Source organism: Etheostoma spectabile, chromosome 2, assembly GCF_008692095.1.
Source record: "Etheostoma spectabile isolate EspeVRDwgs_2016 chromosome 2, UIUC_Espe_1.0, whole genome shotgun sequence".
Taxonomy (NCBI): domain Eukaryota; kingdom Metazoa; phylum Chordata; class Actinopteri; order Perciformes; family Percidae; genus Etheostoma; species Etheostoma spectabile.
In genome coordinates this window covers 534,602-655,314 of record NC_045734.1, presented here as the reverse complement: position 1 = coordinate 655,314, position 120,713 = coordinate 534,602, and the positions used below count along the sequence as shown (strand labels likewise).

Here is a 120,713-nt window from a genome sequence, read left to right as displayed (position 1 = left end):
TGAATGGTGAATGTTTCCTGTAGATGTAAAAGTGCTTTGAGCCGTTGTTAAGACTGGAAAAGCGCTATATAAATACAGCACATTTACTATTTAAATAAGTATGGCTGATTTTCAGTCTGATGATGACAGTCTCCTCTTTCCTATTTCCTCCTGCTCTCATTACATCACCAAATCTATTTTGGATGTCATATAAATGTCTTCCCTTCTGTTGTTGTTCCCAGGGCTGTTGCCACGTTTGTTTCTCCTTTGATCCATCAGTGAAGATTTCCACATTATATTTAATTTCTTCATATTCATAAAATTCACTCACCAGATCTACTTTCTTTCCTCGCCTTTAATTAATTCCACATCCACTATCATATCCTCTATCATCTACACAGGCACCACAGGCCATAATACAGTTTGAGCAAACTTAAGTCTCTTTTCACTGCATGCCCCATCCGACCAAAGCTCAATTTCTGGGCTCTGTCTCTCTCCCAGCAGTTCTGTACACTTTTTGCTGGTTGAGCCTCTTCATGTCCCCTCAAATTTATCCAGTAATTTGCCCTAAGTCGACATAGACAGAGCTCTAATGGCATTTCTCCTGCTTTAAATTGCAAGGCGCAAACTGATGATGTTCTAACTGCCCCCATACACACTCAAAGCCTGAGGCTGAACCCTGTCCAGGCCCGTAAGCACAGATTTGGCAGCTGACCTTCCATGGTCTAGCCTTGACCTGATTATAGCTACATATACATATATCTCATTGCTTCAAAGTCAGCTGCTCATTTTACCCCTCATGACATTGATCACTTTTTTTTACAGTTATTGTAACCTGTCTCACATGTTCTCTCCATATTAATTGAAAGTGCCCATATTGTGAAAAAAACACTTTTTTCTGGGATTTAGGATGTTATTTTGTGTCTCTGGTGCTATCCATGCTGTTTTGAGTGAGATACAGTTTCTGAATGTCCTCTGCCTTCAGTCTCCGGGTGAGCTGTTCAAAATCTGCACGGCTTACTATGTAACTAGCCGAGACAAGGTGGCGAACCGTAGTATGCTAGCGCTAGCAGGCTAGCTCGTTCTCACACACTAGTTCACCGTAATCTCCAAAAGAACTACTTCCTGTCCCTGTTGTGCAGTTATTCCACAAGTGGCCCTCGACTAGAAGAAGTCTCCCAGCTGATCCTGCCTTGGACTGACCAAAGCTGGAGAAAGAGTTATCTAGCTGATGGGATCTTACCGAGCTACTGAGCATGTGCTGCTCCCAACAAAGTAAGTCTCACTTCTGTACATAGTATAGAAGTGAGATGTCTCACTCTGTAGCTAAAACAGAGACCTAAACACAGGATCTGCAGCAATGTGCGGTACAACAAAAACATGGTGTTTTTTGAAAATCAAAGCATGTAAACCTATTCTGGTACTACCTCAAAATACAGTTATGAACCTGAAAATAAGCATAACATGGGCACTTTAAGGTCAAAATATATTCCCAAAAAATGAAACTCTCAAGTTTACTTCCAATTTAACCTTATTATCTTCTCTAAATCTCTTTTTTGTAAAAATTTAAAAAAGTTAAAGTTAACTTCGTTCTCTCCACTGAGTACCCTGAACCTTCCTCACCTGAAAACCTGAAAAAAGAATTTTTTTTACCAGCCGTGTGTGTGTGTGTGTGTGTGGTAAACGTGACATGGTCAATATTAATAAACTGTGAATAAACCACATACTGTGTGAAATATGATTGTTGTCAGGTGCTGACCAGGCCCCCAAGTGCACCGGGCTTTAAAGCCAATTTCACATGCAGTGGAATTGCAACTTCCGTGTTTGTCATGTGGTGCCATGGGGCCCAAAAAAAAAAAAACTTACATGGTCAAAGAGAGGTCTGTAAATCAGCCGCAGCCCTTTTTTCCTCTTGGTACCAGTTTGCTGCTTTAGGAAACCCCCGGGCCACCCAGGCCGCCGAAAGGCCTCCTTCTTCAGTTGAAAACAAAGGAGTAGAAGCGCTGCTGGGTCCTAGTGGTGATCACATGGAGGTGCACTGCACAAGCACTCTGCAACGTGTACTATGCTTATTCCATCACTTATTGTAGAATCTTGTCTCAAATGCAAGTCTTCTAGTTTGATCACATTTTTACATATATCTCACCTCTCCCCTTACATCGTTCAGTTTTAACACAGAAGCGACATCTTTTGCAGTTCTGGTGTCTGGGTAAATGTGGCTTTAGATTACCTGGTATTTGTGGTTTTTAAGTTGAAGTCAGCCCACACCGGATGTATTGACACAATGCATTCAAACTTCAATTGATCAATCTCTCCTATGTGTACTCATGTTAGTACAGTTCAGTGCTTTACGTGTATGTAAAACCAAAACCGCAGAATTATCAAGACAGTAAGACAATAAAATGAATGCAAACAAATTTGATTAAATGTAACTTAAAATAAATGTGAGAAAATACAAAGCAATTAAAAAGATAAGATAGGGAAGATTATTTTTTATTTTTCAAACTAGGCCTGTCAAAATGACATGCTCATTTAATAAATAACCCTTCTACCACAGTACAAACATCATTATAGTACAGCTTTCTGTATAAAGTAGTTTAAGCTTTAAGTTATCAAACTAGAATTTATAGCACTATACAGAAGAGAATATTTTATTGCATTTTCTTTATTTTTCACTTTTAACACAGTAAAGGGAAAGACAAAAATCAAAGTATTACTGTAATGCATTTCAAGCAAAAGATTGACAGGCTGGTCCAAATGCTTGAAGCTTAAAAAAGGCAAACTTCTCTCATGGCCGAAGTGAAAGTGGTAACAGAGAAAGAGACTGGGTCCAAATATAGAAGTGGGCCTTCAGTGGAAACAGGGGCTTGGCTGCTAAAACGGAAGTCTGTGGTCTGTTGGACCATAATGTCACAGACAGAAAGAAAATAAAGATACAAGAAATGAAGTCTTACTGGATTATGACAATTCTTCTTGGTGAGTAATACAGTAAATGTACAATAATTTTGGATTGACAGACAGTCAAAGGAGTAAATCCTAAGGTATCTGAGGAAAATGTTTTCACTTAGCTGAAGGTTGAGTCAGACATGCAGTACATGAGACAGCGACTAATGATTGTACTGACACAATCACAGCTTGATTTGTACTCTGCTGATAGCAGAAGGATGGTTCAGTTTTATGTTGCCTCTTTGTGATGATAATGTAATTATTATAATCAAGTCTGAGAAAATAGATTACAACATGACTACAATATGACAAAATTACGGGAAGATCTAAAAATATAATAGCCTATTATCGAAAAAAATCAACTCTAATATGTAGGTGAAACAAAGGTAGTAGTGTAAAGAAAAGAACTGCAAAAAAGCCTTTCATATAAAAGTAAGTTTTAAGAAGAGATGTAAACTCATGAGACAACATGACGTCAGACTGACTAGCTTTTGTAACTGGCCTTTTCTCAGGAGAGGAGAGTCGGGAGAAGAATTTTAAATTCAATCCTGGATTTTACAGGAAGCCAAAGCAGAGAAGCTAATACAGGAGAAATATGATCTCTTTTCTTAGTTCTCGTCAGAACACACGCTGCAACATTCTGGATCAGCTGGAGAGTCTTAAGGGACATATTTGAGCATCCTGATGATAAGGAATTACAGTAGTCCAGCCTGGAAGAAACAAATGCATGGACTAGTTTGTCAGCATCGTTTTGAGACAGGATGTTCCTAATTTTGGCAATGTTACGAAGATGAAAAAGGCTGTTATTGAGGTTTGTTTTAAGTTGGCATAAAAGGATAAATCCTGATAAAAATTACACGCAACAAAGTGTCACAGGTTGGACTCAAACCCCTGACCCGCTGCAAAGTAAACTTCTATATATGGGCATCCACTCTGCCAACTGAGCTATCCGGGCAAGATTCTGCATTCGTTTGCAGATATCTGAATGCAAGAAGATCTATTGATCCACTTAAAGGCCACTTATTTTTAAAGGCCCCCCATTTTGACATTTTATGATGTTTCAAGTCATTTCCTGATGATGTTGAGTAACCACACAATTTGCTACACGGGGAAATTCATTTTTTTGCCTCTGTTCTTCTACACGTTACACACACAGGCCAGAAATACACACACATATAAACAGTACCCATACACATGCATTAAATGGAGGGAAGTCAGTGTGAGGGGGCTGCCATAGTCAGGGGACTTGAACGGCCATCCTCCAATTCCCAGGCCTTTAGGAATTTCAAGGAAACAGAAGAGATATCCCCGGTGTCAGCCCTACTTTGTAATGTTGACAAAAGTTGTAAAAAGGAAATGTCAATTAATTGTTAATTAGATGTGCATAAAACCTTTTTTTGAAGATTAAGCACAGCCTTCATTGGTAAAGTTTATGTCCATTTGATCCACTTTAGGGTTTATCACCATGGCTAGTTTTTGGATGCCATTCGTGCCTGCGGCTGAGGTCCAACATGTCCAGTACGGTTCAACAGTCACTCTCGGATGTAACCTCTCCTATCTTTATGATACAACGTGGCTAAGGCAGAACTCTGATCTCACCCCCACTGTAGTCCTCCGCGCCAGCCTCAGAGATGGACAACCAGTACAAGGTAGAGAACATGATGTCAAATTCTGATTAGAACAAATATGGTCCCAGGAAAAACTGAGCTCTAAACTCAACCGAACTGAGGTTGTAAAGAGCATAAACACGGAAGTAATGGTCACACTACATTACAGTATTTAGGTGGCAAATGTGGGGGGTAAATAAAACCGGGAACCCAGAACAGAAAAGATTGGGTTTTTGATTTAAAGCCTTGGATGAATAGTAGCTTATCGTCTGACTCCTGTTAAGATGCAGAGGTTGATTTATCTGTCCTCAGGAGACACACATGTTGAGCTTGGAAAAAGTGACAACTTTGCAAGTCCTAATGACAGAACATGGAGTTTTATTTGGTACGCTATTAACTGACTACAAGTTTTTTTTAAGGGTTTCAGGTCAGCTCTCGTTTCTCAGTGGAGTTGATGCAAAGATCTCTGGCACTGAAGATCACCAGCGTTGAGGAGAGAGACCTGGGGTTGTACTACTGTATTGGCAATGTGAACGCACATTTAACAGTTGGGAGAGGGACCATACTTCAAGGTAAGAGAATATATTTTGCATTGTGGTAACTATGTAGGCAAGCCTGATTTCAAAATTGCTTGTAGGAAGTATAATGGCCTTCCCTCAAGGCTGCAGATTTCCCTGCATGTTCCTCACCTGTAGCCACCGTAGACTGCAAAATAGGGAAATGGCATGCGTGACGTCATTGGTTTGTGGACTGCATCTTCTTTTTTTAGCAACTGGATGTGTTGATTTTTGATGCAAGTGTGGAGCTAGGGAGGATGATGCGGCTAAGCCAGTGTTTATGGTTGCAAGGGCAAGCAAAAAGCTGAAATCTCTAAAAAAGGCGGAAAGTTGTCAATGTACAATCCTTCTAAAGTAAGTGATCCAGTGGAGATTTACAGTTGGCTAAACGCAGGCCTGTAAAAATTGTCAGACTCTTATGAATCCTGAAAATGTTCAAGCCAATTGAACAATGTACACTCAAGTTACACCCACTTCCTGTTTCAATGGCAAAACGCACAAAATTGCAACCGCACAAAATTGCCACCGTTTCAAAGGCAAAACGTGAAAAATGGGTGCCGCCAGCCACAGCCATTCCCTTTGACAAAAAGTCGTTCTTTTAATAACTTTTCATCTTTAACGTCTTAAGATGGCACAGACCAAAGTTGAAGTTGATTGGATAAAATCTTTAGGAGGAGTTTGTTAAAGTACAACATGTGGAAATGGCCAAAATCGCACTTATTTCAATTCAAAATGGCGGACTTCCTGTTGTGATTTTACGGTATGGCTCCATTTACATTTTTTGCACGTCTTGACATGCTTCATATGTGTACCAAGTTTTGTGAGTCTGCAGGAACTCAATTCTTTTAACTTTGTAGGGGGCGCTAACAAGCCATTTTTGTGATCCTATTCCCGAAACCCTTAAAATACGTATATTTTCAGCAGAATTGATGCAACCACCAATTTTGGTGAGTGTTTGAGTATGTTAAGCACCTCAAAAAGGCGATTCGTTTGCCGGAAGAAATAAGAATTCCTTCTGTCCGCGCTTGAGCCCTGATAATAATACAAATAAGAGATGCGTTGTGTCAGAGCTGGTCCTAGTCTACCACACTGAAAGAGTTGTCATAACATGCAACATCATACAACCAAGGAGATACAGAGCTGCTGTTTTGCAGGAAAAGCGGGATTGTATGACAGTGTGTCAGTTTAAAAAAAATTGAGCAACATTTTTGCCTCAGTTTAATTTTCTCTCTCTCTGTATTTCCTCAGTTTCATCTCTAGGTTCCTCTTTGTTTCTCTTTCAACACTGGCACTGTGTGGGTGTGGGTTTGGGGCTGCTGATTATGGTGCTGGCTGTTTGCATCACCCACTGGAAAGCAAAGTCCAACAAGGAGACCACCAACAAGACTCCCACTGCTTCCAGCACCAAAAAAGACAACACCAACAGCAGCTAATGTGGGAGACCTTTTTTACAGCAGACAGACAGGTCATGTTAAAAAGCTGCTTGATTGTAATGATCCTAAACCCTGTTTCGTCAACTAGACAAAAAAAAGAGAGAAAAAGAGGCGTCCCATCCTTTGTCCCACGCAGCATTCAGCTGCTTAACAAGCTGTGAGCACGGTCTAAATTTGCCACTTTCTTAAACTTAAACTTAAGGCCCTTTATTGATTTCCCAAATTATGCTTTTAATGATGTTAAGGATGATGCATACGTATTTATGTTATATTATATGCTGCCATATATGGATGTTCTTTTAATATTGTTTAGCAGGTCACCCTAGGAGCATAAAGGTTTCATTTTTTATCAGGTGGTGATTCTCTGACTCAGTGCCGGCCCTTGGCGAAGGCCATATATACATATATATATATATATATATATATATTATATATATATATATATATACACTGTAATAAAAAAAATAGGCTAACAATTGTGTAATAAGCCTGATTTACTGTTGCATAGTAGAGAAATTATCGAACAGTACAGGATAAGCTCAGCACAGGCAGGTTTGACTTACATTAGCTGTTTAGGTTTGATTGCTAATGTTGACTATTTACAAAGAGAAGCTTTTTATATTTAATTTTCCTCATTTCAAACTAAAGGGGGAAAAAACATGAGCATATGTATGTGTGGGACTTCCTTTGATTTAAAATCACACTGCATTATTAGTTGTTTTAAATAAATGACTTTTTTGAAATAATTATGGTAGGCCTTACATATGAATTATTATATTCAGAAGATGATCCTCATATGAATCACCATGGTTACAGCTTGTAGCCATTCTTTACTGAGACTATCTTTTCAAAATTAAGAAGGGACTAGTTTTAGTTTTCAGGAAATTAAAAGGATAAGCAGATTGTTGCTGATGTTTTTGTTCACAGAGTAAGATGTATGTAGCTTTGTATGGGTATGTGTGTTTTATTTTTGGCATACTTCTACCTCAGGCTATACTGCTCAGTCAGAGCCATAATACTTTTGCTTGTTCTGCTGAAATAGAGACTTGTGTGCAGTGGTGCCATGCCAACAATCTCGTTCAACCATTTCCAAAACGGAGGAGTTGGTCGTGACGTGGGTCAGAGGGTATCCAAGGTCATAAATGATGAACCAATCAATGGGCTCTGCTACTTGGTGTTCATATGGACAACACCTTTGGCTGGGAGGCCCGTGTTCAAAGTGTGTGTTATCATTTAGAGCAGACACTCATGGTGAATCAGAGAGTTTATGTTATTCAAGGCTGCAATACAGAGTATATTTATATGTCAGAAAGCATGGCAATATCTGAAAACATATAATATAAAGTTTACTTGTCAGGTGACTGTCATGAAGGTTTTTGAGAGAAATATGGCCTGCTCCATCTTTATTCTCCATGACAATGAGGTCTTATCCTCTGGCAGAAGATAAAGGGTACCCCAATGTTAACATAGCGTTTCTAAACCTTCAGGCCTTTTTTGGACCTACCTCAATTAAAACTTTAAATAATGTTGCTTCAGGCTGCAGGGGTTGTGTAGCTTCATGATATGATGCATAAGGTTGTGTGTTATTCTTGTCACTGTTTGTGAAGTATGTACAATAGATTGTGGCTGTGATGTGCTTCAGTCTGGCTACAAACTTTGTTAATGTTGTTTTTATTTTAAGTAAGTGTCAATTTTAAGTAAGAGTCAAGTGTTATGTGTGAAGCATTTAAACTCAAGGCAAATATTCCTATGTGGACAATCAAAGCATCGCCTGCATAGAACTATAGCAAACATATCCTATTGTCCAAAGACTGTTTATACTACGTTGTGATCTCTCCCAACATGGCCAAAGATGTCACTGTTCTGACTGTAATATGCCTTTATATTGGCATAAATATACCACCCGAACAGGGACTTGAACCCTGGACCCTCAGATTAAAAGTCTGATGCTCTACCGACTGAGCTATCCGGGCTCAGGTTTTGTGATGTGGCAAGTTCACAATTTGACATACCGTACAGATGTGTTCATAGGGACTCAGTCCAATTTTCACGGACAAATCGACTCTGGACGACCCTATCCAGGATTCAATTCAATTCAATTCAATTCAATTTTATTTATAGTATCAATTCATAACAAGAGTTATCTCAAGAGACTTTACAGATAGAGTAGGTCTAGACCACACTCCAGAATTTACAAGGACCCAACAGTTCTAGTAGTTTCCTCCAGAGCAAGCAACAGTGCGACAGTGGCGAGGAAAAACTTCCTTTTAGGCAGAAACCTCGGTCAGACCCAGGCTCTTGGTAGGCGGTGTCTGACGGGCCGGTTGTTGTTAGTGGAAATAACAAAAATAGGAAAAATAGGAGTTTGTAGCAGTTCTTTGTAGTAGTTCATGGCATAGCAGGGCACTGTGCGGCATTACAAGGCACAGCAGGACGTAGCTGGGCACCGCAGAGTGTAGCAGATGAACATGGCCCCGCAGAACGTGTAGCGGGACCAAAGGCGACAGCTGCTACCATGATTTTGGAGCATCCCTGATCCGAGGGAACATCCATCCATCCATCTTCATCCGCTTATCCGGTATCGGGTCGCGGGAGCAGCAGCTCCAGTAGGGGACCCCAAACTTCCCTTTCCCGAGCCACATCAACCAGCTCCGACTGGGGGATCCCGAGGCGTTCCCAGGCCAGGTTGGAGAAATAATCTCTCCACCTAGTCCTGGGTCTTCCCCGAGGCCTCCTCCCAGCTGGACGTGCCTGGAACGCCTCCCTAGGGAGGCGCCCAGGAGGCATCCTTACCAGATGCCCGAACCACCTCAACTGGCTCCTTTCAACGCGAAGGAGCAGCGGCTCTACTCTGAGCTCCTCTCGGATGACTGAGCTTCTCACCCTATCTCTAAGGGAGACGCCAGCCACCCTTCTGAGGAAACCCATTTCTGCCACTTGTACCTCTCAGGGAACCATCACCTTATCTTGGTAGAGAGGTTTGTGTGTCCCTATGAACCTGAGGGCTGTGTTGTCTGGAGCTTTGTGCTCCTGGTAGGGTCTCCCATGGCAAAGAGGTCTCAGGGCCAAACAAAGAATGGTTCAAAAACTCTGATGGAAGAACAAGGAAGGGATAGAGGGACCCCACCCGGTGGAAGCCCGGGGCCCCCGTCTGGAGCCAGGCCCAGACGGTGGGCTCGTGAGCGAGCGCCTGGTGGCCGGGTTTGCCACGGAGCCCGGTCGGGCACAGCCCGAAGAAGCAACATGGCACTTCTCCCTCCAGCCCATGGGCCCACCACCTGCGGGAGGATCCAAAGGGGTCGGGTGCGCTGTCACATGGGTGGCAGCAAAGGTCAGGGGCTTCGACGGACCAGAACCGGGCGGCAGAGGCTGGCTCTGGGGACGTGGAATGTCACCTCTCTGTGGGGGAAGGAGCCGGAACTTGTGCGGTGGAGCGCTACCAGTTAGATCTGGTGGGGCTCACCTCTACGCACAGTCTCGGATCTGGAACCGTACTCTTGGATAGGGGTTGGACTCTGTCCTACTCCGGAGTTGCCCATGGTGTGAGGCGCCGGGCGGGTGTGGGGATACTCACAAGCCCCCGGCTGAGCGCCGCTGCGTTGGAGTTTACCCCGGTGGACGAGAGGGTCGCCTCCCTACGCCTGCGGGTGATGGGGGGGAAAACTCTGACTGTTGTTAATGCGTATGCACCAAACAAGAGTTTGGAGTATTCGGCCTCCTTGGAGACCTTGAATGGAGTCCTGTATGGGACTCCAGTAGGGGACTCCATAGTTCTGTTGGGGGACTTCAACGCACACGTGGGCAATGATGGAGATACTTGGACAGGCGTGATTGGGAGGAACGGCTGAATCCCTGATCTGAACCAGAGTGGTTGTCTGTTGTTGGACTTCTGTGCTAGTCATGGATTGTCCATCACAAACACCATGTTCGAACATAGGGATGCTCATAAGTGTACGTGGTACCAGAGCACCCTAGGCCGAAGGTCAATGATCGATTTTATAATCGTTTCATCTGATCTGAGGCCGTATGTTTTGGACACTCAGGTGAAGAGAGGGGCAGAGCTGTCAACTGATCACTTTGAGGAACTCCTAAATCCAGCTTGGACGCCCTCTGTGGTAGAGGCAGAGCTGGAGGATGATGGGGGATTGTTGTCAATTTCCCTGGCGGAGGTTGCTGAAGTAGTCAAACAACTCCACAGCGGCAAAGCCCCAGGGATTGATGAGATCCGTCAAGAAATGCTGAAAGCTCTGGGTGTGGAGGGGCTGTCTTGGTTGACACACCTCTTCAACATTGCGTGGAAGTCTGGGACGGTGCCTAAAGAGTGGCAGACCGGGGTGGTGGTTCCCCTCTTCAAAAAGGGGGACCAGAGGGTGTGTGGCAATTACAGGGGTATCACACTTCTCAGCCTCCCTGGTAAAGTATACTCCAAGGTGCTGGAAAGGAGGGTTCGGCCGATAGTCAAACCTCGGATTGAAGAGGAACAATGCGGATTCCGTCCTGGTCGTGGAACAACGGATAAGATCTTTACTCTCGCAAGGATCTTGGAGGGGGCCTGGGAGTATGCCCAACCAGTCTACATGTGTTTTGTGGATCTGGAGAAGGCGTATGACCGGGTCCCCCGGGAGAAATTGTGGGAGGTGATGCGGGAGTATGGGGTGAGGGGGTCCCTTCTCAGGGCCATCCAATCTCTGTATGACCAAAGCGAGAGCTGTGTAAGTAGTGGCAGTAAGTCGGACTCGTTCCAGGTGAGGGTTGGCCTCCGCCAGGGCTGCGCTTTGTCACCAATCCTGTTTGTAATATATGTGGACAGGATATCTAGGCGTAGTTAGGGCGGGGAGGGGTTGCAGTTCGGTGGGCTCGGGATCTCATCACTGCTTTTTGAAGATGATGTGGTCCTGATAGCATCATCGGTCTGTGACCTTCAGCACTCACTGGATCGGTTCGCAGCCGAGTGTGAAGCGGCTGGGATGAGGATCAGCACCTCTAAATCTGAGGCCATGGATCTCAGCAGGAAACCGATGGAGTGCTTTCTCCGGGTAGGGAGTGAGTCCTTACCCCAAGTGAAGGAGTTTAAGTACCTTGGGGTCTTGTTCGCGAGTGAGGGGGCCATGGAGCGTGAGATTGGTCGGAGAATCGGAGCAGCTGGTGCGGTATTACATTCTGTTTATCGCACTGTTGTGACGAAAAGAGAGCTGAGCCAGAAGGCAAAGCTCTCGATCTACCGGGCAATTTTCGTTCCTACCCTCACCTATGGTCATGAAGGCTGGGTCATGACTGAAAGAACGAGATCCAGGGTACAAGTGGCCGAGGGAACATGCTGGGGAAAAAAGAACATAAGGACTCTGTGGAATGACTCCCCAGAGCAAGGTTAGTAACACGCATTTCTGGGACATGGATGCACATAAATGAAAAGATAGGAAGATAGAGGAGAGAGGAGCTCAGTGTATCAAAGGAAGTCCCCAGCTGTCTAAAACTATTACAGCAAAACCAAGAGAGACAGGGTAAAGAGACGGAGCCTGGTCGGGCTAGAACTCTCCCCAACCGGATCGGGCTGTATGCCAAGTCTCCCTTTAGTTTTATTAAAGGTCTGGAGTCTGAACGAATCAGGATCAGGTCTGGAGTCTGAAAGAAACCACTGAGGAAGGTAATGCTTTCAACTGGATTTGTGACGTTTACATTTAGGTTACTTTAGCATGTTAGCACTTTATTAGTAGAAATATACGTTTTGGTACAGACAATGAATTAGCCAGTAGAACGCAACATGCACACCACTTGCTTTTTCTCCTTTGTCATGCACGCTCACTTGGCTAAATTGTTTTAAAAAATGCATCATGTGTTGATGTATTTATAATGATGAAAGTAAACTTGAAATAGACTAGAATAATATCCTTGTGCAAAAAGAACGGAATAAAAAATTGAATGTTAATGTTACAATGCCATGCCTGTTTCACGAAACCAGGATAAGGGATTAAGCCGGGATATTCAAGTTATCCTGGATAAATTTAGCTTGGACTTGGTTGCACAAAACCAAGTTGAATTAAACCCAGAAGTAACCATGGAGATTTATTATTTGCTGCTAGCCTGGTCCAGAGCTGGCTAAGAGCCAGGCTAAAATGAATCCTGGCGTCTCATGTGTTAAATCAGCTGCCGCTCTGATCCGAGTTAAACGTGTTTAATAGTTATTCCGTTGTCTTCTGAATGTGTTCTGCTTTATTATTATTATCAACATACATTACTTGTCACTATTGTAGTCATGAGTTTGATTAAAACCCTACTATTGCAGTTGTTTAGATGGTTAGAAATGGTTGCACTGGCACCCAGATGCGGAGTGCGGATGTTTTTTTATTGTAACTTACTTTGGTTTCATAACCTTCTCAATAAGTCTCCCATCACTGGACCAATAACGTGTAGTGTACATTCATGACACTGAGAACACCACAATGCTTCTTAATCTTTTATTTTGATGCTGTTACTCGTCAGAAGAATTTAAAAAAAAGTTGTTTAACACATATGCTCACAGTGTGTATTGAAGTCATTTGTTTCTTTTTCTAGTTTTTGTCCCTTTCTGACTGTTCTTAATGAACATTAATTGTACAAATACACATGTTTAGAATTAGACATAGCTTAAGAGATTTGTGCATATAGTTGTATAACATGTTCTCACGTTGTGAATAAGGGTTTGAAATTAAGCCTAGAGTCCTTAGGGTACATTTCTCGAGGAACATTAATTCCCTCTGCTTACTATTAAGGCAAAGTAGGCTAAATAATAATACATTTTATTTATATTGTGCTTCACATGGTAGGCTACTCAAAGACAAAAACTAGCACATTTATCACATAAAAACAGAAACATGAAACTAGCATATTTAAAGCAATTAAAACACAGTGTAGCCTACAGCTTTGTAAAAAAAAAAATATATATATATATAGTCGGGCTTTTTCTCTCCGTTTGATAACAGCCGTATTTCCCTTTTTGCATATTATATTCTTCACCTCCTCGTTACTTTCCACCAGAAGCTGCTGCTCATTGGGTGAAACATATGCTGCATGCGTCTTCTCCATTTCTGCATCAGTAAATCTGTGATTTTAAGAAAGCCGTGAACGTGCACTTATACCAGCTATCTACACCTGGCTTGGCATAGCTTCACCTGTTCATCTTGGTTCGGCAAATGTGCAACCAATACTGGATATCTTTATTCTTCTTTCGTGCAACAGGCCCCTGCTCTGTACAGTGATTTGATGTTGATATGTTATTGAAATTATTGTTTAAAAACAAAAGCGTGCTTTACAACGTGTGTACATGAGAGAACGTGAAAAAGTGATTAGGCCCCAGCGAGATTTGAACTCGCGACCCCTGGTTTACAAGACCAGTGCTCTAACCCCTGAGCTATGGAGCCTGTATTGAAATGACGCGCCGTCACATTTACCTAAATAGTTGGTTCAGTGTAGATAACGTTTGACTTTCAGATTAAAAAGTAGCAAGAAATTTTACGATGTACAACATGCGGGAATACGCTTCACCTTTATGTGAACCGACATTGCACTAAACAGAAATAAACAAATAAGAATAAAAACTACCTGAACTGTCGATACGGTAACATATGTAATCTAGTATTAACTGACACCATAATATTGAATACGCCCCCCCCCCCAAAAAAAAAACAACCCTGCCTGCAATGTATTCATGATTTCGATTGTAACATGCTCAAAAATGTATGTGAGATTTTCCATGTATCCACTAGGTGGCACTATGTCACCACCTTCAAAAAGACAAGTGCCTTCTAACGCAAATCAAACTCCTCATTCAACGTTACTCTGAGTAAAAGAACCTACCTGTCAGTGAATTTCAAAGTGGCCAAAGGAAAAATAATATTACATTTTATTACGTACCATAAATAGAGCATCTTCTTTCACTTTCACAATGATGACATAAACGATTATAGTCTATAAACAGACAAACTTCTGGCATGACATGTTTTGGGAGACCGCACGATGGCTGCCCCCAGGCGGGTTACAGGGCGTGGTGAGGGGCACCCCACACTTTCCTCTGTAGCCTCACACCAAGGTTTCCCACGGTAAGGTAAAGATGGACGCGAAAGGATAGTCTCAGAATAAACATGGCAGACTTTATTTCAACGTATCATGGATTTACCATTTTGCTACCCTCAAACTATTAGAGGGAATCTAGTTCCTCTGCATTTTATTATAAAGAGGAAATAAGTGAATTTGGCTTTGTGTGACCAGAGGGAGAGAAGAAAGAGCCATGGTGGAGCTGAGAGGACGGAAGAGTAACGTTAGATTTAATTCATGAAGACATCTGTGGCGAGCCTGGATTTTGTTCCAAGTGTCCTGGACTAGGAGAGTGGACTTAGAAGTTCATATCAACAGGTGAGTTTTTTTATTTGTGCAGTGGTGGAAACACCGATGAATACATAAACTGGCATTTGGCCTAACCAAGTGTTCAAATACAATGTAAGCCTCAGGCTGCTGCAACGAATAACAACACGAAGTAGAACGCTGTAGTAAGAACGTGGAATGTGACAAACCTGAGATAAGTCAAATCGCTTCAAATTCCTAACACGTAACAACATCGCACTGGGCCCAATTGCACATTAGACAGTATGTTACAGTTGTTTATGGTAACGTTATAAGTCTCCAGTTTGTGTTTCGTGTTCCTGGGTCTCAGACCAGTTGAACCTGTTCTGAAATCACCCCGGTTGGTGAGTGCTAAACGTAACGTTAGGCCACTACTGAGGTTGCGCTGTTGGAAGCCACAATACTTTCTCAACATTTCGCTATGCTACGCCCCAAAGAACAGAAGGAAAACACACTAGCTGTTGTCCACAGTCTGCCGAGGCTGGTTCTGTCGGGATATCTAGCTCCCGCTCTCCAAGAAATAATATGCTTTGTTTTTTAAGCGTATTTCTTCTGGCAATAATTCCACTAAACGTAAAAGGCCGTCGCTGGAAGTAAACGACTCGTCGGAGAAGCTATCTGTGTGTCCGGAGCAAGGACTAGCACACACATACGACAATATTTAGGCCGCTTTATTGTCGGTTTACTTTTCGGCTGGTCTCACAACGTATTACGGTGTTATGACAAAGACAGTCTGAGTCGAGTAAGGACCGTGGTTTCCTTGTCCGCTTGGCCGTGCGAGGGGCTCCAATCTACGCAGAAGAATGTTTCACCTTCTCCCGGCGTTAGCTCAACCGCGGATCCATGTAAGATTGAAAGAATGGCTTTTTTATATGGAGGGAACACTCGGTCTGTATTACTTTATCACGATGGAGAAAGACACATATAATTAAAGAGGGACATATTAAAATTGATATCGCAAAAAAGAATTATGTTTGGTGTGTGGTTGGCCTCTGCTTGAGCAAGCAGGCTTTATTTTGGCAAAGAAATCTCTCACGGGGGGCTTAGCGATACTTCCAGCCAACAAATAAGTGTTTTCCTTGTGTTTCATAATTCCTTTCCTCTCCAGGGCCAACAGTAACAACATGCTCCTGGCCTCTGTCGTGGTGGTGTGGGAATGGCTAAATGAACACGGACGGTGGCGGCCCTACAGCCCCGCCGTCTCCCACCAGATAGAGGCGGCCATCCGGAGCAGTGACCCCCGCGGAGGGAGCGTTGTACTCGGCCAGGTGGACAGTCGGCTCTCGCCGTACATCATAGATCTCCAGTCTATGCACCAGTTCAGACAGGACACAGGTAAGGAAGGTGCTTGCGACGATAAAGGGAAATATTGCACTTTGCAAGGGTGTCACGTTTGGGCTTTTAAATGCAGGGCCATACAACTCACTTCGTAACATTGAAGAGTGCTTTTACTGGCTTAAAATTGTATTTTGGCAGCTTTGGGCTGTTTGCTGCTTATCATGGCCATGACTTTTTGACAACCTGCATGCCTTAAGTCATTGTTGACTCCAAAACACCCCACTGCATAATACACTCTAAGGTGCTATACAAGATAGAGGTGTAATATCTTCTGCCTGGACACAAATAAGAAATGCATTACTATGTGAGATTCAGGGAATATGCCCTGTGATTCTGTTATGGGTGTTTCCCATCTCAAAAGACAACAACATTAATTTCAAAGCTTATAACTTTTTTGGGTGTCTACAAAGTAAGACATCTGAGTATGTGCAGCTACATGGAAGTCTGATTTTATCAGCTCTGTACAGAGCTAAATCTGGGGACAACTGTAGTGAGCTTTGAGTAAAATGTGCACAAGAAGAATTAAACTGTTTTCTAAGCTGGTCCAATGGCGTGAAGGCGCTGCTTAAAGTAGGGTGGTGATTGCTTTGTGTTTTGGTTCACTATCTACATTGAGTTGGAGTTTGTTGAGTTTTGATAATGGCCATTGATAACTGATAGAAAGCTTTGTGTTAACCAATATAGGGATTCTGTCTACAAAATAAGCAAGGGTTTTTAATTTGAAATGGAAACAGGAAGACGCAGAAACGATCACTCCAGAACGTGAGCCGTTTGTGGAGCTCCATGGTACGGCATGTCCAGTGTAAACAGCACAATTGGTTCACATGAGCGGCAAAAGGAATAGGGCGGCGCTTGAGGGGCCAGTGTAAACCTGGTGTCAAGCTTTATTAATAACTTGCACAAGACATTGTGGCGCAGGCCTCTGTAGATGGTGGTAGAACTGCGAGCTTAAAGTAGTCAACACTCTTTCCGTTCTCTTCCCACTCTTTCGCACCATTTTTTAACTTTGCAAAAGTGATCTCTAATGTTTTTTGACACCTTCTGGCAAAATGCCTCTTCTTTTCCAGTGTGGTGGCTCCTTTGTTCTACGAAGGTTAAAGCCATTTGACTTTCCCTGTGCTTTCTGCATGAGGAATAATACATATGTAACCTGCTCAGCCGTCCATTATGGCTAAATGAACTCATTCATTGGCAGGAATATCCACTTAGGGACACTACGGAGACCATAAACCTAGCTTAGAAAAAAATAGATGACACAAAACGCAAAAGGCTTTGGTGTGTACACTCAGGGCGTCTTTTTGGTTTCACAGTGTGATATAGCTAGCGCACTTAAGAACTTTCCATGACATACCCACGCTGTGTTGTCTCCACGTACGTGTGTGGTGAGTAGACGGTTGTGCATCGGTCATGCATCTGATGTTGGCGCTATGGCATTTTTTGGTGGGTAGTCTTTTCCGTATGAGTGAACAAATGAATGAGCAAATCCTGATTGCGTTATTATGGTATTACTACCAGCATCAGCACCAATGACATGCGCAGTACTCGCAAGAAATGTACGTTCTCATAGTGCAACAAGTCTGACCAAATTGAAATTAAATATCTAATCTCCTCCTCTCCCCATGTACTTCCACAACTCATTTTTTCTTGCTCTAATGTTTTTTTTCTGTTTTTTTCTTCTTATTCTATGGAACGTGGTTGTCTAACTTCCTGTAATTGGTCCGAAAGGCCGAACCATCCAAAAAGGGTTTTCATACTGAAAACAAACCATACTTGGGTTGACACTATGTCCATCCCTAACCGGAATTAAACTATTCATCCCTTGTTATTTCTTATTCACGCGCTTTCAGTACTATTCTAGAAGTCAATTATACACTTGTTTAAACCAACAATTTCTCATGGTTGGTCCAGACCAAGACCACCTCTTTTTATCGGACCAAAATTTGGTCTTTTTGGTTGAGGCACCTTTCTGAATTTTGGTTCGGACCAAACGCTAAAGTCCGGACCAAATTAGGTAGATTTAAAAGGCCCTTACTCTATGGATTTGCTATAAATACTTTTTTGAATTACGAGCACTGTAGAACTTCTGTCAGTTAGAAGTGGAGAGTAAGTTTGTGTGTGTGGCGGGGTTGGGTTGAATTTCAACATTATGATGGTCTGGAACAGCTGCAAACAACCATTCCACCCCTGAGTTAGCTGCGTTCTTTAGCCCTTATCCGCTAGCACCACACACACACAGACACACACACACACACACACACACAGCAGCTACACACTCCTGACACAAAGACATAGAGAGAGACCTTGGAATTGTGGAAAGAATGGAATCTTTCAAGTCCTAATGAGCAGAGAGTTCACTTTAGTTCTCCTCCCTCTGTAGCCCCCCTTCTCGTCCTTTCCCCCTTTTTCTCTCTCTCTATCTCTCTTACTCTCTCCCCCCTCTGCCTGGGGTCTCTCACCCTCTCCCCCTTTCTCTCCATCTCTCTTGTACAAGTGTTGAGTTTCATCAATAGGCAAAAGTCCCAAGGGCTTTTCGGTTTTTGCTTCGACATGGGAGAGATAGAAAGATAGCTTATGTGCATGTTTGTGCAGTGGGGGTTGTAGAACGAGTGGGAGTGGTTGTTGGGAGTCTGTATTCTCTCTCTCTCTCTCTCTCCCTCTCTGTCCTTCGCTTCTCCACCATTGTTGGATTATGACGAACAGATGTGAGTTACTCCATTGTGGCTGTGAGACACACACACACACTCACAAACACACACACAGGACTGAGGGTTTTAAGAAGCAGAACAGACCTCGGAGGCACAAGGGAGGGGTGTTAGGTTTGGGGGTCGCCCGTTGTTACAATTTCAGTAAAGTGGGTGCTGGTGGCCATTTTTACTCACCACCTATTTTTGTTATATCAGTTGTAGCTTATTAACATTACTTTAGCGTGTTAATGAACTATATTTATGTAGCACTTTTCTAGTCTTAACTACTACCCAAAGCATACATAGTACAGGAACCATTCACACACATTCACACACTGTGGCTGAGGCCGCTTTACAAAGTGCCACCTGTTCATCAGATAAACACTCACACACCGGGATCGAACCTTCCGATTGGCAGGCAACCATTCTACCACTGAGCCGCAACTGGGCCACTTTTTTTTTTTGCATAGGAGAGAGGGGTATGACATGCAACAATATGTCATTAACAATGGTTAATTCCTCAACCATTAGGGAATCTGGGTGCTCCCCCCCAAATAATAATCTGCATTTACAGTATCTAACAGTTTATTTAAAGATGGGCCTTTTATGAAATTGATTTGATCCTTTTGAATATGTGCCTATTAGAAATATTAGTTAGTGCAACACCTACACAAGTTTCTTTCAGTAAAAAAGTAATGCATTTGTTAGGTGGCTAGTGGCTACATTAGACTCATGTTTTGAACATGACAGTCCCATAAACTGGGACTTGAATACAATGCAGGAATGGAGAACATTCCTAGAATAGACGATTTCCTAGGCAGATATTGATTTGGGACTATATTGGGTGGAAGCACAGCCGAAGCACTTGCTACATGAGTGCAGAGATATCACTCAGCAACTCTGTGAGTACAGGTCTAATATGGGTTCTATATATCTCGTAAAATAGCCATGCGTCATGTTTACAGTAATCACTTACTCTGTGGACAGCTGTTTATTGGGTCCATTCTGCATTTTTCCCAGTTGAATTTATCACTCCAAAAAAAAGTAGAGAACTGCAGGATGCCTCACGTCCTCTGGCTGTTGAGTGATCGCAACCTCCTCCTCCTCCTCTCGTTCTGTTTCCAAAGCACACAGCTTCTCTTTTGAAAACTCTGGTTTGTAGAGGTATGCTTCTGGATCTTGACTGTTGGAGAAGTCTTCCTCTTCATCTCTCACAAAATTAAAATTGTCATTGCCATTCAGTGTCTACTGTAGGAAAAATAGCCAGCTATTCACACCGGGTATGTTGACGGAAGTTGGGGGGTTTGAGTTGCTGCGTGATCTCTGCGCCCATGTAGCAGTGCTTCGGCTGTGCTTCTACCCAATATAGTCCCAAATTAAAATCTGCCTAGGAAATCATCTTAATCTGCATTGCTATTTGTACTCGTGAATAGGCAGGCCTCAAGAAGTAATTAGTTTGTTGGCTCACTTTTCCTCACAACATGCCAATGTGCAACATAGGATTCCATTCACTATGCTAAGCTAACTAGCGGCGACGCTGCCGGTGTTGCACCAAACTAAAACAGTACATCCACTGAGACAAAAAAATGTGTTGGCCCACCTATCTACAGCTAGGGGAGATATGTGCGTGATAAGCCCTATTTCAACAAACGATGGCGTGTTCCTTTTCAGTAATGCGTATAAAAGTGAGTAGGCGACAGCAACACCTCTCGTGCCTATGCATATTTATTTCCAACTTTTCATATCGTATGCCGTCCATCTTCGCAGATCATCTTTTCAGGTTGTAGCTACCGTTGCACATTGGGATTTTGATCTTTCAAAATCTGGATTTTGGCTCAGACAGTCTTACTGAGTTGTATATGCTGATGGGAAATTGGAGTCTATGAGAAGGACACCTGACTTATAACGTTGACACGGCAGCCAGATGTACAAGTCTGCTGTCAGTCAAATATGAAAGGACGTTTTAAAAGCCTGCCATCCTAACCCCTCCAGTCCTTATGGATCCTCCCATCATGCTGGTTCTGCCGGCATAGACAGTGGTGGTTGGAGGAGAGTGGTGTCCTCCTTGCCTTGAACTTCTGAGTGTCACACTGTCAGCAAATGTCCCCTCTTAATCTCCTAATAAAAAAGATTGACTTGTCATCAGTTCCTCTAAGGGACAATTTTCCAACTTTGGGGGCATCTTTTTTTCTGCTCCTGCAGCATGTTGCTCCTCTCGTTCCAGCTGGTCCTGCTGAAGGAGACACATTCCCAGACCCCCACAATGCCCAGGGGCGTTAGGGTCATTGGGGAGGGGGGGGGGACTCCCCAGAGATGCAGAGGAGGGGTTGCATTGTGGTTACAAGAGAGCAGGAGGGAGTGGAACCAAACATTAACATAGACTACATTTACATGCACTCAACAAACACGGTTAAGGGGACAAGGCAAGTTACGACAGGATATTACACAACATGTTTACATGCGCTGTAGTAACTTACTGTAAAACCTGCGCTTGCATGATACTGCCAAGATGCCAACCCCTGAGGGAAATATGTGGCTTTTTATCTGCTAGATGCTCCACTATGTTCACTAGCTATTTTCATTTTTCAATCAATTGTGTTACCGTAGTATTGCACCATTTCACACATATAACAAGGACTATTTGAATTTACCTAAATGATTGCAATTGCAAAACCGATACTTCCTGGAGAGAGTTTTGTGTGCAATTTCTGTCTTTGACTGTTACTGTATAGAAGGCCTATTATGCTCATTTTCAGCTTCATACTTGTATTCTGTGTTTCCACTAGAACTTGTTCATGTGCTTTACTTTAATGTTCAAAAACACTTTATTTTCTCATACTGCCCATGCCCGCTGCTCATGTAGTCTCCCTCTGTCTGAGATGCTCTGTTGAAGAACCTGTCTCTTTAAGCCCCCCTAACTGATAAAGCCTGACTGCTCTGATTGGTCAGATGTCCAGGTCTCAGCATCTGTGCTCCGCTTAATGGATATATAAAGGTAACGGGGCCTCGTTGATTCAAAACAATTCTTCTGCAGCATTAAAAAATAACCAGACCTTGAGCACTACTTCAGTACTACGGGGCTAATAGAGCAGGCTCACTAGAGACCTCAACTTGTATTTTACACAGCCCGGAAAACAGACCTTGTATAAAATTACCCGGATGATCGGCACTGCTTCAGCTATAAGGGGTCCATTGAGCAGGCGCATTAGAGGTCTCCAACTTCCGTAGTGAAGCCTCCGCTTTATGTTGCCACCTGATCTATCTTTCTATCTTTTTTTCTATTCTCCTCCATCACCCTCTTCCTCTGCTTTTCTCTCACACAATCAGTGAAGTTGAAAATTGACTCTGAACCCCAAACTCAAGGGAATGGACTCTTTCAATATGATTCAAAGTAGAGACAAAGACAGAGAGAGAGCTGAAGGGAGAAGGCGGCACTACAAAGTCAGAGGAGAGACAAGGCTAGCTTAAAATGAGGCGGGGGTGGTCCTACCCTGATCATGTGCACACCACATGCATGTGTACTGTGCCTTCAACTGGCTCAAGCAAAAAACCTTTTACAAACAATGTATTTCAGGAGAATAATAACATAATATATAGAATAAACAAACCCTTAGTCGATTAATCAACAAATTGGTTTTGGTCTTAGTCGACTAAGACTTCTTTATTCAATTATTTTTTTGTAGGAAAAGGAGACGTTTAATAACTGCATTAGCTTTCTGTGTTCCATATGATTGGTCGTGGAACACCATTTCTTGTTTGGCAGAACTAACTTAGCTTAAAGTTAGCGGACTGGATCCTGCCTGTTCAGTATCTTTGGACACATCGTAAATCACAAGAAAATAGTGGCAGGGAAACCCAGAGAAGGGATGACGAAAGAGGTGGAGGGGTCAGAGCGCTTTGAGTTGTTGTGAAACTCTGCGTGTCAGGTTACTGTGTAGTCTGGGGGGACATTACTTCCTGGACGCTCTGCAACACATGCAATCAGAGGACGTATATGAAAAGCATGTCACAGCTGTGCTACTGTGTCAGACATCGTCGCTATTAACAACATCATAATGCTTTAGAATTTCTTAGTCCTCCACACTTAAACTAACCCTAATCATAACACCCTCACACTTGAACCAGATTAATCACATTTTGTTGCCTGTGAAACACGGATAACACACACACACACACACACACACACACACACACATGCCTGTGGCTGATGAGTGTCATGTGATAGGGTTTAGAGGGGCTCGCAGAGAGGCAGCAATGCATAAATCATGGAAATGGAAAGAAAAAGTAAGTACCAGAGAAGGCGTTTTAGATAGATAGATAGATGTCAGCTGTGTTATTGGTTGCTAGGAGCAGTTCAAGTTGTTTCTCTAAAATGGGGGGGCACTCCCCCGATTTGACATGATGTTCAGTTTACTTTCCAAGGAAGACAACTCAGCTATCAGAGCTCCAGACTCATTTTCTCAAACGCAGGTTGGTGCAGGAAGTCCCATGACATGCTATTGATGATTCTCTCTGACCATTCACTGATCTGCAGGAGTTTACCTTCACCTATAGTTCAGCTCAAATAACTCATCTCTGTTAGAACCTTGAGCAAATATAAGTGCAGGAAGAGTTGGTCTTGGTGACTCTAGGCCAGCTTGACCTTCTAGATAATTGGCAAGGTCATCCTCTCTCTTTCAGTCTGTCTATGTTCTTCTCTTATCTCTCTTCCTCCTCACTCCCAAACTATCTTTACCTGGGGAGAACGACCCCACTGCTTTTGATTTAGCTTCCTCTTTGATTTTCTGTTCTCTGCTTTAGTCTTTTTATCTCAATATCACTTCTCATTTTTTTGCGTGTTAAGATTTGCCACAAGGTCTTCTTCTTATGTCTTTTTCAGGGATGTGATATTTATTTTAGACGTTTAACCTTGATAGAGACTCACATACTGAAAGTTTTGTCATTTCCTCAAACTGGTAATATTGTGAATTTGTGCCTGCTGAATGCATATAAGCACAATTCCAATTCTCCTCAAGAAGCTGTTCATTCCCCCTGCTGCATTGTATTTATGATGATTGGTGCCCACACTCTGTCCACGCCGCCAGTGCCCAGAAGGCGAGGTACTCTACAATGTGAGCCTGGGTTAGTCTCGGGCATGCTTTCAACTCAAGCGGGAGATAAGGTGACACTCCAACTTTAAAACATCCGTTCTGCACGCTCAATACAAAATCTTCCCGCTGGGGCTCTGTTCACATGCTCTGATGCAGACCAATAGTCCTGCAATGTCACCTCTTACTAACAAATATGATAAATTTGTAGTAAGATTAGCATTAACATAAATGTGCTGTATTTATATAGCGCTTTTCCAGTCTTAACAACTGCTCAAAGCACTTTTACATCTACAGGAAACATTCACCATTCACACACATTCATACACTGTGGCCAGGGCTGCTGTACAAGGTGCCACCTGCTCATCAGATAAACACTCACACACATTCACACTCTGATGCGCAGCACCGGGGGCAACTCGGGGTTCAGTGTCTTGCCCAAAGACACTTCGACAGTGACTGCAGGGGCAGGGATCGAACCACCAACCTTCCAATTGGCAGGCAACCGCTCTACCCCATAGTATTTCAGGCATTGCCAACTAAACAGATTTTCTTCATTCCGCCTAGCCGTAACTCAAAGTGAACAATGTTGTGAAAACCTGTTAGCATCTATCGATTTTCACCTCAGAGTTAATGAAAGCAAGCTCATTTGGTTGAGGTTGAGTGGTGTTGACGGAGACCTTCAGGCATATTTGTCACACGGACACAGCAGGCTGGTGGGAGAAGTAGAGGCTGTGAGGGTAATCAGGGTTTCCGCAGGGTCTTTAAAAAAACGCAGGGCCTTAAAAAGTCTTAAATTCGCTGAAGTTTTGTGTTCCAGATCTAAAAGGATTCGTGTCCATGTAACGCTACCTCATTATATATATAATATAAATGAGACCAACATGCAACTTATTTTGCAGCCAATCAGCTTTTGTGTCATTGGTGTGAGTCTCTTCTGGTTTGTACCACAGACATATTCTACAGCTATGGGGAAGAACAAGTTTAGCAATACTTGGCTTAAAAAAAGGAATTTAAACAGTCTTAAAAAGTCTTAAATTGTACTTGGTGAAACCTACAGAAACCCTGATAATACAAGTAAAGAGTGAGTTCTACAAGGTCTATAAGACATGTTTGTGCTTTGTAGCCATATGCAGTAATTCAAAATGACCTAATTGTGTCCAAAACACTTATGCGAATTGCAGTCTTGCACAAGGTTCTGCAGCAAAGGAGATTTAAAACCATGTAGATTCAATAATGTCTAGAACAGACTGAAAAGTATAAACAGAGAGGAAAAGGAAGTGCTGGCTCATGTTGGATGCTGGATTCCCCCACAGAGTCACTGCTGTTGAGGGTTTCATGAAAAGTGAGAGAAGCACTAACACCTTCCTGCATGAAGTATTACCCTAACGCCTACTGGTCAGTATGCAGTCCTGTGTGTGTGTGTGTGTGTGTGTGTGTGTGTGTGTGTGTGTGTGTGTGTGTGTGTGTGTGTGTGTGTGTGTGTGTGTGTGTGTGTTGTGTGTGTGTGTGTGTGTGTGTGTGTAGGGAGGGGTCAGTGGTAGAGAGAACAATAAAGACCAGATGGCCAGTCTCTGTCTCCACCTGCCGTAGGCCTCTTTGTCCTCTCTCACCCTCGCATTTCACTCACTTTAACTTCTCTCACTGGCGCTCAGACACATTCATACATATTTCCCATGTTTACCTCGGCTTTTAGTTCTTTTCCACACACATCACAACAATGTGTTCACATTTCCAGATGTGTACAGCTCATTCAGCTAAGTGTGTATGCTCTTGGTTTTGTTAAATGACTTTGAACTTTGCTATTTTCTTTTCAGTAGATTAAAGATAGACCATGGGTTCATTATTTAAAAAAAAAAACACAGCCTGACCAGTGCATAAATCCAGTGTGGCCACACCCAGCCATACTGCACTTGATTCCAACTGTGACAGACATTTGAAAGCAGCAACAGACCTTGTGTTGATCCAGCTCTGACAGAAGAAAACTTTAGAAGGTGTGTGGTACTGTGAGAGAGCAGCACGATTAAAGCTTTTGCTGTAAAGCTGTGTACAATGCACATGATGCACATCATTTGTGTGTAAACACAGTCCCACAGCTGTAACTGTCAGAGCCAATAACACCTTCTTTTATTGAATAAGTCCCGGTTAGTTTGTAGACATGGGGCACACCCAAGCATTCCTACATTCACATTAACACATGATTACACATACACACACACCCTCTCTCCTGTGCTTACTAGCTGATAGGGAGCACAGTTGAGGATAAAAGGCGAGAAAAGTCTATTGGTTAGGAATTTCTATCCTGGCTCCTCTTGAATTGTTGACCATGTTTCATTGTGTTGAACAGTTCAAAGGTCTGGCCTTCTTTTCCCTGGGTTGGAGAAACAACTGATTCAATCATTGTTCTAAGTCATATACATTCATATATAATCTACTGTGTCTGACATTTGGGATGCAACTATCACACTTTCCACTAAAATACCAATTCTGACACCCCACTCAGGGTGTCTTCTTATATTTATGTTACTAATCTGACACCAGTGGTGTCCATTTCAAAAATTTTAATCTGTATAACAGGACCTCTCTGCATGGACTTCCCTGAGATTGCACTAAAAATAGAGCTGGTGTCCCGCCGTGACTGAATGAATGTAACTATGTTATAAAAACATAAATTGGCACGGTTCATCTGGATCAGTCATGTCATGGCCAATAACCTGCTTAATCAGGTCAGTATCAGAGCAGCTACCAGGACAGCATATAGTATGAGTGGATCCATAAATGATATATAAATCACACACAGAGCATTCTGATCCCAGGTGTTGATGCAATTTCAAGACAAAGACAGGTTGCCCTCTTTGCAGTCTGACACAAAGTTAAAGTTTTAAACACATACAGAATACATAGATGCTAATTGAGCTTCTGGATGCTCATCTATCTTTCTCATAATGGCTCTTGCTTACATTATTCCTTTTAGTATTAGCATAATGAAGAGGTCATGTGGTTTTGTCCTGTTTGACGCCACAGTAAGTCCATCGGGTTAACTAGTTCTCTGAAGATAAATCTACATAAATGATGAAGTGAAATTACATAACATCAAAGTCTACACATCAAAGCAGCTTTGGATTATTATTAATTACCAACAGTTAACCATGTGATCTTTGTTGTGGAAGTCTAATTTCTATTACTTTTTGCAAAAGCTTATTTTTAGTTATCCACCTATGCTCTGCTATGCCATGCTACACCCTGTAACGCCCTGCAGTGCCCTGCTATGACTACAACTACCATTTGCACCACTGTCGCACTGCTTGCTCCTGGGGGAATTACTAGAATTGTTGGGGCTTTGTAAATTCTGGAGTGTGGTCTAGACCTACTCCATCTGTAAAGTGTCTCAAGATTTTTTTATGATTTGATTCCATAAATAAAATTGAATTGAGAGAAGAAGGGGGGGTGTTATACTTTCACAAACATGCTTTCACATACATTTGAAAGTCTCTTTGCATATTGGGCTGTCTCTTGCTGTAACATACACTCAGTCCTCCAAAGGGATCTATTGGCATCATCTTTTTAGGGATTCCTGCAGCAAGTTTAATGAACTATAGACATTACAAGTAGTACAGTAGAGGATATCTCAGTTTGGATTACTCACTCTCTAGCTGTCTCTCTGTCCACAACAAACAAATGCAGCCCCGTCTATTCATTCAACTGCTTCCTTTTGATGTCTGTATTCTGATGCCACTCTGCCAATATCACCTCTTTGTACTAGTCTTTCTCTCACTCACTCTCAGACAAACACACACACACACACACACACACATGCCTTCCTCTCTGTGTCCTGGCATAGATTGAATAGCCTGTTTCCCCTGGAAACTGAGGTACTTTCTGTTTGGTTGGTTTAGGGACCCTCCTCCCACCCCTCTGTCCCCCTGGGAGACAGAAACATTGTTGTGCTCTGGTTATTTATTTGTATTTTTAATTATTTATTCAGTTGTGCGCCGATGTTTGCATGCCTTCAGTCAGTAAAATGTTGAATTGAAAGTAAAAACACACGTATGAATTTAAGGCAAATGGTGAAGTGGTCAAAGTGCTTTATCTCACAGCCCCTTTGGTGGATATGTTTACCCACTCATTCAAGAATTTTAATAATCACCTTGCATCTAGTTGGAAAGGCTACATCATGGCTCTATGGATGTTACATAAGCAAATTGTCAAGTCCCTTTTTTAGACCCTTTCAATGTCTCCGTTCTTCCTGCTGGCAGGTTGTTTATTTATAGCTAGCCTAATGGAAATGCAACCGACTCACATTTTTCTAGCATATAGGACTGAGCTCTATGGAAATAAATATTGGTCTAACCATATCAAGTTGTCTACTTCACTTACCAATCTGATACAGACATTGACCTCTTTCTGGGAGAAATGTCACTTTAACTTTACACAACAAAATGTTATATCACGCTAGAAAACAATTGTCATGTCAGAGGTTCTCTTAAGAGTCACTCAACAGTTGATTGTGATGCTCTCAGTCTTGACAAGCTGTATAGCTGAACCCTCAGCCATTTTAGCAAGGAGCAAACCCAAATCTCAAATGTTCAATCTGCATTACATGACAACGATTTCAACCAGAGAACGTGTAACTTAATATGTAAAAACTGATTTAAAGGTGCAGGCGTGTTTTACGGCTTAGTGGTTTCCATTAAGACTGACTGAATGCTTTGAAGCGTCAAATTTTTATCATGGTAATCAACGTCCAAATCAGTATTTGAAAGCTTTAATCTTTTCTAAATATATTTGATATTATTATTATATATGTATTGCGGGCGGCTGTGGCTCAGTGGTAGAGCGGTTGCCTGCCAATCGGCAGGTTGGTGGTTCGATCCCTGGCCCTGCAGTCTTATGTCGAAGTGTCCTTGGGCAAGACACTGAACCCTGAGTTGCACCTGGTGCTGCGCATCTGTGTGTGTGTGTGTGTATCTGATGAGCAGGTGGCACCTTGTACGGCAGCCTCGGCCACAGTGTATGAATGTGTGTGAATGGTGAATGTTTCCTGTAGATGTAAAAGCGCTTTGAGTAGCTGTTAAGACTGGAAAAGCGCTATATAAATACAGCACATTTACATTACCCTAAAAATCCTGAATATGCCAAGGAACTATTCTTTAACAGTTTGCCACAAAGTGCTGGCTCTCTTAAAGCAGTGAAATATTAACTGTTAACTGTCATTTACTTTCTAGCTTAGATGTTTTGTGTGTCTGGTGATTTTAGCTGATGTGCATGCGGCTTCTCTGAACTACTGCACATGATTTCATTAAGTTTGTCCAGAGCCTCAGGCTTGTGCAGGAAGTAGTTCTTAACCCCTTATGATGCCTGAGCGCTGTCCTTGTAGCCATTTCCTAAATGTAGACCATCAAAGTAGACTATTAATTAAGTATAAAGGTCTATCCTTTGTTCTCGCTTGATCTCTTGGTATATTGGCATTACTACATTTACTTTATTCTACTTGACATTAATACATTGTAATTGTTTTGTTTGTCATTTTTCATCATTTGTGAAGCTCTAAATAAGCTATCTGCACACGTGTTTGCATTAAAATCTTACTAGCTTTGATTTGCTTCTGCCTTTTATCCAGGGGAAAGGTTCTTTGTTAACTGTTGAAGAAACTTATTAGGACAAGAAATTGAGGCACATTTTTAATTTTTCAGGAACCATCCGTCCGGTGCGGAGGAGTTTTTATGACCCAGCCTCAGCCCCAGGTCAGGGCTGGCAGTGGGAGTGGGAAAACGATGCAGGTACGTGGACGGCCTACGACATGGAGGTGGCCATTGCCATCGAGAACGCCCACAGTCGGCAGCAGCCCTGTCTCGACCTGACGCCACTTGGCTTCTGCTACCTCATCGATTTTCAGAACATGACACAGGTGTGTTTAAATTCTTTATATGGATATCAATAACAAAATCAACTTGAAACTTCTTACATACCTGTAATCATTTTACTAAATGGCTGATATATAACTTTTGAGCTGCAGCATATGAGGGTTAATCAAAAATGTCATAAAAACATAAAATGTTGTGTTCTGCCCTCCTGCAGGTGAACAGACAGAGCCAGAGGTGTCGGAGGCTACAGAGACGTGCTGACATGGCCTACCCTCTAGTGTCCGGTCCTCTCCCAATACCAAAGGGAAGCGGTGCAGGAGGAGGCATAACAGGAGCCTTGCTGGGGGTTGGGGTGTCGGGGGCAAGCTCTTTCTACTCCAATGGGAGCTTACCGGCTACTGGATTGGGCCAACCTTGTTCCTGCCAGCAGTGCATGCTGGTTCTTAGTGTAAAGACCAATACAATAGGAGCAGGGATACAGACTCTAGGTAGACGCTCACTAACCATGCAGCGGCCCAAGAATTCAGCGGCCATTATCTCTAAACCTCTGAGTCCGTCTAAATCAGCCACTCTGGGGCGAGGTCAGCAGCAGAACTCCAACTCCAACTACTATCAGACGCTGCCGCATGGTCTTGCCATCTCCAAAAACACCGCCTCTCCAAGAAGGAACGCCCAGCTGTTTGCTCAGTCGCTGGCTGCACTCACCGCTGGAACCTCCACTCTGGGTATCTCCTCGTCTTCCAACAGGCCGCCTCCGCCATCCCTCCCGCCTCCTCAGCCTCCATCATCCAACCCTAACTTGATCCCTCCATCCATTCTTGCCAAGCACTCCTCATCTTCAGCCAACGAATCAGTGCCAACCGCCACTTTAATTACCCCTGCCAACAGCGTGACCACGCCCCCTTCTCCCGTGCCATCTCCGTCGCCGATGGTGATGAAGCCGCAGCGCCCACCGACGTCCGCAGCAACAGTGTGCCATGCCCCGTTGCCACAGAGATCAAGCTTAGCCGGGCTGAGCCGACCAGCATTACAGAGGATTGCGATGGCCCAGTCCAGAGCGCTCATAGCGTCAGGGTGAGTAAAATAAACCATGGATGTGATTTTTCCAGAATTTTTGACTGGAAACCCTTCTTCTGGGCTTCTATCAATCTTAAAACCTGAAACAAATGAGATTCTGTAGCACCAACCTCCATGTATGTGTGACCTTAAAATTCTAAACACATATGCTAAGGCCTGTTAAGTATGAACAAATGTAGATTAATGAGAACTCAAAGAATCTTCAATAAAATGTGAGCAAGGCCAAATTGTTATAAGTATGAGTTATAAAATATTAAACTGACCTTGTAGCTATTAATGTTGTGTTGCTGTTTGTGTGTGTGTGTGTGTGTGGTGTGTGTGTGTGTGTGTGTGTGTGTGTGTGTTGTGTGTGTGTGTGTGTGTGTGTGCGCGTGCATGTGCCATTGGTGTGTGTCAAAAGTCAGCCAAGCCTTCTGTGTGTTGTTGATCTGTAAAGTGGCATCTGTAGAGCAGAGGGGGAGGGGTGGAGGGGGGGCTCTATAAGAGGAAAGGCGAGCGAGTGTGAAGGCCATGGGTCAGCAGTACCTCCCTCTCTCTAAAACTATTTTTTGCATAGACATTTATGCGGTTTGAGCAGGGGTCAACCCAGACTTCCAGTTCACTGCATCACATTGGAAGCCACTGTGGAGACCTCAAGAAACATGTGAACAGACAAATTAAAAACACACGCGCTGTATTGAATTGCACTTTATACGTTAAAGGTGGACAAACAAAAACTGTAAATGTGCAAGCCTGTAAGCCCTATTCTCTGAAACATGAGAATCTCACTATGGGGAACAATCATATGGCGGTTTTCCACTGCGTGGTATCTACTCGACTCGCCTCGCCTCTACTCGCCTTTTTTGGTTTTCCATTACGAAAAAAAGTCCCTGGGACCTGCTACCAGGTACTTTTTTTAGTACTACCTCAGTCGAGGTTCCAAGCGAGCCGAGGCGATACCAAAAGGTGACGTGCAAACCTGCAGACCGCTGGTTGGTCGGAGAGAATCGTCACTTATGACTGCGTTGTTAGCAAACAAGAGTGCGGAGTGTGTGAACAAACGGGACATTTCAAACAAATCTAGCCGGACACACACAGATCATCCACTCTCTGCACTATTCTCACTTTTCAACTGTTTGGGCTACTAGCTGCTTCATGTCGTTTCCAATATTGCATACTGTTACTTTAAAAAACAAGACAATATATATAACAAAAGTTTTTATTTAGCTTTTCAAGTAGCGCATCAAACCCTCCCGTACTTCCCGGTCTTCTTTCTCTGCCCCCTGTGACAGTGTCCCCCCCGGCTCTGCTGTCCCACATGCATCCCAGTCGTTGTCATACACCTCTCCGTGACTCTCATAAAGATTATACGAAGCCCAGTAGGTCAGAACCAGAACCAGAGATTTCACCGGTCAGACATCGCCCACCAGACGGTCTGCGGCGGCGATTTTACAAAGCGTGAATGCTCTGAAAGACAAACAGTACACAGCACACATGTTGGTGTGTAATCATGGTTGCTAAAGTTCATGTGCTTTATATAGCGTATAGCAAATACTGACTGCGATGCTGAACACATGCAAATGTTAGCTAACGTTACCAGGAAAATTAACTTACCCTTTTGTGTCGGCGAACAACCGTCATGTCGACGTCTGAACTCCGTCAGAATTCCCAAACTCCCGTTTTTTTAGCGGTGATTTTTGTTGCTTCCTTCAGCTTCTTTTGAAACAAAACATTTCTTCTGGCTGCGGCAGGTAGCCGACGTGCTGTTGTGAGTCGCGCTGAAAATTACGTCATCACGCGTTGCTATGGTGACCAGCCACGCTGAGGCTTTACTCAATCTGCAATGGAAAACGGACACAGAATGGGCCGAGCCGAGCCGAGCCGAGCTGTTACCAGCAGTGGAAAAACGCCAAAATGCAAACACAACAAAGTGCCAGCGTTTCCCATTCTCCTCTCACACTGCTCTCCTCTCAGCCTAAATACTTCTAGTACCCTAAACCTCCTTCATCTTTTCCAATCATTCTCTAGCCCTCAACGTCCTCCTATTCTTCCCTGTCATCTCTTTTATCATATTTTTCTCTGACGTGAGCTAAGACTTTCCAGAAAAGCCTCTCAACAACTCGCTCCATGTTACTTTTGTCGCTCCTATTTCTACCTGCAGCTTTGCAAATCTGTGTTAAAATCCTATTTAAGCCATCTTACAGTGTTGCACTCATGTCAGTTGATTCCAATGAAAAAAAATGAAAAAGAAAAAAGTTCCATGATGTCATACAGCAGTGATTAAAGCCGTTTCATAAAAGCTTTCCCTTTCATTGGTTCAAACAACAACAGCTATGTGTTTCACCTTTCTTGTGAAACCTACACATTTATAGGAAGTAATGCTTTTCAATTCAAGTTTAGCACCAGAGACCAAAGAATGGGATTCTTGCTGAAAATCACTCTTAAACCAAAAGGTGGTTTTGAGATATAGACTCTGTCTGGTGTTCCCTGCCCCCTCCTCTCCCTCCCCGGCTACTCTCCTCCCTCCTCTCCCGTCGCGTCTCAGCAGTCTGGGCCCCTCAGAGCCTCATTGTTGGTCTCCACAGTAACCTTTGTTGGATTACCCAAGCCTGGGCTGCATTAGCAGCACAATGATGAGCCTCTGCTAGATTTCTCTTTTCCTTCCCCCTCTCTCTGCAATAACATATTTTTCTACCATTTCTTAACTTTTCTCTCCTGGCTCTTTTTCATTTAGTTCTCACTTTTTTATCTCTCTGGCCCTGCTTCCTTTTAGCAGCCTGTAGAGTTTTGGGCTACTTTAAAAAGAACTCTCCCAGTTAGTAAAGATGCCTTATTTGCAAGTCCAATTTATTAGACAATCATACAATTATTTATTAGGGTAGGTGGATTTTTGAGGTGGGTGCATGTGGTGGAATAGACCATCATATAGATACCAGTGCTGATCTTGTAGTATATTCATAATGGGAATATTTTTCATGTGGGGGAGAGGTAGACAATGATTCCACTCCAGTCAGTATTGTTTGCCAGACATCACATTTCAGACGAAGGGAAGTGTGTGTGTGTGTGTGTGTGTGTGTGTGTGTGTGTGTGTGTGTGTGTGTGTGTGTGTGTGTGTGTGTGTGTGTGTGTGTGTGTGTGTGTGTGTGTGTTACAGTCTCAGACTCAGACAGAACCCAATACAGCAGCGGATGGGAACGGGGTGGGGGTACAAGACAAAGAAACTAGTCAGCAAACTGTCAAAGATTGATCACACAGTGGTGCAAGAAATCAGGCCAACACCAGAGGGGGGGGGGACACACGTGCACACACACACACACACACTCCCACACACCGATGCCTGGCTGTGAAGGCATTTAACCAATGCACACGCACACACATTGCCCTCCCCTCTCACACATAGTAAATAGTGAGAATCCTAACGGTAGATGCAGTGTAGAATATGTGCTCTCTCAAGTTTCAGAGGGGGATTATAGGAATAAAACAAAGGGAGTGAATGAGCGGGGGAATGGTGTTTTGAGGGGGGGGGGACAGACTGCATACTCAGGAAAAGCAAATTAAGCAGAAAGGAGTGTGAGAAAGAGAGAGCTCCATAAAGATAAGAAGACAAGAAAAGAGGAACAGAAATGGGCAGTGAGAATGTGTAGGCACCTGTTTCAGAATCGGTTTTATTGGCCAAGTAAGGGTGTACACAAACAAGGAATTTTACTCCAGTTTTTTTACTCTTAATGCACAGTACTTTTGGTTCACCAACAAGTAAAGAGAGAGAGCAGTAACCACAGACAGGGGCAATTATTATCTATCTATATTTCATTCAAGGAAAATATCCAGAATGAATCCTTGGACAAAACTGAACCTTAAATTAAAGAGAAGAATGAAATAATGAGATAAGTTTAGAAGGTGAAAGCACACAGACAAATTTGACTTTGATAAATTCCCATACTAACTGTCTTGACTGTCAGTTTTCGCTTTGTGTAACTGCTTGGTGATAAAACAGGTTTGTGGGTATTGTAATATCTTGCATAATCAGCATGACTAGCATGTGATCATTGGCATTTCAACGTTGTACTAGTTCAGCGGGTTTTTTTTGAGTGCGTTTTTATGTCTTTGTTGGACAAAAGATCAGAGCAGGGTGACATGCAACAAAAGTCCTCAGCTGGACTCAAACTACTCTGTCAGCAACTTTTACCTGTAGGCCTCCGACACCCCATGCAGTGGGTTTTTAAACCCCTTGAATAAACAAAATAAAGGAGAAAATTGGATGTACTAGTGCAGTGTCCGTTCAGAACGGGTCAATTGCTTGACCTGTGGTGCCACAACAGCTATAGATTTATTATGTGTATATAAAACACATTGAATTATGTTACTATTTTAACTCATTGTAACTCAAAATAACTGGAGTGCTTTGGACCCCAAAGCACTACAAAATATGGCACTCAACTGTACACTACTTACTGTGTACTTCTACTTTAGAGGAAAACTCTGCATTTACCTCGCAGAGAAATGTTACTGGTTACTTTCTGGATTCAGATTTGACTTTTAACAATTGAAATTTTAACAATTAAAATATGATGCATCATTTTACATAAGAGGGCCAGTTCAGTTGCCGGGCTTCCATGGTAAATAATAATTTGTTCTTAATGACTTTCCTGGTTAAATAAAAAAAAAAAAATTTGCTGACGCCCATAAGTGTCCCACACACAGAAAAAAAAAGAGAAATAGATAGAGGTACAGGTTAAAAGGGATTAGTTTTGTATTAGTTTATACATTGTTTAACATATGTGTACATCCTTCTCTGTTTATTGACAAGATAAACTCCCAGGTTGCATTTAATATGCAGTATGATTTTAGGAAATGTCACACAGTCACTAAACACGGTCTACCGCTTTCTGTCACATCATATTATTTTTCCCCAAAGCAGACAATGTTTCCTTACAGCGTGTGTGACCATAAGAATGTGTGCAGCTGCATTATCTGCATGTCAATATGTGTGTGAGAATGTGTGGGAGTGTGTTATTGTCTGTTGTCTAAATGAGTCCAGCTGATGTCCATCTGGGCTCGAGGGAATAGGAGCAGCACAGGGACAGAGGGAGTGTGTGATCTTGTGGGAAGCGGGCGGAGTGTAGGAGGGAGGGTTTGAGGTTGCAGGGGGTCAAGAGACTTGACTCCCATTGAGGCGCCCCTACCAAGGCATGAATGGGATCTTCCTTCTTTTATTTTTCATTTTTTTTGAAGATTTTTGGCTGGACGGAAGAAAGGCTGTAAGGCCAGCCCTGTAAATGTGGAAGTCTGAAGCTGAGTGACTGAAGTTTGGAGTAGAATCAATAGTCTTTCGGTGGGGAGAGGGTTAAGACATAAAATAAACTGCCTGCTGTTATTAGACCCCCCCCCAATGTTGACAGTTACAAACCTTGATGGGACAGAATTAAGCCTAAACCAATTTCCAGCATCCACAACATGGCTGCAAGGGTTCACGTGACACAAGTGGTGTCATCTGTCCATGGCCATGGGGGTCTGTGTGCAACCCAAAGTGTATGACAAAATGTGTTAACATACCTATGTAGACACCCAATAAATTATGAATAGAACCGCGTGTACGTCCACTGTCCATGTCCATTTTAAAATTAAATAATATCCATGAAAACAAGACAATTATGTAAGTGATTTGAAGAAAGCTCTTTTTGTTCTGTAGCTCAGTTGTAGCAGTGTGGCTTGTGCGGGTTCTTTGTTTTGCTTTTTTCTGTAAAAATAGCACCCTTTATTTCACACACAAACTCATTCTCAGATACTCTTACCCTCATCCACACTGGCGCAAACTTAGACACACACGCCCCAATGAGTCATTCACTTGCGCGTCGTCATGTGTCACTGAGTGGGGTTAAGTAAAAGCAGCTTAGTGCACTGCCAGAAGGCCTGTTAAAGCTAAACCAACAACAGGAAACAACAGATCATCACCACACTCTGTCCTTCTGCCTGCCACACCGCCTAGACTAGTCTGTTAGTACGAGTGATTATGTATGCATTTAAATGAAGAGGGGCTTTGTTGCTTACCTTGCCCGGCAACTGGATTCTTGCAATATCACATATCTCACACAATAATCAATGTTGTCAATGCGTTTGTGTCCAAACAACCAGCAGTCCAAACCAATCAGCCTCCTGTGAGAAGCTGCTGGCAGCTACAGGCATGGTTTAGGCGTGTGTGACGGCCGTAACTGTTTGTTCAAATAACAATGGCGGACGTGATAAACAGATGGTTCATCCAATAGACTGTCAGGTATTTTTTTTCAAAGTGCTTGCCTTTTTTCAAACAGTTTCCAGTGCTGATTCTCAGAATGTTCTGTGTAACAAACCATCTGGTTCATCAGGTTACTTTGTTGCCTTCAGAGTGGAGGACTGTAGTGGTGAATGCTAGTATTCTTAGGTAGTGGGTTCAAGTCCAGCTCAAAGAAAGTTTTATATGGACTGTCTTCAAAAGAGTTTTCTATGTTGGAGTGTTTGTGTTCCTTCTTGAATCTTATCCTCCATTACTCCCTAGATAGAGAGTTGATCTTTAAATTCACTTACATGGTAACAACGACGCACTCCTTTTTGGCCAGTCTCAGATTTGAGTCAATAGCAGATCACAGCCTGCAGACATCCTCAACCATCAATCAGCAGTCATTTTATTATAGTGTGTGTGTGTGTGTGTGTGTGTGTGTGTGTGTGTGTGTGTGTGTGTGTGTGTGTGTGTGTGTGTGTGTGTGTGTGTATAGCCCTCAGGTCTATAAGTGTAGTCTATGATGGACCTGCCATTGATCACAGCTGAACAGCTGTGTTGGCAAATACAGCTGCTACCTTAGTAGTTTATCACCTGCCTTTGGAGTTTCAGGGAAAAACTCAACGCAGCACACAGCCACATATATAACCATATATATAACCTGTAAGACTCGGACCATGGCCGTCAAAAGGCTCTGAATTTAAGAAAAAGTAAAGCGTGTTTTTCACTTAGAGATGATGATGAAAATGAGGAAGTTGATGGGCTTTGTGACAAGGCAGGTAATCCACAGCAAGCAGCTGTAATGTGTCAGTCTCTGTGAGATCACTGAGAAGATGGAAACTGTGGATTAGCTCTCATAAACACACAGTCAGCCGGGCATAGTCATTGATACACTCTCTTGTTGCCGAACCAATTTGTACACTGAGAAACAGTGAGATACAAGCAGAGGAAGAGGATACATCACAGAGAGGGAACCCAGCCGCTTTGTGTATCTTATGACAATTTCTTTTTTCTATTTGTCAAACTTGGTAGTAAAATTGCGATCTCAAAAAACGATCAGTTTTTAATATACCCTGAGTGTATGGTAACGTTAAAGTATTTGCCTACTTTTTATGTCTAATCCGACATTGTCACTGTAGGTCTGTAAGGAGGTGTTGGAAATACACTGTACAGAACAGTTTGTTTGTTTTCTTGCAGTGTGCCCACCGTCCCAGTGAAGAACCTCAATGGATCCAGTCCTGTTCACCCTGCACTGGCAGGTAAATACCACACACTCACTAACCACTGGTGAAAGGTAGAAAAAGTTAAAATTATAATTAGTTTCTTCTGTAAATTTCAGAAGAAACCAAAGAGGAAGATCTTGTTTCTGTTCTAACCAGACTCAATTTCTCTGTTTAATTTCAGGGATCACAGGTATCCTAATGAGTGCTGCCGCTCTGCCGGTGTGTCTGACTAGACCTCCGAAACTGGTGCTACATCCTCCGCCTGTCAGCAAGAGTGACATCAAACCCGTGCCAGGCTTTGGCCACTGCTGCAGGAAGACCACCAAGAAACAGGCTCGCAAGGGTAAGCACTCAAGGGAAGACCAAGCACAGAAATACAGAAAAAGACAGTTCAAATGTATTAGTTGGATGGTTTCTGCCCTGGAAATGCATCAACACTCAGCAGGTCTTAACAACCTGGACTGTTTCTTGCCTTTCTTCCCCCTCCATCTGTTCCCTCTCCTTCCTGTCTACAGGTAAAACTCCAGAGGAGGTGGTAAAGAAGTACCTGCAGAAAGTAAAAAGTCCACCAGAGGAGGTATGTACAGCATTTGTAGCTATATATTTTATAGTGCTAACTCATAACGCATAATGTTGGTGTCACATTAAACAATATAGAATAATGACTTTCCCTCTTCTTTGCCTTTCCTTGTCTTTTCTTAGGACTGTACCATCTGTATGGAGCCGCTGGGGGGTCCATCTGGTTATAAGGGTCCAGGAGTGGGGCCTGTGTCTCGGGCAGAGTCAATCGGGCGACTAGCGCAGTGTGGACACCAGTACCATTTCCAGTGTTTGGTGGCCATGTATAATAATGGCAACAAGGACGGCAGGTAGGTTAGAGACAGAGAGACCATTACTCTTCATTGTCTCTCAACTGTTTTGCAAATAATCAAAATGTATTTGTTCTCTCTCTTTGCAGTCTTCAGTGTCCCACCTGTAAAACCATCTACGGCGTAAAGACAGGTAACCAGCCGGCAGGGAAGATGGAGTACCACGTGATCCCTCACTCTCTACCAGGACATCCTGACTGCAAAACCATACGCATTATCTACAATATACCACCAGGCCTTCAGGTACTCAATAGAACTGGGCTGACACTAATGTCAGTGATCGTTAAGAGTCCTTTCTAATAACAATCCTCTCCCTCTTCTTTCAGGGACCAGAGCATCCGAACCCAGGGAAGCCATTCACTGCCAGAGGCTTTCCCCGACACTGCTACCTCCCAGACAGCGAGAGAGGACGCAAGGTAAACACAAACACTGTGATGTCACAGACACCCATACGCAGGAATGGATTGGCCATCGGGATATTTCTGTGGGCTGATGGGGCAACTTTTTTTTTCTTCGGCCCAAAGAGATAAGAGAGATCACATTATTGGCTAACTTGTATGTCTTTCACATGATGGTAAACCTTTTTCTCTCATCTTATTTATTTTAATCCCCCCCCTCCCCCTCCAGGTACTGAGACTGCTCCTGGTAGCCTGGGACCGCAGGTTGATCTTCTCAGTTGGGACTTCCAGCACTACTGGAGAGTCCGACACCGTTATCTGGAACGAGGTACATACACAATAACATCAGACTGTTGTGTGTGATATATGCACCTCAGGTTTGTTGAAACCCAAAGAAAAGAAAACATCTTTTCTCTTTCTTCAAGGTCCACCATAAGACAGAGTTTGGCTCAAACCTGACAGGCCATGGCTTCCCCGACCCCGGACACCTCGACAACGTCCTGGAAGAGCTCCGAGCTCAGGGCATCACAGAGGATGACGGACTGATGGAAAAGTGATAGGACAAGTGACCGGGACAGCGAAGAAGAGTGGAAGGAGAACAGAGAGCAGAGAAGGAGAACATTGAAAGAGGAGGTCCGGGGCCGAGACACACTCTCTCTGCCAGCACTTAAAAGGGGTGCAGGGGGACTTTTGGGGTTACAGAAGACACTGATTTTGTTTTGTAGAGGGAACCACTTTTCAAGATGTTGATTGAGTCAATGCTGGGTTTGCCTGTCAATACAAGTTAGCCCAAACTTCACCATTTTCAAGCAAGCACATCAATAGCAGTGGGAAAGACTTTGAGAAAGCTGCAGCACAGAAAGAAAAGCAACTCAGAAAGAGGAGGAAGCTGAGAAACAAGCAGAAAGAATGATGGCCCTCATGGTTTTAGCTTTTAGACAGCTAGGTACTAAATGTCAACTAGTGAGAATGATGTGGTACTAATATTTAGGACAAACAAGTTCACTTTACTGAGGGAGAGTAACCAGGAACAGAAAGTAAATTTTAGAGCAGTTCAATGAAAACTGGGAGAGAAGGGACAAAGAGAGAAAGAAGTTGGAGCAGTGGGGGAGGGGACAGAAGGAGGGAATGCAGGAATAATGTAGCAGAAAGAGACAACGATGGTGTACGGATGTAGCGTAGGATAGGAGTAAAGTAAAATTAACTTGTATGGTACTTAACAGGTACATTGGCTATTATTTAAAACACAAGGAAACCAAGAGTGATGAAGGGAAAGTGTGACGACTGTTTGCTTTGTTCAAACCACCTGCTTGTTTGTGGTTGGAGTTTAGTGCTGTTGCTCCCTCTTGTGGTGTGCTAACCTAACCCTGAGGTGTAGCCTCGACCTGCAAGCTACTGGAACAATGTTGCTATGAGTTATCCACCTGTGTTACTTTTGATCATTGTTGCTATAATCCTCATTTAACGTCATTCCATACTTTACCTCCTTCTTTTGACTTGATGGGTGTCTATATGATCTCACCTCTGTATGTTAATGATTGTGTGTGTGTAATGACAAAAGACCAAACTAAGGCCTAGTCATTTGGGCCTATTTGGAGTCTTACTATTGAGCCAAGTTAACCTTAGATACACAGGTACTAGTATTTACTGATATATCTTTTTTGTCCATTTTTGACAGCTTTGACCCATGGTTTACGGGGATGTAAATGCTGTTGTATCCTGTTACAGTGTGGCACCAGTGAGAGTATGAGTGGTATGAGGGTATGAGGGTTGGGGAGGATGGAGAGGACAAGAGTTACCCTGACATGCCTGGTCAAACACATAGTACTACTGAGGAGAAAAACCCTCAATATTCAAATGAATTCAAGTTGACAACTTGTCAAGGACACTGAGATTGGTATTGTTAGTGTGATGTTAGTAACTAGTACCCACAGTAAACATTATCCAACACACTAAACAGGCATGTAATTACATGTATGTTTAATCAAAGATATTTACAGTAATAAAGGCTATTTCCTCATTTTGACTTGAGAAGGTGAATTACAAGTCCCAAAAACTAGTTTTAGACCAACTACAGGAAACATATCACAACAGGACTTGCTCCTGATTGGCTGACATCACTTAGAAAATAGCTGAAATCTGTCCAATGAGGCCAGTTTGCTGCATCTGAACAGGAAGGCTGGGTTAACCTCATTAAAGTCAAATGAGCTGCTATGTAGGCCAATCAGCAATATGAGTTCTTTCTGTAAGGATGTCACAATTCATGCGAGAATTTGAATGAATAATGATAATAATCATGAATAATAATGAATAATTATTATTGTAGCTGTTTTGCAGCTTTATTAGACAAAATATCATAAAGAGCATTATTTTGCACTTGCACCATAGGAGCAGTGTGTTCGGAAAAAGCCAACTTGTAAAGGATACACAATATGGGCCCTTTAATTGGTGACTTGTTGGTATCAGCAGTGTGATTCTTCTCTCAACAACATTAAAAAAAACTCTCCTCTAACTTACCTCTACCTCTTCACACTGCCCAGTCTTTGAGTTGGGTCTGTAAATGACCCCTTATCACAAAGTGTGTGGGTGGGTGTGCATGTGTGTCTCTGTCTGTCTGTGTGTGTTTGAGAAAGAGAATTTATACACTATATGGTATACTACCAACATGCTCCAAGTTTACGATATTGTTTTGGTACTCCATGGGAATCACATCATCACATCATCTTTTAACTCTGATGATGATGGATGATGGTACTCCCTTCTTTATTATGTTATTTTATTATGAAATGTAGTTACACCTTTGTTTTTTAATAGCATTTCTTTTCACACTATTAGAGTAAACTGCCTTTTCATTCAGTATGTTTATGTTGTATTAATTATGCCTGTTTTCATTTGTTACAATTGGTTTACAAAGGCAGTATTGTTAAATACATTGTCTTTTTTTCAATGTGTAAAGAAGTTAAGCTGATTCGTGTCATCTTTTCTTTGGAAAAGGAATTTGATGGTAGACTTTTATTTGAGTGTGAAATGTAATAATTTCAATAGCAAGTCAAAACCTTATACACTTGCTCTTCTGTGAAGTAAATAATACTTTTATTTTCTACATATCATCTATCCTGCTACTGTTCTGTATTGATGTCCAAATGAAGACTGATGAAGCATTTTCTTTATTTTCTGCGCCCAGTAGATGGCGCTCTCTGTTCAACAAGGTTGGAAAACACACTATTGCCAAATTCCGTCTTTTTCTTGAAACCAAAACGCCATCTAGTGGGGTCAACAAATACAACCAATGGTAAAGCTTCATTTGGATATCGCTACAGTTCTGCACTGAGCCTTTACCTGCCTACCAGGGCTCTCCACAGTTGGGACCCTGAAAGGTTTCGTAGCAGATGTGTTGATGGACATTATGGTCTTAGGATTATGTCCGCCCCTCTTTAAGCAGCTGAATGGTTCAAGTGCAGGTGGCATGATGAAAATTGTTATTTTAAACATTGTGAAATACAATAAAATCCCAATTTACTCCTGTGTTGTTGCAGTTGTCTTGCTCTGTTGGCCCTAAACACTGCACAATGACTTGGGAAAAGAGATTTTGTATGATGAGTAAATCACCTGATTGTTGATTTTGATGTTTTTATTTCTAAAAATGAAATTTAAATAAATGTTTTTATTACTATTTCTCTTGACTTGATGAATTGAGTCTGATTCGGCCATGCAGGGTTAAAAAAGTGTCCAATCAATTATTAACTCGTACCTCAAGTACTCTGGAAGAGCATCAGTAGTTGATTTAAAGGTTTTTAATCAATAGTGTGCAGTGTCTGAAGCCATGTGAGCAATGTAGCTAACAGATATAGTGTAAGGTATTTTAAATCACCATTTTAGTTTTTCCCCTTATTTAAATGTGAATTTCTTTACCATCACCAGTTTTTATTCCTACTGAAGCCGATATCTTCTCCAAACGTCTGAAAACTTCATGAAGCATTTTTATTATTTTGTCTGCCTACTTGATGGCACTCTCTGTTCAACAAAGGGTTCAAAACCCCTTGAATTGCCATTCCTCGAGCCCTTTTCCTTAAACCAAGAGTGCAACAACAAATACCACTTAATGACGCTTCATTTGGACATTACTCGGTTTAAGGTCCTTCCATGATATTTTCTTCTTATGTGTGAGTGATGTAAGGAAAAAGGTGAGCTGTGCTGGTATGAAGAGAGAGGGAGAGAGAGCATCAACAGCAAGTGTACATTGCAAAAATAACTGCTGGAATACATATGATTAATACAATAAAAAGAAAATAAATGAAACCTCTTGATATTCAGTTTCTCGTATATGTTCAGTAGCTTGAGAAAACATGTTTATGGAAAAAGGTGAATATGTACCCCTTCGATAGCTCAGTTGGTAGAGCGGAGGACTGTAGGTGTTTATAACAGTGATCCTTAGGTCGCTGGTTCAAATCCGGCTCGAAGGAGGATGTCATTTTTCAATGGTAGTATATCAGGTCACTTTGAGCTGCACGGAATTGCACCCCGTTTTATAAGACTCAACAAATATTACTCTACCCCGCTGCTCCAAATTTATCCGCCCTTCCACAATAATAATAATAATTATAATAATATTAACTAAACTAAATAATACTTTAAATATAAACAAATGCTCAATGTATCTGCCCTATCTGTCTCTAAAGAAGAAACTGCAGAAAAACAATGTGAGGGAGGTGTGGACTGGGATGAAAGAGATTACCAGGTCTGGGTGTTGAGGTAACATACACTAGGCAGCCGTAAGAGAGCAAACGGACTCACCTGTTACATTAAAGGCCCTGACACACCAAGCCAACGGCCGCCGACGGCGCGGATTTCTTAGCATGTACACCTTTAATCCCTCAATTCCCAAAAGTTATGCAAGACAAACATTAGTTTCAAAAACGTGCTACGTTTTAATGTATTATATTAACCAGAGGGAAGCTTGAAAGTCAACTGAACAGTTGTAATACAACCTTAAAAATAAGTTCCCTGACCGGGAATCGAACCCGGGCCGCGGCGGTGAGAGCGCCGAATCCTAACCACTAGACCACCAGGGAGAGGTGCACATGAGTAAGTCTATGTCTATCAAATTCCTAGAGGTTGCAAGTTTTACTGTCTATAAAGTTGGGATTTTGATTGACATAATCTTATAAATTGTTTACATCTGATAGTTTTTTCTTAAGCCCTAACTATGATATTTAATGAACATCTGTACATATTCCATGACTGTTATGACTCTTAGTTGACACAGAACGACAACATCACATCATAACTTTGCTCATCACATTTTTGCTAACTTGGGCTCCTTATTTAATTTAATTATCATGTAATAATAATTACACAAAAAATCATTGTCAACAATAAAGCTATAATATGCAGTGTTATCCTAAAAAAAACAATGTAGGCTAGCCTATATAAGTGCGCAGTAGCTTTACCAATGTCACACTGGCATTAAGGAATTTTGGAAGTGTCCTCTCATCCGCATGCCAAATTATCCTTTCTATCAGCCATTGGCAGGAGACCAGCCTGTTATTTACAGTAGCTTGATTGACATTTTGTCCCATCCGCATTCCCTATCTGCCTCTGAAGGCCAAACTTCAAAAAAACAATGTGAGGGAGGTGTGGACAGGGATGAAAGAGATTAGTAACAGTTACTTTAAAAACCCTGACACACCAAGCCGACAGCCACCGACGACCGCCGCCTAGCGCCACCGATCAGTCGCATGCGTGAATGTGTTTCCCCTTCGATAGCTCAGTTGGTCAGGAGTATATGGCTGCAGCCTGGAGCGTCCCATGTCATCCGTCCCGTCTCATGCGGTCCCGTGTCATGCGGAGTTGTGTCCAACGATAAATCCAGAGGGTCAAAAATGCGAAATCGCGAATAATTTTCCAGATGGAGTCACGGGTAAATTCGTGACCACATTTGTTGCAATCAATTGAAAAAACATTAATAACTGTTAAAGTAACAATTTTGCCACATATATAGTTTGCTAATTTCTGAATGTTATGCTTGTGTTGACAAGATAAATGCAGACTATCGTCTGGGATAAAATAAGCCTGTGTCAACTATCATGAATAAAATACTTTTAATATTTGGTGTTTTTTTGACGTTTAGTTAAAAAAAACACCAAATATTAAAAGTATTTTATTCATTTGCATGATTGCCGTTATGTGTTTTTTTTGTAACTAAACATGTCTATAAGATAAATGCCGACTATCATACTGATGAATAAAAACACTAAAATATGTTGTCTATAAAATAAATGCAGATATAGGCAAACTAAAAAAATCCTTCTGCCATCCCCGAGTTTCTACTTTTCAAAATAAAAGCTTTGCAAACTGGAATAAAATACTAGAATCTCTCTTACTTTTCAAAGTAAAAGCTCACGTCAACTATCATGCTAATGAATGAAATATATATATTTTTTTAAATATTTAAATTATATGTCAGTCTCTTAAATAAATTCAGATCATAGAAAAACTAAAAAATTCCTTCTATAGCTGCAACTTGGATCAAAGTTGCAGCTATAGAAGGAATTTCTCTCCCGACAGAGTTCAAGCATTTGGTTTTGTTTTTAATTTTTTTTTCCCCTTTTCATACAAAAGCTAGCCTACAACACAAAATACAATAGAACCGCTGGCGGAAGTGGAAGAAAAATCAATCGCATCCTGGCCCAAGACCGTGGCAGCAGAGATACGCAGTCAAATTCAGGACGGGTCCCAGAGACCCGATAACATTCTGCCCCGGAGCCCAGAGACCCGACAGCCGAGGCCGCGGTAGTAGAAAAATACATCCGCATTCTGCCCCGGATCCCAGAGACCCAACAGCATTCTGCCCCGGGTCACAGAGACCCAACAGCATTCTGCCCCGGGTCCCAGAGACCCAACAGCATTCTGCCCCGGGTCACAGAGACCCAACAGCATTCTGCCCCGGATCCCAGAGACCCAACAGCATTCTGCCCCGGGTCACAGAGACCCAACAGCATTCTGCCCCGGGTCCCAGAGACCCAACAGCATTCTGCCCCGGTCACAGAGACCCAACAGCATTCTGCCCCGGATCACCCGAGACCCAACAGCATTCTGCCCCGGGTCCAGAGACCCAACAGCATTCTGCCCCGGGTCACAGAGACCCAACAGCATTCTGCCCCGGGTCCAGAGACCCAACAGCATTCTGCCCCGGGTCACAGAGACCCAACAGCATTCTGCCCCGGGTCACAGAGACCCAACAGCATTCTGCCCCGGGTCCCAGAGACCCAACAGCATTCTGCCCCGGGTCACAGAGACCCAACAGCATTCTGCCCCGGGTCCCAGAGACCCCAACTAGCCCCTTCTGCCCCGGGTCCCAGAGACCCAACAGCATTCTGCCCCGGGTCCCAGAGACCCAACAGCATTCTGCCCGGGTCACAGAGACCCAACAGCATTCTGCCCCGGGTCCCAGAGACCCGACAGCCGAGGCCGCGGTAAATACATCCTCATTCTGCCCCGGGTCCCAGAGACCCAACAGCATTCTGCCCCGGGTCACAGAGACCCAACAGCATTCTTCCCCGGGTCCCAGAGACCCGACAGCCGAGGCCGCGGTAAATACATCCGCATTCTGCCCCGGGTCCCAGAGACCCAACAGCATTCTGCCCCGGGTCACAGAGACCCAACAGCATTCTGCCCCGGGTCACAGAGACCCAACAGCATTCTTCCCCGGGTCACAGAGACCCAACAGCATTCTGCCCTGGGTCACAGAGAGCCGACAGCCGAGGCAGCGCCAGTAGATCGATACAGTCGAATGCTCTCGCCATGCTGATAAGCAGTTGTATTTGCATATGTCCCGGTGAAGTGTGAAAACAATATAGGCCTAGAATATAAAATTAAAAAGTCTAGGAAAGAGTGTAACATGTTTATTTTTGTAGTCTTGTTGTTGTGTGTGCAGATCGTGGATTTCTCCTTAGAAAATGCTGCCGTTAGTTGGCAGAAACGTTATATGGAACAATACAACCATAATCAGAAATGAGCAAACTATATATGTGGCAAAATTGTTACTTTAACAGTTATTAACGTTTTTTCAATTGATTGTAACAAATGTGGTCACGAATTTACCCGTGACTCCATCTGGAAAATTATTCGCGATTTCGTATTTTTGACCCTCTGAATTTACTGTTGGACACAACTCCGCATGAGACGGGACCGCATGAGACGGGACGGATGACATGGGACGCTCCAGGCTGCAGCCATACCCATCACCAGTTGGTTGAACAGAGGACTGTAGATGACTATGGCGGTGATCCTTAGGTCGCTGGTTCAAATCCGGCTTGAAGGAGGTAACTTTTTCCCATAGCAGCATATCTTCTTGTCATTTTTGAGCTGCACGGGATTGTGCCCCATTTTATAAGACTCAACAAATTATTACTCTACCCTTCTTCTCCAAATGTATCCGCCCTTACACCATAAAATAGAACATGATAACAATACTTTAAAAATTAACAAATGCTCAATGTATCTTCAGCTGACTGCCAAGTACCACATACGTTTTGCACATGCGTGCAGGAAATAACATAGTCCCTATGTGCAATGTCAGGAAATACGGATGAAAGTTGGACTCTCCAAGCAAAGCAGTTAAATGGTATTTCACACTGGACCTGGCAAGTGGCTATTGGTAGGTGGAGATGGAACTCTCTGACAGAGAGAAGACTGCCTTCACAAAACCCTTCGGCCTGTAGATGCCATTTGGCCTGTGCAACACCCCAGCCACGTTTCAAAGGTTGATGCAACACTGCTTTGGAAACATGGGAAATGACTTACGGTTCACTTATGTGGATGACCTGGTGATGTTTTCCCCTGATTTTAACAGTCATGTGCTCGAACTGGAGGAGGTTTATCGGCGGCTCCAACAGCATGGACTGAGGTTCCAGCCCAAAAATCTTTTCTTGGCTTTGCTGACTATTATCAATGTTTCATACTTGCCTTCTCCAAGATTGCAGCACCATTGAATGCCCTGACACATGGTACTGCTGCACATGAGAAGAAGACCGCTCCAGTTAGCTTGTCTTCAGAGTGCCAGCAAGCCTTCAACCAGTTGAAATAGCCCTAGTAAATGCATTTGTTCTGGCATATCCTGACTTCTCTCTCCTTTTTAGGCTGTTTACAGCTGCCAGTTTGAGTGCTAGCACAGGTACAGGGAGACAAGAGTGAGTAATTGCCTATGCCAGCTGCACGACCAGAACTATAGCACCTTTCACTTTTGAGCTGGAACTGCTGGCCCTCAAATGGGCAGTCACAGAAAAGTTTCAAGACTATCTCTGTGTTGCAAAATTCACTATTTTCACAGAAAACAACCCTTTGGTGCACCTTGGTGTGCCCGGCTTAGAGCAGTGGAACAACAATGGGGGGACCAATTGGCAAATTTCAAGTACACCCTCAACTACCGCTCAGGTACACAAAACAAAAATGTGGATTCTTTGTCTAGATTGCCTGAACAAAAGAGGGGTGAAGAGTGGTAGCCTACAGGTGTTCCACAGGGGAATGTCATATTCATGTCACTTACAGAAGTTTTCCTTTGACTCTGCACTTGTTGGGTGTATAAGGAATGAACTGGATGGAGAGTACAGAACGCTGATGGACATATGAAATTTCCCAATTTGGAATCAATGAATTATATCTTATCTAATCTAATTTAATCTTTGTTTTCTATTTCCCATATATGTGATGAGGATGTCCCAAAGATGTGCAGTAAACTGTATGAAAAATGGGTTGGGGAACTTTCCAGAAGGAAGTCCCATGTTTTTCCCTGTTGTTCTGCTGAAGGCCATCTTGATAACTGTGTCCTTGACTGAGTCAGCCTCATTACACCTATCAAGTAATTGCCTCATACAGTCAGAGTTGCAGGAACAATATAATGTCCTTCCTTATTGTTGCAATCTTTGAGTCAGATATTCTTTTATTTGGATAAAGTAATACTAATACTCTTCAACTCCGGGCAAAATCTGGATTTCTTTTCAAATTAATTTACTGTTCACTCCTATTAACTAAGATACCAAGTTACATTCCAGTTGGGAAAACATGCTTTTTACCTAATTTAAATGGAGATTGCTGTTGTTTTGAAGAACCACAATCAACACTCCTGTCCTCAGGTCAATTTTGACCCCTTTAAAACTGTCTATATCTGAAATATGGTCGTCTTTTTAACCAAATTACCACAAAAATGGATTGGATTCCATCCAACGCTCTTTGTGAATAGTATTGATCACTTTCATTCCTGACTATACTCATCCCTACATTTCTCTGATCTTAACTATTAGTAAAAATAATTCATAATTTCTGCTTTTTTAACTCAAATATTAGGTATAATTCTGTATAAATGAGGGTTATTGACCATGAATTCCAAAACGTAATGTAAAACTAGTGGATGTATGGTGGTGTTAGTGAAAAAAAGGGACAAAAATGTCAAATCTTTGTCCGTTTTTGAACCAGAAGGACAACACAAGGGTCAAAATTGTCTTTATTTCAGTTAAAAACACTGCGCTGAAAATGGCTCTTGTTTGGTCGCCATTGTCAATTGCTCACTGGAATCTGGTCGTGCCCCCTCTTATTGTAAGCTGGCTGTTGTTCAGCCTCTCCCCAAAAAACAAACCTAGATACATTCCCTCCCAGCAGTCACAGATCTAAAAGCTCCCCCTTATATCTAAACCTTTAGAAAAGGTTGTTTATGGGGGGGGGCGTGGTCGAGCATGGGTGGAGAGCCAGCTCCTACATACTTATCCATTAATATTGTTTTAAAGTCTGTTCAGGAGGAGTGTCTTAAGGAGGACCCCCACTCTTCCCCCCATCACCATACTCAACAGCTCTGTGTTTGCAGTGGAATCCTTCTGGTTTCTGGGATCCAACCTGCCTAAGGAGCTGCTGATCCACTTCTACACAGCCATCGTCCAGTCTGTCCTCTGCACGTCCATCACTGTCTGGTTTAGATCTGCCACCAAAAAGGACAGGAGCAGACTACAACGGACAGTTAGGACTGCAGAAAAGATCATTGGTGCCAACCTGCCCTCCGTTCATGACTTATACACTTCCAGAGTCAGGAAACGGGCAGGAACCATCACTGCAGACCCATCTAACCCCGGACACAACCTGTTCCAGCTTCTTCCCTCTGGTAGGGGCTACAGAGCACTGCACGCCAAAACCAACAGACTCAGGAACAGTTTCTACCCACAAGCCATCACTCAGATGAACAGCTGACTTCTTACCCACACTGTCAGGTTCAATTCTGGTCAATAACCCAGTAACACTGTCCTGGTTCTATTCATTATTCCACTTATTTTGTATTTATTCATCATTCTCATATCTCACTTATTATATATTCATCATTCTCATTCACTAATCCAGAACTGTTCATACTATTCATTACTGTTCATGTTGTAAAATAATAACATAATACTATTTATTCCAGCATCCTTTGCACCATGCTCCACATTTAACAATTCACTCCTTCATACTTTGCACTCTTAATAGCATTCTATGTTGAGCATGCATATATTCGTGTGTATATATTGTTTGGTAAGCACTTTGTGAGCAACGATGTTCCAAAGAAAAATTCCTTGAATGTGTCCTTATACCTGGCAAATAAAGCTGATACTGATTCTGTTTAGCTCATATATTTATCTTAGGTGTTGAGCTCAAAACCAACATGCTAATGAGAAAACTAACCAAATATGACGGCGACGAAGGAGGCCGTCACTGAAACTGGCTTGAGGCCAAATGTGAAAAGCTGGCAAATTGCAACAAGTTGCTAATGGCTAAATCGGAAGACCTCAAGTCGAGGAGCAGATGACAGAATCTACGTGTACCTAAAAACATGAAGGGGCCACAGGTCACGCCACATCTTTGCCGAGACGCATGGATGGAAATCCCTGACGGGCCAGAGATGTCAGATCGGGCAAATTGCCAAGCTTTCCGTCCAGCTTCGGGTCGAAATGCTCCTCCGAGACCCAAAGTGGTGTAAAGGTGCACCATTTCAGAGGGAAATAGCCTGCAGGTTGCCAGGGAGTACAACCCAGCTAAAGACATACAGTGAGGAAAATAAGTATTTGAACACCCTGCTATTTTGCAAGTTCTCCCACTTAGAAATCATGGAGGGGTCTGAAATTGCCATCGTAGGTGCATGTCCACTGTGACAGACATAATCTAAAAAAACAAAATCCAGAAATCATAATGTGTGATTTTTTAAACTATTTATTTGTATGATACAGCTGCAAATAAGTATTTGAACACCTGTCTATCAGCTACAATTCTGACCGTCAAAGACCTGTTAGTCTGACTTCAAAATGTCCACCTCCACTCCATTTATTATCCTAAATTAGATACACTTGTTTGAGGTCATTGGCTGCATAAAAACATCTGTACACCCCATACAATCAGTAAGAATCCAACTACTAACATGGCCAAGACCAAAGAGCTGTCCAAAGACACTAGAGACAAAATTGTACACCTCCACAAGGCTGGAAAGGGCTACGGGGAAATTGCCAAGCAGTTTGGTGAGAAAAGGTCCACTGTTGGAGCAATCATTAGAAAATGGACATGACTGTCAGTCTACCTCGTATTGGGGCTTCATGCAAGATCTCACCTCGTGGGGTCAATAATCCTAACAAAGGTGAGAAATCAGCCCAGAACTACACGGGAGGAGCTGGTCAATGACCTGAAAAGAGCTGGGACCACCGTTTCCAATGTTACTGTTGGTAATACACTAAGACATCATGGTTTGAAATCATGCATGGCACGGAAGGTTCCCCTGCTTAAACCAGCACATGTCAAGGCCCGTCTTAAGTTTGCCAATGACCATTTGGATGATCCAGAGGAGTCATGGGAGAAAGTCATATGGTCAGATGAGACCAAAATAGAACTTTTGGTCATAATTCCACTAACCGTGTTTGGAGGATGAAGAATGATGAGTACCATCCCAAGAACACCATCCCTACTGGGAAGCATGGGGGTGGTAGCATCATGCTTTGGGGGTGTTTTTCTGCACATGGGACAGTGCGACTGCACTGTATTAAGGAGAGGATGACCGGGGCCATGTATTGCGAGATTTTGGGGAACAACCTCCTTCCCTCAGTTAGAGCATTGAAGATGGGTCGAGGCTGGGTCTTCCAACATGACAATGACCCGAAGCACACAGCCAGGATAACCAAGGAGGGGCTCTGTAAGAAGCATATCCAGGTTCTGGCGTGGCCTAGCCAGTCTCCAGACCTAAATCCAATAGAGAATCTTTGGAGGGAGCTCAAACTCCGTGTTTCTCAGCAACAGCCCAGAAACCTGACTGATCTAGAGAAGATCTGTGTGGAGGTGTGGGCCAAAATCTCTTCTCTAGTGTGTGCAAACCTGGTGAAAAACTACAGGAAACGTTTGACCTCTGGAATTGCAAACAAAGGCTACTGTACCAAATATTAACACTGATTTTCTCAGGTGTTCAAATACTTATTTGCAGCTGTATCATACAAATAAATAGTTAAAAAATCATATATTGTGATTTCCTGATATTGTTTTTTAGATTGTCTCTCACAGTGGACATGCACCTACGATGACAATTTCCGACCCCTCCATGATTTCTAAGTGGGAGAACTTGCAAAATAGCAGGGTGTTCAAATACTTATTTTCCTCACTGTATATGTATCTTCTTAGTCAGGTGTTTGTTTACCACATTGTTGACTGTAATACATGCATTTTATGCTTTTGTGTTTCACTCTCATTAACTGTGATTTATTGTGCTTTTTATGATTATCGATTTGTTATACTGGATTCATTTATTTGGTCAATTTATAAGTGCTGTCTGTCGATTAAATCGGGAGGCTTCTGTATGTGTGTGTGTGTGGTCTCTCTTTGAAATATCTCATGAACCGTTCATCCAATCTACTTCCAACTTGGTTTCCTGGGTACCCAATGAACTCGGGTTTTGGCATTTTGAGTAATTTGGACAGCATTGGATATTCCTTGGTGAATGAAACTAAAAAAAACTGAAAAAAGATTGAGGAACAAAAAGTGCTGCCACAACGCCGGTTCATCCTTTTCTACCCATCATTTTAAATCTTAAATTCACTCAGGATTTCTCTAAGAGGAAACTAACTCAATAGGTATTTTTGCTGACATTAGATCTAGGTATGGGTATAGACAGTATCATCGTATTAAGTTCCTGTGAGCTGAAAATTCTTCCTTCTCACTCAGACTCACTCTCCATGCTCACCCTGGGTCCAGTTGTTCAAATGTTCTGCTAATTTATAGACTAACACTGATAACATTATCCCATGAATCAAATGCATACATCAACATTAACATCAACTCTGTACTCGGTCCGGTTCTAGTGGTTGAACGCAGATAATGGGTGGCACATGGCGCACCGCCATCAGTCCATAAGGCAAATATCTGTGATTCCGCCACATTTCAATAGTGATATTTTGTGAGTAAATTCTGAATCTGCCACATCAGTCAGGAATGTGGTAGTACCATTTTAGTAGTTGGAGTACACAGTAAATCAGCAGCAGGCTGTAGGGCCTACACAGTGTGGTTGCTAAGTGCTTTGGAGTCCTTCTGTAAGTCAATTTCTACAATGGTTCTGGAGAAAGCTTCAAGCAGCAAAAATACCACAGGCCAAGTAATGGGCCCGTTTCAAACAGACACATTTAGAATGGGCACTGTACTAGTACAAATAAACTTTACTTATTCACTTACCACATGTTCATGCACAGCATCACTGAATCAACACCTATGTCTTAATGTATGGCTCCTTTTCAAGTTATAGCCAATTCTTCCTGCACATCCATAGAAGGTTTGAGTTTTCGTAATTCCAGTTTAGGCAGTAGGTTTAACAGTGTGTACCAGCAATAAAACGTTTGCTGGGACATTTCACCACTTTATTGACTCAAATAAGATTGACTGATGTTATTGTTAAAACACCTTGAGGGGAAAACATACCTGTCTTCCTGCAACACAACTCAATACTGACACAGAAGGCAAAGTCCACACGTTTTATTGTCTACTACACAACAAGGAAATGAATCAATGTAATTCAGCGTGCATATATATACATATCAAACAGAGACTCTAGTCATCACTCACCTGTCTGGTACCTGAAGAACACTTCATATTTACCTGCTTCTCTCTGTGAGTCATCATGCTTCAATGTTGCTTCATTTAGCATTCATATCTTTCTCTGAACTTTCAATGCTTCCAATTTTCAGATCTGTGAGCATCCACCACCGTTCATCAGCTTTCATCATGAAGATTCTTCTGGTCCTCTCTGTTCTCCTCTGTGCTGCTCTGTCCACCAGGGCTGCAACAGGTGATACATAATACTGCTTTTAATCTGTGATTACTGTCATTATTTCTCATTGTTGTTGTTTTATCGTTGCACTGTTTTTTTTGGTTTCTGTTGTGTTTTTATGTAAATGGCTGTGGAGTACATTTTAAAGCGCTACAGAAAATCCACGTGTTGTTGTTACATTCAAATACCAAGTACCATTTCAATAACACATTTTAGACTATTGTGAAATGTAGATGATATTTATATTTCATCTATATTTATAAGGACAGACTGATGCCAGTCCGATGCAGGTTACTGTAAAACACAGATTTACAAGGCCTATCTTTGCCGCCCTTTCCCTTCAGTTTTTCCAGCTGAGGCTGCCGCAGTACCACAGGAAAACAAACCTGCACCAAAATCAGGTATTGGCTTTTTTTTTTTTTTCGCAATCAAATTTATAATTATTTTTATATATTTAAGAAACAAACAGTGACACACAACTACGAACAATACACTGAGACGGAGAACCTGTCCCAGGGCCAAAAAAAAGCAAACAACAAATAAATTAAAAAAGAGAGACGGGAGGGATGGAGACAAAACAACACACGAAGAAACAGACACACACAAACACACACATAAACAGTGTGTACCAGATGTCCAGAGTCTTTCCTGCTCCATGTACACACACCATGGAGAGTTTCATATATATACTGCATCCAAATAGAAAAGGGTCCATGTGTGCATACACATGTAGCAACACTATCTACAAAGTTGTGACTGACATCATGACTGTATGGAGGTCCTGACGGCTCTTTAAAGCCCCTCAACCTGGTTTCATTTTTTTTTTTAAAGACATGGTATCTTTCTTTTTAAAGTATGGGACTTTTAATGACAACTTTTGAAACACTATTTGGGACAAATTGATTAAATGGGGTCTTTAAAACATTGGGTCTTAGGGACAACGGGAAATATAATCTGTGAGACATTGTTTAGTACATGCCTTTGTAACTGTAAAACACTGATCTACAAGCACTATCTTTGCCGTTCTTTCCTCTCTGTTGTTCCAGATGAGGCTGATGCAGTCCCACAGGAAAACAAACCTGTGCCAAAATCAGGTATTGGAGCTTTTTGTTTGAAACCTTCCAAGTTGAATAGTCAGATTCCAGACCAGAACGTGGTCACGTCACTTCAGATGGTGTTATAACATGAAGCATTGTGTATCATCACAGTGGACGTTGCTCAATTTCTCCTTGAATCATGAATGAAATTCCCATGTGAGCTGAAAGAAAACTTTTAATTTGGCGAGTTCAGTGAAGGGAACACCACAGTGCGACTGAACTTTCTAATCTAAATCATCATGTAGCAGTAAACCAATCTGCTGCTCTTTATCACCTGGAAGCTCATACAGGTATCAGTGCTGCCATATTTTGGGATTCTCAGCACAGGAAAGTGTATCAATATGATGACAACTAATCCCTTACATTATTTTAGTTTCTATATTTCTATCCAGCTTTGTCTGAAATGACAAAACAATGTGAATTGAATCTTACACAAAGAAAACATAAATCAGTTTACTTTACAGACTAGGTTGATTAATCTGTTGATTATTTTCTCAATTAATCAATCAATTAATCGTTTGGTCTGTAAAACGTCAGAAAATTGTGAAAAATTTTCCCCAAAGCCCAAAGTGTCCTCACCTGTCTTGTTTTTTCCCCCACTACTTAGATATTCAGTTTCCTGACACAGAGCAGCAAAAACAACCCAGAAAATAGTCACATTTAAGCTGAATCAGAGAAGAATGTTTTTCTTTTCCTTGAACAATGTTTCAGACCAATTCATTATTGCACCTCTAATGCTGACCTGTTGTTGCTGGGTTTACAGAGATGGATGCTGATACTGATGTTGCTGATAGCAGAGAACCTGTTCAACCTCATGGTAAGAAAATCACATGACTTCACATTAACATCTGGAGCAAGACAAGAAGAACTCAACTTAACGTCACATTCCTTTCTGTCCTGAGATACTGAAGAAAATCACATAATGAGTAAAAAAAAATCATATTTAGTGCTGATTGTAATGATTAATTTCTTTCCTCATTGTTCCAGCCCGTTTTGATTTCTGCCTTGATGGTTGGCATAGTTTCCGTGGTAGCTGCTACTACTTAGCCAACTTTAATTATCCCTGGAGCAATGCAGAGGTAATAACATAGTTTATCATTATTAACAGTAACATTGATCTGAATAATTTAAAAAAACTCCTCCTTTCCTCTTGTCCTGTCCTGCAGCGCTATTGTGCCAGCTTTGGTGGCAGTCTGGCTTCAGTCCACAACATCTTGGAGTATAATTTCCTCCAGCGTCTGGTCAAGACTGGGGGCCACACTTTGGCCTGGATTGGAGGTTACTATTTCCAGGTTTGTTCACATTTACTGCACTTACTGCTATTGCACTTCTGGTTAGACCGAAATTGCATTTCGTTGCCTTGTACCTGTACATGTGTAATGACAATAAAGTTGAATCTAATCTAATCTAATCTAATCTAATTTAAAAAGCCTTTATTTTAGAAGACCTTTGGTTCCCTCTGAGTGATTTCTAGACTGCAACGTATTCTTTTTTCTCTCAAAAGTGGAACTTCATTTTTATGTTTTTGTGTCTAAGTGACTAACGGGATGGGAGCAACAATCTTTGGAAATGGTCCATCTTAAGCAAGATTAACATTAATGGGCACTTGCGCACCTTCAATTCCCGTCCACTAAAAGTGACAGGCTCAGGTTAGTCAAGTGTCTGATAACATTATGGAAAGGAACCCCACAGAGACCTTTTTGTTAGAATAACATCCTTTTTTTCATCATCCCCTAAATCGATATAGCCAATCCCACCAGCCTCCCTTTAACTAAACAAAAAATGTATCATGGTGAGACACAATTCATTTAATGTCTACAGAAATAAAATACTGTTAAAGGCTGTTTTAGTTCATCTTTCACTGTTCCAACAATGCCCACTCTGTTTTAGCTGAAAATCTTTACCCATTTACATGTGGAAATATGCTGGCTATATATACTCTAAAAGTCTTGTTTATTTAAATAGAGTCTGATGGGTTTGGCGATGGCGATTTTAAAGCTGTTTCTGGTTAAACAAATTGGATCTTACTATTTAACAAAAAGGTCTATCTCTATAGGAATGCTTTCCATAATGTTGTCAGACACTTAGAGTAATAAACTGAGCCTGTCAGTAGAGAAAACAGAAGTTTTAGTGGACGAAAGTGACGGAGCACATTTGTCCTCCTGGGTTACATTGCAGCCCGGTTCACGACTGCCGGTCACAGTGCTCTCGATCAGTACCGGACCAGATTTTTTTTTGCATTAGTCACATAGACACCAATGCATGGTAAAATAGGATCCAGATTGGAAAAAAAATACTCTTTATTAACGTTTAACCTAATATTCAATCAAAGTAGATCAACAGTTTAGAAAACTGAAACATTCTTTGTGAAAATTGATGCAGTCTTTGTTTGTTTTTTAGTCAGAAATGCTCTAATTCTACACCAAAGGGTGTTTAAACTAAACGCGTACTGAAGGATACTGTAACAATGATTTCCTTCAGGGTTTTTGGAGATGGGAAGACGGCTCAGTGTTTGACTATAGCAACCCGGGATCAATGAGCTCCACTGCCAGTTACCAGTGCCTACAGGTCAACTCTCAAAGTAAGAATAGAAAACCCACACACAGTCAACTGTCATGAAAAAAAAAACACTTGATCATGCATTAATACAACTTGATTGACGTCATTGTGTTGATAGCACAGCTGATGATGCTGATGTTTTTGCAGCGTCCAAGGGCTGGTCCAATAACGGCTGCAGCACAAGCTACCCATTTGTCTGCCAGATAAATCCAACCTGCTAGACGTAACAGTGTGTGCAGTGCTCCTCCTGACTTCTACAGATGATACTTAAGCTGCTGTTTGTTCTTTATATGACTGCATGTCACTGTCATGATTTATGCTGGACCAAAAGTAATCATACACATTATTGGTTGATGTATCGCCGTGGGAATTGATCCCAGTTCTCCCACACCATAGGCATGTGTCATATCCACTGTGCCTTTATAATATACTGTATGTTGCTTTATCCACCTAAAGAGTGTAATAAACTGTGTTCTTAAGCTATGAAAACTAAATGTGTAAGTTGTTTTCCTTATAAAAGTTGGCTTGATATGCTACATCCACCAAATGAGCAAAAAACATACATCAAAGGTTGAGAGATATGAACAACACAGATGATGTTGGTCAATGTAAAAGATTATTTTGCATGTGAATAAAGTCTTTAGTTTGTCGTAGTACCACTTAGTTTTGTGTGAAACCACTCAGCTCATGTCATCTTGCACAATTTACGTCACCTAGCTTGCTGCTTGGCTTGGTCACCAGCTAAATAGCTAAGCATTATCCTGATGTTCTATCCAGCAATGCAAAAGAACGAACAACACTCGTTGCTTGGTCGTAGTTTCAGTTGGACATCACTTATGTGACTTTGGAGTGAGTAGTCTTTATAACTACATATTTTCAGTCTTGTACTTCTACTTCTTTTAAATTGATGAATTGTTTGTGTAATTCATGGAACTATGTGCACAATTCAGAAAATATGATGCTCATGAAAAGGCCCAGACTCCAGACCATAGTTTGTACATCTACAAAGTATATAAAGTGGCAATCCTTACGATTTTAGACCTGGTTGATTTATTACTATTTGTGTTTAGCAGTCTGGAGCATAGAAATAAAATGAGATTCATGGGACAATGGCTGGGCTATGCAGCAATGGTGTAGGGTAGGGGTGAAGTAAGGGAGGATGTAGTCATGCAGTGTTTGGAGAAGGAACTTGTTTTGGTGGAAAATGTACACCCCGCGAGGGAAAACACCACATACAATATTAAATGAAATGAACTGTTGGCACAATACAGTAACGTAAGCTATTTAAATTAGTTGATACATGGTTAAACCTCATTTGCTCTTACCAGTGTATTGCAGTGTGTACTTCGTCCCCAGCACTTCTTCTCAAACTGTGGTACAAGTACCACTGGTGGTACGGGAACTCCATCTAGTGGTACGCAGCTGGAAATCTCTGATACATTTAAATAAAAAAAAGAAATAACTTAATTTAAAAACATAATATAGAAATACTACAACATTTTCAATAACAATAATTTAACGATGATCAGTTAAAAGTCATTTTAAAAAGTGTTTGTTTAAATGTAAGATTTTTTTTCAACATCAGCTTGCCAACGTCACATTTCCATTCATGCACGGAGTGCACTTACATCCGTGATTAATGAGGAGCTTTGATGCAAGATACTATGAGCAGAGGTAAAATGAATGGTTCAAAAGCACTGCAATCATGGCGCCAAACAGGAACTACTAGGAAGAAAAGTGTGGATGAGGATGAGAATATTTTGAGCAGCCCTGTTGAAACTATAGTGGTTAACAGTGATGCTACTTAATCAGCAGTAAAGTCCCCACAGAACCTGCTGCTAGCAGCAAATGATGCAAAACAATACGTAGAAATGACCTGTGGGCTGAGGTATGTGCCAACAGAAACTGAATTTGAATCATTTTGGCTATATTTGAATTTGAACTGCTTGAATAATTGCATAAAAAACAAATTTGAATAGTGTGGTTTGAAGTGAATTTCTTTGTTTAAAACTGAAATCCTATAAAATGTGATCATCAATGAAAATTCAACTTTCTATACATCTTCACATTTAGTTCTCACAATTCAAATTCAGTTCACAAAATTAAATTTCAAGTTACTGTGACAGACTCAACGGTTAATGATCCGTTATTGTCAGACCAGGCTGGCAGAATAACCCAAACGCAGACAGAGAGTAGATCAATGAGAGTTTATTGATGCTAATCCGTGAACCAGATGCCCAACCAAGGTGTAGCAGAGGGAAAATCTGTGGCGGCAAGGGGGGTGAAAACAATCCGGAGGTGTAGAGTGTTGATGGTCCGTAGCAGGATTAACTGGATGTGTAGACAGAGAGACAGACGTTACCAAAGATGAAGACAGACACGAAGCAAAACGACAACTGGCAAAAAGTCGGATGAGGCGCCAAGCACATACTGGGAAGACTAACGATCCGACAGGGACTGGATGTCAGGTCACGGTATAAGAGCTGGTGGTGATGATGGTGAGACACAGGTGGGTGCTGGTGATTAGGCTGAGCAGGAACAGGTGATGGTGGTCATGAATGAAGGAGGCCACGCCTCCCCAGGTTGCATGGCAACAGGAACCATGACACATAGACAGAGAAAAACAGATATACAGACAGAAAACGTAATCAGAGCGGGAGGTGCCTGACAGTTATTTAATTTCATTGCCACATACTAGCTAATGAAAGTGGCAGATAGTCACATATTTAAAATGTCTTCCAGTTCCAGTGTTAATTGTTCTCTAGAAATAAAAGTTTATTGATCTTTGAAAAGGTGTACCTTCATTATCATTACATTAGATGAAAATGGTCTCAGAACGACAATATATTTGTTTGATAATTTCTGGGTCAAGTTATTGTCCAGCAAAATTTGTTATCGTGACAGTCCTAGTATTTAGTAACTATAGAAATATGGTCTCTGCTTTAATAACTACTCTAAAGTACTCTAAAGTACATACATGACAGGAACTAACTTCCTCGGTATTATAAAACTGGAGCAGGACAAAGAATGTATACAGCACACATCTTTGTCAATTCAGAGGTGTATATTTGAACAGGCTGCCTGGTTAGTAATGAGTCTTTTATTGTCTTGTCAGGATAAAAGCCTTACAAACAATAGCTGTTTCCCAGTACCCAGATGTAGGAGACTTTAGTTAGAGTCTGTGGATATCTTGAAATACTGTTAAGGACTAAGGACTAATGTCAGAGAGGAGTGTGTCTCTGCATCAAGAAATACTCAAGCCAGCATTCTTTAGTTCCATGTAGTTCTGTGTTACGCTTTTCTTTTCTTCACAACCTTGAAGATTCTAAGCCTGTACTAGTTTCCACAGAGAGTCTACTGGAGTCTGTGGCATGCGAAAAGCCAGGGCTGAATCATCATGTTAATTCAATTAAACCTAGGGATCCAGTACGTTAGTTTGGTATTAATATGTGTGTTTACAGTACAAACGTATTGTATATCTTTTGGATTGTTTCAGCCGTCTGCAGCATACATACCCATGAACACGCTACCAGTTGAGCCTGACACTCATGGGCAGGCTGAGGAACTCATTGTGGTCTCGGTCACTGGTTCACAACATGTTGGTGTTTGGAACCTATGGCACATTGCTCATCACCACAAGCCTGTAAACATAGAGGCTTCAATGAAGAGATGGTAGTTCACTGCAGCACTTGGGAGCAATTTAAAGCCTATTTTATACAGTCTATGTTTAAAACTCACAGAAGAATGTTGTAACGTTTGTGATGCATAATTACATTTTTTGTTGGTTTTATGTACAGTGTATAGACAGAGGTGTTCTCTTAAATGTTTCACGTACAGCAGCTGCCACTGGTGACAGACATTTGTGCCGGTTGTCTCACTGACGTCCTTGTCATTGTATGTTAGCCAGTTGTTAGACATGTCCTGTGGTTTTGCGTCCCTGTGGGCTTTGTCACAGATGTAATGGCCTGAGAGGAGAGGACATTTTTGTTAATGGTACATCTGAAGAAACCGTCAATTCTTAAACGTTGAAATTTGTGGCAGCCAAATGCAACAACACACTTAACCCGCGTGAGTTGAGGAACCCAAATGGCTGACGATGCTCATTTCAGTAGCATGGACCACGCCACAACCACGTGTTGGTTAAAGATTTAATGAACCTGACTGAACTTTGGTGATTGTTGATTTTACTCACTCGCAGCGTCAAGAATGCTACGACGACGCCTCAGCACCACACTCCACACACCACCAATACTCCAGCTGGTTCTCCTATCAGGGAACAGGAATGAGAAGAGGGTTTTGGCTTACATCTTTTGATGGATGATGTCAAAAATCTTCTTGACAAACATATTAACACAAAATCACATTTGGTGGAGTGTGAGCATGAGTGCTGGGGGGGGGGGGAAATCACACTAGACTGAGTAAATGAGCAGATGCACCGCTTCCTTTCAAGTAGACAGACACCGGCAAACACCAAGTCCAGTGACAGGTCGATGTAGTCCTCCTCCCGGGTGGATTGCAAACCACATCTGCAGAATAAAAGGAACATTCAAATTAAAACACAGTCATAGATATCACACATCCCAATTGAGAGGTTTTCTACCACAACCATACATGGAAAAAATCAAATGCATTGTCAACATGGGGAATCTCTACACCCTATCTGCAAAACTGGTTGCAGCTGGGTGTTCATACCCATTGCAGGTCCCGGTGCTCAACATCTGGAAGGTGATATTAGCATCAACAGGGCAGGTGTAACTGTAGCCCTTGTTACATGCTTCTACCTGCAGGTCGCTGGACACACACCACAGCTGATCCAGAACACAGCTGAGGAACTCGTGGGCGTCCTGCACAGAAACATACAGGAACAAGAGTTTTTGGAAGGTGGACACTTTTACAAAAAGTGCAAAAGCATATATCTAAAGATTTGTGTGGCGCTGTGTGTGTAAACAAAAAAGCGTTCTAACTTCTCTGACGTCTGTCGTCCTCAAACTCTGAGTTGAACTCAGCGACAGTCCTTTTAAAGGCTGTCAGTGCTGGTTCTTTCACTGCCTCGCTGGTAGTAAACCTGGCGAGTCCGACTTTTACAAACCCTCTGGAAAGAGCATGAACAAAGAGGAAAATGTATATACTTTTTAGTTCTCGTTAGTATGTTGACCTGCAAAGTTAGAGGAGAAACCAAAGAGTAAGAGTGTGTGAGGTGTTGTACCTGAGGAGCTCCGACTTGGGGAGAGAACTCCACACACTCTCCTGGTTGTAGATACCCTGAATAAAATCAGTTATTGTCAGGAGGCCTTGCAGAGTGGAGTTCAGGTAGCATGTCTGCACCAGGTTGGGGAATCTTTAAACACAGAGGGAAAAAAGTCAGAGTAATTTTTAAACCTAGTCCAAGTCCAAGAACAATATATGAGCATGCAGTTCACTGTAGCTTTACTCCAGATGTAGTGTAGAAAAGAAGTGACCAGTATTACCACAGATGATACTCAATTATATCTATCAATCAGCCGATGAACAATCAGTTAGCTAAACTTCAAACGTGCCTTCAGGATATTAAACCTGGATGACCTGTAATTTTTTAATGTTAAACTCAGATAAAGCTGAAGTATTGCTCTCGGACCCAAGCACCTCCGTGACGCACTATCCAAAGAATTAGTTACTCTGGATGGCATCACCCTGGGCCTCCAGCACCACTGTGAAGAATCTTGGAGTCATCTTTGATCAGGACATGTCCTTTAATTCCCACTTAAGCAAATTTCAAGGATCGCCTTTTTTCACCTACGTAATATTGCAAAAATCAGGAATATCCTGTCTAAAAATGATGCAGAAAAATTAGTCCATGCTTTTGTTACTTCTAGGTTGGATTACTGCAATTCTTTATCAGGCTGCTCGAAAAAATCCATAAAGACTCTACAGCTGATCCAGATGCTGCGGCACGTGTTCTGACGGAATCAGGAAAAGAGATCACGTTTCTCCTGTTTAGCTTCTCTGCATTGGCTTCCTGTAAAATTTAGAATAGAATTTAAAATCCTTTTCTCGCCTACAAAGCTCTTCATGGTCAGGCTCCATCTTATCTTAAAGAGCTCATATACCTTACAACCCTGGGAGAGAACTACGCTCCCAGAATGCAGGGTTACTGGTGGTTCCTAGAGTCTCTAAAAGTAGAACGGGAGCCAGAGCGTTCAGCTATCAGGCTCCCTCCTGTGAACCAGGTTCCAGTTTGGGTTCGGGAGGCAGACACCGTCTCCACATTTAAGAGTAGGCTTAAAGACTTTCCTTTTGAAAAAGCTTATAGTTAGGGGATAGAATCGAATATTGTTAGGGAGTAGTAGTTAGTCACATAGTTTCATATAATATAACTAAAGGGAGACTTGGCATACAGCCCGATCCGGTTGGGGGGAGTTCTGGCCGACCGGGTGGAGCTCTCTTTTCCTTGTCTCTCTTGGTTTTTTTTGTAATAATGTTTTAGACAGCTTGGGACTTATTTGATACACTAGTTAGGGCATAGAATCGAATAATGTTAGGGAGTAGTAGTTAGTCACATAGTTTTCAGATTTATCTATCATATATCAAGAATATAATAGAACTAAAGGGAGACTTGGCATACAGCCCGATCCGTTGGGGAGAGTTCTGGCCCGCCGGGCTGGAGCTCTCTTTACCTCGTCTCTCTTGGTTTGTTGTAATAGTTTTAGACAGCTGGGGACTTATTTTGATACACTAGTTAGGGCATAGAATCGAATATTGTTTAGGGTAGTAGTTAGTCACATAGTTTTCAGATTTATCTAACATATAATCAAGAATGTAATAGAACTAAAGGGAGACTTGGCATACAGCCCGATCCGGTTGGGGAGAGTTCTGGCCCGGCCGGGCTGGAGCTCTCTTTACCATCGTCTCTCTTGGTTTTGTTGTAATAGTTTTAGACAGCTGGGACTTATTTTGATACACTGAGCTCCTCTCTCCTCTATCTTTCTACTTTTCATTATTGCATCCATGTCCCCAGAAATGCGTGTTACTAACCTATTTCTGGGGAGTCATTCCCCGGAGTCCTTATGTTCTTTTTTCACCAGCATGTTCCCTTGGATCAAGAGGCTCCGAAATCATGGTAGCAGCTGTCGCCATGGTCCTGCTACACGTTCTGTGATGCCATGTTCACTGCTACACTGCGGTGCCTGCTACGTCCTGCTACGTCCTGCTACGTCCTGCTGTGCCTTGTAATGCCGCACAGCGTCCTGCTATGCCATGGAACTACTACAAAGAACTTCTACAAACTACTAATTTTTTCTATTTTTATTGCCACTCTTCATTCTAACCCCAACCGGCCCGTCAGACACACCGCCTACCAAGAGCCTGGTCTGACCGAGGTTTCTGCCTAAAAGGAAGTTTTTCCTCGCCACTGTCGCACTGTTGCTTGCTCTGGAGGAAACTATTAGAACTGTTGGGTCCTTGTAAATTCTGGAGTGTGGTCTATCTGTAAAGTGTCTTGAGATAACTCTTGTTATGAATTGATACTATAAATAAAATTGAATTAAATTGAATTATTACAGTGTACCCTATGGTTGGTTTATGCCTTCCCTAAAAAATATGTAATCATATTATTAGGACGTGGATTAATAGGAAAGACATGTCTTTTCAAAAAACATTAAAGTTTAGTTAAACAACAATGAACAGAGTGTAATTTAACATATGTTCTTTTTATTTGAGAACAAAGCGCAGAATTTAAAAATAAATCTATATGGAAGTTTTAAGGAAGGAGCAGGTTGGAGCAAAATCAATATTTTACAGATTACGATTAGCTGAGAAATTCATAAAAAAAAAACATTTTCACAGTACGCTCAACAGTACAAGCACTTGTAGGCCACACCGTTTTCAAGCTTTCAAAAGTTTGTTTTAAGGCTTCCGAGTCCGTTGTCTGTGAGCTTAAAACATCCACACAAGTCTAGGCTTTTGATTTGCGGCATTCAAGCCAAGGTGCTCTTGAGCAAGGCAGCCCATTCACTCTGACATCTCTGCATGTGCATGTGTATAGGACCTGAGCGTGTGTGTGTATTTCAGGCCTGTATGAAGTGTGTTCTAACAAACTGGGTTGTAAAAAAAAAGTTGTAATTTCATAATTGGGAATCAATAAAAATGAGCTTTTTATAAATAAAATTAAAATTAAATTAAATTATAGATATGACAGAAAATATGAAAAAGTATAATGGGTCACCTTGGTACACCCTGAGATTGTAAATCAACACAAACTTAGTAATGGACTTAATACCAAGCGCTCAAAGCCCAAGGTACATTGTGTGGCAATAAACAAGTAATTACTTTACATTATATGGGACTTAAAATGGGTCCTGCATTATGACCTCTAGTTAATACTATGCTTATATTATCATCAACTTCCACATATGACACCAGAGGTGTTCCAGAAGAAATGAGATGCTGATGCACAAACACATGCATACAAAGTAACATTTTCCTTTTTTTACTTCAAAAGCATGATCTGGATCAGACTGGAGCGCGTTAACATTAATTGGTTTCAATCATTAGGTTACTATTGCCATCTAGAGGCAATAAACTATATGCATGCCACATAATATTCATCCATTTCTATCAGGATTGATTTGGCTTTAATGAGCGTTAATTTGAACCATATTTCAAGCATACAACTGGTATTATACTGTTATTTGTACCTGCATCTATGCATCTATTGTGGGATTAATGATAATACATTATTATTAGTAGTAGTGAATGGGTATGACCCCGCCTTTGTTGTGCCATAGAAGCACCAGCTTGTGCTATTGGACACATTCCCAAATGTCTGTGCTTCATTTACACTAGTCATCACACACAGAGCTGTTGTGACAGGTTAAGCTAAGTTATTAGCTGATGTACGACTAAAATTATTTTGAAAGAAATGTTTGAATCAGATCCAGGCTGCTGTCACGATGTACCAGTAAAGTGGTAGGTGTTGTTTGCATCAAGAGTCAGCTAATGTCTAAGGTCTCCCCCTCCATTGCTACAAATGCACAAATTCAGGTGCAACCTTCCACTTTACAAGGTTGATCATCCAATCATGCACTAAGACAAAATCCAACTTGATATCTGGAACATTTCCATGTAATGGCCATGAACAACACCTGTAAAGGCCTATTCAATTACAGTACATGGGAATATGCTTCAGTCAGCTAAGAGATGTGTGTCCTCAGACAATGGTACATTCTGTTTCCAAGTAGAAGACTTGATGCTTGATTCAACTTTTTGGAAAGCTGCTATAGGTCTTCTGGTTATTTTTGTCCAACAACATGACAGCACATTCATGCTTATGTTACTGTAGTTTGTGTTTTAAAGACCAATGGAGCACAGAAGCATTTTGTCCATGAAAAACTAGTGACCTTTGACCTTTAAATAGGGATAGATGCTTAGACATAAATATGTGTGCAACAAATCTCCAATGTAACCACACACAGCATTTGTAGCTATTGCTAATTTCCAATGCCCGTCTCTAGAAGGGTTATGAAAACAAACATTAAACATTGCCACAATTTTAAATACATAAAGCACATAAACATACAAGACATCTACATCTGTGATGGTTGCACCATGAGAGCCTTAGTCGCTTGTTCATGTAGAAACTTGCAGATGAGATTGGAATTTGCAAATGCAATGTAGTTGTCAAATCTTAACATGTTCAGGTCTCCCAGGATGTGACAAAGATGTTATCTGGTTGGCCTTTTGCCCAGTATTTTCAATGCATGATTGTAGAGTCTCTCTAATGCTGTGCATCGGAGTGTGAATGTGTGTGAGTGTGTATCTGATGAGCAGGTGGCACCTTGTACGGCAGCCTCGGCCACAGTGTATGAATGTGTGTGAATGGTGAATGTTTCCTGTATGATGTGAAAGCGTTTTGAGTAGTCGTTAAGACTGGAAAAGCGCTATATAAATACAGCACATTTACATTTACATTTAATGGTTCAGTCACATGTGGACTTGCCTGCAACCACGAGGTAGCACAATAACTGAGGTGAGCTACACGTTCTGCGGGGCCATGTTCATCTGCTACACTCTGCGGTGCCCAGCTATGTCCTGCTGTGCCTTGTAATGCCGCACAGTGCCCTGCTATGCCATGTCCTACTACAAAGAAATGCTACAAACTACTATTTTTCCTATTTTTGTTATTTCCACTAACCCCAACCGGCCCGTCAGACACCGCCTACCAAGAGCCTGGGTCTGTCCAAGGTTTCTGCCTAAAAGGAAGTTTTTCCTCGTCACTGTCGCACTGTTGCTTGCTCTGGAGGAAACTACTAGAACTGTTGGGTCCTTGTAAATTCTGGAGTGTGGTCTAGACCTACTCTATCTGTAAAGTCATTGAGATAACTCTTGTTATGAATTGATACTATTTATTAATTGAAATTGAATTGAATTGAAAAATCATTGTGTGCATAAATATTTTGGCAGAATCAAAGGTTAGACCCTAATTAGTCTAAATAAATATAAGTTGGATAATAAGAGAGTGTCCAGCATTACACCGAGGTATTCTATGAGCTGATTGTTTAGCATGAAATAATAAGGTAATAATAGTGGACAGATGCAGTATAAACAAACCAAATTTTTGTTATTGTTGCAATCTCCTGTATTCTATGTATTATATTCTTACTCATTAGTACATGCATTTTAATATAAGACACTTGAGTTTACTTGTATTGAAATGTGCTATGTATCTGAAATGGCCTTGTCCTACATTGCACGACTTTTGTTCTGCCAAACTGCCATGAAACAACAGGAGTGACTCCAAGTTAGACCTTGATGCTGATCAAATATTTGAACTGGTTTTTAATCTCACCATGAATTCTGTCAAAGCTCTCCTACTGATGTTTTTCTGAGAGCTTTAGCTACTGTGCGTGTGTTTGAGTGTGTGTGTGTGTGTTTGGGGTTCCCCATTTCACACTGCCTACATATGATCATTGTACCTTCTGAAATTATGTTTTAGTAATACAATGATGACATGTGGATACATAAATAATACAAAAGGTGTGTGTGTGTGTGTGTGTGTGTTGTGTGTGTTTTAAAACACATGGCAAATGCAATAGCTTAACGGTCAACTATGTAATAATGACAGCTAGTGTGAACAGACGTCCCCCGTTCTGGTGACCTGTCCCTGGCTGGAGCTGTCCCCAGATATGTCCCCATTTTTCACTGAGACTGACAGACATGAAATTGGAATGAAAGAAAGAAAACATTGACCAAATGTATAGTCGCGCACACATAGCCTCAAGACGGTCAGAGCATGCACTGCTCAGATGTAAGATCTACGATTTATAAAAGCTTTTGCTAACATTATTAACAAACTATTACGGCACACAGTTGTACTATAATGACACATTTTAGTTTCACTTCCACTAGCTACCACTAGGGCCTACCTTCCTACCTGGTAGGCTAGTCAGTAACCTGTCATGAAAGGAAATGAAACCACTTAATAGAGTGTGGATTTAAAACTTCAACTATTCATAACAAATTTGTGACAGCTGCATTAGGTTGCCAGCCTGTCAGTGATCTCTGGCTGGCTGGCTCAGCGAGAAAATGTTGATCACATAACTTGCCGATCCTACTCCCTTGCTATTCATTTGGCATCGTTGTTGCCAATAGGCCCACATTAGATTGCTTGCCTGTTTCTTATTGAACAGGGACGTTTTATTGCATCAATTATGTGTAGGTTGATTCTGAAATGTAATTGTTTAACATTATTAACATACTTAACATGCTATTTATTTAGCAGGAATTGAGGACTAACAGTGATTAGTTAACAAAATCAGTCAGATTGTTCTGTTCTGGTCCTTGTAGGGAGAGTGGAAAGGAAGGACAGGTGGAAGACTGGACCGGAAGAGGAGGGAAATAAGAGCAAGAAGAGGCAGTTAGAAAACTAAGGGAGAGAAGAGTGAAGAGACATAAGAAAAGGAATACAAGTGAACAGTAGAGGACAAAAACAGGTTTAGATTAGATTAGATTAGATTATACTTTATTCACCCCACAACGGGGACATTTTGTTGCTACAGCAGCAGCTATTTTCAATAATAGCATAAAAAAAAAACACAAGAAAATACAGGCAAACAATAGACAATTACTATATGATAGACTGAGTAAGCAAAATGGCGTCAAATAAAGGTATTTTAAAGTGCGGTTGCCATGATACAAGAAACAATATTGCAGTGTAAGTGACGTTAAAAATTAAATTGAGTGTGTAATTAGAGTAATGAAGCAAGAGTCGGTAACATAATTTAAATTATATTAACCTGTGACCATAAATATTGAAAAGTAAGTACTTGTAATAAACTAATATAAATACCGATATTAAAGATAAACAGAAAGAAAGTGTGTGGTGTAGATGGGAGAAAAACAGGAACAGAAACTACAACAATATCAGGTAGTGCAGGTGTTGTAGAGTCTGACAGCGGCCGGGATGAAGGACCTGCGGTACCTCTCCTTCTTACACCGTGGGTGTATCAGTCTGCTGCTGAAGGAGCTGCTCAGGGACCCCACAGTGTCATGTAGGGGGTGAGAGGTGTTGTCCATGATGGATGTCAGCATAGCTAACATTCTTCTCTCCCCACTTTCTCTATGGGGTCCAGAGGACAGTCCAGGACAGAGCTCGCTCTCCTGATCAGTCTATTGAGTCTGCTCCTGTCCCGGTCCGAGCTGCCCCCCTTCAGCAAACCACAGCATAAAGGATGGCAGAGGCCACCACAGAGTCATAGAAAGTCTTGAGGAGAGTCCTGCACACTCCAAAGGACCTGAGTCTCCTCAGCAGATGGAGGCGACTCTGGCCCTTCTTGTATAGAACATGGGGGTTATCAGTCCAGTTCAGTTTATTGTTTAGGTGAACACCCAGGAACCTGTAACTCTCCGCTACCTCAATGTCCGATCCCTGGATGCTCACCGGTGAGAAAGGGGATGTTTTCCTCCTGAAGTCGACAATCATCTCCTTTGTCTTGCTGGTGTTTATCTGAAGCTGGTTAAGCTCACACCAGCTGATAACCGTCCTGTATTCCAGATCGTTCCCCACAGTGACACAACCAACAACGGCAGTGTCATCGGAGAACTTCTGGATGTGGCAGTGGGTGGTGTTGTGCGTGAAGTCCGAGGTATAGAGGGTGAAAAGGAAGGGGGAGAGCACCGTACCCTGAGGGGCACCTGTGCTGCAGTGCACCACATCAGACACACAGTGATGGAGCCTTACATACTGTGGTCTGTTGGTGAGGTAGTCCGTAGTCCATGCAGCCAGGTGTTGGTCCACTCCGGCACTCTCCATCTTCACTCTGAGGAGCAAAGGCTGGATGGTGTTAAAAGCACTGGAGAAGTCGAAAAACATGACTCTCACAGTGCTCCCGCTGTCCTCCAGGTGGAGCAGCGATCTGTTCAGCAGGTAGATCACTGCGTCATCCACTCCAATCCCAGGCTGGTAAACAAACTGCAGGGGGTCCAGCTGTGTGCCCACCAGGGGTCGAAGGTGACGCAGGATGATCCTCTCCATGGTTTTCATCAGGTGAGAAGTCAAGGCAACAGGCCTGAAGTGGTTTAGTTCTCTGGGGCGCGGCGACTTCGGTACCGGAACCACACAGGAGGTCTTTCACAGGGCTGGGACCTTCTCCAGGCTCAGGCTCAGGTTGAATAAGTGCCTGAGCACACCACAGAGCTGGTCCGCACAGTCCCTGAGGAGACTTGGGCTGATGCCGTCCGGGCCCAGGGCCGTCCTTGCCTTGATTTTCTTAAGTTGACTTCTCACCTGATCATCTGTCATGGAGAAGGGGGTGGAGGATGATGGGTGTGGGGATGGTGGAAGGTGAGAGTTTCAGGGAGGGGGAGAGGGGGGGGGGGTGAATTGATGAGTGGGGCGAGGGGGGAGGAGCGGGCTGGTGGGCTTATTGTTGAGGGTCGTTGAAGGCGGCAAGCTGAGGAGGGAAGGAGGGGAGTTGGCCAGGGGATGTGTCAAAGAGGGGGCTGGGGGGTGTGAAGAGGGAGGTGAGGAGGCAGAGTCAAATCTGTTAAAAAACAGAGTCAGCTCATCTGCCCAGTCCTTGTCTCCTCCGGCTTGGTTTCTTCCCACAGCTTTGTCGTGGCCGAAGATGTTCTGCAGCCCTCTCCAGACGTCCCTGACGTAGCTGACCTTCCCCCTCCTGATCCTGAGCCTGAGTTCCTTCTGGACTCAAAAATTCCTTCTGGATTAAAAAATGTTTAAATTCTGAAGTGTAAAATAGTTCAGGCTACAGCACAAATATTTCCATCTATCGATAAGAATAATCAAGTCTAACCTCTGAATTTCCAATATTTGACTTGGCAAGACAGTCTGAAAGCATATAGGAAGGCCCTCAGAAATGCCAGATCAGACTATTACTCATCAATGATAAAAAAAATAAGAACAACCCAAGTTTCTTTTCAGCACTGTACTGACAGATAGTTACAGCTCTATTGAGCCATCTATTCCTATGGCTCTGAGTAGTGACGACTTTATGAGCTTCTTTAATGACAAAATTCATCACCTTTTGCCCGCACTTTCTAATGGTTCACTTTTAAACACAGTAGCACTAAAAAGAACGACAAGACCTGACATATACTTTTACTGGGCTTACTACAGCTGTAGCCCACTGGGTTTGAGTTTTTATATGTGTTTTTAATAGACAGCTGATACCAACACACAATCCAAACACAAACACTTTCAAAGGAGAAAATACTAAAATAGTTTTTCAATTTAGCATGTTTCCTTAACATCTGGTTACACATTGTGGTCATTTATTAATTTAATAAAAATACATATAAAACATATTGCACCTGTAATTAGTAGCCTACAAGCTAAGGTAAAATATTATGTATTGATTGATTTGGTCTGTTTAGGCACAAAAAACTCCTTGGTTAAATTTAGAAAAACGTGGTTCAGGTTAAAATCAGACGTACTTCACTTCCGGTTTAGCGTGTGACTCTGAAAATGCCGTAGACCCATTAAGTTAAAACAAACTCGCGGTTCATTTTTATTTTCAAATGAGACTTGATGAACCCCAGTCTCATGGGTGAAAGTCCTGTGTTTGTTTGACTAGTTTGATATGGCTCCCTTACACTATGTCACATTACTTTCTGCTCTGCACCCGTCATATTTGCTACAGCAACTAGAAGCGCTGTTTAAACAACCTACCTACGGGAGCGTTATTCCGGCGAGGACAGTCTTTCTGAACTTCATTTAAAGAGCCACACCATCGCTGCCAACACATATTGATCCTTTTTATATCACACCTCACCTACATTATCTCCCACGGCAGGAGCCATTCAATGAAACACATTGTCACAGTGTGAACGACTAATCATCATAACACACAAACACAGAGCACAGCTGATTGCTTAGTGCATTTACTATGTCCACAGTGAAGCATTAAGGAAATAGCTTGATGACTGTGGACACAGACATACTGCAGTTCCCAGTGTAGCAGTTATCTCTCATTTAACATTTCTTTGTGTTACATGAGTTTAGAACTGTGTCTGACTGCTTCCCCGGCCCAGCTCTGCATACCACAAGCGCACGCACACACAAAAACTGCTATTGTGTATTATCTAGTGTAAGTAACAACAGTGCCACATGATGTTATGTGTAATCTCTTTATTGTCAGGAATGAGAAGGGCATTTTGCTCAAATAGTTTGGGCAGAACCATTTTTCTCCTTTTCAGATGAATAACTTTGCCTTGGGCTTGAAGATTGCCATTGTTTTGGCATCCATCAGTTTCATATTATCCTTGGCTCCAAGGACGGTCTGGTGGACTTCGTCAAACAGCTCCGTTCCAATAGTGGCCCGGACTCTGTCCCGCCACGCATTCAGCTTGGGTCTCCCTTCAAACACATCTAGACCAGAGCCCACAGGCTGGCAGTGAGAGAATCACAGAGAAGGACTGTTAATGTGGAACAAGCCAACTCTTCAGCCATCCCCTGACTTCAAACCTATATCATTCCTTATTAATGCTGAAAGAGAACATTTTAAAACCAATGCCTTTAGTATGAAGCAAATATTAACATACATGCTAATCTTTAACCTGTGGCAGTGTTTTGGAGACTGCATTTCAATCTGTTTTCTACAATTAGGTAGCTATTGGCCTCACTTCATTTATGTTAGGCTAATGTTGGGGAATTTCAAGTCAACTTTTTGTAAATGCCAAAAATAATGCAAAATATCCACTGTGTTTCCTCTATATTCTATAGCGTGGATTGAGATGAACTGCTGTGAGTCCATTAACAAGACAACTGTGGTCAGTTCACGTCTGTAACAACGGACACAGACTGTGAGTGTGTTGTCTTAACTGCTGAAGTCTGTTGAAATGTTGTTGGTAGCCTAACCCTGGATTTCCACCAACTACTGAACGGTGGGGATCGGCTCCGCAGCGTGTCGGCTCCGAATTTGTTGTGGAACGGCTGTGGCCATAAGTGACAGCTGAAGTCTCAAGGACCCTCGAGATCTTGCAAATTTATGTAGAATAGAACCACAAAAACAACAATAGTTTGTTTCCATCCAGAGGAGTAGAGGGGAAACAACTCGGTGCTGTGTTTTCAAGGTAAAGTGCAATGCATGATCCGCCGTGCGCATTCTCAATTTTATTTGTGTCTGTGGTTGACTTTCTTTCCCCCACTATCTGCCATGTGCTGAATGGCTGCAGAGCTGTCCGGCGTCTGGCAAAAATAGAAGCTCTGCGTATCTGCTCCGGTGGGGTCGCCGGAGATGGGAAGGATTCGGAACGCAACCACTCGGCAGTCAGTGGAAATACACACATTGACTTTAATGGAAACCTAGTGAGTCCACCGTCGTTCTGGAGCGGATTTGCAGACGTTCCGCAGTTGGTGGAAATTGGTGGTAATGGTTACAATCAGGCGCGGTAGTGAATGCCACGCTAACGTGCTGATGGATTCTGTGTTGTTAGCTGAGTTAGACCAAAGAATATTTGGTTGAAACTGATCAGTGATGCTGTTTTGCCCTTTTTGTTCCCTATGAAGTATGCTGGAAATGATGTAATGTAGTGTTTCTGCTCACCTGCATGATCTCCACAATGGCAACCAGGTCGGCCAAGGAGATCTGATCTCCTGCAATGAAGGGCCTATCCTGGAGGAACTTTTCTTCGATGAGTTTCAGTGAGTTGTTCAGGTCCTCCAAGGCTGCGTCCATCTTGTCCTGGGGGACCTCCAGACCCAGACCCTTGGGAATCAAAACCTAGAGCACAAACACAATATTTAAATTTGAATCAACTGGAAGTACATATTAAATAACACATTAAACAACTCTGTCAAGGAGCTTGTTCTTGATACAAAGTGTTGTTTAAATGTCTTGTTAAACACTTTTTAGGGGTAGACTCGGCAAGACTCGGTTTCCAAAACAAAAACCTACAAAATGATAAAGAATTTGTAGAAACCGCTGTGTTGTGTTGAAGTGATTTGTGAAAAGAATGCCACTCTCATTGGACTGCTTTTCCTTTCTGTCTATATACCATAATGAGAAACATGGTATGTCTAGTGAAAAGAAGGGTGACAGGAAAACAGGCGGACTTTTCTATATAATGTATAGATTTTTGAGCCACAACAATAGCCAAAATGTGGTCTGAACTGACCTTTGACTGCCTTTTGCTATAAAATCGGCAGAGATAATGACTGAGCAAATCATGTGGGTTTTTTCCTGAAAGACAGCCAAGGACACTAGAAAATATGCAGAATTTAACCTTATCACTTCTCCAGACAGAATGAGAAAAACAAAAGTCAGAGGGTTCAGCTTGTGAGCACATAATCTTCTTCTCTTCTGTTGTAGTGCTGGGAAGAAAAACTGTTAACTCTTTCCTCCCACTCATTTTAACCTTTGTTTTGTCTTCCCGTTGACCATTTTTTTTCCTGGGTCAAACTTTTGTTGGAATGTTTTTGTCACTTTTTATAACCTGATGTTTTGAGCTTTTCCAAATGTTTTTTCCAAGTTTTCTTTTCTGCGCTTTTTTCGACGTTTGTTATTTTTTTGCCAACGTTTTTGAAGCTTTTTCTGTCATTTTTGTCTCTTTTTTCAAAGACCTTTTTTCTTTTTTTTAAATGCCATAACATTACATAAAACACCCATTTTGATTATTGTTAGGGAGCGAGGAGTCGCAGCGTCTGCCTAACCCGGCCCACCTACTTCTCGTCATAGTTGTCAGATTTCTCTATCATATAATCAAGCATATAATAAAACTAAAGGGAGACTTGGCATACAGCCCGATCCGGTTGGGGAGAGTTCTAGCCCGACCAGGCTTCTCTCTTTACCCTGACTCTCTTGGTTTTGCTGTAATGGTTTTAGACAGCTGGGGACATCCTTTGATACACTGAGCTCCTTTCTCCTCTATCTTTCTATCTTTTCATTTATGTGCATCCATGTCCCAGAAATGCGTGTTACTAACCTAGCTCTGGGGAGTCATTCCCCGGAGTCCTTATGTTCTTTTTTCCCCAGCATGTTCCCTCGGATCAGGGATGCTCCAAAATCATGGTAGCAGCTGTCGCCATGGTCCCGCTACACGTTCTGCGATGCCATGTTCATCTTGCTACACTCTGCTGTGCCCTGCCACGTCCTGCTGTGCCTTGTAAGGCCGCACAGTGTCCTGCTATGCCATGAACTACTACAAAGAACTGCTACAAACTACTATTTTTTCTATTTTTGTTATTTCCACTAACCCAACCGGCCCGTCAGACACCGCCTACCAAGAGCCTGGGTCTGTCCCAGGTTTCTGCCTTAAAGGAAGTTTTTCCTCGCCACTGTCACACTGTTGCTGGCTCTGGAGGAAACTACTAGAACTGTTGGGTCCTTGTAAATTCTGGAGTGTGGTCTAGACCTACTCTATCTGTAAAGTGTCTTGAGATAACTCTTGTTATGAATTGATACTATAAATAAAATTGAAATTGAATTGAATTGAATTGAAATTGAATTGAATTGAATTGAATTGAATTTTCAGTCAAGACATTCATAAGAGTAGTGAACTGATTTATTTTACTAGTGAAGACCGTTTTTTTTACATTTTGGTTGAAAGAAACCTAATTTTCTGATATAGAAACGTTTTGAGGACAATAGGACGGTTCAACTCAAACTCAGGACATTACGATCATAGGCCTTTAGACTTCCACTGTCTCTTCCACTCTTCACAGGCTCACTGACACATGAGACATAACAGTTTCACATTTTCGCATCCAATGATGCATTTTCAACAGATATATTTGGATTTTACACGTGAAATCCACGTTCCCTCGTGAGGAGTATGACTCAGCTTTATTTGGTCTGAGAAAATATCTCTGATGAGGTCATAGTGATGTCATCTGGATTATCTCAGATTGGGCAGAATGTCTGTGCGACAAACTGAAAGTGTCCGAAAATGTCCAAATGATCACATTGCCAGACTTTTCCCTCCCTTTCTGCTGCTCTGTGTTACCATTGTCACCACCCGATGTGAGTCGAGTGCAGATTTGAGACACGCATGCTCAGATTTAAACAGTTTACGGCATAACGTGTCATACTGAAATTTGTGAAATCCATAAAATGATAAACTTTTCTCATTACAAATAACAGAAAGTGGAAATCATTTCAAAAACGTTGTAGCTATCTATGGTTGTTTGATTGCTAACGTTAGCTCAAAATGCCATTGAAGGGACAGCCTTTGTTGTGTTTGATCGCTAACTTGTAGCCAGCAGTGAACCAACTTCATTAAGTAGGTCTATTTTTACTGTATTGACATTACAGAAGTCTCTTGTTAGCATCTTATATGCTACTTGTCGCAAAGTGACGCAAATGCATGATTCAAATCTGCCCTCCACTCACATTGTTCTCAAAATCCATTCGCTACAGGAAACCAGAACAAACTTCGAGCTTGCAATTTAGTTGAAAATTTACTGAAAATTGCAAGTTTTTACGAAAATTTGGATTGTGCAATAAGGCCGACCTACTTGGTTCTTTCTGTAAATGATTGGGTCTATAAATAATGTTTTTACGGCATCTAACTGGGACGTGCTAGCATCTTGCCCACCGGAAAATTTCATTTTACAAACATAGCCTAGTGTCTGCAGTAAGCCCAAAGATATGGCGTTAAACTGCAACGGTTTTGGTTTGGTTGGCATTGCAAATAACAGTGCCATATTTAACATGCAAACACACAACCCTAATTTTAGATTGAGGAAAAGTGTAATGCTGTTGTCATGAAGGCTCTTGTTAGTTGTATAATTAGTGTTACAATGATGTATGTGGGTAAAAATTTAGATATTAATATTGAAACCTGATGTTATTGAACTAAAGTGTAATGCAAGGCCTCACACGTTATTTAAAGGTTTGAGTTATTACCTGCATATTTAAGATATCAAATGTTTCATTTTGCAATTTACTTTGTTGTCTGTGTCCTTTCATTTTTATGGATATTACAGTCTATGTGCCTTAGCTCCTTACAAACCTAGAGTACTAGTGAATTTATCAAAATATGATTATGATACTTGACCATATAAGTCATGATAAAATACTTTATAATACGTAAAATGATAGCACATTATAAGTATGTTTATAGTCCATTATAGTCATGGCTTGAAAAGGGACAGAGTCAGTGACTAGCAATACTGAGGTTTTATGATACTTGACCTTATTTATAAAATGCTTTATAATGTGTTATGATTATTGTCATGAAGCATTATGAACAGTCATGAGTGCTTGTAACTATGCTTATAGATGGGCTTCATACAAAGGGTTACCCAAGTTCCTTCCCGAGATTATTTTGACGACGACTGTGATTGGTTTCAAGAAAGCAAACAAGCCAGAGTTTTTTTTGCTCATATCCTAGACTGTATCTGGGGTGTAGCCAGACCTTACTCCACAGCGCTGTGGCAATAGGTCTGGCATTGAGACACTGGTTTCCTAATTATGTGCACATCATATTCTGATTTCGGAAACTTAGATTAATCTTTACGTTTAACAGCGTTTAGACTGAAAATGCTCCTGCAGTAAGTTACTGGTGAGACAATGAAATACAACCCAGGAAAGCCGGTTTTAGATTCCTGAGTGGCGGACCAGACACCGAACACTGCACTGATGCTTACAATACTCAGACTTTGCAATACTGAAAAGTTGTCACAGCAACAATCATTTTTACCTCAGTCATGATGATTACCAGGTAATGTATCATGTTACAGATAAATCTATCGGGTATGTGCACTTGTATACATCCCAGTATCATCCCCTGGCAGATGGTGGCAGATTGCTTTGAGGAAAAAGTTACCCATGGTTAAAAAAGATTTGCTGGATGACCCTCATTTTTTAATTTTAGTATATTTTTGCTCAAGAAACCTGAACATAGCCTATAAGTAGAAAGTGAAAAACTGTATCATCAACCTTATCCAAGTTTCTGAACATCTAACACACGACAGAATTCGGCTGGGCTGTGTACTGATTGACCTACGGACGGATATTAGAGAATGTCCACATTAGGACAGTAACTTCTTCCTGGCCCTCTGTCCTCACTTGGCTGGTGTGTCTCTCTTTAGGGAACTGACCCAGAAACTTGGATAATGTTAGAGTTACGTTTACAAGGAGGTTTCTCAATGTTCCATGTAAAACTATCCTCTTGATGTGAGAGAATAATCTCCATTCTTTAGTTTTTGGAGATTTACAGTAAGCAAAGCACATTTAATGTCACACAGATGATGAGTATGAAAAGAAAATGATATAGGATACAACAAACTACTTTGAAATACCCTACTTTATAGCCAATTTAAAAATGTATGGAACCATAATTTACTAAATCATGTTGTAATGATGAAGACTTGAAACTAACAAGTAGGTCACTAACCCGTTATGTTAATATGGGTGTGTGCTTATTGACGTAATAAATCAAGTGAGAAGTAGGGTCATTTCCCCATTTGTCTCGCTTTGCCAGATCTTCCTCCACAGCAATGCAAAGAGGGTCTGGCTAGTCCACACAGCATTCTGGGATGGGAGAAAAACATGCTCTGGTTTATTGGCATTTTTTTAAACCAATCACATTTGTCATGGGCGGTGCTAAGCACGGTGTTGCTGCTGAATAGCCTCAGGAAAGAACCTGTTTTTAATGTTGTTTTAGTCATGCAACAGAAAATAGAATGCAGGTTTAAGGCACTTCCACATTGGCTTCACTTTTCAGACCTGGAAGTTGCTGCTCTGCCTTGACATATCTAACTGCACACACCAGCAGAACAATGGAAAGCAGCAGGAAACCTCTATCCACGGCTGTAAGTTAGAATAACACGTTATTCCTCAGTCTTTCAGTCTGGAGGTAAGCCACACTTTTACAAATAGGAGACCACCACAGGTGTCAGTGAACATACCCGCAGCCAGAACATCTTGGATCCATGCAGACGGATAGCGGTGTGCTGCCACGACAGATACTCGATGATGCGAGCACGCTGCTGCAGGTCAGCTGGGTACCAGAAGTCCGGAGTCTTAAACTTATCTGCCAGATACAGCAGGATGGCAACGCTGCAGAGGCAAACGTAACTAATGACTACCACACAGGACACATGGGTTTATACAGGGGAATTACCTTATAAAGACAGACGTTGAAGAACATTGAAATAATTACCTTTCAGTAAGGCAGAAGTCTCCATCTCGCAGAGCAGGGACTTTTTTTATCAAGCTTATCTTCTGAAACTCATCTTTATACTGTTCACCTGAAACCAGCAAACACAAACAGCAGCAGCAATAAGATCTTTGGTACTGACTGAGTGTAGAAACCGGTACTGTCGGTACTAAGAATACTATAACTGCTTGTCAGACAACTCATTTTGCACAAAACAAAGTTTCCTTTCTTATTATTTTAAGCATATAATGACTGGGTTATGAACGGGGTTAAGGCATCAAAATATTAGGGATTAGCACTTGTCTTTTTGATGCAAGAATAATAAAATTAATTACTTTTTTAGTCCACTACTAAGTAGTAGCTCCTCCCACAATTTTTGCTCAATTGACACCAAAATTGCTCCACTGCATCTTCAGACTGTCCTGCACAAACAATCCAGCCAGGTTTTTTTGAATTATTGTTATTTAAATTGAGCCTGTAGTGCCTGAAAATGTTTTACTGTAAACTGTACTTTAAACAACCACTGCAAATTCTTGCTTGATATGTCAAATGTTCATGAAAATAAATGACAACATTTTGATCTCGTGGTAGAAGTAGCGTGGTAAATCTCAGTTTTATCTCAAAAACAGATTTTCGTTTGATCCTTTTTTATTACATGCATGTAAGCTATTGCAGTCAGAGCAAAAGAGAAAAGAGAACTCGATGTTTGGGGGGGGGGGGGGAGAAATCACAGACATTATGTTAAGATGAAGATACTGTACGGCGCTGTGGAGATAGGTCGGCAATGCGAGACTAAGACGAAGGAGGCCTATCCTAGACACAATTTTAGAATTTGGTCTTGAAAACTGACTTTTTGACACTGAACTCAACACGATCATTAATCTGCCTTGGCATCTCAGGTTCGGCTGGGACAGAAAAACATGCTCATACCACTCAGGCATTGCGCTGTGTGGATTAGAGACGGGTATTTCTAATTTCTCTTCCTCCTTCCTCTTCCTCAGAACGCCTGGCCCTGACTCACAGCGGCGCCACACGCAGAACTCTATTTGGAGAAGAAACTTCCTGAAACTGAAAATTGAAAACTGAAACTGAAGAATGACAATATAGCAGTTTGGAACGGAAACGGATATCAAATACTTTTAAATTCTACCCATCGTTATCAGTTTCACACATGTATCTCCGTCACAAGTTACAACAATCATCCCCTTAAGTGTTGTTTTTCAATCCACAAAAACATGGAGACATGATTAGAAAACCTGAGAACTAAACTGATGCTGCATTAACCCTGTTAGGAAATAACGTTGGTCAGTATTTAGCAGGCTGTGTAAATGCCAGTTTCCCTGTCCTGGTCCGTTAGTCTCCCATAGTCCGCATCAACTTGAACTCACCGTGCATCAGCGTCACCTTCTTGAATTCAAAGGGAATGTTGTTCTTCTTCGCGAAGATATACACTGAGCGGCAGGGCTGAGACAAAAGGTCCAGGTACAGCTCTAACGCCATCCTTGCTTCTGGATCGCTCTCTCGTCGACTTTCTTACCAACGTTACCACCGATCCTTTATTTAACTAAGGTGGGTCATGAGAGCCGAGTTCACGGTGGGAGCCAAGCCCTGCCCCCTTTCCTGGCCAGCCTCTCTGTCTCAGGAGTTTTCACAATGTTAAGGTTTTCCCTCATTGCTGTTAGTAATAAAAACTTTCAGCCGAGAGAACAGAGAGTTGGGGATCTGTCTGGCAGAGAGGAACTCACTTAGTGACTGTAGTTAAAGAGTACATTGTGAACTTTGAATTGAATCTGTTCTCTATGAAAAAAAGGTTTAAGAAATAATCAGACAGACAGCGGAAGGGAACTGACTCACCTCTGACATAGAACTCAGAATTCTCTATGTTCCTGCTGTTAGTCATTGCAGTAGAAATTAAGAGGTTATGAAACATGGTCTACAAGTTATCAAACAACAAGCAATGATTAAACTATGATGGCTCTGTGAATGAATTGGTTTTTTTTTCTTCTAACAGCCATGATGCCAGTATGGTCAAATTAAAATGAATATAAAATACAGACATCAAATTAGTAAATTCTATGTTCCTGGTTGCCCTGCATAACCAATTATAAACTGGGATCTATCTGCTGTTGACATTGTAGTTTTGATTGTCAGAAATTCTAATTTCCAAATAGCACATAACGCTGCAGAAAATCTACATCTTCATAAACAGCATCTCTACATTTTAAACAGACATCTATGTTTACTAAAAAGCTTGATGTAGAAAATGTCATTATTAACAAAAGAGGCAGCAGTTCTTTCTTTCCATCAAAATGGAATGATTTCAACTTACTTTTTATTTAATAAAAAGCCTTCTTAAATAATGTCTTTAAGTCAAAGTAATGAAAAATAGGTTCTACGGTTTCAAACTGAAGAATGTTTATTAATAGTGTTTTATTATTTGAAGGATAAGCTGAATGCATCTATTCAAATGAACCTGTTTTATGTAAAAAAGAAGAAAAATTACATGTATTAAAAAAACAGTTTTTACAGGTGATTGTATTCAAATGCCAGTCCATGAACTTGCTTCAATCTCATCAAGAAACTAAACAGTCCATCCAAGCCTGATGGGGACAAACTGACTAAACAACAGGTTAAGGGATTTCTTTTCACTCCCCTCAAACTGCCCTTCAGCCCGTGGTGTGTGTTTGGTGTTAGTTGAGTGGCTGGATTGGATTAAACAGAGTCAAACTCTCATTTGTCTTCTTCAATAACACGTAATACAAGTGATGATTACAAAAGCCACACGTCTTTTAATCAATACAAATAGAAGTTATTAACATTATGTTTTACAGCTTTAGGAACCGCAAATGTGCACCTGGATATGAAACATACAGTACCTGTAAATGAATTATTCTTTACTTCAATGTGTGATTCATACTGATCTAGTGTCTTCTTCTTCTTTTAGGATTGTGAAATGTATTAGCACAACGTCTTTCACAAGAAGCTCATGACGGTTCCCTTCTTCCCGACCTGGTGAGGCTGCAGCGCGTGGAACACAATAACAATCCTGGGAATCAGAACAAAGCTGTCAATCATTTAGCAGTTATCAGTAATAAGTTAAAGTTATGATTCATCACTTCCTGCCATACTCCCTTTGGAGAAACACAGTGAGTCTGTCGTGTCTTGCATGCAAACGTGTGTTGTAGTTTTAACCAAGACCGTCCATTTTGCAAGACTGAGTTCTGCCAAACTACAAACCAAAAGAGTGCAGCCAGATTAGAAACAGAAATGATAATGGAGGTAAAGACTGTAGCTGCTGAATTTAAGTCCATCTGGGACGTGTATCATATAGTAATACGTGTGTAAGATTGTTCTGATGTCTATTGTTAATTGAAAAGCCAACTCAAGTTTAACATGAAAGCAAACATGATGAGTAACTCATTTTAGGGCTAAAAAGTAAAAAAGAAAGAAAACTAAAATAGACCAGACCTGTGGGCTGAGCCCAGAGCTGTCTTTTCTTAACTTATTAACTTTAGTCAACTGTGACATGCGAATTGCTGTGGACCAACTGGAAATCATATTGGCAATGCAGAACTTTGAGGGAATGAAGAGCCGCAGGGTCCAAACTGGAAGAAGCGATCTTATTACATATTTGGTACAGCATCCACTTTTATATAACCTTGCTGTGCTGGAGTAAAACTGCTCCACTACAGATATGCAGCATTGTCAGTCAGCACACAGTAGTGGATGGCAGAAATGTGTTTTCTTGTGGTTAGTGGGGAAACCCTCTAGGTAAATTTACTATGACCTGCACGGTGGGGGCGACAAAGGCTTCAGTAGCCTTGCAAAGTTGTCAACAGTACTGCAAAAAGGTAAAAATCTCGACAGCAAAGGGGACGCTTATTAATGAGCCTGCTGCGTTTCCTCAATCTTGGTAGTCAGATTGAGAAAACCACATTAAAAGTAAGATACTTGCCAACTTGCTGCACATTGTCTTGGGTGCAAAACCGGCCCTGTCAACTCTACTAACTTGTATCTAAGAAAACCAAAAAGCCATGTACAATAGCTGCACGGCTAAAAAGCCAAACACCAGTGTGTCAAGTACGTGAGGGAGATCACTGTCCAAAATGTTTGAAAGTGTACTGTAACTCCATATGAACGTACTTCGGAACGGAACAGAGTTCATTGCGGAAGATACAAGTTAGCTAGGCCAAAAGGAACGTTAATCTCACGATAAAAAGAATAGACGCCGTTAAACTGACAGCACTTATAAATACACTGGATAAATGGTAAAAAGACTAAGTCTCCCCTTCTAAAAAAAAGTTTAGTAGATAACTTTTATAAAAAATGAGATTTTGTCATATTTGCTGAAATTTCAGGAAATCCTGACAGTAGCACATGAGCCAGATAATCTGTGAAGGAAGTCATGTTCCTCTGCCTCCTCCTGGTACTCCTAGTGGCATTTGCGAGGTCCTACCACGCCCGAAGGAAAACAACCAATCAGAGCCAAGGAGTCTTTAAAGTAGTGTCAATGGCTGCTTGTGAGCTGCGGTCAAACTTTGAAATTAGGCAAAGTGCAGGATCTTAATTCATTATTGATCAGGGCTGCCTAGTTTGATCCCAGTTCACAAGCTGTCACTGATGCGTCATTACGGATCCTACGTAACTTCTATGCAAGTCCCGCACTACGAAGCAGCTTGATTGGTTGGGGTCAGGCATTGGCCTCAAGTGGTTAAGGTTAAGATAGCTGACTGGTCAGGGAATGGGACCTGAACAAATCGGGTCACGTTACCTTGGGTAAGCATGGAGGCCTGGCCTGGTAGTCTTGCCTAGAAGCTGCGTTGGTTCCATAAGAACCAAAGCGACGCCATTTTACTTCAACGAAGACCAGTGATGTCTATTAGAAGCACTTTTCCGGTGATGGCTGAGCGTTACTGCGCATTAGAGGGTCACAATTTTTTGGGACTCACAATAGGGTGGTCAATCACACTGTTGGTAACGGGATAGGGATGGATAGAGCAGTGAAATCAAGGGGAGCGGGCAGTAGCGGGAAGGAGTCAGAAGATTTGTCAGGCCTTTCATTTTAGGAAAAAATAAATGTATTTAATACATTTGAAACTACACAGTGTAATTACTGAATCATAGAGACAAGGGAAAGTTAAGGCTATAATAGGCCTATGTGTGTGGTTGCAAAATGCAGTAATATCTTTGGTTTGACTGAAATCCTGTCAGTTCTACCCGGCAACACTGAAACTCCTGCGTTGTTGCTATGCCACCTGGGGAAACTGAGTGGCGTGATGTCTGACCGTTGTCAGCGTGTAGCTTAATTCTAGTCAGGTAGTAGTCGGATGAGTTGAGTCCATTAATGACGTGGAAGGAATAATGTGTGGAAAAAGGTGTGCAAACGACAATGCAGGATACTATTTTAAAAAATAAGCGACAGAGGAGACAACGGATAGAAAGTAAGATTCTAATCCGGTCTCTCTTCAGACTCTAATTCGTTGGAATAAATCATGGTGACTGAAAGTAGTCCTAGGAAAACATTTTGATTAAGCACAGGTCTTGTTATTACACAACAGTTCTGCCCTCACATTGCTATGCAAACTGATATTGTGCAGGCAGAGCTCACCTTTCTTCCGTCAACCCAAGTTCTCTGGTCAGAAACTCAAAGAGCTTGGCGCTGTGCTCCTTGTTCTTGTCAGCAGTGTCAGTCACGCCGATAGCAGACACGGACAGCATCACACACGAAGAGCTGGAGCCAGCAATCAGCATCGGCAACCCAGGTTTCACCACCACATTCATCCTCTGAAAGACGACCACCATGTTAAATATGGGTCAACACAACAGAGAGGGAAGAGTGAGTGGAAACACACATAATCCATATCAACAAAGACCACGTGAGCACATTATCCCACCACTAGGTCAGAGTTCATTCTCCTGTGTGTCAAAGCCTGCCCAGAACAGAGGAACTGACTCGGTCTTCATTTTTATAGACATGCAGCGTGGATATTTTCCCAAAGACAGTAAATGCAGATATAATACCGGTTTTTATAGCAGATACAATTCTTTAGTTCTGTTTCTATGGTTGCAATCCTCATTATAGCTATGCCATAATAATAATAATAATTGATGGTCTTTTCTTTGTTTATTTGACGAATGTTATTATTTTTATTGTTATTTTGTTGTCTTTATACTGTCTTTTTATCTATTTTTCATTTCTTTTTTTCTTGCTAAAACTGCTGCTGGAACTTTCAATTTCCTGCGGGAGTCATCCCAAAGGATCAATAAAGAGAAGTCTAAGTCTAAGTCTAAGTCTATGCGCATGCAATAGCTTTGTTAATAACAAATGCAAAGTCTGTTGCATGGTTAAAGAAAGATAGGCTTAAAATCTATTCTTAACTGCTAGTTAAAGCTGGGTTGCCATAGAATCAAGAACTAACTGCAATGGTTAAGCGGCGTTTGTGGCAAATGAGTGTAAAGTTACTTCTGTGTTAACTGCATGAGAAACCTAAAGCGCCTTACACTGAGATGCCTGTGGATGTACTGACATTATTATGCAACAGTGTAGGCCAGGATTAACGTAAATGTGCTGCTTTCATGGATCCGCACCAAAATGAAGAGAAGAGCAGCTTCGACATGCAGGTTGGAACCTTGTTGGAACCTTGTTGGACCCTCTAACGTTAGCTGCTAATGGAGCCTACTCACTTCCGCTGGCTTTCCCAGAGCAGCTGCGGCGCACGAGCTCAGCTTCTTCACAAATTCTTCCGAAAATGAGCTGGCCGGTAAATTACTCTGTAACTCGATGAAAGGCATGTTTGAGTCTAGACGAATTTGGTCTGCTAACAAGTCTGCATGGAGGACGAGTGGCAAGACAGCCACGGAACCTCCGCAGCCTCCTTCTTCCGGTTGTAACTTTCGAAATAAGTCCGAGAAATTAGAACGATAAGCCAAATTTCTGCTGCTTCTGTTTTTTTCCTATTTTGTAGTGCAGGGTGGCATTTATAGTTTCAAATTTAAGACCACAGACTGTTTTTTTGTGCTGAAGAATTGGAAGTGAGTTAAACAATCTTTTTACAGTCTTGATAACAATCAGCCTTACATTAGTCATAGGATAAAAAACTCTATCCTAACATAAAACACCAATTATCAATTTTAGTAAAAAAAAAAAAAAATTAAATGTATTCATTTCCGAATTTGCAACCCAATTTGTTTTCACCAATTTAGTTTTATTTTGAAAGAAGAACCGGATGTAGCTATGTGCAGTTAATAGATTAACCAAGGGGGCAAGCCTCTCGGTCACTCCCATAGACTGTACATATATTGCATTGTCGTGTTATACAGTCTATGGTCCCTCCCCAATGTAGCTAGAGTGCAGATTTGAGTCGCGCATGCGTCACTTTGCCACGAGTGAAGCTATGAGTTGCGCAGGCGTCATTTTGCGACTACTAGCACACAAGATGCTAACAAGAGACTTCTGCAATGTCAAAAAAATGTCATACAAAAATGTCGATTTCTTAAAACATCCCCTTTCTTTAATGCCTTTCTAAATGATATATTTCTTTACAGTCCCTGAAATGTTGCAAAACAAAAAAAGCCCTACTTTTTATTAATACTTATGCAAACTCATTCCTTAGTAAGTCCTTTGGTCTCTTTTCCCTTTATTTATTTATTTTTTGAAAATGTATCAATGTTCAATTCATGTTGTAGAATTGACTGCATGTTTGCAATGTGCCTTGTATGTTTGATATGAATCTTTAATAAAAATAATTGTAAAAAACTTCTGTAATGTCAATACAGTAAAAATGGACCTACTTAATGAAGTTGGTTCACTGCTGGCTACAAGTTAGCAACCAAACACAACAAAGGCTGTCAGTTGAATGGCATTTTGAGCTAACGTTAGCAATCAAACAATCATCGATAGCTACGTTTTTGAAATGATTCCCATCTTCTGTTAATGTTTGTAATGAGAAAAGTTTGTTATTTCATAATTTCACAAATTTCAGTAGGACAGTTATGTCGTAAACAGATTAAATCTGAGCATGCGCAACTCACATCTGCACTCGACTCACATCTGCACTCGCCCAGAGCCGATCTGACTAGACTCTCATCAGGTATGACGCGTTTTGCCGTAAACTGTTTACATCCGAGCATGCGCGACTCAAATCTGCACTCTCCTCACATTGGGGAACGACACTCTCCTCTCTAAGCGAAGCTCCCTATGGCGCCATTTTGATGCTACCAAGACATCACCCAGCGTTAGCATTCCATTGCCCGTCATTCATTTTGGCGCCACTTTGACAGTGAATAACTACATCTGAAGTGTTTAAAGACTCTATTTGTGCATTGTTTATTTCTAACGAAACACAACAATGTATAAAAGGCTCCATTACCTTGCACCTCACATAATGGCTCTGTAGCAGACGTTTTTGTAAAAATAGGCCAACAATTGTGTCATAACCTCGGGACTTTCTGTCGCATAGTCGACAAATCACCGTATGGCCAGGATAAGCTTATCAGTTTTGACTTACATTAGCTGTTTAGGTTTAATTATTAACATTAACTAGCATGTAATTTTGTATTAATTAGCCTGTGTCTATCTGCTCTCCTTCTCTGCTGATTGAGATTTCTCTTGGCACAGCTACCAGAAGACTTACAACAGTTGGAGGCTGTGCAGTAATGCTCAGCCATCACTGGAAAAGTGTTTCTATTTTCCTTCGCTGGTCTCCTCCAGAACAATGGGATCTTTTGGTCCATTTCTTTAACTGTCTATGGGTACCGACAGCAAGCTTCAGAGTCACCCCAATCTCCAGCCATGGGGACTTGTTCTCCTCTGCTGGTCCACTTCCTTCATTACAAAGAAATGACTGGCTGTTAAATAAATGAGAAAATGGAATTATACTAAATATTACAGTAAAGGTCAATTTATGGCTGAAAACCTGACATGACAGAAATAAAGACAACACACGTTGACAGAAAGTACAAGTAGATAGCAGCTATTTATTCAAGGTTTATCACTGTACAACCCAAAAACATTCCATACATTAATCAACAAAACCAATCAGGTGTCTCACTGCCAGAGGTACAGGTACACGGTCATGGTCTACAGTATGTTTCATTAGTGAAATATGTCCGTTGTGACAGCTGACGCCGATTCTTCACACCAGTGATGTCACACCTACAGAATAACAGATAAAAGAGGTCAACTTGGGACATACTAAAATCTTACGTTTTAAACATATGTTCAAGGAGATGCTGTAGCTTCTTATGAGAAGTTGCCATATTAAACATCATAAAAGTTCATGTTCATGTAATATGCCAGGATATCCAAATGTAATTAAAGTGTTACATTAATTATTTTATACAAATCAAAACTGGTGCTTTATGTTAAGATAACAATTTCCAATAGGTGCTCATGGCTTGCTGTGAGCAGTGCTGTATTATGTGGCTGCCGCCATCATTCACTACAGGCTCACCGTGGGAGTACTTGCACTGTTTGAGCGCCTCATTGAAGCCCTCACATAAACTCAGGTCAGTCTGGTTGGTGGCACAGTCCAGGAACTGTTTGACCTCAAAGTGACAGGGGCCTGTCTGGGCTGGAGCAGGCCGGGGGGGCTCCTGGAAAGACGCAAGCAAATTAAAGGAGGTCAGCTTCGGTTTGGTCGCATAGTCTGGGTGTTATTTTCAATCAACAGATATATCTAAAATGTCTATGTAGGATATTGCCAAACACGTTCCTGTTCTTACATCGCAACTTCTGCCGTTGCTACATAGAAGCTACTGAGCCTGAGTCATCAAAGCAGCGGCTGTTAAATGTTTCATTTCACGCTAGCTGTTGAGCTCTGGATATCCAAAATATATGACGATATTTAGCCACATACAGTATATCAATATAATATTTATATATTGCCCGGCCCGAAAAAGTCCAATTATTTTGTTATTCAAAAGTTTTTAGTATGAAGCAGCAAATTCAGGAAATGAGATAAATGGTTCTTTATCAGCTGTAACTTAACTTGGCTCCTATAAGCTAACATGAAATGTCAAATAAAGCAGATATAGAAACTAAACTTCAAACCACAGAGACTCAGAAGCTACAAACATTCGGAGTGCTGAACACTTTTAAAAACGTCTTTCTCCTGGCACTCACTGGTAGACCTACTTATTTTTAGGTTCATCATAAAATGTACACATTGTTGCGCACAGCAACTTTGAACTTTTTGTTAGCCTTTCCGTAAATTATTTGGGGTACAATAGTTGTGGAGAAACGTAAAAGCAGCATCAGTTCTTCAAATAACTGGGCCAGGTGTAGAAAATTCTGCTTTTGAACTAGTTGCAGACAGGGGAGAGGAAAAAGACAAAGACAAAGTCAGACTCAAACAAACACAGAAGTGCAAGATCTCCAAAAAACAGTGATGACCTATTTGATTTGCTTAGTGTTTCATCCATCCTAATCCTTTGTCTGATTATACTCTACCTCTTACCTGGTACGACGGCTTGGCTGGCTCTGAACTGCTGCTGCTGCCACTAAATGCTCCTGTGAGGGCGCTGCCAACGACATGGCCCACAGCCGAGCCTACTGCCACCCCAGCAGCTGTGGTAGCCATCTGGGCCATGAGCCCAGGACCCTGGGACTGAGCTGGAGCCGGGGCCAAGGCAGCAGGAGGTGGATGGGCGGGGGCCGGAGCATGGGTTTGAGTTGGGCTACAAACAGAGCGAAAAAAACAGTAAATCTCTTGTAGGACAATACCTAAGTGACACTTTTGAAAGCCCTTGTGCCCTCTGGCATAGGGCTTAGTGGTGTAAAGATTTCTTCCTATAAAGGAAGGGTTAGGATGTATCTTGTATCAGTCAGGGCTGCAGGGAAAATGTGTGCCTGTTTCTTTAGTCTATAAAATAAGGACAAATATCTATCACAGGATACAAGACAGTGATGCTTTCAAATTGCTAAAAGTCCCAGGGGAACTGTGTATAATAACAAATGTTATAATTGATGCAGAATGCTCACATTAGAGAAGTAGGAACCGGCATGGTGATGACTGTTAAGTTAATTGATAAATTCCTCAGACAAAAAAAAACAACAACAAAAAAAAACCGCATGTCATGACTGACTATGGATTAACTGTCTTCTCAGGATCACTTATCCAGACGGCGTTAACTAACTGAGTTAAGCCGTAGTGACAGTAGCGAAGGGTAAACCGGGCAGGTATGATGTAACCTGACGGGCAAGATTGATAACACATGATTTTTCTGTGATATGTGATCCCGGTATATCTTATAAGTGGGCACTGCGAAGGTGCCCTTGAGCAAAGCACCAAACCCCCAACTGCTCAGGGCACCTGTAATGGGCAGCCTCCTCCCTCTGACATCTCTCCATTAGTGCATACAGATCCTGGGCATGTGTGTGTATTTCAGTCCTGTGATGTGTGTAACAGAGGGAAACAATGTAATGTCCCCTATTAGGATCAATAAAGTATACTCTTGTTTAAATCTACCCCCCCAACTGACATTTACTTGCTACATTGTAACTGAGCAAAGCACAAATATATTTAGGCAAACATAACACTGTGGAACTACACTATTTTTGTTACACTCCCAATCACAACCCAAGCAAAACACTTGTCAATGCACTGTGGTCGTTAACTGTGTGTCATGTTGGAGGACAACTGAATAAGCCCACGGAAATATAAGCCTTCCCAACTCCTCTCCGCTACAAAGCATCTCTATTTCGACTTGCCTAGTGTGACCTTCCCAAGACCTAACCTCACGTCAGACTCGACATGGCACCGGTGACTTTATACGCAACAAATCTGTTTAAAGTCTAAATGAATTCCTGCGCTTTAAATAGGACACGTGAGACTATCTGCTATAGCCCAACAGTTCTTGGAGCTGTTAGTTACCTGGCTGGAGCTGAGGAACGGCTGCGGCTTCCTCTGGCCATCTCTGAGACGACAAAGAACTAAAGAACGGGAGCTTTCTCCTTGCTTCTAGAAAGTGATTGCCTAACAGTCTGCACACCTTTGGTCAGCTGGTGTTCACGCACGTGTCACTGGTCTCTGACCTTGTTATTTTGCCCGTTGCCGGCGGCTACCTGCAAATGTCGCGAGATGTTTCGAGATTGAGCATTGCAACTGTGGACACACCTCCACCTGCTGGACGGGAGTGCATGGCTCTTCACCCCAGACATCCAGGCTGCCTGTAGTTTAATGTCTGATCCTGTGAATTAGTTACTGTAATCCCAAATTACCACAAAGCAGCCATGCTTACTGACGCCCACACAACCAGAGGTACCTCAGTATATACTAAAACCTTTGAGTAATTCTTATTGTCTTGTATTATTAGTCTACGTTTTTTCATTTTGCGGCCACCCCTAATTTAATTACAATACTGTAATATAACAAGGACAGGCGGGATTCAGCATTTGAGAAGGCTACTTTTACTTTTGAGAGATGATTTAGTAGGCTAGTTTAGCTCTTAACACGTATGTTATTTTTCTTAAATACTCTTTTAAACAAAGTACCATGCTTTTACTTGTAATGGACCTTAAATTAAAAAAAAGGTTAAAATAGGCTATTTATTCAATCACTAGACATATGATAACTGTCTTTACTATTAGAGCTGTATTTATATTCTGCTGTCACAATTAATTTGACTTTTTGTGTTGTTTTCACCCATGCGAGTATAGACTGTAGTGTATTGATCGTACATATATATGCATGTGTGTATATATATATATATATATATATATATATATATATATATATATATACACTGTATATATCTCCTTCTCACTCTTCCTCTCCTTGCAGTTCTGTAAGCTACTCATTATAATGATCTCCCAGTAACTATTTCCTTTTACTTCCTTTCTTTCTTTTTTTCTGTTGCTTAAAGGCAAAATGTTACCAGTTGGAACACTGTTGCAAATTCAACATAGAGGATTGGGATGTTTATTGCCACTTCAGTAGGCCTAATATCTGCTGTACACATGGATAAGCTAACTATTAGGACTTTCTGCCAATAGTCTATTGTACCCCAAATCGTGATCTTTTCAGAAACCTTACAAAGTAGTTTTCTTGCCTAAACCAGTGGTTCCCATACTTTTTTCTTGTCAAGGACCGGCAAAAAAATTAGACCATGAACCAGCATTTGAAAAGATATCCCTAGAGCCCCCCATGCCCCATCTGATAGGGTTTTTTCTTTTAGATGTTTAACAGAAAGTGTATGAAACCCATGACCAAAATAGTCATACATGCTGTTACTGTGTTATGATGGAATTATAGTGAAAATAAATGATTGCCCTTTGTGCTGGGGACCCCCTGGAACCTCTTCAGGGACCTCTGGGGGGCCCACGGAGCCCACTTCTATTGCCCACAGATTTCTTGCAGAGACAGAGTGGGACAGAGTGAGAGTAGCCAATAGGTCCAGATGAGAGGCTGAATACACTTCAACTTATTTTCACCGGCCATTATGACCAGAGATTAATCCAGGAAGTTATATCTGGTCGTCCAGCAAACTGGGTGTGCCTATAATGGGTCCAGTGACTAGGGGTTGGCGGATCGATCTAAATATCGATAGTATCGATACCAACGCTGGTATTGGTATTTGATCGATACAACTGTAATTGAATCGATATTTAAATTTAGATATCTCTCCTCTACGTTCACTATACTTTGCTTGTGTCTTCCACCTTCCTGAGCAAACGCCGCTTTCACATCTTGGCCCACATTGCTCCTCCTCCCCCTCCTGCTCCTCTGCTGTGATTCGTTGTTGTGTCGTCACGTGACTCACTGACACAACGCGCAGAGGAGCAGCGACTGCTGTATTCATTCTACAGTGCCTAACTAATAATTTTGTGCAATTCAATACATTAATAAAAAAATATTGCCTAAAGAATTGATCATTCATTCACCTCAGAAATAATGAAATGCTCTCCCCTACACAAAAGTATTTTTTTAAGTAAAAAGTATCGTATTGGTATCGGTATCGGCAATACGGACCCTATATGTAGGCTATTTGGTATCGGATCGATACCAAATTTTGCAGTATCGCCCACCACTACCAGTGACCCTCAAGAGTATATGGCTGCAGCCTGGAGCATCCCATCTCGTCCGTCCCGTCTCATCCGGTCCCGTCTCATACGGAGGTGTGTCCAACGGTAAATCCAGAGGGTCAAAAATGCGATATCGCGAATAATTTTCCAGATGGATGGTTGTGTTGACAAGATAAATGCAGACTATCGTCTGGAATAAAATAAACCTGCGTCAACTATCATGCTAATGAATAAAATACTTTTAATATTTGGTTTTAACGTTTAGTTAAAAAAAAAACACCAAGAGAAATGCAGTACAGGGTCGCAGGCCGGACTCGAACTAGAGACCGCTGCATCGAGGAGCAAACATCTCATTATGGGCACCCGCTCTACCCACTGAGCTATCTGGGTGCCTGAAAAACAAGAGTTAAATTAAAAAAAAAATTTAATTTAAATTTTAAACTAAATTAAAAAAAAATATATTGAAAATATTTTATTCATATGCATGATTGCCGTTACTGTTTAAGTAACGGCAATCATGCTAATGTTTTTTTTTTAAACTAAACATGTACATAAGATAAATGCAGACTATCATGAATAAAAACACTTAAAATACGTGTTCGTCTATAAAAAAAATGCAGATGATAGGCAAACTAAAAAAATCCTTCTATAGCTGCAACTTTTATTTAAGTTGCAGCTATGGAAGGAATTTCTCTCCCGACAGAGGTCAAGCATTTGGTTTGGTTTTAATTTCTTTCCCCCTTTCATACAATACAACACAAAATACGATAGAACCGCTGTGGAAGAAAAATACAATCGCATTCTGGCCGAAGACCGGGGGCAGCAGAGATTCGCAGTCGAATGCGTGACGGGTCCCAGAGACCCGAAGGCCGATGCCGCGGTAGTAGAAAACTACAACCGCATTCTGCCCCGGGTCCCAGAGACCCGACAGCATTCTGCCCCGGGTCCCAGAGACCCGACCGCATTCTGCCCCGGGTCCCAGAGACCCGACATCCGAGGCAGCGACTGTAGAGCTACAGTCGAATGCTCTCGCCATGCTGATAAGCAGTTGTAGCCTATTTGCAGCAATGTCCCAGTGAAGTGTGAAAACAATATAGAATATACAATTAAAAAGTCTTGGAAAGAGTGTAACATGTTTATTTTTGTAGTCTTGTTGTGTGTGCAGATCGTGGATTGTTATCATAGACCGTATATTATTGATATTAACGGTCTATGATTGTTATCCCTCCTCAGGAGATCCTGCCGTTAGTCGCAGAATCGGCTGCGTCGCTGATGCAGGTTTCATCAGATGTAGCCACGTTAATATGGAACAACACAAGCATAACATTCAGAAATTAGCAAACTATATGTATGGCAAAATGGTTACTTTAACAGTTTTTTAACGTTTTTCAATTGATTGCAACAAATGTGGTCACGAATTTACCCGTGACTCCATCTGGAAAATTATTCGCGATATCTTAATTTTGACCCTCTGGTTTTACCGTTGGACACACCTCCGTATGAGACGGGACCGGATGAGACGGGACGGACGAGATGGGATGCTCCAGGCTGCAGCCATACCCGTCTCGTGACCCTCGTCCCCGGTCTACTGCATGGCAGGTCCGCTCCTGAACAGAGGGGGCGCTGTACTGTAGTTCATACTGGAAAAATACCACCCTGTGCAGCCAGCCGTCATATCAACAAAGACTCTGCAGCCTGGGTGCCCACGTTTTTCTCCGTTATATTGGAAAAAGTAAAAAAAACACACAGGCCTAGTTATGATTTTCAGGTAGCACTGCAACGTCTTAGAACTACCAGTGTCTTTTTGAAAGAAAAAAGTCTGTTCCATCGATCAAAAAGGCTAACGTAAGCGTTTCAAGCTCGCTGTGAAAATGTCGACTGCCGTGGACTTCCATTCTCAGATTGCCTCCATCATGGAGGTGCTGGCTAACGCGGCCGTTGCAGAAATTTGTAAAGTTGTGGACGACGGATACGCGGTGGTTCACCTGGAGATGTCCCGGAGTCAGAAGGAGAACGAAGTTCTGCGCAGGAAAATCAAACTGCTGGAGCTGCACGTCGCCAGGTACCGAGCGGAGAGAGTGAGGGGACCGGAGGGCTCTCTCTGCGGCCGCTTCGCCGGGGTCCGCCTCCTCAACCGGCAGAATAGGGCCTCACTGGCAGGTAGCCTTGTAACGTTCACACCTGGAGCTCACAGCCACTGATAAATAGTGTTTAGATAATGAAATGGTATTTATTTAGAAGCGGGCTGGTTGGTTAGTTAGCTAACGCTAGCTTGCTAATTCCACCAAGCTTCCATGCTACAGAAATAAGCCGAACGGAGTTGACCCTCATCTGGCGATAGAAACCCTGCTTTCCCCGTTCTGTTGGCTCAGAGCTCCACAGGTTCAAATCAGTTTTGCACCAAATGTATCTCAAATGTATTGACTTTTTGCAACAGTGTTGCAAAAGTTGAGGTTCTCAGATTTGCCACTGTGTGACGTGAGAGAGCATATGTATGCCAAGCTGCAGCAGATTCCAGAGGATGTAATCACTGAGTTGTGGTTGTGATGGAAAATGAACCCGAGGTAAAAAAAAAATATACAAGTAAATATTGTATTATAAGTTTGCAGCTGTCATTGTGTTCATGTAAATACCAATCTACACGTGTGAATATTTTTTTCTGTGACTTCAGAATATAGGTGTGTGAACATTCTCAAGGAGTGCACATTTTAATTTACAAGTTCAGATTTCTTTTACAAGCGCTCATGTTTTTGTCTGTCTGTGACTCAAATTCAGATCACAAGTTCAGATTGTTGTTCTGCAAGTTCTCTTATCGTGTTCTACAAGCTCTCACATCTTGCACCATATTTACCTTGTTAATGTGTTTTTCAACCTGACCCCATTACCCCATGTATTTGTGTCTAATAGATTGATGTGAACAAAAATCTTTGAATTTGGTCCAGTACTGAGCGAGATCGCATTGACAGGCTAGTGTGAACGGAGTTGTAATGTAACCCAATGGGGCAATTGTACACCCTCGAGTTTTGTCCACTAAAAGCACTGTTCTCTCCACAGACAGGCTCACTTTGTAATTAAAAGTGTCTGTCAACATTATAGATCTCACAAGGTGACTTCTTGTGCGATGACAGCGGTGTGGAGAGTGGAACGTGTGTACAGAAATTATAGGTACAATTTAACCAAGTATTCTCCTTCTATTGTTCCACAGGCCCCTCTCTGCAAGGCAGGACCAGGTTTTTGAACCGAGACCCGGGGACTCAGCAGTCTGTGCAGAAGATCCAGCCTATCAACCCGGACCAGGATTCTGACCAGGAGGTCGTCACCACCACCAAAACTGAGGTAGTTATTCCACAGCTAACAAAAAATAAAGAAAAGTAACAAAACCTTGTTTTTTGAAGGAATTGCATTTGGATCATTTGATGTGTATCTTTAGTTTGGCCCATGTCCTAACCGGTAACATGCAAGGGGCAGTGTTTAGGACCTACAGAGACAGAGCGGATCGCGTCATGCTCTGAAAGTCACGCCCACCCGAGGGGAAAACAACTCTCTGCTCTCCATTGACTTGTATTGCGTGAAGAACCCTCCTCGTCAATTTCTTTTGCTAGCAAACAATAGAAAAGTGTTTTAAAGCTGCTTTGTGGGGATAGTCACTACTAACAGGGTAAATAACCTATGAATTAAGTTTTTATAAGCAACCAACCCGAAAAACTGAGTTTAATAAAGACAAAAGTGGATACAGATGTGAGGAATCAGCAGTGAGAATGGGAAGGCTGTGGGAACCAAGCCGGAACTGGGAATGACATCACGCCCGAGTTGAATGAATGCGTTCCATTTACAAGTCCGATTTTTCATTGTGGGGTAGCTCTAGCCAGGATAGCCATTGTTAGCAATATGAGTTGATAATGCTGATGGTGCTAATAACTGTATGTAACTACAGATTTCACTACTGTTGATGCTCGGAGTAGCCATGTTGGATTTTTAACTCGGGGTACTGCGAGGTAGTCCGAGTGCCATTCTCAGAAAGCCGAGGTCAGGGGGCGTTCCCGACTTTGACCTTGAAATATCCAACTTCCGAGTACAAATAGAACGCTCTATAACCTAACGTTATGCCCAATGTTATGTGTGCAGCAAGCATTTTGTTACCAAGTCAAATATCCATATGTCACTTTTAGGCTAACTATATGTCTGTAAGTTAAGCTAAGAAATGTAACGTCGGACATAACGTTAGCCTAGTGGTAAGTATTTTCTGTTGTTTGGTAGCAGACAAAATTGATGAGTTCTTTTTCCCTCCTATGGGGGCGGGATTTAAACTCATTCCTCATGTGGCCAGGTTGTCTCAGTGGTAGAGCAGACGCACATATACATAGAGGTTTATTCCTCGAAGCAGAGGTCCAGGGTTCGAGCTGTGACGATTTCCTGCGTGTCTTCCCCCCGCATTATGGTGGGCTCATCACGACCAATGAAAATACGTAATTAAAAAATGAAGAAAACAACATGTTGCTTTTGTAATTTTAAATTGAATTTAAAAAAGCTGATAATAAAAGGTGACACTCGGAAACAAATGTGGACAAGGCTTGACATTAGCACCCGCCATCCCGCCAAATGCGGGTAGATTTCGGCAATGGCGGGTAACAAAGTCACTTTCACTAGCCACTTTGGCGGGTAGCATGCCTTTATATTGTAACACTGGTGGAGGGAGTACCCTACTGTACCACAACACAGGAATACAGCTGTGACCCAGTGTGCTGTGGCCGGAATATGGCAGCCAGTACAGCACACCAGTCCAGTAAGCCGCTGCGATTCCTTAAAATATCCCCCAGAGTTTTGTTCAGTGTGCGCCCATGCAACATGGCAAGCCAAGGTGACGGTTGTGTGTGTACAGGTCATTGACTATAAGGTATAGGTTTGTATAAAGAAGTACAAAGTGAGTGTGCAGCAGGACAATTTAGAAGGACATTTGGTCTGTGTGCTCCGCTTCCTGTCACCGAGGGCGCATGCCGGCTGCTAAGTGACACAGTGCTCGAAATCACTTTCAACTAATCTTTTACATCCCTGCAGCACCTAGCCTATGCATAAGGAGCTACTCTTTTATGGCTGCGTCTTATTCGGTTGCACGTTTTTGTTCAAAAAAGATCCTTACGCACATTATCAGTATTTAATGACTGCAGTGTTATATTTCATTTAGTCTTGATTTAGATGTTTACAGTGTTCATTTACATTTGAAAGTTAATTGTAATAAACCATAGTCAACTATTCAAATAAAATGTAATTTTTCACAAAATAGAGGCTAGTGAAGATGCTGAGTGGCTAGTAGCTGTGGCTGGTGAGTTCATGTCCAGCCCTTGTTGTGGACATAAATGAAGACAACTGTCTGCCTAGATAACCCAAGGCCATGAAGCAGATGTGAGCTTCATTGCTCAGCAAAAGTTGTTGGAACAATTCCTCTGAAAATGAAATTAATATTATAATACTATTTTGAAGTTTTGTTATTGAACTGAAAATATGAAATTAACTTCTGTCTCGTGTATGAACTGAACATACTTGTACTGCATTTTTATAGTATGAAAATCCCCCCCAAAATTTAATATATGTTTTGGACAGAAACACAAATGTAAAGAAATATAGATATATGGACTTTAATTTAGAAGAAAAAATAAAATACTATTTGATACTTTTTTATGTAACAGATGGGTGTGAAAAAATAATTTTATATTGTGTTCCAAGATAACAATAATTGTCAAGTTTTTGTGTTGGAAACATTCTATTTTGCAATCTGAACGTAACCTGGAATATTAGTATTCACATAAGGGCAAACTGGAATATTATGTGCATAGTTTAAAACTATGGACAGCAGCGCTGTTATTGTAAATGTATTACAATGGGATTTTTGTTGGCAGGAACTATTTATTCTCATTGTCCTCTCAGTCAGCAGAACCTGAGGAGGAGGTGGGGGAGCTGCTGATCGTCAAGGTGGAGGGAACGATGGAGACCGGAGCCACCACCCACGAGGTGCCAGTAGACGCCTGCACCGGCAGCAGAGGAGACGCCCACACCGCCACATCACTCCCCGCTGCCTCGCCAGACGCCAGACGCCGCAGCGAAACGGAGGTCAGTGGATCTGACATCACCTTTGTTGTCGACAGGACAGCTGAAACTGACAGCAGCAGCAGTGACACAACCCACAGTTCCCAGCTGGAGCTAGCAGGAAGTGATGTCAGAGCATGGGAGAGGGAGCCGCTGAACTCAGACGCTAGCATGACGCCAAGCTGGGACTCCTTACCAGCTTCTTGTGATGATGTAATGGACGGCAGGAGAGATAACAAGGCGGCATTAGACACCTCCGAGTCCTCCCTGTCAGATGTGATAGTCATTGATGGAGGGGGGGTGTCACAGCAGTGGGAGTTGTCAGCTGTAGACCAGACACAGAAAGAAGCAGGCAGAGGCAGACATGAAAACACTACATCAACCATGATTCAGTGTGCTGGGCTGGAATCTGCAGGACATGGGTCAGTGCAGGTGCAGTCCTCTCTGCAAGCGTGGTCTGTTCTCCCTCCCGATGACACTCCAAGAACATCCAGTGGAGCAACTACTGTGAGCATCAACTCCTCCGTGAGCCACCAATTCAATTCAATTAACAGCACCCACAGCCACAACAAGCCCTTCTCCAGCAGCTTCCACCTGGCTTTCTACCACGCCGTCACCATGGAGCGCCCGTACGGCTGCACCAGCTGCACCAAGCGCTTCTTCCAGGAGTCAGACCTGCAGAAGCACATGGCAAGGCACACCAGGGAGAAGCCCTTCACCTGCACGCTGTGCGGCAAGAGCTTCGTGTGCCAGAGCCAGCTGGAGATCCACCACAACGTGCACACCGGGGAGAGGCCCTTCAGCTGCTCGGTCTGCAACCGACGCTTCTCCCATCCCAGCAACCTCAAGAGGCACCAGAAGATCCAGCACTTAACACAAAGACCAGATCTTCCCCAGCACTGCCGCACCAAAGATTTACAGCCAGGGGTTATCACTGAAGAGGGCTAGACAAGGCTTTTTTTACACATTGCTGTTTTACTACAGCTGCAGTTTCACTTTTAAACACTGAGGGTTCTTAAGCACTTCATTTTTTATCAAGCTGCCTTATGATGATAAGATATTTACTCTTTGCTCACTGCCAGGGAGGGCACAGTGCAGAGCTCACTCGCTGAAGCAAGGTATAGCTCACTTCATCATAAACAGCTAAGCTAAGTTAATTAGCCTGCATGCCAGCCAAATTTAGCCCCGCCCTCAACATTTGAGGTTGGGAAGTTCGGTCTGGACTTGATCCGTTGTGGACCGTTTATGCTCGAGCCAGAGCTGTTCAGGCTGTGCTGTGCATTGTCAGGGCGGGCTTTATACGATGATGGACAGATGATCACCAGTAACGTAATCAACCACGTCATCAAAGAGTGCTTGGGTTGAATTTGTTTAAAACAAAGACGGCTGCCACTGGAGAATTGAGATGTGTAGGGAGGAATCTACGAGAATATGAGTGCTTTTAGTACACTGAGAATATTGGTATCAGGCTTTTTTATTTTTTTTATTATCTATTTAATAAAGATTTGACTGAAAGAGGAGTTTTCTTATTATATTCTAGTAAGAATTGTGTTCTATTTTCTAATGAGAGTTAGAATTCTATCGTTGACCAATGAGACTCCGTTCTTTCCTCATTTAACCGAGTATGGTACAGTGATGATACTGTCTTCCAAATGAAATAAAGATTCTACATACTGGTGTGGACATGGATACTGTATGAGAGCAGTGACTGTTCTAGCGTCGCTTGGATTCATCACGTCAGATGTAACTGAATGTTTAGCCAGTTAATGTATCCTTTTAATCAGAGCTAGGAGCTCACCAAAGAGAGAGTACTGATGTAGACAGTGTAGTGTAAATAAATATTTTATTTGTATAGTGTCGTGGTTTACTGTTTTAGTCACAGTGGAATGCGTTTCTATTCTGCAGTTAAAAATATTTACACAAAGTAAATCTAAATGAAATACTTTGATTATATCTAGCACATAGATCTTGCATAACTGTATTAAATACTGATTATTACTGTGTCCGAGCCTGGTGGGTTCTTTGTGTCAGCTAAAAGCCTGCCTCCTCTTTCCAGGGCCAGAGATGTCTGAAAAACACGAGCTGCGCTCAGCGCAAGGTGGAAAAGATGCATGAAGTGCAAGGTATCAGTCTGTTCCTCTGTCACACCGCTCAGTCATTTCAACCTACACCAAGCAACTTCACACCCCAGCTCTCCCATTTCTTGAATCACTACCAAACTGTCCATGTTTACCCCCTAGCTGTTCTGTGATTAATTCTATTGAAGCATAGAAGAGACGGAGGTATTTGAATTTGAACAGCCACTGAATACGTATTGGAGTATTTTACTTTTAAAACCATATATCTGAATGTATTTGTTCTGAATTCATCTCTTTTGAAATTAAGATATTTCTTGCTATTTCAAGAGCTGAATTTGAAGGGGGAAAATGTATTCAATGGTCACAAATTTAGAAAGAAATAAAGTTGAAATAATTGACATACCAACAGCTGGGCTATCCCGGACAGGGTAGAGTCAGCTTTTGATGAGCTGGGAATTTAGAAGAATAGATTCCGATTTTTCAGACAGATTTTTAAAGTATAATATTCAGGGTTGACCCCTAATAGTCAAAGGAGCCTGATTCGTCAGTCGAATCTTCAGAGGTGTAATGCAATGAGGATCATGCTATTTTGGCTATATGGGGGTGCTCACAGGTTTTAATATACTGTATCTTTTAAAGTGTGTGAGTAAATCCAACAGCTCCATGACAGATTTAAGTTTTACTTTCCATGATCTGTGACCGATGGAGGAGCATCTTGGCTGCAGGGATTGTAACCATTTAACTGAAAATGTGAAAAAAGTGTGGGTGCACTTTGAAATAGTAAAAGGTGATCCAAAGTAAGATGCAAGTTGTGTGCCACCGCCCAATACAGGAGCACAGCCCTGATCCAGTGTGCAGCCCCCGCTATTATCCGTCCGCCCTAATGGTCACCCAGTCCTGCACACCAAGACCGGCAAGTCACGGCGACATATGCAACGAGACGTTTGCGTTTGTGAATGACACGCAAGCACACCCTCTAAACCACTTTAAATGAGTCTTCTACACCCGTGCAACCCTTATGCAAGAAGAACCTATTCTTGTTACGTCTGTGTCCTAACAGGTAGCACGTTTTCATACAAAAGGAGCTTTACACACAACCCTATCACATCTGAATATTGATATACTGAAGAATATATCACGGTAGTTGGCATCTCAAATAGTTGAACTGCACAGGGTAATTGATAAATTTGAGTCTGATTTTCGCAAATTGTATTCCACTGAAACTGTTCTCCTTAAGGTCTTAAATGATGTTTTGATGGTTGTTGACGCTGGAGTTCGGTCTTGGTTTTCTAGGACCTTAGCGCCGCATTTGATACTGTCGACCACCATATTCTAATCAACAGGCTAAAGTACCACTTCAGGGACTGCACTGGAGTGATTCTCCTACTCATTGCATCTTACAGAAAGGACTTTTTTCAGTCTGTTGGGAATTTAGTCTTCAGTCTTGGGAGCCACTTTATTCTCTATATACTGTGCATGCTGTCACTAAGACAGACTGGGGTACGGAGGAAGAAGACACAGTATATCATACTTGAAGGTAGATACATACAAGAAGAAAATGAAGATTAGTCCAGGCTTCTTCACTTCTCTCACTTCAATTTCCACCAATCGTTTTCTAAAGCAGGATACATCTACACCATTGTAAAGGGATTAGATTTGCTCTCGATTGAGGTCCCATAAGACACTTTACAAATTAGTTTTCAGATTGATTTCTTACTGTACCTTCAGCCATTAGTTCCACTTTGATGAAAATCAGCCTGCAAGGACTTGAACATGCACTAAAAGTCATCTCTATAAACATTTTCAAAATGTCATTATTGTTATGTGGTGGTACAGTTGCAAGCAAGATGTTCTACATCATTATTTAAGGTTTCGGACTCCTCTGCCAGACAGCAATGCACCACACTAAGGATGTTTTAAATTTGTAGTTTGATTTTATGACACCCTTTCAGAAGGGTGCAATAGTAATTGATTAATTGATTAGTTGTCAACTTGTAAATTAATCTCCAGCTATTTTGATAATCAATTCATCGGTTTGACTTGACTCATTGTTTTATGAAATAAGTAAAAGAATTCTCTGATTCCAGCTTCTAAAATGTGAATGTTCTAGTTTCTTCTTCACTTCTCTGTGGCAGTAAACTGAATATCTGACAAAAAAACAAAATCAATTTATCTTGGGCTTTGGAAAACACTGATCAACATTTTTCACCATTTTCTGACATTTTATAGACCAAACAACTCATCCATTAATCAAGAAAATTATTGACAGATTAATTGAAAATAATTATTCATAAAACCATAAACCATTTATTAAAGCCCTAAACCATTTATTAAGAATGCGATGCCTATCAGCCCTTTCTGACAGTTTACAATACAGATAAGTGGTCTGGGATTTTCTCCACATACAGTAGCTCTCACAGACCGTTCCACAACTCATCAAAGACGCTTTGCCACGGCCCTCGGTGGGATACCGACAAACAAGACACTCACATGTACGTGTGGCCGGACGGCCTTTCAGAAAAAGAACAGAGCAGTAGGGCTGCAACTTACGGTTATTTTAATAGTCGATTAATCTGAATATTTTTTCGATTAATTGTTTGGTCTATTAAATGTCAGAAAATGGTGAAAAAAAGTCCCAACATGACTTCTTCAAATGACTCGTTTTCTCCACAACCCCAAGATAGTCAGTTTACTGTCACAGAGGAGTGGAGAAATTAGAACAGATTCAAGCTGGAATCAGAGAATTTTGACTTTTTCTTGAAAAACAAATGACTCCAATCCATTTTTAAAATAGTTGGTGATTAATTTGATTAGTTGACAAATAATCGATTAATCTTTGCAGATTTACATATACGCTTGGATAACAACACACACAGAGGACGTGTGACTTCATTTTATGCTCAGAATGCCATTACTCCACTATATCTTTACTTCGATAACTGTTTGCTGCTATATTATTAATATACAGGCTATTGAGGACAGCCCCTTAAGCTTGCAGCTTCAAAAAGAATGCAAGCATGCGGTATATTTGTAAAATCGTATGTAGTGCAGTGTGTGTAAAAAGAATACAGCAACTCTTTTTTTCCAACAGTTTTCTTTGCTGTGGGCTCATCAGGTGTTACCCCAGAGAAACACAGTCCCTCCCAAACGCTGCTGGGATGGCAGGAGAGCAGCAAGACGGAAGATAGGGAGCGGCCATCTTGTTCCACACACACAGCAGAAACCGTAGCAGGAATCTCATCATTTAGCCAAGTGAGGACAGTCCTTGCCTCCGTCTCTAAAAGGCCTCAGTGCAACAGAGACCAGACTAACTCCCTCCCCTATGCAGCGGAGGACAGCTGCGGGGGGACGTTGTTGTCTGGGCGAGGAGGAGAGGACGGAGCTGAGGAAGTAACCCCTCTCCTCGGTCAGCCACGGCTGTGTATTCAGAACAGTGAGTCACGCACTGAAGGGATGTTTGAAGGTAATGCAGCCTACAATCTTTCTACCTTTAACAATACCCCAGTTGCCATGGGGACAGTCAACTCCCAGCAACAGCAAAGCCAGCATTCCTGGTCTGGAATCCGGCCGCTGGACAACGCCCTCTTCCCTAGTCAGAACCCCCCTCATCAAGCATCCAGCAGTCAGAACCAGGAGTGCAGGTCAGCACAGTGCCAGCAGCCCTCCCTCCCCTACAGCTGCACCTTCTGTTCCCGCCGCTACGCCCACCAGTGCCAGCTGCGCATCCACGAGCGCGTCCACACAGGGGAGAAGCCGTACCAGTGCGTCCAGTGTGGGAAGCGCTTCGGCCAGGTCTGCAGCCTCAAGCGCCACCAGATGGTCCACACGGGGGAGAAGCCGTTCTCCTGTCCTCACTGTGGGAAGCAGTTCTCCACTTCTACCAACCTGAAGGTCCACCAGAGCGTCCACACCGGGGAGAAGAGGTTCCACTGCTCCAAGTGTGGCAAGAACTTCTCCTTCCTCAGCAACCTCATCAGGCACCAGGCTCTGCACACCGCCAAGTAGAGCAAGTTACGCAGGGACGAGTCTGCTCTGGGAACCCCCTGCATGCACCTGACGGGACAAATTAACATGAACACTGGAGCTGCACAGATGAATCAATTAGTTGTCAACTCTCAAATTAATCTGCAACTGTTTTCAATATATACTGAATATCCTCTCTCTCTCTCTCTCTCTCTATATATATATATATATATATATATATATATATATATATATATACATATATATATATAAAATCAATTTGAGTATTTTTAAGTTTTGAAGTAAAAAAGAAAACTCTAAATTCTCTGAAGCTTCTTAAATGTGATTATTTTCAAATGTTTCACTCCTCTGACAGTAAAGTGAATACCTTAGAGTTCTGGACAAAACAAGACATTTGAGGACGTCATCCTTTACTTTAGGAAACAATGATATACATTTCTTTGCCAAATTATAGATCAAACAACTAATTGATTAATCCAACCAATAATAAAAAAAATATTCTTCAGTTGCAGTCCTAATGATGCAATTAGGACAACAACCATCCACATTTGTTTTATGACAATAAACTCTTCAGGTGTTTATATTATTGTTAAAATGAATACATATTTCATGTATCCACAGATTATATCTATCTGTTTCTAACCTGTAGAGTGACACACCTGAGGAAATTCCAACAAATGACTGTCCTCATCAGTGGAGGTCATGTAAACGTGTGTCTGTCTCAACAAACAGCTGTCTGTACTTTGAAGTAATGAAAATGTAACTTACATTTGCTTATCTAGTTGCTTCTTGATGAGAACAATTTCAAAAATTTCAAAAGCTGCAGAAACAGACGAGGGGATGTGCGTTTCATTAAGAAATCACATTAAAAGGAAAAAGGGGAATCGAGAAAAGGGTTGTTAAAAAAAAAGAGAGGGTGTTAACATTATACAATGAAAATGTGACACGTTGGGTTATTTAATTCATAGGCAAATGCAGTATTTTTGGGGTCGATATTTTACATTAGTAGGCTACAACTTTTGGGCCAGCAAAGTACATCAATAAGTAAAAGATTCAGATTTTCTATTATACCTGAGTGTAGAGGAAATAAACGAATAGGCTAATCAAAGGAAAAGTGTGGGAAAAAAACTTTGACCGAATAAACAATATGAAAACAAGACTATCTTTTTGGTGTGTGTGTGTGTGTGTGTGTGTGTGTGTGTGTGTGTGTGTGTGTGTGTGTGTGTGTGTGACTCCTGGTATGATGACATGTATTTTTAAAAGCCTAGCTGCTGGCCAAATATTGCAGTGCGTTACAGTTTATGGTTTTAATGTAACAAGTCCCACCAATGAAGTGGAGGTCATCATTTGAAGTTGAAGGATTCAACACTCGTCCTGGTGAATACCATAGACAGTTAAAGGCATCTGCGCTAAGGAACAACCTTGCGGCAAACCGGAAGTAAATAGAAACTATGTTAATCTGACGGCAGTCATCACGGAGGATGCCTGTTATTGTCTCCTCTCGTATGTCTCACGTGTGACCATATGAGGCTGAATTCCTTTTGTTGTCTATAACTCGGCAGTAGGTTTGTTGGGAGAAACGTAACGTGACCGCACCGGGAGGGCAGGATGGCGGGTTTTGGGAATTTCCACAATCAGATGGCGTCCATCATGGAAGCGTTGGCTAACACGGCGGTAGCTGAGATCTGTCAGCTCGTGGAGGACGGCTTCGCCACCCTGAGGCTGGAAATATCCCGGAGCCAGAGGGAGAACCTGGCCCTGAAGAGCAGGCTGCGGCTGATGGAGGTCCGTTCAGGAGAGCCCCCCCCCCCGCCGCCGGCCGGGACCTGCACCAGGAGAGGTTAGCCTGCTCCAGGGGTGGATGAAGTACTCATACATTACTTACTTGTTGCAAGGACAAGTCCTGCATTGAAAACATTGCTTAAGTAGAAGTAGCATGTAACGTTAAGAATCATCATCAAGTTATACTGTGTTATAATACATCGTATTGTGTCTTAATTTGTAAAGTAACTAGTAACTAAAGCTGTGTGATGAATATAGTGAAGTAAAAAGTACAATATTTCTCTCTGAAATGTACCGGAGTAGAAGTAGAAAGTAGCATGAAAAGAAAATACTCAAATAGCCTAAAGTACCTCCAATTTGTACTTAAAGGGGTGGTTCAGAATTTTGGACATAGCACCTCATTTCCACGTTAGCCGGTGTCTTTATGTATGGTATGTATTTAGTGTTGTATTTATCAGTGGAGACAGTTTTCAGCACGTTTCATCCAGTCCTTCCAGCTGCAGAGTTCGCTGGTGCTAGGCTAGCACAAGTCAACAGTTTATGATAGCCTGCCATTAAAAACAGTCTTACCCACTCCACAGGAAAATAAATTATACCGCCAGACTATCGATAAATGTCTGTGTTGCTAAGGGAAAGAATCATCCTGTAGAGCCTACATCTGATCCAACATCTTCATCGTTCTGCAACCAGAACACAAGAAATGTTGATGATGACTTATTTTTACTCCTGCCACCTAAAGAGAGGCAAAACATTTCTGATGCAACTATTTGTGTGTTACATAACATAGATAGGGTAGTAATTTGACTTAAAGAGCATTATTAATATATTTTCCCAGTAAAAGAGCTTTTGCTCTTTTTGATTTGCTGGTCCAGTCAGAGAGACTATGTGAAAAGGACAAAATGTTTCTTCTAAACCTAAAAGATTTGGGGCTTTTGAGAAAACATTTGGGGCTGGAGCCCTAGAAGCCATCCCATCGCCACTTGTAACGCAAAATAATACATTGTTGTGTGCAAATGATCAGTGGTCTATCTCCTTGAATGTTATAATTATGACAGTTTCAGTTCAGAGCAGTTGTCACATGTCGTCTATTTTTAGGCTACTTACACATTCAGTCGGTCCCCAATTGTCTGCGATGCTTTGTCATGCTGTTTCATTACAGCGGCCGTGTTTCTTACAAATAAAGTGTTTCACTTCATCAGCCTTCCATAAGAAGCTGCTGCTCACTCTGTGGTTCACTATGGTTCAGTCTCTCTCCCATTCGTAAAGCGGGAGACCGATCCATCCATTTGTCCAGACCTAAACTTCTGGACTCAAATATGTTTAAATACTTTTAGAATGACTAAAAATCCCAATCTACAACTCATATAGTATAAAAATCTCCATAGAACACACTATACAGGACAAAGGATGTTTAGAATGGGTCTTAGGCAGTCAAACATCTGTCTTAACTGCTCAGGTAACATATCTACATGCTATGTGGCAATGTGCACCTGTCCAGAAGTTCTGGCAGAAGATATGTGAGGACCCATCGACTTGGCTAAAGTAACCCGTCCCAGTTTCCCCATCACTCTGCATGCTGGAGGACCTAAGTGACATTCATTCAAGAAAACTATCTTCATGAACTGGAAGGCAAAAAAGAAGGAAGTACCACCCAACACAAGAATTTCCATATCCTTTATAAATAAACGGCTGACCCTGATTCCTAAAGATAGGCATCGGCCAGAGAAAAAAACCTGTATCGGTTGAACTGTAGTCATTGTTGGAACAGTGAAAAGACAAACCAAACCGGCTTTCCATAGTTTTATTTAGTGTCTGTTTTTGTCTTTAAATAAAGTAAAACTGATGTTTGAAAAAAGGATTTTACTCTTAGACAGACATGTCGACCTCTGTATGATCCTTTGCATAATGTTGTCAGACACTTAGAATATTAATCTGAGCCTGTCAGTGGCAGAACAAGCACTTTTGTGGACGTAAATTCAAGGTGCGCAATAGCCCGATATCTTACATTGTAGCTTGTTTTGCTGACTGCCGACTGCATCCATATACCAGTATATGTATATATATATATATACACACTCACCGGCCACTTTATTAGGTACACCTGTCCAACTGCTCGTTAACACTTAATTTCTAAGCAGCCAATCACATGGCGGCAACTCAGTGCATTTAGGCATGTAGACATGGTCAAGAGAATCTCCTGCAGTTCAAACCGAGCATCAGTATGGGGAAGAAAGGTGATTTGAGTGACTTTGAACTAGGGCTGCACAATTAATCGAATTTTAATCGCGATCACGATTTGGACTTCGATCAAATTTGCGTGATCGAGCGATTATTTTTTATAAAGCATCATTTCATAGAACGCTCCGGGTTTTTTGCAAAGCCAATCTCCCGCTCCATAAAGCCGTCTGCTCATGAGCCAGTCAGAGTAGTTCACTGCACCCCGTGCAGCTAAGTTTCTAGATGTAGACAGTCACAGAGGACAGAGTAGCGTGAGGAAAACTCAACAGATAGCAGTCGGTAATACGTCAGTCTCAAGGTTTAGCAGTTTACCAGTAAACGCAACACTTTGTCCCATTTGTTGTTTTTCAGACAACAGCAGTGACCAGTGCTAGTCGGTGCTAGTTAGCGTCTGTTAGCTGTTAGCTAGTAGCGTCTGTTAGCTGTTAGCTCTTCTAGGACGCACCGGTGCTAATGTCCTCGCATCCGCTGCAATGCTGTTTATATGGATACGGTTTAATTTTGCGTTACATGACCCATTTCGTCTGTAAAGCCGTGCCTGTGTTGGATCTTTCTACGCTCTCTCGTCCTACTCTCTCTCCTCTTACTCTCCGCGCGCCGCCACACAGCGGCCGCCGGTCCACACTTCTGATGTAGCGTTATGTCTACAGTTTTAATTTTTCATTAACACAGCTGTATATTGTTAAGTATGAGGGGGCAAACCTGTATTTGTACCAGTGTTTCCGCGGGTAACTGTTATCGCGGCCGCTACGGCGAAGAACACAGAAGAAGTTATTGAATGCAGCTAACTTCAGTTGGTAGAGTAACAGCGTGGGAGACGGAGCTGCTGTACCGAAGCCTGGACCAGGACCAGAGATGTGACCCATGGCCATAATATCATAGTTCATAAAAATGCAGCGCAGTGAAGATACAGACGTTTAATACACACGACGTGTGTCTCCGCCGTTCGACCCGTGCTGGACCTGTTCATAATGAGTCAGCCGTCTCTCTGTGAGTAGCGTCCATCACACTCCCTCTCGCAGTTATAAATAGCCTATGTGACAATACAATTTGTTTTGGTTAAAATCAACAAATAATCGTGAGAATAATTGCGATCAAAATTTTGATCAAAATAATCGCGATTATCATTTTGGCCATAATCGTGCAGCCCTACTTTGAACGTGGCATGATTGTTGGTGCCAGAAGGGCTGGTCTGAGTATTTCAGAAACTGCTAATCTACTGGGATTTTCACGCACAATCATCTCTAGGGTTTACAGAGAATGGTCCGAAAAAGAAAAAACATCCAGTGAGCGGCAGTTCTGTGGGCGGAAATGCCTTGTTGATGCCAGAGGTCAGAGGAGAATGGCCAGACTGGTTCGAGCTGATAGAAGGGCAACAGTGACTCAAATAACCACCCGTTACAACCAAGGTGGGCAGAAGAGCATCTCTGAACGCACAGTACGTCGAACTTTGAGGCAGATGGGCTACAGCAGCAGAAGACCACATCGGGTGCCACTCCTTTCAGCTAAGAACAGGAACTGAGACTACAATTTGCACAAGCTCATCGAAATTGGACAATAGAAGATTGGAAAAACGTTGCCTGGTCTGATGAGTCTCGATTTCTGCTGCGACAGTCGGATGGTAGGGTCAGAATTTGGCGTCTACAACATGAAAGCATGGATCCATCCTGCCTTGTATCAACGGTTTTAGGCTGGTGGTGGTGGTGTCATGGTGTGGGGAATATTTTCTTGGCACTCTTTGCGCCCCTTGGTACCAATTGAGCATCGTTGCAACGCCACAGCCTACCTGAGTATTGTTGCTGACCATGTCCATCCCTTTATGACCATAATGTACCCAACTTCTGATGGCTACTTTCAGCAGGATAATGCGCCATGTCATAAAGCTGGAATCATCACAGACTGGTTTCTTGAACATGACAATGAGTTGGCTGTACTCAAATGGCCTCCACAGTCACCAGATCTCAATCCAATAGAGCATCTTTGGGATGTGGTGGAACGGGAGATTCGCATCATGGATGTGCAGCCGACAAATCTGCGGCAACTGTGTGATGCCATCATGTCAATATGGACCAAACTCCCTGAGGAATGAATCCAGCACCTTGTTGAATCTATGCCACGAAGAATTGAGGTAGTTCTGAAGGCAAAAGGGGGTCCAACCCGTTACTAGCATGGGGTACCTAATAAAGTGGCCGGTGAGTGTATATATATATATATATATATATATATATATATATATATATATATACCAATGTCAAAGCTTGTTGTTCCCAAGATTCACTTAGACAGAAAACATAAAATAGGGTCCAGGTTGAAAAAAAAGAAGAAATTACCCTTTAAAGAAGCTGTAACTTGATAACAAACGCCTCTGATTTACTTTGAGCAGATCACTTCGGAGAAGACGGCTCTACCATTACCAAAAACGTCAACTTCACTATGCTGGAGAACACTGACCCTCAGCAGTCACAGGTCAGTGCAGCTGTCCGTTTGTCAGCTTGTCTTACGGTGTCTCTTTATCTGTCAATGTCCACGTTAGAGCTCGGCCAATATATTGGCGGGCCGATACTAGGTATTTCCCAAACAATCGGTATCTGCATTTATAATAGCCGATTTAAAAATATATATATATATATATATATTCATCAGAAATCATTTATAATGACAAATAAATTATTCTGATAAATGAATATTTAAAAAATATAATAAAAACGGATGGTCAACCATGTTGTGAGTGTTGTCGGTGCAGTTTGTCCACCAGAGGGCGCTCTACAATGTCCCTGTTGGCAACACTCTGATTATTTTTTTTCATTGTGGTTTTGTTCAAAGTTCTAAGTTTCATATCTTAAGTTTGTATTTTTATATACACAGTACATCCACATACGGTGCAGGTGAGAAATGGTTAATTTATGGTTAAAGTAAAGGACCAGTTAAACCAGACCACTTTAACCAGTTAAAGTAAAGATTTTGTTAAAGGGAATTAAAAAACAATGTATGCACGTGCATGACTGCTGATGACTTAGCCAAGCACTTATCAGATTTGTTCAGTAGCAGTAAAGACCTTGCATACATGTTTTCTGTCTGCCAGCCGGTGGTTGTGACGAAGCAGCCGGTGGAGCCAGAGGTGGTTATCATAAAGACGGAAAGGCAAGAGGAGGAGCTGAGTGTGTTGGGAGACCATCAGACAGCTTCTAACAGCAGCGGTATGTACGGAAGGCTTTAAGATACTGTCCAGTTTTTGACCAAAAACCAAAAAGGAAGACGCAGACAAAAACATCTAACATAAAAAGTCACAACCGCATTACCAGGCCAGAGAGAGGGAGAGTAAGCAGTCGGTCGTGGCAGAATGGAAACTAGAAAGGTATGCCTGTCGCACTTAATAGCAAGAATACTTTCTTTTCTCTTTTGTGGGGAAAGGTCTCGCCTAAGTAGAATTTATTTTTATTGTTCAATGTCATTTGCACTTTCTTGAATAAGACATGCTGTCTTTTCAGTTTTATAGCTGATTGTCTTTTTTTGTTTACAAGTTCCAGATGGAGTCTGGAGATGATGTGGGGTACTTATGGTTTACTGTTTACATCTTACTTTACACACTCAGGGGCGAGACTCTATGACACTAAGCGGAACAACATGAGACATGCACAATAAAAACAAATGGCCTTCTGAATTTTTGTTTTGCTTTGCCCTCCAATGATTGTACCGAACCGTGATGTATGAACCAAACCAAGACTTCTGTGTACCGTTCCACCCCTACTCACCAGTACTCAGTAAATGTGCCGCTAGCTGGTATTACTGCCTGTCACACCTCCTCCGGTCCCCACGGGGGCCGGCTGCAGAGTTGGAACCACCGTTACTCGATGTTATCTCATCCAATTGTCTTTATACTGGGTGCATCTATATTTTCTATCTCATCTAAATGCTGATTCAACAGCCTCTCCACACTGTCAGGAATATAAGTCTGCAAAACAAAATCCATTTATATTTGAATTAATTCATGTATTTTATTTTCCAATAACCTGTAAATTTGAATATATGAGTCTAGATAAAATAATAATCTGCCTTTATAAAAACTCAATGTGTATATTTGTCAATTGTAAACATTTTTTAAATACAGGTTGTGGTCCAAAGATGTAAAGTAACGTAAGGCGAGTGAACTGATGTTAATGATGGAAGATTGATTTAATCTTGTCTTTTTTCTCTCTGTCCATTCTCCAGATGGACCTCTTTCTCTGTCTCTTGCTGCTGAGAGCGACCGCCTACTGAGTGTCGAAGCAGAAACCCCCAGAGTCAGTGTGTCATGTCGGTATGAAAATCAGGACTTAGCCAGACCTGAAGCTCAGCAGCAGGAGAAGAAGGAGATAGTGGATGAGGCCACTACTCAGTGTCGGTACTCTCATCCTGCAGAACCAAGCCATGGAGGTGGTGGTCCAAACACAGACAGGGAAATGACAGACTTGACTGAAGAAGATGACAAACGATGTGTTGACTCTTTGTCTGCTGAGTTCAGTAGTAGTAAAGTTCCTGATATAGACACCGCACTGATAAAGAAACTAGATTCAGCGCTGTCACCTACAAATACCGGAGGGGAGGGTTTGTGTGGTGCAGCAGCAGACTGGAGAGGAGAGGAAGTGTTAGCAGCAGTCAAACTGGAGGCTGAACCTTCCTGTTCTGAAGCTTTTCTGACATATAATCCTTTAGTTTCTGTCACTAGAGATGAGAGTCAGAGTAACAGCAGGTTAACTCACACAACCAGTCAGCACACAGAGAGTGAAGCAGCAGAACTGGACACCAGCAGCTTGGACGACGACTCCTTCGATGACCTATTCTCTTCCCCAGAGGTGGCCAGGTCTCTGACAGCTCCTGCCAAACACTCCCCAAATGGAGTCACATGCATGGAGGAGCCCCTGTCATCCTCATCTTTTTCTTTCCCGAGCATCTTTGGGAACCCTTCCATGTCAGACTCTCTAACCGTCTCCTCCTTCAGTAACGCCTCCTCTGACTCCAGGTGCACAAGCTTTTCCTGCAGCACAGAGCGAGCATTTAGCTGCCAGCACTGCGGCCGCCTCTTCTCAACCTCCAGAGACCTGGCGGTGCACCAGCGCTCCCACGCCGGGGAGAGGATCTACAACTGTTACCTCTGTAAGAAACCCTTTGTCCACCCACACCAGCTGAAAACCCACCAGCGGGTGCACACCGGAGAGAAACCGTTCAGCTGCTCTCAGTGCGGCAAGCGCTTTTCCCAGTCTAGCCATATTAAGAGACACATGAGCGTCCACACAGGGGAGAAGCGCTACAGCTGTAGCCTCTGTGGGAAACGCTTCTCACAGGCCTGCAGCCTCAAGGTGCACCAGACGGTCCACACCGGAGAGAGACCATACAGCTGCACAAAATGTGGCAAAAGCTTCTCTGTGCTGGGGAACCTGGTTCGCCACCAGAGCGTGCACATCAGCAAATAGAGGGACTGGAGTGAATCAGAAATATACAAGAAGTGTAATGCGCATATAAAGTCAGTAGGGCTCATCATAATGTCGGTCAGAATGTGTTAAGCTGACTGTACATTTTGTCATTTATATTGTTAAACGTACAGTATGTAACTTTTTGTCACTAGGGGTCTCTCAATCAAAACAATGGATGGTAAACACAGACTTTTGATAACGGGAAGTTGTAGTTTTTACTGTTAAACACCATTGCCGATCTGTTCACGGAAGAGTTTTCCCATTCAAGTGTATTCCCATTACATTTTGTAACGTTTATTCATGTCACTAATAAAGTAGCTGCAGTTTCCCCAACATAGTTAAATTTTTATTTTTATTTGTCCAAAACGGTCCGATGGCCAATGTTATGCACCAGCAGAAGGCCTCTCAGCTGCCCAGGATTATCTCCTTTTCACTTTTTGTAATTGTAAAGGTCCCATGGCATGGAAATTTCACTTAATGAGGTTTTTTATGCACTCATTACATTAATATGCATCCTCCCAGCCTACTTTTGGACCCCAGTGGCTAGAAATAGCGATTGGTGTAAACCCTGGGTATCCTGCTCTGCCTTTGAAGTCATAAGGGGCAAGGTTTCCTCCCCTTTCTCTGCTTTGTCCGCCCAGAGAATTTGGCCCACCCATGGGAGAGAGACATCATGGCTTTATAACAAGCAAAGAGGCAGTTGGTCAAGGCCACACACCCAGCCTCCACCTTGCCCCCCCCCCTCTCTCCTCAAAAGCTACAGACTCAGAAATGGCACATACTAAGGAAAGCTCATTATGGGACTGGCTCTAGTGGCTGGAATTCTGCACCAAGGCTGAAAAGAGACTTCAGATACAGTATTAGGGGACCACTAAGGTCTATATAAAAGAGACTTCAGATACAGTATTAGGGGACCACTAAGGTCTATATAAAAGAGACTTCAGATGCAGTATCAGGGGACCACTAAGGTCTATATAAAAGAGACATCAGATACAGTATTAGGGGACCATTAAGGCCTATATAAAAGAGACTTCAGATACAGTATTAGGGGACCACTAAGGTCTATATAAAAGCGTCCAAAGAGCACCATGTCATGGGACCTTTAACCAGTCATTATGGTGCCAAACCCCCCTTTTGTGGGGTTAATTTAGCTAACTGTAAAGACAGCTAAATGCGAAGAGGGGAGAAATTGACTCGGGTGCCTGGGTCTGATATGGTCTGTTTCCCGACTGTTCATTAAGCTGCTGTTAGTGTCCTTAGCACCGGCAGTGGAGGTAAGTGCTGGCCAGGTTTGGATTGCTGTATTAATAGTGGCTGGCTGCTAGCTGGCTGGGGGATGACTGTGAATATTAACCCTGGGGCTATTTTCAGCTCTCATCCCGACTGAAGCCTCGTGGCGCCGTTTGAGTGAGGCAGACAAAGCGGGGTGTGCTAGCTGGCTAAATAAGCATTAGATTAGATGTCAACTATACCAGGGCTGCCAACTCTCACGCATTGGCCGTGAGACACACGCATTTGACTGGTTTCACACGCTCACACGCCACACCCCCGATTTCTCACGCTGAAGTGTCAACCCGGTCGGTCAAATTTATGAAAGGTGAGTTTATCTATGTTTTTACCTGTTGAGCCACTTGTGATCGACTAGTTGTGCTTTCAGAGACTGTGAGGGGGTTCAAGAGCGCTCCCTGTCTGTGGAATTTTCAAATTGTCGCAAAATGAGAACATTTTTTTCACGAGCCATCCCAGGTGCATTTCCCCAGCTTCAGGTATGAGCTCTGATTATCACAGACCGTCCGTCGCTTCGTGTCCACTGTCTCTGTAAAGATGGAGGTGAGCAGCGCGGCTGGTAGCGTAGCAACTTCAGTTCATTGTAGTGGACCCGCTCTGCTGGGGGCAGTGAGGCGTTGCATCCGTGTAGTCCTCCGATAATGAGCAGCGTACGGCCACCTCTAAACTCTGTCAGAGACCAGAGACCCAAATGGGCCTCTGCGTCTGTCAGACGGTCTGAATGAGATCCATCATATCAGCGGAGGAATGACATGCACAGCAGACTATATTACACCATATACTATATTATACTATATATACTATATTACAACTCTCCACATCTCGGACAACAGAGATGGGAGGAGTTATGTGCACAAAGTTGTAAATATGAGCAGAAATCTGGTGAAACACACCTGAGCTATACTAGCCTATATATACTATAATATATATATATAATATATAATATATATATAATACGATACTGCAACGTTGGGCCACTATTGTGCATCTCTAACCTCTGCATCTCCAAATGTAACTGTAATAATTAATTGATGTTTTTTAAATGAACAAATAGTCTTTATTTTCAAAAAAAAGTAAAAACAGTAAGTGGGGTACAGAGGATGAGGGCCAAACATTACTGAACATTGGCACAAGGTTAAAGGATTAGAATTTATGTAACTTAGTGGTTCTCATTCTTTAGAATTTCAGTGGTCTTAGTTGATCCCTCAACATTAATTTAACTTTGGGTCCCTGGTCCCTACACCAGGGACTCCTGGACCTGTTCACCACAGACCCAAATCTTCTCAGCTGTTGCTGACATATGCTACTGTCTCTTCATGTGGTTCATTATGTGTGGCACATTGTCTGGGTCAGTTCTTATATCATAAGAAGTTAATAATGTAAATGCTGAATGCCCTAAAACCTGTTGATACCAACACACAAAGGCTCCTAACCCTACAGTTTTGCACGTATCATGTAAGACTTGATTTCTCCATTTTTTTTGCAAAAAAACTCTCCAGAAAATGCCATGTAATGGTTTTTTTCAAATTTTTTCCCTGGGGGGGCATACCCCCAGACCCCCCCAGGGAGTCCCCATCCCCCACATATACCAAATCCCATTTAAAACCCTAAAGGATAAAGACCAAAAGAAATTGCTTTGTACGCGGCAAATATTGGTTGGCCCCCCCCAAATCTCACTCCAAGGTTTTTGGAAAAGTTGGCAGCCCTGCTATACAGCCAACAATACTGATGATACTGAAGAACTTATTTGTGGGCTAACCCAGTGCTGTTAACCATGGTCAAAACAATCATATTAAAAATAACTTTATAAATGTGTTGAACGATGTAACCTTATAATGTTACCTACCAAGCATTAGCATTAGCTAACGTTATACACTAATTTAGCTAATGCTTATGCTACACAAGTTAGCTGGTTTGATCGATATTGAAATCAATCAATATCAATAAATAAGGTCTCTGCTGCTGTGTTGCAAAGTTTTTATGTATCCAATGACAAAATGATGCCATGTGGCAGAAATAAAGCAGTAATATGGTTACTGAGTATAAATTTATGTGACAATGTATAATTTACAATTGCTCTCAAACGTATCATCTTGGTGCCCGTGTGGCAGTTAGTGGAACCAGAGGGGTCAAAGGTTATATAATGCCACTGACAGGGTACTTGAGGAATAGTCCCATGTCAGAAATATAATTAGAGTTTTTTCTGGGTTTAAATATAGTTGTAAACACTTGGGATAGTCTAAGTACACAACTCAACAAAATACTGTATATAACATAGGTTTGTCATTTAATGCAGAAATGTTACATATTGTACCTTTAATTTTTTTCCATCTTTGTTAGAATATACATCACCCAGAACAGAGGTAAGCATCCTGAATCAGACTTCACTGCATCGTTATAATACAACATTCATAGTACTTAATCACTAAATTTTAGAAGAAACAAAAGAATAAAACAATAATATAGCATTGGAAAGAACACTTTATAATAACCATCATTAATAGAAGGTTTATTGATATTTAATTCATCTTTAGTTAATTGTCATTTACCCGTTAGCAAAC

At 42.0% G+C, this 120,713-nt stretch overlaps 6 protein-coding genes and 4 non-coding genes across 12 annotated transcripts; 4 read left to right on the top strand and 6 right to left on the bottom strand.

Annotated features, from left to right (window-relative positions):
• Positions 1 to 8,422: 8,422 nt before the first annotated feature.
• On the bottom strand, positions 8,423 to 8,495 carry trnak-uuu (transfer RNA lysine (anticodon UUU)). Its single transcript has one exon. It is a non-coding gene; the product is annotated as a tRNA-Lys (tRNA).
• A 5,351-nt stretch (positions 8,496 to 13,846) lies between these two features.
• trnat-ugu (transfer RNA threonine (anticodon UGU)) lies at positions 13,847 to 13,919 on the bottom strand. The gene has a single exon. It is a non-coding gene; the product is annotated as a tRNA-Thr (tRNA).
• Positions 13,920 to 14,569: 650 nt separating this feature from the next.
• Positions 14,570 to 42,720, top strand: LOC116694671 (E3 ubiquitin-protein ligase DTX4). 2 transcript variants are annotated; one of them, XM_032524482.1, is made up of 12 exons: positions 14,570 to 14,910; positions 16,007 to 16,233; positions 29,701 to 29,915; positions 30,086 to 30,945; positions 38,378 to 38,439; positions 38,585 to 38,746; positions 38,919 to 38,980; positions 39,106 to 39,272; positions 39,362 to 39,515; positions 39,599 to 39,688; positions 39,900 to 39,998; positions 40,096 to 42,720. In XM_032524482.1, the coding sequence occupies exons 2-12, from the start codon at positions 16,023 to 16,025 to the stop codon at positions 40,225 to 40,227; spliced, it is 2,214 nt and encodes a 737-aa protein (XP_032380373.1). In that variant the 5' UTR covers positions 14,570 to 14,910; positions 16,007 to 16,022; the 3' UTR covers positions 40,228 to 42,720. The 2 variants fall into 2 exon arrangements, with proteins under 2 accessions (XP_032380373.1, XP_032380363.1); XM_032524472.1 differs by lacking the exon at positions 14,570 to 14,910 and adding an exon at positions 15,247 to 15,743.
• Positions 42,721 to 44,045: 1,325 nt separating this feature from the next.
• trnay-gua (transfer RNA tyrosine (anticodon GUA)) lies at positions 44,046 to 44,133 on the top strand. The gene is given in 2 exon segments: positions 44,046 to 44,082; positions 44,098 to 44,133. It is a non-coding gene; the product is annotated as a tRNA-Tyr (tRNA).
• A 537-nt stretch (positions 44,134 to 44,670) lies between these two features.
• trnae-cuc (transfer RNA glutamic acid (anticodon CUC)) lies at positions 44,671 to 44,742 on the bottom strand. Its single transcript has one exon. It is a non-coding gene; the product is annotated as a tRNA-Glu (tRNA).
• A 9,985-nt stretch (positions 44,743 to 54,727) lies between these two features.
• LOC116694743 (ladderlectin-like) lies at positions 54,728 to 58,992 on the top strand. 2 transcript variants are annotated; one of them, XM_032524610.1, is made up of 9 exons: positions 54,728 to 54,820; positions 54,891 to 54,998; positions 55,325 to 55,381; positions 56,018 to 56,074; positions 56,841 to 56,894; positions 57,065 to 57,156; positions 57,244 to 57,369; positions 58,559 to 58,658; positions 58,784 to 58,992. In XM_032524610.1, the coding sequence occupies exons 2-9, from the start codon at positions 54,935 to 54,937 to the stop codon at positions 58,855 to 58,857; spliced, it is 624 nt and encodes a 207-aa protein (XP_032380501.1). In that variant the 5' UTR covers positions 54,728 to 54,820; positions 54,891 to 54,934; the 3' UTR covers positions 58,858 to 58,992. The 2 variants fall into 2 exon arrangements, with proteins under 2 accessions (XP_032380501.1, XP_032380509.1); XM_032524618.1 differs by lacking the exon at positions 56,018 to 56,074 and having other exon boundaries at positions 54,732 to 54,820.
• Positions 58,993 to 74,238: 15,246 nt separating this feature from the next.
• Positions 74,239 to 82,869, bottom strand: gstt1b (glutathione S-transferase theta 1b). The gene is made up of 5 exons (XM_032524576.1): positions 82,618 to 82,869; positions 81,233 to 81,320; positions 80,979 to 81,129; positions 75,673 to 75,849; positions 74,239 to 74,514 (listed from the first exon to the last, which is right to left on the bottom strand). The coding sequence occupies exons 1-5, from the start codon at positions 82,727 to 82,729 to the stop codon at positions 74,320 to 74,322; spliced, it is 723 nt and encodes a 240-aa protein (XP_032380467.1). The 5' UTR covers positions 82,730 to 82,869; the 3' UTR covers positions 74,239 to 74,319.
• Positions 82,870 to 83,957: 1,088 nt separating this feature from the next.
• Positions 83,958 to 88,146, bottom strand: ddt (D-dopachrome tautomerase). The gene is made up of 3 exons (XM_032524661.1): positions 87,914 to 88,146; positions 86,838 to 87,013; positions 83,958 to 84,275 (listed from the first exon to the last, which is right to left on the bottom strand). The coding sequence occupies exons 1-3, from the start codon at positions 88,019 to 88,021 to the stop codon at positions 84,203 to 84,205; spliced, it is 357 nt and encodes a 118-aa protein (XP_032380552.1). The 5' UTR covers positions 88,022 to 88,146; the 3' UTR covers positions 83,958 to 84,202.
• Positions 88,147 to 90,180: 2,034 nt separating this feature from the next.
• chchd10 (coiled-coil-helix-coiled-coil-helix domain containing 10) lies at positions 90,181 to 93,328 on the bottom strand. Its single transcript, XM_032524649.1, has 4 exons — positions 93,103 to 93,328; positions 91,687 to 91,906; positions 90,682 to 90,823; positions 90,181 to 90,383 (listed from the first exon to the last, which is right to left on the bottom strand). The coding sequence occupies exons 1-4, from the start codon at positions 93,141 to 93,143 to the stop codon at positions 90,364 to 90,366; spliced, it is 423 nt and encodes a 140-aa protein (XP_032380540.1). The 5' UTR covers positions 93,144 to 93,328; the 3' UTR covers positions 90,181 to 90,363.
• Positions 93,329 to 96,859: 3,531 nt separating this feature from the next.
• On the top strand, positions 96,860 to 117,241 carry LOC116701374 (uncharacterized). Its single transcript, XM_032535046.1, has 9 exons — positions 96,860 to 97,412; positions 98,458 to 98,588; positions 101,175 to 101,357; positions 103,390 to 103,456; positions 106,503 to 107,412; positions 108,985 to 109,235; positions 113,799 to 113,881; positions 114,498 to 114,612; positions 115,625 to 117,241. The coding sequence occupies exons 1-9, from the start codon at positions 97,124 to 97,126 to the stop codon at positions 116,863 to 116,865; spliced, it is 3,270 nt and encodes a 1,089-aa protein (XP_032390937.1). The 5' UTR covers positions 96,860 to 97,123; the 3' UTR covers positions 116,866 to 117,241.
• The last annotated feature ends 3,472 nt before the right edge of the window (positions 117,242 to 120,713 follow it).

Bases quoted from the DNA above. Each gene is read 5' to 3' on its own strand.
- ddt (XM_032524661.1), bottom strand. From the start codon at position 88,021: ATGCCTTTCATCGAGTTACAGAGTAATTTACCGGCCAGCTCATTTTCG. The intron at 87,014-87,913 runs GTGAGTAGGCTC...GTCGTCTTTCAG, and splicing joins CTCTGGGAAAGCCAGCGGAA to AGGATGAATGTGGTGGTGAA. The intron at 84,276-86,837 runs GTGAGCTCTGCC...TCTGATTCCCAG, and splicing joins CTTGGGTTGACGGAAGAAAG to GATTGTTATTGTGTTCCACG.
- LOC116701374 (XM_032535046.1), top strand. From the start codon at position 97,124: ATGTCGACTGCCGTGGACTTCCATTCTCAGATTGCCTCCATCATGGAG. The intron at 113,882-114,497 runs GTCAGTGCAGCT...TCTGTCTGCCAG, and splicing joins CTGACCCTCAGCAGTCACAG to CCGGTGGTTGTGACGAAGCA. The intron at 114,613-115,624 runs GTATGTACGGAA...TCCATTCTCCAG, and splicing joins GACAGCTTCTAACAGCAGCG to ATGGACCTCTTTCTCTGTCT.
- LOC116694743 (XM_032524610.1), top strand. From the start codon at position 54,935: ATGAAGATTCTTCTGGTCCTCTCTGTTCTCCTCTGTGCTGCTCTGTCC. The intron at 57,370-58,558 runs GTTTGTTCACAT...GATTTCCTTCAG, and splicing joins TTGGAGGTTACTATTTCCAG to GGTTTTTGGAGATGGGAAGA. The intron at 58,659-58,783 runs GTAAGAATAGAA...ATGTTTTTGCAG, and splicing joins CCTACAGGTCAACTCTCAAA to CGTCCAAGGGCTGGTCCAAT.
- chchd10 (XM_032524649.1), bottom strand. From the start codon at position 93,143: ATGGCCAGAGGAAGCCGCAGCCGTTCCTCAGCTCCAGCCAG. The intron at 91,907-93,102 runs GTAACTAACAGC...CTCTGTTTGTAG, and splicing joins CGTTCCTCAGCTCCAGCCAG to CCCAACTCAAACCCATGCTC. The intron at 90,824-91,686 runs GTAAGAGGTAGA...GCGTCTTTCCAG, and splicing joins CAGCCAAGCCGTCGTACCAG to GAGCCCCCCCGGCCTGCTCC.
- gstt1b (XM_032524576.1), bottom strand. From the start codon at position 82,729: ATGGCGTTAGAGCTGTACCTGGACCTTTTGTCTCAGCCCTGCCGCTCA. The intron at 81,130-81,232 runs GTAATTATTTCA...TTGCCTCTGCAG, and splicing joins GACTTCTGCCTTACTGAAAG to CGTTGCCATCCTGCTGTATC. The intron at 74,515-75,672 runs GTGAGCAGAAAC...TCTCACTGCCAG, and splicing joins CCATTGTGGAGATCATGCAG to CCTGTGGGCTCTGGTCTAGA.
- LOC116694671 (XM_032524472.1), top strand. The intron at 29,916-30,085 runs GTGTGTTTAAAT...GCCCTCCTGCAG, and splicing joins ATTTTCAGAACATGACACAG to GTGAACAGACAGAGCCAGAG. The intron at 39,999-40,095 runs GTACATACACAA...TCTTTCTTCAAG, and splicing joins ACACCGTTATCTGGAACGAG to GTCCACCATAAGACAGAGTT.